This window comes from Chamaea fasciata, unplaced genomic scaffold, assembly GCF_029207755.1.
Source record: "Chamaea fasciata isolate MVZ Bird 193981 ecotype frontalis unplaced genomic scaffold, bChaFas1.0.hap1 SCAF_14, whole genome shotgun sequence".
Lineage (NCBI taxonomy): Eukaryota > Metazoa > Chordata > Aves > Passeriformes > Sylviidae > Chamaea > Chamaea fasciata.
Genome location: NW_027094099.1, coordinates 10,037,417 through 10,181,595, shown reverse-complemented (window position 1 = coordinate 10,181,595; position 144,179 = coordinate 10,037,417). Strand labels below are relative to the sequence as shown.

Genomic DNA, 144,179 nt, shown 5'->3' with positions numbered 1-144,179 from the left:
TTTCCCAATATTCAGCCTTTAGGGTGAACTTCGCCTAATCTGCAAGCTTCACGGAGCTTCCAGCTTGTAAACAAAGTACTGAATACATTAGAAAAATGGCAGATCTGTCACTTTTTCTTCAGTGTGCATTTTAGAAGTATATGAATAGTAATAATAGTATAATGTTGTGGAGGTAGTGAGAAGGAAATGGAAGTTCTGTCTTTGTGATTAAATGCCTTTAAGAATCTTTCACATATTTAGTATGTGTCTTAACATCTAAGGATGTGTGGTAGTATTTTATATATTGGGAGAACCTACAGTGAACATGCTCACTTTTAGTTGTCTAAAGTTTAAATATGTGCTAATATATGTTACCTTCGAGGTATTTTTTCAAGACATTTCGATGAGAGCAATTCTTAATGTCTGTCAGCAGAAAATACAAAAGCCTCCTTTTATTTTTGAAGAATTACTAGGGTCTCAAGACTTGGTGAGTCCAATTGGGTATTGTTTTAACTACCTATGTGCGTGAAGAAGTGAGTCAGGTCCTGAGCAAAACCCTGTGAATGTAAATACTGAGAATTGAGTTCGAGTGTAGATTGTATTTCCAAGACCCTTGGGCACTGCAAAAGAGCTTTGTAGAAATGGCAAACCTTTAAGAGAGCAGGCTCTCTGCTGTTAACTTTCTTTTTTTTTTTCAAGCTATACCATGGAGGAAAATGCCTGTCTGCTGTACAGCAATTTTCTGTGCTTGGAACCTTGCTTCAGTGATGATACTGAAAAAAGCTTTGTTTAAAAGATCTGATCAGGCCATGCCATTACTAATGTAAGAGAAAGTCCTGAACCCGGAGGCAGAAGGTTCTGATGAGGATGAAAGGGGGAATAGTTGGTTCTGATTGTACCTTTCTCTCTTTTCTTACACTAGTAAGACTGCTAGGGAAATCTTTTACTCTATATGCCTTTCTGGTTTGTTGAAGAATTCCGTATAATGTGGTTACCAGTGATTTGTCAGAATGACATTCTTTTTGCAAGAAGCAGGACATTCCTTTTGACCTGCCTACATTATTTGCAAGTATTGATTCACTCAAATCTGTTAAACCAGAAAATTTGCTCTTTTGAGCTTTGAACCAGAACTTTTCCCCCTCACTGGAACAAAGAAACAAAAAATGCTTGCAAAGATGTGGAACATTTCATTATAAAATTTAATTTTTTTAAAATTATATACCTAGGAGGAGGAACCTGACAAAAAAATGGAAACACTTTAATTTAGGATAATATCAAAACAAAGTATTGAATTGTTCACATTTTAAAATTGGTTTTACTTAATCATTTTATTCTGAAGTCACAGCATCACAGAATGAGCATGTTTATTAATAGTTTCAGTGTAGTCAATAACATTTCACTGATTTACTTTTTTTAAGAAATAATTTGTCTTGCTGCCCTGCTATTAAAATAGAGCATGTGAATGTTCTTCAGCAATACCAGAGTGCTTAAAAACACACTGATTACTCTGTTTTAATGCTTACTAAGTTATTTCAGGAAAGTGATCAGTTTGATGATCAAGTTCAAACAACTACCTTTGCTTCCAGCAATTTGCTCAAATATTTAAGCTGCTAGTTTAAATTCTTTGCTGGATCAAGGAGCAGTTTCCTCCTGTGCTTCTAAGGCTGTTCTCAACAGATGGAAGACATTACTGGCCTTTCCGAGAACTTAAATTGCACATGATTTTATTTGTCTCTTTAGAAACATAATGACCCTTTTTTCCTGAGTTATCTCCTCCTCTAACTAAAAAGTTATAGTCTTTTTAATTACCCTGTGTCTGCTGTAATGGGCCTCCCTGGTCTATTTCTGTTTTTCTGGCTCTTTGAGATGATGTAATCCTCTCTGAATGCAGTACATGAGGGAGGAGGAAAGCACAGTCTGCATTGCAATGTTGCCAGAATTAGAGATTCTTCAATGTAAGATGCATTTATACTTGTATTGCAAATCTTTATGCAAAACAAAGTTCCCAGATTACTTAATTAATCTTTGCATTTGTATTATTTTTAGAAAAAGCTGTTTTTACAATGTACTGATTGCAGAAGGAATGGCTGAGTTGTATCTCTCTTGATGAGCTTTGCTTTTTGATGGGCAAGTTACAAAAAGATTATTCCTTTAGTGTTATGTGTAAATATCTGTATGGACATCAAGCACTCTCAGACTTGGAGAAGAGAATAACAGAAACGTGCTCGAAAACTGTTCTCATTCCAGTGTGGCCCGGTGTTTCTACAAGAACATCTTACTGCCCTTGAACAGAGCACCCGACAGGCATTGGCCCAGTTAAGTGTTTACAGCTTTCCCTCAGTCTGTGAGTGTGAAGTGTCAAGTTTTTAATTTGAAAAAGCCTAATAAACTGAAGTCTCAGTTCTGCCTGGATTTTAGGAACATTTTGTTTAGGCCTAAACAAAGTGCAGGCAAAAGTCTATGCAAGCATGTTCTCCACAGACTGTGGTGTTAATAAAGGAAAGATGGGCTGAAAATGGAAACTTTCAAGCCTTCTAATCCTTCCAGTGATGGAGGGGACCTGTACAGTGTGTTAAGTTTTGTGTGTAGACACATTTAGGTGTAGATCCAGATATATGTAAGGTCTTTGCCTGCTTGGAGCTTTTAATAAAATCATCAATCCAGCCCCTATTTCTTGCTAAGCCTGGTTAATTTTTTAAGACATTGTTACTGAGCAAATTACTGCAGAGGAAGCTCTGACTCAGGTAAGTGAGATGTGGAGAGCAAAGGAGTATTAAATATTTATAATTCTTTTTATGGATAAGACAAAAAAGATCAAAATTTCTTTTCCCTCCCCTTGGATAAAGAAATGGAATTACACCTATCTCTGTATGTTTCTTAGGGGGTAAAAAAACCCAGCTTGAAAAACTGCTTTGGTTTTTTTATATCTCTAAGTAGATCTTGTGATCACCTTAAGTGTTGGCTTTAGGCCTTTGTTCTTTATCTGAAATATATTCACAGTTCATAGCGTGAATTGTCTTAGCTGAAAATACTGTTTATTTCATTGTGGGAAATAGAATTAATTATAAATAAGTATTTATAAATTTTTCAGGTTCCCAAATACTTCACTGAGGGGTCAAATGGTTGAAATGGACAGATGAGTTTCTTTAGCTTGTATGTAAAAAAGTACACAGCATTCTGTCTTATGGATATGGTTTGACTTTGAAATCAAAAAAATACCTCTAACAGCACACTAAGTCAGTCAGTTTTTCTAAGATTACATAAATTCAGATATATGGGGTAGTGAAATTTCTAAATATTGTGTAAATATGATGACTGACTTCACCATAAAAAAGTAAATTTTGGGGTATTTTTACTCAAATTCAGGGGGAATTAGTTATGGCTATAAATACTTTAGAAAAGGCAAATAAGTCACAGTCTTTTCCTGTGAATTCAAGATTTTAAATAACAGTTGAAAAAAACAGGGCTGGTCTTGAGCTGTGTCTCTGCTGTCTTTGTGATCTGCTTCAGGGAGTGATCCCTGTTCCTGAGCAGGTTGGTGTCTGCTGGGTCAGGGTAACTCTCTCCTTGGGAAAGTCAGTTTGGGGTAGAGTCAGAATTCAAAGTGCTGTGAAAGGCCAAGGTTCTACATTGTTTTATAATTTCAACTTGAATTGGAAATGTGTAAGCTTCCATTAATATTTATCGTTAACATGTAAATGCTTGATGTAATAAAAACCGACTAGATAAGTATACCTACTTAGAGTATAAATTAAACCATAAGTAATTCATTTTACAAACAAATTTGAATTCTTACTATAAAAATATTTTTTACATTTCTAATTAGCTATCAAAATTTCGTTTCTTTATGCTGTAGGATCAGTATTATATCAATATTATATTGCTTCAGAAATATATCTAAAGAAAAACAGATTCCCAATATTCACCAGATCATTATCACCAACATAAAACAATCTCTCCGAAATTCTCACTTTTGACCTTTTTTGCATAATTAGTTGCTATTATTAATAAAATTATTTTATTATTTTTTGCAAATTAACCTATCATCAAATAGTATTGCACTGATTGAATTTCACAATCTGTGTTGAAATAGTTTCTAACTGATAAGACTTTAGAATATTGTAAATATTCTGTGTGAATTTTGACTGCTTCACATTTATAAATGTAGGCAACCTAATTCCTTTCATTTGTCTAAGTCCAAATACTGTCAAGCTGATAAAAGCATGTTGTGCAGAGTGAAGGGTAGATTTAAAATTCAGGTGGCTGAGCAGCCTTGATAAACTCTGTTTCTGAACACCAAACTGTTGATAGCACTTGCCACAAAACCTGTGTGGGCAAACGCAACATTTTTGAGGAAAAGTGTTAAAAACACACCCAGAGAAGAATGCTGCTTGAGGTTGACAATGTACAGAAGTAATCACTAGTCCTGCAAAATATTAATTGTCTTTGACTTTTCCCCCATAAAACCTAATGTCTTGGCACCCAAAGAATGGCTGTGAAAAAATCTTATATGAGTTTATAATCCACAGCTATTCCTGTTGGAGACATTTGTAATACACTGACAGAAGCTGATGATGCTTTCTGAAATGCCTCCTTTGGTGGACTGATAAAATTTTTTGTTTATTTGTGCTTAAAGGTGTGCAGATATACTCAGATAAGCAAGATGCAAGGGATATGGAAATCCTATTGGCACGTCTCCACACAGTTTTGGCACAGCTTAGGATCCGTGTCTTCATCTACTTTTTAATTGTGGTTATTTACAATATTTCTGTTCTCACATATTTTTAAATTGTGTTATAAATTTAATGCAACAGGTGTGATGGGATGCCTTACTAATTTTGTGTCAAACTAAAACATTCTGCTGGTTTAAACTTTAGATGTTTAGACTTTTAGTCCTAGGTTTACTGAAAATTGAAAAAATGTCAGTAACAGGCTGAGGGAGTTGCAGGTATCTGGCAAGTGCAGATCAGTCCCTGTATTTTGACAGCCTAATGTTGAGATACCCAAAGAAGCTGCTTTTGTTCCTCTCAGTAAAAGTTAAACATTCCCCCGCAAGGATTTCCCTTCTGTATTTCTGCAAGCTGAAAGAGGCTCCTATATGCTTGTGGATCATGTTTCAAATTAAAATCCTTGTACTTTTTACCTTTGTCTAATTGTGAACCGCTTTGTGGTTTTAGGAGTTTTTAAATCCCTGCATTCAGTGTACTGAATATTTTTTGTTGTTTTGATAGAAAATTGTTCTCAAAGTCTGGAGAAGTCTGTTTCTCTCAAAATAATCTATTGCCATGCCTCAGGATTCTTTGTGGTCTCTCCAGAAGTTTAACATATTAATTAATTGTGAGTGTTCTTAGAGGTGTTACTATCAAACAAATAATCTGCATATTCCACTAGTACAAAAATGAGAGTGTTTTACTCATGCAGCTCAACTGCATCAGCTGTGGGTCCAAGATCAACTTTTCACATAACTTTAAGGAGCTGTAGTTGAATGTATGAAGAATTTAGTTAGCAGGTTTATATCATGAAGCTTAAAATAAACTTTTAGATGAAATTGACTGTTTATTTTACTTTGCTTACTTTGTGTAATGGTGCTAAAATTTGTAAAAGGTATGAGTTCAGAATATTTAGGTTAAGAGCATCAATCAAAGGTGTATATGTTCTGTTACCTCAGGTGATCACTATGTTCTTTTTTAAGAAGAGGAGGAAAATATTCGTGTGCCAGGAGGCTGTGATTGTGTACACTGGCTTTGGTTCAGTACATCACTTAGATTCTGTCTTAATTGTTGGCTGATAAACTTAACATATGCTTCAGATAATGCATGTCTGTCAGTGCCATTCTGAATCAGGAACTACTTCAATATACTCAAAACCAATTACAGGCTTAGAAGTTGTTAAAATGTTTAGAAGAACAGTGTGTTGGAGTAAAAGAGGGCACTAATCTAGGGATATGTGTTTCAGTGCTGTTCCTTTGTGTTGGCAGTGCCTCTCCTCAGATAGCTGTGAGCTTTAACAATGTTGTGCATCACTATTCTGCACACAGCCATGTCTGAATTTACATAGGTATCTTTGCCCTGATTTTTCCCCCCTTTGAAACCTAACCAAGAGCACTTGTTTGAAAGAATGGCAGATTTTGTGGCGTTTTCTTCTCGTTCCCAGGGATGCTAAAGATGCTTTTTCTCAGTTAAGAGTACCAGTAGCATTTTCAGTGATACATGGGTAGGTCTGCATTTTGGCACATGAAAGTATTAATGTGGCACATAAGCCAATGTGCCTGCATCCAGATTGGCAGCTTTTGGCTCCAGAAGACAGCTGGCAGCACAAGCGTGTACCTACCTGAGAGAGAGAACAACCAGAACTGGTGAGGAAAAGCTGGAAATTATCATGGGCGGTCATTAAAGGGAATTTTTTTGGCTCATATAATGTGTGAATAGAAAAATTAAATTATGATATTAAATTATGTGATTTTTAAAAGCTTTTTTTTCTCCAGCAGAAGTTCGTTGCAATTGTTACAGTTCACTTGAATATTTTTACATTAATTAAAAAATTACAAAATGAAATCTTTTTACATTAATTAAAAAATTTACAATATGAAATCTCTAGACTTTTTAGATGTGATGTTATTTTGTCGGGTGTATCCTGATTGGTTGTCACAAGTCATTATGTTGCTTTCTGGGAAGTATTTCCTGAATCTATTAAATATTTTGATGATGACTTTAAGGTGGGATTTGTAGACTTAGTTTTACAGTGGGTCTCAGGTTCTGGTAGTTTTTTTTACTTTCCCTGAGGCATATTTTGTCCAGACTACCAGCTGTGCATTTCAGTGAGAATCTATTGCCTTTGTTATCTGTTGCCTTATGTATGTCATGCCATACATCCATATACATACATAGAAAATGCAGTACTAGAAATACTGGTGTCAAAGCTGGCTTTTTCTGCTCAGTAATAACAATTATGATGATTTCTTAATACTGGTTGTAGGTATATAAATATGAATATTTTAAAACAGTACCCTGGAAAGGAATCTGAACTAACTATCCATGGCATTATTTCCCCTTAAGAAAAACAAAACTGGATCAAACATCTCAAAATGTTTTTTGCAAAAGCAACTGTTTGTGGGTGGCCTTGAAGGTATGTCTCTATAAAAAAGAGACACTTTTTTACAAATATTTTTACAGAATTCAGACTATACCTGTCCTAGAAATTTTTATTGGAAGTAGTATTATATTACCATTAAATATCTGCATGTTTTGACAGTAAAAGTTTATGATTTTTAGATTGCATATGTCATTTGATATCCATTCCAAAACTTAGATTTAGAGCAGATTTCTATCTTTAGTGCTCACTTATTTAGATTTCATGACAATGTGGGTTTCATTATCTTGTATATTGAAACTGATTGACAAATGCAATAGAAATATGTTTTTGAAGTAGATGTAAAATACAGAAATATTTTCTCAAAACTTTTATCTGTGTCAGTCACTGTTTGTTGGGAAGAATTTTCTTTTTAGTTACAGACAGAGAAAATTGTATATAGAAAAAGATCACCCTGAAAAATTTAATTTAGAGAAGGTTTATATACATCAAAGTTATACATGCTCCAAACTCCTAAAGGGCCTTTAACTTGGAAGAGCTGGATAAGCCCACAGCATTCTCTGTAATGTGTAACCATTATAAACAGATAATGGATGGATTTAAGTGAAATTTAGTCAGACCAGAAAAAATCCCAGTACTCGAGGAGACCACTGCTATGGCACAGATTCTGTGTCTGCATGAAACTTACGGTGTGGGAGCTGTGTGAAATTGTAGTGGAATGAAGACTGAAAACCACGGAATAAAGTAAATTAAGTATTGCTGCAAGAGTAATTCGCAACCTCAACAAAACATATGCAAATGTATTAAATTACCAGGACTGGAACAAACACAAAGTAAGGGTATTCACCCATGTGCAAACCAAGTAGAAGCAGAAGGGAGATAGCAAAAACTGTTCTGGTTGACTTTAAGTATATGAATATAATTATTTCAGTTAACAGGCTTGGATCTCATGCCTGAAGTTCACAGTGGCATAAAAGAAAATTTGCACACTGGAGGCAGGAAATAAAGAAATTTTAATTCCATTTGGGGATATTCATAGGGTGACTTTCAAAATTCACATAAACATTTTTCTAAATGAAATTTTTTAAAATTTTAGGTCTAAAAACCTTAAGGCTGCCACAGTAAATCATGCTAGTAAAGATGCTACTGCTAAAATACAAGCTGGTTCATCTGCCAGTTCTGCAGCAGCCCGTCAGTCTGTAAATATTTTAAACACATAATGCATGTGACCGTAGATTTTGGAATAAAACTTATGGTACATTGCAATATCTTAACTGTCAACATAAATTATCACTAATATTTTCAGTTTATTTTGCACAAAACCAAAATATTAAAGCAATTCAGAATTAATTGTGAATTTTGATCACCTCTAAATATATATCCTGCCAATATATTGATAAGTCCATTTGATGAAACTGTAAACAATATTACAAAGTATTTAAAGAAGCTGCTGATATTTCATCTTGGTTTGATTAGTCAGTTTTCTTATACTAATGACAGCCACTCTTTGTTCTACTCCTTTCTCTGGTATCTGGATCCCATTTTCAGTATGTTTTGCATTGTAGCATCTTTTACTTCCTTGTCTTCACTGTCTCAATGGATCAGACCTTGATTTTTATGTTTTCAGTCTAGCCTTCTCTTCCTTCTCATGGCCACTATTTTAACTTTTTTTTTCCAACCTTCTCGTGCTGATGTTGCTTCTAACTTGCTCCCTTTCTGAATGTTTTCCAGCATTTTTTTCTTTCAGGGTAGCCAGTTTCTTCTCTCTTCCCGCTTCCTGAAATTACTGTTTTCCTCCAAGCATCTACAGCCACAGTTTTATGTAACCAATGTTCTCTTAATCCTTTTTGTCAATCTGCACCAACCATAACCATAACTTTTCCTATCCTTGCCTTTTTCCCCCCTCATTTGGTTTGTTTTATTTTCATGGGCTCATGTGCTTTTTCTAAATTTAGATCATTACCCATACATCAAGGTAGGAAAACCTTATTTTTGTTGCAAAACAATTCAGAGGAAAACATCTGAGCAAAAACTTGTGAGTTTGCATTACCAGTCTCCAGCCCCTACTGTTTTCAATGATAGCACTCTGATATGTTTTCTCTACAATTAAGTTAACTGCTTAGGAAATGATGGAGGGCTGTCTCTTGTGCCTGGTAACGTTAAGGAGAGGAGGTTTGGAACATGCTGTACTCAGAAATCCTGAATTAATGAGGTACTGCAGACATGCCAGAGGATGGGGAAGTGTTCTGTCATGTGCCATGATTTCCACAAGCTTTCTCTTGTAATGTGGATGTAAAAGAGCTGTGTGAGGCTATCTAAAGAGGAGAGTTCCTCTTGAGACCTAGCTGAAGGATTTAGTCTCTACAAATCAATATAGCTTTATAGAATCTTCATATAGATTGGCTATGCACAGCTGTGACTTAAAAACCTGAACTGTCTTACTGTCATGATGTATTGACTGTTGGCTTTCCTGAATAATTTTCCTTTTTTACTTTGGTGTTTCTTTATAAGTACAATTAATGTGGTTTCTTTAAGACTGAAAGTCTGTGTTACTCTCATCAAATTACAGTCTTGAAAGGAAATTCTTGTTTACAGAATCCATTTTTTGTGTGTTGCTCAGTTTGCAGTACAGTGTTTAGAAAATGAAATGTGGCTGTGTTTTTGAGCACAGGAACATTTGGGTATTTTCTTAAACCCAAAAATCTAAACCCAGTGGAGACATTTGCCTGATCTTTATAAAATCCAGTGGTTTCATTCCAGTATAATCTTATTTCCTTTTAGAACTTGGTACTTTACTAGTATGTAGAAACAAGAATATAAAAACAAGTAGAAAGTGGTTATTTGTGAAGCTGGTTCAATAAATCACCTCAGCTGTTGATTAACACTTCTCACCTCAGGGAGCCTGTTTTAATGGCAATAATTTTGAAATCACTGCAGCTGTTATCTTGATGTTTTTTGCCAAAATATAATGACTTGTTTTTTCCTATGGCAATAAAACAAAAGGGAGAAGCCTTACTGTTTTAGCCGTTCCAGTAGTGATGTACCTTATTGCTTTAGGCTTTCAGGGTGCTCATGGTTTTGTTTTAATAATCACTTGTTCTCTTTCATGACCACTGAGAAGTTAGTTACTTGTTCAGACCCACTTTTGTGCCTGGGTTTTGGTGAAATCAATAGGAATAGGGTGCATAGGCAAGGTAGCTGAACTATTAATGTATCTTATGCAACAATTGAGTGTCCATGGCTTTCAAATGTTCCCTTGCCTCTAACAATCTCATCCTGTTTTACTGTACTGTGCAGTAACATCAGAGTAACTCAGGAAGATACAAACAGGCTCACCCTGTTTGCTGGGGTGAGCAGAGATACTGATCTATCTATCTGCCTGTGCCACAGGGATGTCCTGGTAGCAACAGAAGTCACTAGGAATGTGGGTACAGACAGCTGCAGTTCCTCTGCTGCCCTGCTGTGATTAGTCAGGTAATTTCATTAGTCAGGTAATTTGTGTGTTTGTTGTTTCAGCAGTGTGTACCAGGCTCAGACTTGTTTCTCTTACCAAATACGACATTGAAAGTGGCTTGCTGAAAGTTATATAAGAAATCTGTGGCAGAGTGAGGTTTTGAAGCCACTAGGTGAACCCTGAAAACACAGCAGTCACTAGCTGAGGACTGGATTCTTGTCCATCAAAACTGGTGCTGTCCAAGGTAATAGTGAATTGTGTTTATGTTTGGACAGCCAGTAGTAATTGTAAAGGGAATTCGGTTTGATTTCTGATTAAAATTATACGTTATATAACATTATAAAAACATTATTAAAAAAACTTTTCTAGGGATAATAAAGATATTACAGGAGTAGCTGGAAGAAAAGGGAAGTGATTTTTCTGCTCTACTCAGTGCTGGTGACTCACCTGGAATACTCACTCTGTTCAGTTCTGGGCTCTTAGTACAGGAGAGACATGGACATCCTGGACAGAGTCCAGTGAAAGGGCACAGGGGTGGTAAGGGACTGGTGCATCTCTGCCATGAGGAAAGATGGGGAGCTGGCACTGTTTAGACTGGGCATGAGAAGGCTTAGGGGGAAACTTAGAAATGTATGTGAATTCCTGAAGGGAGGGGTGCAAAGGGTACTGAGCCAGACTAACTTCTGCGGCACTAGCCCTTATGTGAGAAATCTATGCATCTTCATTCTAATTCCTCTGCTTTTCTGGTTAGCACTGAAGTAAAATAATTATATTCATGGGAAAGTAATTTCATCTAAAGTGAGTAATTTTGTTTTGCCTTCTGTAGTGGGTCAATCTTTTCAAGTGCCAGGCCTCTAAATAAAAGAGTAACAACCAGTCTTGGTAAGCTAGGATTGGCATTCCAGGCAGAATTGAAGAAAATCTCCCTTTTCAGGCCTGGAATGTAAACAGTTATGGAATTTCAGTGTCTGGAATGCTTGAGATTTACAAGCTAGCTTTCCTTAGACAGGTATTGTGAAGTTTTTTACAGAGCTCGAGACTTAACACAGTAGCTTTAATACTATATTAAGCCCTCCCCCCCCCCCAAATATTTAAAATAAAATTTTGTTGTTTTATGAATTTCAGGGCATGGTGTTAAAAAGCTTTTTTAGAAATTTTTCTGGGGCAATATTTATAAAGTTAATATAAATGTCACATTAAAAACCTTGTGCAACTCTTTTAATATTTTTCTTGTCTAGTTTCTGCTTCAAGTACAGTCCTAATCTTCAAAATTATCAGCATAGAGAATTTAGCTTATTTTCCTGCTAGTAAATTCCCCTTCTCCGCTGTATTAAGTAAACATGTGATTTAAATAACTGTTACCTTTTAAAACTCATCCAGCGATGTAAACAATTGTACTCCTTTTTGTTTTTGTTATTAAATGTTAGTTTAAAAAAATTATTTCTAAGTATGGATCTCACTTCTGATGATGACTTCTCCTAATTTGTGGAAAGTCATTTAACCTGTCACTTCCTTTTTCTACATGTTAAATGTTATGAAATCATTATGGTATTTGAAAAATTAGTAGTGAGGAGATGGATTTCATAGGCTTATGAAATATTTAGACTACTCAGATACTGGTCACTGAGTGCAATGAAATACTGATGTTCTCATTACTTTATTGATTTAACGTCAACTTACATCTTGCTTCAGCTTATTAAAAGAGAATATACATATTTTCTTCAAAAAGTCATTTAAAACACAGACAAGTGTATTTTTAATACTTAATTGATCAACCATTTAGTAATGTGATTATTACAGATGCTATGCAGAGCCATGTTTTGAAGTACCTGCAACAGAACTAAAAGTGAGACTGTATGGTATCATATATATTCTAAAGGTCAGGGATATTGTCCAATTGTCATTTTTATTGTGTTATGGAATGTATTTACACCATTTTACAAGCTATGAGACAAATGTGTAAGTATCCTCCTAACAAAGAAAATGTGTTTTGTGTAGCTGTTTGAGGGGATTGTTTCAAGAAAAAGAACTTTCATATGGAATCCTAGACTCAAGTAGGAAGAGTACTGCAGGTCTCTTGTCCAATCTCCTGCTCAAGGTAGGGCCTACACTGCTTGTACTGGGCTTGGTCCAGTCAGATCTTAAAACCCTCCACAAATGGAGATTCCTCAGATGAGATTTGCTCATTTGTGTCCCAGAGTGTTTATCAGCAGTAATACAAAAGTTAATAAGTAAAACCTTTTTAATTGCAGGCCCTGTGTAGTGGAATGGTTTCTGTGAGATGTGAGTGGCTCTTGTAGGTGGCTGCTTTGACCACAGGAGTTATTTCCCTTCTGAACCCAGTCTGGACACACTGTGTAGTGGTGGTGGGAAACAAAGAAAAAAGCTCCAATGCCTCTGAAGGGAAAGCAAAGAAATTACACTTGAGGTTGGCTTTTATAACCCTCTTTGCTTGAGTTTTCTTGAACTTTTAGTATTATACAGGTTAGTAATGAGCCATTTCCAGACAGGCCTATCAGTTTCTTTATGTATAAACATATTTTTGTCCTACACAGTATATTGTATGTTGGTGTTAAGATTGCATTGGATTGTGATGTAATTGATGTAAGAGGCTTTTGTGAAGATTTCTGACATGTTTTTGAATTCCTGTTAAAATCTAATAGATTCTTCTCATTATCCTTGTTTTTTAATAATTTTCAGCTGGAGGTCATAGCTGTAAATTTTCTGACTTCTGTTCTCTGGTTTTAGCACATAACTGTGGCTTTTTTGAGTCAGTATTTGAGAATAGATTTTCTAAGGTAAAGATAGGTTGAAAATTGCTCAGTTGTAAGGACATATGAATGTGGTACTGACGAATGGCAGCATTTTCAGTCAGGTATCTTTCTGACACGGAACACATTTCAGTTGTGACAGCTGTAAAACATAAAGCAGCCTTGGCTTACCTGAAAATGGAGGTAACGTAGTGATTCATTATATAAAGCGTTTAGCAGTAAGGGCTAAGTACAATTTGGATTCAGGATTTGTTCAACTGTGTTTCTATATTCTTGAATTACATAACCAAAAGATGGTTTAAAAGAGCCTGTTTGCATCTGGTTTAAAGATTTTTTTACATATATATTTATATATTAACGTGCATACATACATTTTTATTAAAACTTCAGTAAAGCTTTTAAGCACAAACAATCCTAATGGGGTTTTGTTATTTTCATTTTTATTTCAAAGCTTCCACTAACCTAGTTTAGATATAGAAACTTCTGCTAGTATGGTAATATTGATCATAAGTGTGAACTTTGTTTCAGTGTTTAAATATTCACAGAAAGTAGTGCAGAGACATATGAGCAAAAAAGCTTCTTTTATAGTACAGTCAGTTGTGTTCAGTGAACAAATAATAAATAAACTAGCAAAGGCACAGTGAAGGTTTACTGATACAGCTGTACTGACACCTTTTTGCATGGATCTGTTTATATCTTCTTTGATTTTTGACTTGCTAATATCAGAATTGATTTTCAAATGGGACTATTTGTTAAACAAGATTTTTTTAAAAAAATAAGTATTTGTCAAATGAAATTGTTTCCATTTTCTGTGAGTGCTCTTAAAATGATAGTGTTTCATGTAGGAAAAAATGGTGGACTCTAGAGACTTGTTATTCAGTGTAGAGCATTTAAGACCATTTTTAATTACCTTGACTCTACCTCAGTCATGTCAGCTGCTTTAGCTAGTTTTTGGTGATCTTTATCTAAGTGCAATTATCACCAACAAAGAAAAAGTGTAGGGAAACTGAATTAAATGATACAATGCATAAGTCAGGTAAGTCAGGTAGGGCTTAGTCGAGCACTTTCATAGGTAGAAAATGAAAGTGTCTTTTCTTCATTAGGTCACAGTGATTTTAGCTGTAGTTTCAGACTAGTCCCACAGGCTTGCACATATTTCTGTATCTGTGAGTGGAGCTTCACCCATCTGAGGATTATTTCCAGTGCCTGCTGGAACTGTAACCTTCTTTTACCTGGCATAACTCTGAGCATGTCAGTAATTTAATTATCAAGACTATGTGGCATAGATTTTTTAAATTTTTGCATTGTTTCTTTTAAGATGTCCATTGTGTGGTTTGCTGCAGGCTGTGATTTTTGTCTGCCATCCAATGTATGTTGGCAGGAGGGTTGTGTACTCGGCTTTGTGTCTGGTCACAGAAAAAAATTCATGCATCTCAGCCAGACCATTTTGTTATTCCTTTAGAATTAAAAGCATATGAAACAGATGCAGCTTAATAAGTATCTTTTTTATAAATAACATTTAAATAACTTAAAACAATAAAGTTCAAATACAACTTAAAATAAAGTTTAATGCTGTAACAACAGAAAAAGCATGTATAAGAATGGAAAAACAGTATTGAAAGCTGTATGCCCTAACAGGAATTATACAAAAGATAGGATATGTTGCATAAAAAACCTTAATATGTCTGAATTTTTGCTTCATTGTAACATAAAATGTTAATTTGTGAAAAGTGAGATGAAGTACATTATTTATTCCTATTCTTATCTTACGTACACTATTTGAAACATCTTTTAGAGCAGCATTAGGTATTTGTTTCATTTATAGATAGGAACATTTTGTGTTAGAGTAAACTTAATTTTTCCAAACTAACTCTCTTATCTGAATACAACAATAAACATTTACAAGATTATATTTTTTTGATCATATAGTTTATGTATAGGATATCAGTTTCTTGGGGGAAGTATTTAAAATACTGCTCAGCCTCCACATTTTCTATTGACTTGATAATCTGACAACTCATTCCAGCAGCCTTAAAGTCTGACATATTTTACACAACATTATCATCTGCTTATTATTATTATAGCAGCCATATTTAAGAAGCAGATAGTTTTTTAAATAAAATATTATCAGATAATCAAGTAATGACTTATTCTTCAGGGTAAATTAATTTAAGAAACTACCCAGTTACAATGACTAACATAATGATTGTACAACTCTTTAGAATTTTTTACAACTTTTAGTTAGTAAATCTGGTTTTGTGTATATTTTCAAATCTTTTTCATGTAGTCTCTTAAAAATAAACATAAATGCGCAAGTCCAGCTTGTTCAGTTTCTCAGTAGTATTCCAGCCTCTCTTGGTATCTTGTCAAACAGTCTTCTTAAAATTAATCTTCCTGCTGGAACTAGTTCTTTATAGATCATTTGTGATTAGGATATTGCCAGAGGAAGAAAGTGGGATGCTCTGTGTTCTTTCTTTGTTTTTTTACCTTTCATTGGAACCCCTTTGTGGTTTAGTGTAACAAACATCTCCTTTCCTTTGTGTGTCCATTTTGCAGAAGCATATGTATTGTAATGGTTTTCTTCAATCAGTTCAATGAAGTTGCAGTCCTCATTGCATACCTTCTGTTGAGAGAAGATAATAAAATAATGTAAGGTAGTACAAGTGTCTTTTTAAATACTTAGAATAGGGAGGATGGAAGAAGAATATGCATTAGAGACCCTGTGTATTATGAATATTTTAATAAATGAATTTGACTTCTGAAATTTGAGTATTGAAAATTTTAGCTTTATCCATTTCATTTTGAAGAAGTATATAAGACCTAATCATTGAATTTATTAAATGGACATTAAAGTCTAATATGGGGTGCCTGGGGTAAGTCCAGAATACATTTTACTTACTTAGGAATCTTTTTTATAAAAAAAAATACAAATGCTACGTCTCAAAATACCTCTAAGATTGTAGGGACGTACACATAAGAGAAGTTTGCGTCCATACCTTTCCATAGAGTCGTCCTGACTTGTTCATTGCCAGGAAATATTCACTTTCCACTCCTTTGATGGCCACTATTCCAACTGCCACCGTTCGGATTTCTAGAATACCTGCAAAGGTACACAGTAAGGGCTGTAAAATGTTTGGTTGTTCTCCAGTTAACTTAGGAGGTTTAGTTCAACTAATATTTTGGAATATTTCCATGTTTATTGAAAATCTGCAGCAATCATTCTTTGAGAACAGAAAAAATTATGTGTATTCATGTGAAGAAAGGGCTTGACTTTAAAAATTCCCCCTGTGTGATCATGTCTGTGTAGAGCCAGTTTAATATTGTATGGTGGTAATTTTTAAGTATATACTGAAATTGTGTTGTCAGTATAAGTAATTTCTCTGTTTTCAGAGAATCAGTGTAGCTTAGAATTTATCAGAATCAGGGTTTCATTTGGAATATGTAGTTAGCCAGCAAGGTTCACAGAATTTGTGCAAAGCCTTTATTTTGAAGTCTTGTGTAGCAGTATCATCCCCTGGAGTGTAAACCTTAGAACTTGCAAGTGATAGAAAACAGACCACAGTGTCTTAAATAAGATAAAGTATTTGCTTGACCTTTGTGTGCTTTTATGACTGATTGGAGCTGTAAAGATACGTGTATTTGAAAATTATTAAAGGCTGCCCTGAAAGCCTATTTATTCAAAACCAGAAAACATTTAGTGTTGTTTTCTATAAACAGCTTTATTTTCATCTCACTGATACAAATCAGCAATACTTTCTGTAGTCACTGTGATACATTTAAGTTACCTGCGCCATAAAAATATTGTTTAGTTAGTATTAAAAAAAAAAGAAAAAGTGAAGGCAGGGGGATTATTAAGGAAACTCAAGTTGTTTTCAAGCTTAAATATTATTAATGTCTTAAGCAGTAGTTCAGAGTTATACATCTGAATTTGAGCTGTTTCTTTCCATATTGAATCACTTGCAGAGTTCTCTGCCATAGCAACTGCACTGTGACTCCTTCTCCAAAATGGGGTCTTTCAAAGGCAGCCAACTCGAGGCAAATTGCAAGAGCTAAGCATGGGGGAGACAAGTGAGGAAGGTGGGAGAGAGCCATGTGTTAGATTATCACCTGAATCTCCTCTTTAACAAAACATTTCCTTTTTGCCCTTTTCATTGGCATTGACTTTTCACAGTCACGCGACAATAGTTGTTCGTTAGTTAGGTTTTTAAGAAAGACATTAAATGTCTATGATATTTTTCCTTCCCTATACTTTTTAATATCCTCTTGTCTTTTGCTTGCTTTCATTTTGTTTTGCTTTTCTCCTTGATATTACTGCTGTATCAATCGTAGAACACACAGATATTTTTTCTTACTATTTTCTTTTGCAGATCAGTTTCCTCTTCTCATGGTGTGTGCGCTGCTGGGCATTCAGCTTGGAGCGCTTATACTTCTGTTCTCCCTTACAATGCTAAGCCAGCTTTTTTTTTAAAGTAAAACTCTTAGAATTCTTTGACAAGTTCCACTCTGCTGCAGGCCTAGCAATAGTTCTAACAACAGGCAATTTGTAACCGAAACTTACAAAAATTATATTAACTTTCATTTAAATTTCACTTTAGAAAAACCACAGTGAGGCTAAAAACCAGATGAACATTGACATTTAGCCTAACGAAGAACATAACAGTGGAAGAGATCTCTGGGTCATCAAGTCCACTGCTCTGCTAGCCTGGGAATTGCATCAGATAATTCTCTTTTCATAAACTTTGCCAGTACTAAATTGGAGTTGTTATTTCTTTGCCCCCAGTGTTTCTGCCGAAGGCTGTTCCAGAGTTTGATTTATTTTAATGGCTAGAGACTTTGTAGTAATTTGCAATCTGCATTTCTTCAGTGACAGCTTATATCCATTTGTTCTTTTGCCTCTGCTGACCATTAACTTAAGGAGAGTTTAAAAAAAAATTCTATGTTTGAGTTTTCTATTTATACAGAATTTTAAAAAATGAGAGATTCAAAATTACTTTTTAAAACAAGTCATACTAATAGGAATTGAGATTTCCTTGAGTAAGCTGATGTTGGCTGAAGTTACAGTAGTAAGAAATCCTACTACTTTAAAAAAGGAAATGCCAAAAGGTTTTGTCCAAAGCAATATTACTGTTGTTGTATTTTTTACATTTTCTTTTAGTGTTTTTTTTTTTTCCTGAAGTAGATTGTGACATTCATACAACTTTTTGGAGTTACTTTGTTTTGGTTTCGGGTACTTCTTTTTCTGCTTTATTCACAGTTGAGACATCAATGTCTTTCCTTGTCCTAAATGAGCAGATCTATTCTTACGTGCTTCCTTTTGAGGTAAAGGGGTTTAATCCTTTCAATACCTATTCATGAAAAGAAAAAAGTCACCAAGCTAGGGTGAGAAAGAAAATTCTTATGCATAGATTGTTTCATTGAAGTACTCTTTTCATACTCTAATAACCAAGACTGCTTTAAAGGCATGCTTAAATTAATAAGATATTGATGAGGAAAAATTCCAAAGGTCAAGCTTCAACAAGGTCTTAAATATCCCTAATTTAAAAATTAAAATGTAAAGTATGTTCTTCAGCTGCTTTATCTAAAGCATCCCCCAGAGAAGTTTGGAAGAGGTTTAAGAGAAGACTTGAATATACCACTAAGTAACTGTGAAAGAAATCAGATTGAAGCCAGCAAAAAAAACCAAAACAAAACAAAAAAACACCAAAAAAACCCAAACCACAACCAACCTAGAGATGGGCATCCAAAATTGAAAACAACTGTACTTTCTATAAAATCAGCATGAAATTCCAAACAATTTTATATGGTTGTATGGTCAGTGTATCAAATGTAGCTTAAATTCCTGTAATGAATGAAGTTTCCTGCAGAGCTGAAATTCCTCTGGTGTATGTAAAAGACACTCAGCAGAGATGGGCTATACTTTGTCTTCAGAAAAGATGCCTATGGATGGTGGCAGCAGTCTTTGTAACCACTTGCTGCAAATTAAATAACACACAGTTGATATCCAGTAGGAAAAAAAAAAGAAGTAAAAAGAAAAGAAACAAAGCAAGCTTTTAGGCTGAGACAACAGTTTTAGTGGGTAAAATATGTATCAGGTTTTGGAGAAAATTTATGTCATAAATGAGGTGAGTTTCCTGGCATTCTGGTCTAAAATGACAGTTGCTCAGCACTTCAGAAACAGACACTTTTATGTCTAGACTTATTCCGTAACCGTAGCCTGAACGACAGGACAGTACCTCAGGCTGGAAATTTGGGTAGAAAAACAGGCATTTATTTATATCATTGATATAAAATTGAGCATTGTCACATGAGATGATTCTTTCCTGGCAAGTGGCATTTGATAATTTTTTATCACCTGATACTAAGTGTTTTTTCTGATTCGATTAATATTTTCAAATCAACATTTTCATCTTCCTTTTATTTGTTAGACTTCTTTTTGCTTTTACAACACACTGATGTTGTATTTGTTAAAACAAATCTTTACTTTTATTGCTACATAATCCATTTGTAGACGATGTTAGAGTAATTTCCATCTGTATGCAGGCATAGTTGTATAGGCAGTTTCTTTGTGTTCGCCCATAATATCCTTAGATAACAGTATCTTGTCTATAAAAAAGTAGCAAGAGCCTTGAGATTTAGCAAAATCAGGGCATTTCTCTTTAATCACTTATCAGCTAAGAGACTGAAAGAGCAATTGTAACTCTGGCTCCTGAGAGCTGAAAGGAAACCAGTAAGTGCCTGAAGATGCCATGGGCAGGTATAACCTGTCAGGGCTTTTGGAAGAGGAGGGACAGCAGAACCACAGAGGGAGGGAGATCTCTTTTCACATGCCAGGGAACTACCCCAGTATGCCAGGATTGTTCAGGAAGATTCTGTGAAGCACACATTGTGTTCAGTCCCTCACCAGCTGGCTCTGTTTCCAGACAGTTCATATGTTGCAGGTATCCCCTCAATGTCTATTGCATATGGTTTCTGGTCACTGCTCCTCAATTTGCAGAGTCACAGTTTCTGTAGACATTCATTCAAAGAGACGTTTTGACATCCGTTACATTTTTCAGAAAGCTGACAGCAATTACATCCCCGTACTTTTCTGTTCTGCCAGGTACGTGTGTTGTGAGAGCACATATGATGTGTACAGCACTTTCCTTCTTGTGGCTCTCTGTGCAGTGAAGTTGAAAAAAAGCAGACTGTTGCTGATTTTTAGGGGTAGGGAGGCTGGCACTGACAGTTCAGCACTTGGGAGGAATGTGTTTGTGAAACACTCTTTCCTCAGCAGAATTGTCTTTAAAAATAAAGTATGTGGAATCTTAAATAGGGACAGAGGAGCAGAGAAGACTTGGATGGAAAATGAGTCAAAACAAAATGTAACTTCTAGATTTCACTAACTTGTGTTTCTCATTAATTGAATTTGGAACACATATTTATGAATTCAAATGACCTTTGCAAATGATTCAAGGTCAAGGAAAATGATCTTGTCTTTGCTTAGAAGACATTGTTTAATGATATGTAATGTAATTTTTTCTTTTGTTCTAGCACTTAATAAATTAATGTTTGTGCCTTTTAAAGCCAGAAAATAGTATTCATGATGGTCAGTCTTGGAAAACTTTCATGATGTTATTGGTACGTGTGCGCATTTGGTAAGCCGGCACAGTAAATACATTCATTAGCTGGTGTATTGCACTTAAATGTTTTTCCAGAAGAGTCTTATCAGTGAAATGAATACTTTTATTGGGTAGTTTTGAAAGTAATTTGTTCCAGGAAATATTTTTCCTTCTTTTCTTTTTTTAAATATAGTATCTAGATTGTAAAGTATTTGTGCAGTTTAAGTTATTTTGATTCTTAATATTTTTAAATGAAGCATCTTGAAGTTCATTTTTTGGTAAAACAATTTGTGTTCTCATTCTCTCTCAAATATAAAAACTAACAGTAAAAAAAAATACTGCAAATAAAGGTATTGACTTAATTTTTACCTTTCACTATTATTAAATTAAAATTGATAGAAAGTAGAATTTGCATTTGTATTGAGTACTTTCCTTAGCAAGAGGATGAAGGAGTTTCCTAGATGATACCTCACAGAACTCCTGTTCATAAGCTTTTTAAGTAGAAATCAATATACAAGTATATGTTAGAACGCCTTTCAAAGCAGGAGATTTCTCCACCCCAGGAATTTTCTTTCTGTGGATATGATTTTAGTGAACAACTAATTAGTAGAAAACAAGCTGATACATACATTCACTATCACTTTCTTTTATCTTCTCCTTGTGATCCTCAGAATTTTGATTTATGTCATAAACACATATATGTTGTTATTTACAGCATAGAAGGCTAAAAAAGTACTTTGGGGGCTTTTTGCCATATCCTCATGTGCGTTTGCTGTGCATGTGTAGAATCTCTGAAGCACTTTAAGAATGAATATGGCTGTAAAAATGATCTGCACAGAAATAATGGATCTGTCAAGGATTTTCAGGAGAGCAGTTGAAGCTACTGCTTCAGTGAGGTGCCAGACATCTGGATATCATGGAGAAATACTCAAAGCACTCAAAACTCCTGGGTTTGTCCTGTGTGCAATTTCCAAGCAGGAAAAATTGTAGTTGTCTGAGGAAACATGATTGATGATAGAGAGGTATTCCTTGAGGACTTGATGCAGCACATTGTTCAGCATCCTCAAGCAGCAGAATTTGCTTACAAGATTTACTCTGTGTACAGAACATTTGATTAAGCGTAAGTAGCTGATGTTTAATTACCCTTTTGCGATTCATTGGGCACAAAAACAGGAGGCATACTGTATTAAAATCAACTAAGTGCTAAACAGAAGTCAAAGTATTTTTTCTATGCCATTAGGTTTTTTTAAAAAAAATTTCTTTATTTGACATTACCTTATCCATAAATTTCTCCCCTGTTTTCCAGTCATACAAAATAAATGATACATGCATTTCTAGATACAACAACTTTTATTATAAACCACTGTCCTGGTGATACTCAACAGCTGACAGGTAAGTTAGTTATGGAATATGAACCATGTCAAGGTTTAAGAAAGAAACTGCTAACTTGATAACTCAGTGAAAACAGTATAAAAAAGGCAAGATAAAAAACAAACATAAGAGGGAAGATACAACAGGGAACTAAAATGATTGTTTAGAAATGCTGTTATTTTATTTACAAGATCTGTTCTTTGCATGTGTACTTGGACTTGTGGGTATTTACCTTTATGACAGAAAAGGAAGGGGTAAGCCAAGTTCCACTATTAAGTCTGCATTGGTCTAAGTATTTACACAGTTCCTTATGCATCAAATGTATAATCTGTCCTTCTAACCATGTGTGGCTCATACTATTGTGTGAAGTGAAGAGCGTGGTTTGAACTTCCAGACTGATATTTGGAAATACATCTTCATTTTTACTTTAAACTTAACGCATTTATTCTGCACTGGGAAATATTTAAAGACATAAGACCTATTTTTAGTCATTTTTCCAAGTGAATAAATGTACTGCAGTGCTCATCAGTTTACAACACTCCGTAAAGTTTACCTCCTCTAATTACTCGAGTGAGAACTTCAGTATTATTGCAATTAATAAAAAAGAGAAAGAGGTAAAGAGAAATACGTAAAATGTTTTTCCTTGAGGCAACATGTTTTGCTTCAGTTTTGTATTAACTCTCTGTTAATTTTGGTGAGTTAGGGGATAGTTTTACAAATCAAATGCTTCATTCTTCATTGAAAATGGTGGCATATTAAGAATTGGTGTAGATAGAATGTTCTGACTCGAAATTGCCACCTTCTGTGCATGTCTCTTTTGAACATTAATTATTCAGACAACTCTATTTCCAGTATTTCTCTTGATTTGATCTTCAGAACCAAAGGCTGTGACATTTTTCACTAAAGTAGGTTGCAAAGTTACAGAGCTGTTTAGTTTGGAGGTGTGACTTGTGAATAGGAGTACATAGTAACAACTGAATAACATGCTACCCCAGGCGGTCCTTCTCTTGGGAATGTCTCATTAAACTTATTAGAAGCCTTTACTTCGCTGATCTCTGCTGCTTTATATAAATATTTTCTTGATCAGCCCCTTAGACAGCATGTAGTCATTTCTCATTTTTGCAGGAAACGACATTTCCCTCCAATAAGAATTGCCCTGAAGCTAAACATATGGTTATAATGAAGAATAATATTATTTTTTTAGAATTAATACTGTCATGTAAAATCCTAGTCTTAATCCTCAGTCTGAAAAAGTGCTCTCCTATTACAACATTAATAATTTACTGATATGAAAAATGGAAAAAAGTGCGGAATGACTGTTTACAAAATGTAATTGTTTCCAAGCAGTAATAAAATTAATGATTTAATAGTTTAGAGCTGAACTTGTACAACAAATGCTTTCCCTACAGCTCAGATGAAGGCTATTTCTAGTATTTAAATATTTTGTGCCAGTTTTACTAGAATAAATGAAATTTGGATCCATTCATTTATTCAGCTAAACGGGGCAAAAATAAATTCAACATAGAATCTGCTTTTTTTATATGAAATATTCCCTGAGCTCAAGGCCTTGCTGTTTTGTTTTGCATATTGTCTGTCTCCAGCTGTTCCTGTAGCAGCTTTTCTGGTTCCTGAAACAGGCTTGACAAGAGGAAGAGCAGAGACGTGTTCTGGGGACAAACTGAATCTAAGAACTGCTTTCCTGTATTCTTTGAGGATAACTTAAAATTATACATCGTTGAGAAAAATCACTAAAAGCAAATATTAAATGCCCGTAGGTTGATCAAAATGACAATCTGCAATGTGTTAACATTTATGTATTTTAACTGATACATAGTTAAACACATTTTAAGAGTGTGACAACACATTTTAACAGTGAAAATGGTCCCAGAACTAGTTAATAACCAAAATTATTTATAAGAAGTAAAATTCAGAAAGTGGTTGCATAAGAAAGAAGGTGGCTGCAGTATTTCAGAGCTTGAAAATATGCTGGGGGGCCTATGGCATGGCAGCAAAGAGTTTTAAATGGTTTGAAATTTTAGACAGTAAAATTTTGTTTCACATAGTTAAGAGCTCATTTCAGTCATAAACACTGCAATCCCTATTGAAGAGAGAGATTTTTTTTCCCACTCTCAGCAGTTACGTAAAATGTAGGGCAAGCACTACCCAGCTGAATAGATTTTAGTTCCATTTCCAGATCAGATCTGCTATTTTGTGCAGGAACAGCTGAAGTTGGATCTCTGAATATACCAATTACAGTGTCTAGAAGAACACAAGCAGGCACTACGCAATTCCTTCCAAGGTACAAAATGCAAGAAGCTGCTAAGAAAATCTTACAACCCCTTTCTGCCTTGCAGAGTGGGCATTGATAGAGACCAGCTGGCTCACTCCTGCCTTCAAAACACTACTGGACATATATTTATATGTATGGCCTCTCAAATTGTTCTAGTTTGCTGCTGACAAATAATTTAGATTTAGTTGATTTTTCAAAATCTGTATAAGACCAGAGACTAAATTATAAACTAATAGAAGGAGAAAATTAAAACCCCATCAAAATCAAAACCAATCTAATAATCTAATTCAATTCTGATAAATAAATCAGGATTTTGTAGCAGATGTTTCTCCTGTCTTGCTCAGTATATGGATCAAAATGTTTCAATTACCCTACCATTGTTGTTTTTTCAAATAGCTTAAGTCATTCATTGTCTTAATTTTGCCTAAAGTAATTATTTCCTTTTAATTACACACTGTTTTTACCAGTCTAAAATTTAAGCCTGGCTGGGAGCCTGACTTTAGGGAAAGCAGCAGAGTATTTGCCATTACACATAGGCAGCACTTTGAAACCTCTGTGTCTACATGACCAGATATTTGTAAATGTGTCACTGTCATCCAGTTGTTATATTTAGTTGTTATCTTGCTTTACAGTTCTGTACCAAAACTGAAAAAAGCAGCAGCATCAGCACCAGCAGAGAAAGTTGTTCCTCTGCTGTGGGACCAGAGCAAATAAGACTGTAGGAGCTGCAGCCAGACTTCTCTTTTGTTCTGTATTTATTTGTGAGATTTTTAATCTGCCTTTCTAAACTCAGCTTTATTGACCAGCTGGAAAATCTGAACTTCTCTTCAGTTTTGACTGCAAATGCCAGGATGTAGAGGAAATCAGGTGTTAACCATTTGAATCTGGTTATAAAAGTATCGTGCACACTCTTACTTTTGTCCATGTGCATATCATGAAGTCAGTGAGAAAACTATTTCAGCTAGAATAACGTAAACATTTCTATTTTCTAGAGTCCACAACCTTTCTGTGCTTTCATTTTTTTGCATTAAATAGGAGTAGTGGTCTCACTTTTCAGTGACAATTACTTGTACCCTGAAAGTAGAAATCAGAGGTCTAGAACTCACATTCCAGTGTGTTGCAATAAGATAGTATGATGTTATATTATGAAAAGAAGTTATCAGTCATAGCTAATGTAAAAAAGTAGTGGAATGAGTAATAAGTACTGGACTAGAACATGGGATTAGCCAAAATGAATTATATTTCTTTAAATTAACTTTAACACATTTAAATTAACACATTGTAATTAACTTTAACATGTTTTTAGTATATTGTTGGTTGTACACAATCCGGGTTCCCATTGCTTTTGTTCTAATTTTTATGTCCCCATGTGTCAACTAGCGCAGTTGTATTTATTTTAATTCAATTATCAGTTTATATTAGCTAAAGATATATAGAGGGAACATAAAAAAGGGCATCTATGAAGTTAGAAAGCTGCCGTGTTTTCTTACCCACTGTTCCTTTGCATTATCACCAAGAATCCCACGTAAAACATTCTCTCAATTAACCAGAGGAGAGTATGTAAAATATGGTAGAAACCACTTCACTACGTTACCTTTGCCTTTGCCTTTGCCTTTGCCTTTGCCTTTGCCTTTGCCTTTGCCTTTGCCTTTGCCTTTGCCTTTGCCTTTGCCTTTCCTTTTAATTAAAGAAAGTTTCTTGTGGCCCTGATGTGCCTAAGGAAGGATGTGAGCTCTCCTGTGCCTGTAAACTGCAGTGCTTCATTGTCTCGGCTCTCAAAGAGCACGGGTACTGCGATATCACCATACAGTGACTGTTTGTAACAAAGATATCCGTGTCCAGTCTGTTAAAAGATTTAATAACTTAAATTCAGATCCATTCTGGATCCATGGATCTGGTATCCATATTGTTATATTGGTAGAATTCCAAATTTCCATCTCTGACAATAATCAACCAACCTGTTTGATAGACAACAGTGCAGTGCATTGGCATAAGTGTAAAGACTTACTTTTCTCTTGACCTTGAAACAAATGGCAGATTTCATACCGCTCAAGCATTAGAAAACAGCTTAAGTCAGGGGCCTTTGAGAATATTCTACTTTTCAATTTTTTCTCCTACAGTTTGTTCTTATATGTAGTGGTGTCATGAAATCTTGATGAGCTCCATAGAAGTTCTACATAAGCAACCTGTAGCAGAATATATGGTCCCCTTTAAAATCTGGGAAACAGCTGGTCTGTGAGCTGTAGATACTTGAAAACATGCATTTCAGTAATGGGCTTGAACAAGGACCTTGTTCAAGCAGGGAAGAATAAAATGTTCGTTTCAAGGAAGCAGAGTAAAATGAGATTTCTTCCATAGGTTTATAAAGTTAGACGACTCAGGTAATGGTTAATGGGGTTTGAATATAAGAATCTGGACTAGGTAGCAGACGCTGCATGTGCAAATAAAGGGTTTACAGCTCTTATATTTTTATTTTGTGGTGGATTTGCATTAAGCTTGCATAATTCTGTGATTGGCAGACTCAATTTGACAGCCTTTTTTGAGTCTGCATTGTATTTATGATCATTTCTGCTCCTTATGGTACTATTCTCTCCTAGTGTTTGCAACGTAAAAGAATAGTGACTCCATAACATTGAACTTAGCAGGAAATTTTTGAACTGCCTTGAAGAGTGTACAGTTAAAAGAGCACAGGGCTTGACTGTATATAAAATATATAAAGAAAACCTGTTGTTAGTAAAGGATTTGCTATGCTTTTTGCTCTGACTGAAACAGTTATGGCTATTCCAAGCACTCAAAGTGGTGAAGAAACCTTTTCTTTCTTTGCAAAAAAATCTGTGACTTCAACTGTATTGTAGCACAGAGCTGGGGAAACACTACCCAGATTTACTGAGATGATGATTGTTTCTTACCACACAAAATGAAACAAAGTAATTCTGCCGTTCTTTGTTTTTTTGTGCCACCTTAATTCCCCCATGAGTATCCATATATTCTTGATTCATATGTAAACTAATGGCAGGAAAAAAATCTTACAAAATGAGATTGTACTTCTACTACTGAATATATATTCACTTTATATAATGCTATTCAGTTTTAGTCAGTATAGAAATCTGAATCTGTGGTTTTATTATAGGTCAAAAAAACCTAAAATAAACTTTCAGTTATTTCTTTCATGTATAAATATAAATTTACGCATATATTTGAAAAGTGAGATCTATCTATTTTTCAAGTTGAGTATCCTAAATTGGGTGTATTCTGATGTCCTGCACTTTTCAGACCATATCTTAAATAGAATAAATAATGATAGCAGCATTACTGCTACATAGATATTGGTAAGATAGAGAAGTCATTCTGACTTGAATGTCAGGAAGAGATTAATAGTGGAACAGGAATTTCATTTTTCTTTATGCCCAGTATTTATTACCAATGTTATGAAATGGTATCTTAAAGTAAAAGCACATGGATTTGCAGAACCAATAGTTACTATTTGCCATATTTTTAAATAAACTCTGCAGCCATGGATAGGCATCAGTAACAAAACTTTTACTGATTTCAGTAGAGCCAGACTTTTACAAATGGCATGTATTTGTCTCTTTCCTAATATGGGTCTTTCAGCTCTTGAGCAAACTTTTCCTAATGAATCACAGGGTTAGATAGCTTTTCCACTAGTCAGTAACTTAACTCCTCCACAGCTGTGCAATATTCTTTACTTTCAACAGCAACTATTCAGACCATCAGTGATAGTTCTCCATAGTTCATTTCTAAGTCAGTATGAATAGAAAATCCATATTTTGACTTTTTGTTGGAAAGAGCTAATGCTGTACTTCTTGGCAATTACTTTCTCATGTTGATTACATCTCTTTGTTGTTGAGAATTTATTTCAATCAAATACCATGCACACAGAGAGGGAATTGTTTTTTTCACATAGAAATCGATGTTAATGAAACAAATATGGCACAGTCTGACCGGGCTCAAATCCGACTTTTTTGTGCAATACCACCTGTGATGTAGATTGCAGCACATGTGATTACAAGAGATGGTGTATATAGAATTCTTTAGGAATCCACTGACACAGGCTAGTTTGGGGTGCAGCTGCCAGATAGCTCTTAAGAGGAAAACAAAGAAAGGAACCATCCCGCTGTGACGGATCTGGTGTTGGAGGGTAAACTCGGGAAACGAGCACTATAACAAACAATTCTTCTTGCTAAGCTCAGTTCAGCTGAAAACACCCAGAACTGCATTGCTAAAGTGTGAACAAGACAATGCAATAAATTCTGATCCAAAATCTTCAGTATTTACAGTGCTGTATACAGACAGAAATATTCTTCACTTTCCTACATCACCTTTTCAGAGGTGATCACCTAAATTCTAATTTTGGAATTGGGTAGTCTATTAGGAAATTAATTGTACAAAACTAATATTTATTCAGTTTTCTTATAGATGAATAAGGATACCCTAAACAAAATTATATCACAGACAGAAAACAGTGAACAGTGACGTGAAAAGGAAGAAAGGGAAAAAAGATTTTCATAATGGCAGTCACAATTTTTAATTGAGCCCTAGCAGAAGAAAAATGTCTGTATCTTATGTATACGAGATTATCACTTACAAGTGATTAGGACAAAGTCAGAAAACATGGGTTCTGTTATTTTTGTCTCACACAGTTGCAGGACAGTGGCAACTTGCACATTTTTGTAGATACCACCTGGAGAAATGTAAGCACCGTATATGCTGTGGGGTGTAGGCTTAAGTTTTGTCCTTTTTCAGGGTAACTTGAATTGTCCCTTGAGTACTTGTCAGCCGTTTTAGACAACTCTCTCTGGGTTGTCTACAGATGCTATGTAAAAAGGACAGTGTACAGATACCTACTTGTGTTTATGGACTATTTTGTTATCTAAGAGAAAAATACCCAGAAGTGTATTCCATTTCAAATGTTGAACAGTTCTGAATAATTCTCCAATAATTTCTCATTATAATTATGATAAATATAAGTTTTATCACTAGATCGTTTTCTGCTTAAATGATATAGCTATTGTTACTCATCAGTTTCTCTTAAATAATTTGCCTCGATCAGAGTTAGGCTGTTCATCACCGAATTAAATTAGGAGGGTTTGCCTTATATGTTATGAATAATTTGAAAATTCTGCTTTTGGTCTAATGATAGTTTTATAGTTTTGGTATAGGCTGGTTTTGCTTCCAGTGTTCCCTCTGGGTGAAAGTGCCATTTCAGAAGTTTTCATCAGAATGTGTCCTAGAAAAATATGACTAAATTAGAGGAATTCAAATTCAAAACACTGGATTACTTAGCTAAAAAATTAACAGAGCATGATTTCCGTGAAATATGTGGTAATAGTTTCCTAGAAAGATGTGGTAAAATTTTTTTCTTTAGTTTAGTTGCATGATAGTTCTCTTCAGTAGTATGCACTGAATTTCCCAAGTCACATAAGGGTGCAATCAGAAATGAAGGCATGCTAAGTAATTTTAGTTTGATATTTGGTAAAGGAGGCTGAATGCCAGTTTGCTAATATAAACATGCTGATTGAAATTGGTGTATAATAATCTAAAAGCTTGGTTTTATTAATAGCTGTGTTATTTTCATTGCTCAACTTAAAAGGCATTTAAACGGACAAGTATAAGTGGCCTAGGACTCTTGCCATTTATAACTTGAGCAGACTCTCCTAAAGCTATTCTCAAAATTGATGTAACATTTGATTTCCTTTGAACTAATAAATATCTGCTACAAAGTCCAACACAAATTCACCAAAATATGTAGCTGTTGCACTATTAGTAGGGTAGGAGAACATGCCAGAATGTCTTTCACAGCCTCAATAAAAAACTTTCCTGGCTGCTGAAGCAGATACTCAGAGAGAATGCTCAGCTCTGTGAAATAGATGGGGGTGACAGGATGCAAAACAGAGCAAGAGACTCAAAGCACCTGTCTACCTGATTGCATACTAGTGAGAGGAAGGAGGGCAGAGCCTGGCCCTTGTAACTGGCCAGCAGTTAGGAGAGGAGTATTCCTTACAGAGAAGAGGCTCTCCATCTGTTTCCTGCTGGGTTTTTCTCCACAGTTCTTATGTTGTCCCTTACCTGATGTGGTAGGTGGTATTTTGTTTCCTCAGTGAAAGAATTGTCTTTTTGGAACCAAAATTTGGACGTAAAGAAGTTTCTTTCTATTTTTCTCATTGGTATGCAGTGTTTTGGAGTGCTCTAAAGAACTTGCTTGCCCTGGGAATTATGTACCTTTTTATTTGGTTTTGGTTTTCAGTCTTTGTTGGAAATACTGAGCAGAATCTCCATGCTCAGTAAAAAACGTAAGAAGTTTGGTTAGAAGAGTGGAGCTTACTTAAATGGCAAGAATGGCTTTTTTGTCACCAGTTAGTTTGAAAGTACTTTTTGTATACAATTTTGCTTTGGATTGGTAGCAGTGTTAGTAGGCAGGGTGCTGTGTGAGTTCTGTCACACTTGTGGTTCAGATGTGGTCAGAGATGTGTTTAGTACATGGCAGAGATTTCTTTTTGTGCAATGTTCTAGTATGGTATCACTAAGATGGTGCTGAGCTAATGCAGGCACTACTGCTGTGTGTGGAATTCAGTTTGGGTGAATCTTACTTTGAGTGCAGGTATTTGTCCCTGTCCTTATGTAAAGGTAGTATTACAATTTTTTGCTGTAGCACTGGGAATGACTTGGCTGTGATGACTTCAGGACTTCTCAGGTGCAATTTTCCCACAAGCAAACATAAAGGGCCGCTGCAGAGGGAGATCTTGTGCTGGCCTTTCCCACAGCGTAAATCTCTTTTGTTGTGAGGCAGCACTATCAAGCAAGTTTCATTATTTGAGTCACTCTGTGCTGGATTTACATAGCGAGTTCCCTAAATCCTTGTAAAATGTCACCAATAAGCACTCAAAAATTGCTTGGATTTCTGTGTATCATCTTGCACATTATGTGTAGTCCCCAAGCTGCTTGGGCTATTCCAAAGGAAATAAATTAGCATGGTGGAGTTAGAGTCGCTTTTGAAAGCTGGTGAAAGTTGCAGTTTCCTATTGTGTTAGTACTGACTGCACTCTCCAGGATTCAGTTATCCTTTCTGGTTTACTTCAGGGTTTCTGTCAGGGAGTACAACTCCTGTTTTCACAAAGAGCTACACAAACACTGGATGGAATCACTCCACTGTTTGCTCCCTTCTTCCTTTGACTAGATCAACATTTTCTCCGAAATACATCTGCTTAGTGACTAGCTAGAGAGCCTGAATATTGCCACCCTTAGAGTTCATGCAGACCACTCACAGGACAAGTCTATCATCACCATATAATGTTGTGAATGCATTTTACAGGAAGCCAGCAAGCCCTTGCAGTGAGCATTTCCACACACCTAGCATGTAAAACTCCATGTTTGCCACTGCATTCCAACTGTGCACACAAACAGCCAATGAACCATGGCCCCAGCTCACCTGTACAGCTCAGGGACTGCAGCACAGATTCACATACAACCTTTTCCAAATTTGATATTGACTATGGTTATTTTTCCCCTCTAATATTTTTCAGCCCTAGATAATATGTATGTTCATCGAGAAGAATTTCTGTGTTTAACAGTCATAAAGTTACCCTTTTTTTTTTTTGCTGTAAACATTTAGTTTTGATTGAAATATCAAATCCCATGTAACATTTGAAGGTCATAATAAAACATATAAAATTAGCAGACATTATTAAGGAAAATATGCTTCTTTTTAACAGTTAGGGCTGTTTTTTCTGCTTTGAAATACATTACCTACTAGTTAGACAAATATTAAAATTCCAAGGTATCAAAATAGCCAAGGACAAGTCTAATCACCTTCTTTTTATAGTCTATAGCACCTCCCAGTGTCTGTTGACACATTTAAAAGGAAGCAGGCCAGTTTACCAAAAATGGAAGTACTAATACTAGGAAACACCTTCCAAAAAAAAAAAAAAATCCCCCAGGTTATAGGGGTATTCAAAAAGTGTCATTATTGAAGAGATGGAGATGAGTGGTGTGTGTTGATCCCTGTTGAAGTCACTGTGGTTATTAATGCCATGGAATGGTCATGTTTGCTGTTTTCATTTATAGCTTTGAGTTGATCTATCCGTGTTCTGACTGGGCTTAATTCTGAAAAACTGGACAGAGAAGGAAGATTTCAGTGTTTTGAACAGAGGATCTAGAGCCTGTAATAACTTCATCCTGGTTTTGTTCTTTGTTTTAAAAGCTAAATAATAGTCAAAAGAGCCTATTGATTGCATTGGTATTTTTATTGCTTCTTTGGTGTGTTTTCATGAAGTTGTGGGCCACATCTTGAATATCCACTTCTAACTTTTCAACGCCAATTGTTACAAAGAATTTTTCCATTTGCATAAATGATGTCATGTGTTATGAAAGTTTTAAAGTGTGACAATTCAGTCCTATGATTGTTAACCTCTATTATGTTACTGCCATAAAAATTTTCACTATTAACTTTTTATTAATAATGTTTCTAAATTGCATACACCAGAAGGCTAACTTGATCTTTCTTTCATATCCAGAATTAAAAATAATGTCAAAGGTCAAAGAAGACAATTGAAATACTGTTGCCAAATATAGTCATAGACAGTCAATTATGCAATGAAAGCAGTGTGCCACCCATGAAGAGTAAAGGCCTACATTTGCCTAAACTTACTCTGTTTTGATGAGAAATGTGTTCCAAAATATACAGCTGGTTGATAGATCTTGTAGTGTAGAACAGTGTAATTGTGTGGTTTAGGATGTCTTGGTCTTCCTAAGCTTTAAGGAAGTTGGAGAGGAAAGCCAACTCTGTTCTCTATTCCAGGATCCTAGAAATCTGAACCAATCACTTTCAGATACTCAAACAATACAGAAAGTTGGAAGCCGTGAAAGGGAATATCTGGATTTAGGCATTGTTTTGCAAGGCTGACTGTATAAGGAATTAAATTTGATACTAAATTCTACTTGCCTATATGGAAATTGCTTCTTTAAGATTCATCTGATATCTTTGTTTTTCTGTCTAGCTACTGACTTCAGGACTTCTAGTTCATTTTCTATTAGTCAATTAATGTTCTATTATCAAATTATTTAATATTTATAATATTAACACACAATTCTTTTGTGGTTTAAAAGTTTTTTCACTAATACTTTTTAAAGCTCTTTACAGAGAGGTGAATAATTCCTTTTTCATAGAGGCACAGAGAGTTGGAAGAATTTTCCCAAAGTCTTTGGGCAGATTGCTTAGAAGTGTGGATTAGCCTCAAGTCTCTTGAGTCTCAGGTCAGGGCCACTTCAGCACATTTTCTTCAGGATGGAGCAATAACATACTTAATGATACAACACTGAATTTTTTGAAGATTCAGAAATTGTAAACAATGTGGAGGGGAAAGCTGTGGGGGAGAAGGAGCTGCAATTTATCTTTATATGTACCCTGTAACTGGTTCTGCAGTTGGCTGCTAAATTTGATTGATTGTTCTATAAAAATGCACTATTTCTCATTTCTGTTGAATTTCAGTATTGAGAGATTCAGGAAAAACTCCCAAGTCACAGCTGAACTACAAGGGTGTATCAAGGTCGAAGGAATCAGTAAGGACAATGTGTACAGACTCAGATTTTTTCACTGCTCAGGCTAATGTTAGCTCAGTTTTGAAGCTCCCCCAGGCAGGCATAGCCCTGTTGGTGTATGTTAACTTGTGGAGCTGCTGCCTGGGCCTGAGCCCAGAGGTTTGAGTTTTCCCCCACAGAGCTTATGCAATCATTTTTATTCATGAGAGTGAGAAGAAAGTGAGTGTAAACTGCTACTGTCTGGCTTTACACATATTTTTCAGCTGGCATATGCCCAAGAATAGACAAGGTGATGAAGATTCAGGAGGTAAATTCAGAAGTTCTAAACAGTTTTAATTGTGTTCTGTAGCACCCCTTATAGTATGCCAGTTGAGCAGTGATCTGGATGTTGATATGTGAGACTGAAGAATCTTGCTGCAATCATTCAAGGCTCCACACCCTGCTTTCTTCTCACCTCCCCAAAGGCTACACTCTCCAAAAAAGTCAATAAAAGCTGTAAGACAGGTGTAACTCAGCTGCTTCTGTTATCTGCATCTTTGCTAAAACCCATCTTCATCAGCAGTTGAGGGTGAAGACCTGGGATTTGTGATAAGGTATAGGCTGAGGGATAGGCATAGATCTTTCTGCTGGCTGACACTTGAGGGTACCCCCAATGCCAGACAAAGAACTGGAGAGGTAGCAGGGGAATCTGATATATTAGGTTTGATTAATTACTGTGGGGGAGAAAGTCATCCTTGGTGCTGTGGGCTAGGTTTTGAGAGGATATACATGTATTTCTGAATTAAATCTTCCTGTTATAATTGAAAAGATTAGCAGAGTGTTATTGTGAAGCAAAACCACTTTCATGTTAGTGAAGATTTGTCTTCTACTGGCACCAAAGTGTTGGTTGAACCAACAACCTCTTGAAAAACCAAGAATGCAGTTGCATAGACAGACTTTCTGTTGGTCTGGAACACACATAACCCTTAACGGAATCTAATCCATCAATACCTGATTTTCAGAAGCTGAATCTTCTTGACTCTCTCTGAAATATGTATTTAAGCAACAGAAATAAAATTTATAGAGTAGCAGAGCATACATACATTTGTTTTATGCTAAGAAGCTTATATAAAATGCTAGTGGAAGTAATTCTGATTTCTAAGCAAGTCAGAATCTTTAACCACTAAGATATGTATAAAGTGTATTTTGTCATCAGTTAGGGTTTACATTTGAGCAAAACTGAGTTGAAGTTCATTTAATATTGCTGAAAACTTTGCCTTGTTGGATTTTGGTCAAAATAGAAGTAGTTTTCCAGGATAAAATTGTAGTCAAGATTTCAGCCATTTTATGTCAAGATCTCACTAGACTACTTTCTCTACTTTTTATTTTTGGTTGGCTTTACCCACTGAAAAAAAAGAGGAAATAGGCACTTTCTGGGTTTAAAGCACACATGGAATATGATAGGATCAGACATCTTATGATTCAGGTTCCGGGAAGGCTTTTCTAGTAACTAAGAGACTCTTTGAAGTCTTTAAAATGAGATTCCAAAGGCAACAGAGCATGGAAAGTCCTAAAGCATCATCCAGTCATAGTTAAAAATCCTCTTGGATAGAGTCAAAACAATCTCTGATTTCTGCTGTCTTTTTTATGAGCAAAATTAAGTAAATCTGGCAAAATTCTGAAACACAAACTGAAATGAAGGAAGGAGTAGACGATGACAAGGAATGATTTATTTTTCTATCAAAGATAGAAAGATGTAGCAATCTGCCTTGTTATCTCCAAGATTTGTTCAGTCAATCTCATGTTTTACACTCATGAATTCAAAAAGTGTGTTTTGTGTGCCCACTTAGATTCTTTTCCTTGAACAAGATGCAGAATTTATTTTTTGTTAAAAAGGTTCAGGCTTTGGGAAGTTATAGTAAGTTTTTGTCAAAGAGAATTTTTTTTATGAATAATGACAGGTTTTTCTGGGTGACCTAACCTCTTGGCTGCTGCCTAATTCTTGCTTTAGTTTTTCAGTGAGTGACTCTCAGTTCTCACTCTGCCATTTAGTTTTCAGATTGAAAGCAAAGCTGTCAGGTGCAAAGTGATTTCCCCTGCTTAGTGGAGATCACTGATCTCTGATTTGATTAGTTCACTCTTGAGTTATCACCTTTATGTCCACCAGAAGGCTCTACTGCTTTCTGAAATGTGCACAGAACCATATTCTTTGGGTACCTAACAAGGTCAGCACTGTTGTGAACAGGATTTGGCAATTGGCTTGCACTGAGATAGCACACATGTATTTCTTTAAGCAATTAAATTCTGATGTTTTCTGAAGCAATTGAATAATCAATACAGATTATTTACAATTGGTGAGTGAGGATTTGGTTCAGCATTTAGTTATGTCATTAAATTTGAATCCACACACATTTAATACAGTGGCTATTAACTAAAAACCTTAGAAATTTTAACACTTTCACTATTTGTGCTCTTACTTTCATAGTATGTGTGTGTATATATATTTTTATTCTGTAACTAGAGAAATTTGAAATACAATGACCCTAATTCCTCATTATCTTGGCGTTCTTATAGTCCCAACTGATAAGAGAACCTCTGTGAATTTTGGCACTTGCCAAAGTTGTGATGAAGTTGTCCTTCTACAGACATTTCCCAGTGTGAAGATTGTTCTTCACAATATTCATGCTTCACACCTCCTGGGCTGAAAAGAAGTACTTCATTTGATCTACAAATCTGTCATGGTAGCTTCCTTTATGAAGCTAAATTATGATAGGTAAAAAATTTTTTTTTTCTTATTTTAGTAGGACAAATTAGTGAATTCGAAAGGGAAAAGAATTCCTTTTATTTATTATGTAAGCAGAAAATAAGGATAAAATAAGAAGAAACCTCTTGGAGCAACACTTTTCATGTCCATAGATTAGTTTGACTGCAGAAGTTTTGGCGTTCCATCCTAAGAAACAGGTTTGATTTACCTTTTACTAACTTTCAGAACTGGAAATCATGGAACAAGAATGTTTGAACGCACATATAAATACATCCTTTTTATCTGCATGGTTTTAAAATTATGCTTTTCAGAGAACCTGGATAAAAATAGCCTGTTTAAACTTCTAATGCTGATTTTTTTTTTTTTATTGGGAAAGGTATACTAGTCCAGGTGGGCATTATTTTTCTGTTTTTTTTTGTTTGTTATGCTTTTTTCCCCCCCTCATTTAATATTGTTTTCTTTACGGGTATTGATTTTAGTATAGAGTCATAAACATATCTTCAGAAAGGCTGTTTACATCTTTTGTTGAACAAAGGGTATGACAAAAAGTGTTCCTAAAATAATGGTACAGTATTAATTTCTTTAGTTTCTCGAAAATCCAGATTATCAGTGTTCACATTTTTCTAGTGCTCTTTGTCTATATTTGCCTATTCTACTTCTCCAACAAAAGCTTTTGAGTCTTATTCCTTAAGGTACAATAGATAAATCCGAGTATTAGACATAAGATGGTGGGAACTTCTTACATACTTTAGCCAATTTAAAGATGGTTCATCACAGTGCACATCAGTTACCAGATAACCATCACAATTTCATTTGGTTTTCCTCCTCGTACTCATTGCACTTACCAGCAAAAGGATTAATTTTTGTTCCTCCTGCAATATGAATGTAAGGGTTTAGTTACTCGAGTTTGCCTTTCTGTAATTTGTGATGGTTAGTTACCATCACTAACTTATCATGAAGCGTTCAGAAAACTGCAAGAGACTACATCATTGGCACGAGGGGATGTGGTGTTCTCTAATGGGCTCACTAGAGAATGTTTAAAGGTGTCATTAATGTGCTTAAGCAGAATGGGATCCTTCAGAGAACTGAAAACATCTGCTTGAATTTTAAATAATGCTCAATTGCTAACGAAGTTTTTCTTAAGCATCATGGAACTAAGAAAGCAACTCTGTATAATTAGTTACTCAGCTCTACATGCTGTCATAATGTGTTTGTAAATAATAACAGAAAAAAAGTTGGGTACTGTGAATATTCACTTATCTGCATTAATTCAGAAGATTCAGTTTCAACAGTCACTAACATTTTTTTCAGTGATTTTTATGGGAACAACATTTCACTTCAAAACTAGTCCTATGGATCTTTATTGTAGCAATGCCCTCCTGAAACTCAAAGGGAGTCTTCTTGAATATGGACCAAATAATTTAGTTGGCTGCTGGCCATGTGTTGTCTTTCAGAGGAATATTCACTATGTAACAGTGTAGGAAGAAAGGAGACATATGGAAACAAATTTTGAAAGAAACAGTAACATTAGTCAATGCAGTTTTAGCCACACAAGTTGCCCAGCACTTAATGTGGTCATGAAGTAAAGAAATAAATTATGGAGCCCACTAGCCAGGCGCGTAGCATGCGAAAGTGCTGCTCTGATAGAAAGCAAGCACTCAGCTTCAGCTGAAACACACTAACAGTTCTTGAAATTTGATTTATGGATTTCTTTTGCTGCTGCTGTTATAAAAAGCACACTATTATATACAACAAATTAAAACTTTTCTTAACAGCATTCTTGGAAGTATATTTGTCCTTTTATTTGTCTCTAAATACTAGACCAGCATGCCCCTGGCCCCTTATTGTTAAAATTTTGTTTTGAAATATGCGGTATAATCCCATGTATTTTCCTGTTGCATCTTAATAAAGTAATGTCTCTTCAAGCAGATGTGATGCTTCTCTAAATAAACAATACATTTTTAACAACACAAAAGACAATTTGGCAAAACTAGTGACTATAAAAAAAGTCTTCAAAGTAAATCAAAGATTATATAGGTAGTTGTATGGAAAATACATATTAGTACAGCAATTCTTTTTCCAGTTCAGAATTTGTATTTGGTACAGCTTCATAAAATATTGTATGTCCATTCTCTCTAGATGAGTCATGCTTTTGGAAGAAGGGGGGAGAAAATTTTTTCAGCATCATGATCATTGTAATAATGAACTGCAGAAACTATAATAGATTTTGTTCCTGGCTTGGCAAACTATCTAAAAGATTTTGCAAGAGAGTTTACATAATTCTTTCCATTGAACTTTCTAGTATTGCTATGTTTTAATTGTTAACTCAAACACACCAAACTTTTAGGTAGTTTGTGCACTATATAAATGTGGTTTAATGTTTCAGGAGTATTTTATGAGGAGAATTGGAGGTTATACATTTTTGTACATACAACCTTAGTTCACTTGTTAAAATAGGCTGTCTCTCTGCTAATAGTTCCCAGCTGTAACTGATACATTAACAGATCTACAATGTAGTATTTAAAATGACGCATTTCAAAATCAATAGCAAATGTCCTGCTGTACGATTAATTGGAAAACTTGTTTTACACAATACAAAACTCTTTTGGAATTATGGTAAATTAAGGAATAGGAAACAATGTGTAAATTTCTAAAAACTTAGGAAAAGCAAAAGTATTACTTACTGTAGTTGTTGTTTGCTTCTCTTGTCCCTTTCACTTTGCCTCGCTTATCAATCCTCATATACCACTGAGTTCGACAGAAAAGTCTTCTCACTCTTACATCCCCCCCTTCCATATAATCATAGCTTCTGGTATGTCGCTCAGGGCTGGAACAGTTCACATTTGTAGCCATTTGCTCTGGAGTCATGTCATTGCAAGCTAAAGATATAGTGCCCATTAGAAAGATAATGTAAAAGTATGATCTGTAGAGCAAAATTGGCAGGATCCATGTCAGTATCCATTTGTGCATTATAGTGCAGTGTTCTGGGTGTTCATGAACAACATAATGAAAATTAAATCTCAAGTAGACTGTCGCTCTTAGGTCACCGACCTGCCTTCTGTCTTTACGAGTTACAGATTCATTTAAATGAGATTGCTCCCTCTTCTAGAATTCTGATCGTTATTCCTTAATAGTTAATGGCGAAATAGAAGAGCTTCTTAAATATCTCTTCAGTCAGAATATCCTTTAAAGACACAAGTTATAAAAACCTTTGTTGTTGTGACCTTCTTTACTACTTGAATTTGCTGCTTGCACTGAAAGTAAAAGATCTGTGAGAAAAGGTGCATGTGTAAGTCGTTATGCTCAATTGTTACAAACATGCAAGGATACATTATGCTAATGAAAAGTCCTACACAGAAATACATGACATGCTAAGCTTATTTTTAAAAATATGCTCATGCATATACAATAGATATATCTCATACAACTTTTTACATAACCAGACATTTACACTGTAAGCACAGTTTTCCCTTCAGTTTTAAGTCCTTCCAAAAATCTCCTATTGATTCATTTCAACTCTCATGCATGATAAAATTCTCCTGATTACTTCATACCTATATATTTAATATTGGTACGATCTACCGTATAACTTTTCTCTAGTTCAGGTTTCAAAACAGACCTCATGGCTTTAGCCCTGTGTTTTTATTCGTACCCTTTTCAGATTATTAGTGGAAATAGTTTTCTTAATTCCTTTTTTAGCATCTAGCACACAGAAATAAAGATAAGTTATTAGCTATTAGAAACTGTTGAATGATTTTGTAAAGGACAGATAACTTACTTGTTCCTGTTGATAAGAGCTGGATGCCCAAGTACTCCATTTCTGTTGTCTCCTTTTTGCAACATGAGACACTCTGCTGTAGCTACAAACTTTCTCAGCTCAGAAAGACTCCACCAGAATTATAATTGTTTCCATAAATCAACACGCTGGAGAGATGGTGTGTATGTGCTTATGCGTGCGCGTGCATGTGTGTGTTGAGCCTGTTGTTCAGTCCTTTTCGATAAATACCTTTGCTGACCTCACTTGGAAGCAATTAGAATTTAACCAGTCAGCTGTCAGTTGAGTGCACGAACAAAAGTAAAAGGAGACTTGCATTGTATCGTGTCCAATGGTCATCAGAGGGAGCTATGTACATAGTTTATGCTTTAAATCTCCAAGAATCTTCTTTCTAAAAACATATATTTTGTGCTGCATGGATAGAATTGCTTCACATGCTAGTTAGGATTTCTGTGCTCTGGTTTAGGTCAGTATTCTTCTGTCCTTAAAAAATTCCTCCTCCTCTCTTTTGTACTCACACGCTTATCTCAGTGTGCTTTTAAATCTCTTCTGCAGTTTGGTGGATTCATAGTCTGCTTAGTGCCTTTCTGAAGGATATGTGAAATGTGGGTCTGTTAGATACCGTGGAGAAGGGTGTGCTGTAGCCATTAGAGATCATGAGGTATATTTTTATATCGTGAATTTGAAAAGAGGGACCACTGCACTGAGGTTTTATTTGATCAGCCACTAGGTGAAAATAAGAATATATATTTGGATGTTTCAAAGTCTGACATTCAAACACAACCTTTATCAGCTTGAAGGAAAAATTGCTACTAGGGAACAGCCTTTCTTAGCATATGTAGTTAGTTCTGCAAACTCACAAAGGGAGGTTGAAAACTGGTGGCAATATAAGAAACCCCCTAATACTGCTCGCTAAGCAATGGGCTTAAAATCTAGGGAATCAAAATAATGAGTGGATACACCTGGTTTTCTGTTTTTGTGTACCTGTTACCCTCTCTGGCACCAGCCTGCCTATGTTCCATTTCACCCCTAAATTCTGGTGTGTGTATTTGTAAAACACACTGAAGCAGTTTTCAGTAGCTGTTTATCCTGTTTAACTGCCTCTCTGTTCATGTTAGTGCACCTCAGTCCATTTAGTAAGTAATATCAACAAGGAAAGTTTGGAATTAATCCAGTTATTAAGAATAATTTACTTATGTTTAGTAGTTTCTGCTTGATCATATAATGCAGTTTATCGTTCCATGTTTTATCCCATCCCCACTCCCTTCCTCGCTCTACAATGGGATAGCAGTTACATATTAAAAATTAGGTGAACTGTAGAGGCAGTTAAAAATCCCAGGGAGTACATATGTGCCACCTTGTGGTGAGGGGGGTATAAGATAACAGGGTGTTTCACTGGACTGATCCAAAATTAACACAAAGGTGCACCAGGCAAACTTGTAGTACTCAGCCTTTCCTATACACAAAGAGAATGAGTAATTTCCTTAACATCCACAACTTCCTTGTCAGCACTCAAGTGGATCAATCCCATTTGTCACTCACTTTGCATTGTTTTTTAACCATTTTCACGCATAGTCCAAAACTGATAGATTTTCTTGTTATCTCTATTTCAGCATATTGGGCTGTGTTCTGTAGCTCAGCCTATTTTCCTACTTTAGCAAAAGACTCAGTATATGCACCTTTCTGATATGAAAGGTGTGGTGCTTAAGGCTTTCAAAGGCTGCATAACTGCAGCTGCTACACAAAGAATTGGCTTTCATTAGTTAACTCTTGTAAACTGTGATCACAGCTATCTCCAGTTTGTCTTCTGCCTTGCCAACCCATTGCCACCATTCTGACAAGAAGTGGGAACTGAAATTACTTAAGCCAGTTGTGGCTTTTGCAGTACATTTGATGGACAATATCAGCATGATCTCCGACTCATTCCACAGTCTGAATTCAGAATGATAGCAATGAAAAAAATTTGTGGTATTCAAAAGGCTTATCTCTTGTGTATTATAAAGAAAGCAATCAAGGATAAAAGGTAATTGTGTTTTACTCAGCAAAATAGGATGCAAGTAGAAATGTTTTTGTAAATATTCTGGGTCTCCTATATCCAATAACAACCTGCACTTTCAGATCTGTACTGCTTTTAATTTTTCTTTTTCCTTGCTAACTTATTGTTTTTGACAGTTAGTACCAGGAGAAAAAATACATATCTGAGGTTTCAGTTCCAGAAAGCTGGAGCTATTCATGGTCCAGGCATAGGCATGTATTTCTCTTGGCTCTGAAAAAATAAATCACTTGGTGTGAGTTTTCTTAAGTGGTACCTCACTTCAGATCTCTGTAAACTTTTGTCATTAGGAATAAATGAAAAGTGGCTTAGATAAGGCACTAGCTCTAAGTTTTGTTGGTGAACAATGCAGTTACTCTTTAATTATTGCTGCTAACGTTCATATTCTTGTATTTTTTAGTTATAAAATATTATCTTTCCACCATGCTTTAGCTGCAGTTCTCTTTAATTACACATTTTTAGGTCTTGCTATGCAACAAGTCCAACTCCGTATTTATTAATGAAGGGATGCCATCTCACTGTGCATGTGTACATCAGGCTTCTCTGCATGTATCTCCAAGCCTCTGAATGGCCCAACATGCATCTGATAAATCAAGCATAACTAATATCTCTCTCAAATTGAACTGATGCAGGTTTAGAGAAGATTTAGCTTGACTGACACTTGGTACTCTATCTGTTTAACAAAGTGCATGCTCAGGTCTTTGCATTACAATCCCAAGCAAATCTTCAATATGTATAGAAATTTTCTACCTAAAATGCTTGTGATTTTCTGTCTTGGGTGATGTGTTCAGGTTTCAGGACCAGAGGAAACATGGAAATGTGCAAAATGCACAGGCTGTAAGCAATCCTTTAATGCTTAATGCATGCACGGTGCCTCCTTCCTGTTGATAAGGGTTTTCCACAGGATTGTTACAGTACACATGCTGAAAAGGAAAGTGGAAATGAATTGCAAGCACTTTGCTTCTGATTGTAAAGATTGTGCATAGGCCTCCAGTTAAAATAGACCTTAATTAAGTTTATTCCCTTTTTCCTGACATAGGAGATTACTTTTTGTCCTTTCAGATGAAAACATGACCATAAGGACCCATGTTCCCCTCATCTCCAGGCTGGCCTGCTGCAAATTTACTGCCAAGCTGTGGCATTGGGTCATGAATGTGACTTTTAAAAAACCTCTATTTTGTCCAGTTTGCCCTTAGGGCAACACTTCCCTGCTAAGAAACTTATCATTTCCTTCCTCCTTGTTCCTTGATCCATTTAAAATCTGCTTTAGAACGTCTTCCAGAATTTACAGAGTTTAAGACAGTATGAAGATAAAAATCTCTGTATCAGACTTTAAAACCCAAAATCTTGGGTTTTAATGCCCTGCAGCAATAGCTAAAATGGGATTGGAAGGTCCCAGGGAAAAAATAACATAGTTGTGAAGGTGCTAAATATTCTTGTGGTTAAATCCTTATCCCCAGTTTCCAGATCTCAGAAATCAAGATCAGATCAAGGCAGACTGTTATTACATGCAAAAGATACAAGAAAAATGCTACAGTTTGCGCAAATCTTTGGTCAATGTTGCAGTATCTGAGAAACTCTGCAACATGTGTGGAAAATAAACTCAGCAAGGCAGTAGAAACAAGAGAGACAAGGAATATTGCACTTCAGTTTGGATGTATCTTTTCAGGTTTGTAAGGCTCAGATTAAAAACTATAACCATGAATCCTTTGTCTCCCTGACTATAAGAATTTCTTTTTGGTTTTGGTAACTGGTATGGGTTATTAAAATCATATTGAAAAGACAACAGCAATTTTTTCCTAGAAATTTTCAAAACAGATCTCTTCAACATAACTTATTTTTTTGTTTCCTCCTATTCATCCAGATCATATTGAGCTGATTTAAATCTACAGGAAAAATTGAATGGGATGCAGTAGATACTTGGAAATAAAAAAACCCTTCAAACTATCAAATAGTTTTACTAATTCCTTTTCTTTTAATTAGTTACAGCAAGTGTGTTTTATACCGGTTTTTTTAGGGAAAATGCAGGCTGGGAATACCTTAGCTTAGTCAATAGTTAACTTAAAGGTAAATCTATCCAGACTTTTTTCACTTAGACAATAGAGTATCGTGATTCTGACTTTTGAAGGAGATGCAATAAAAACAGAATGCAATGACAGCTGGAGGAATCCTTCCTTTCTGAATGGAATGGTTGTGCTAGATCTTCTTGTTATTCATAGCTTAATAACCCTCAACTTCAGGGGATTCTAGTTGTGATGACATCAGGACACTCAGGTTAAGTTTATCATAACCTCAGATGTTGATGCTGAATTGTAACAGTACATTTTTGGTGGAGGTATTAAAAATAGAGAGCTGGTATGAGAAAATACTGGGGAGACCCATTTGGTTAATTTCATTTATTACCATGTATGATGTTCAGAGGTCTCTCTTCTCTTTCTGAAGTGATCCATACATTTGTAGTCAAATTTTTATTTTACCAAAATACTTAACCATGCAGTGATTTCTTCTGCCTGACTTGAAATATATTCTTTTTACAGAGTAAAAAACTTGTAGCCTCTTTTTATATACACAGATGGTTGGATAAGAACCAGCTTTAAGACCTGGATTTATGGAATCTGTGTGCTTAGAGTCACCTTCTATGGCTGTCTCCAATTAAATAGGTGTGGTACATCTAATATCTACTGCCCCTGTTGCATACTGTAGGTATAAAAATGCTCCTGGTATTGATTTCTAAAAACCTGAGCTCATATTTATACACACCATTTACTGAAAAATTCTTAATGCTGTAAAATAAAATACTTAAAAGGCACAAATTCTAGCTATCCATCTCTTGCATTCAGTCGGGGGGAAAACAGTGAAGAGAACAATAAAAAACTTAGTCTGGATCATAGAACATACTCTCATGCTCAGCCAAACCAGTGTTTATCAAAGTAAACTCTTGGCATCTCTACATAATTCAGTGAGTCCAGGATTTCACCCAAGGTTTAATGTAAATTCCTTCTTTATGGCTCTCTATTATTTATGAATGTCGTAAGGGTTGAGATTTAACTAGACATTTTTTCAGTGGCTTTTCCTGTACAAAGGCATTAAAGCAGGTTGGTACAATTAATGCAACAAATACAAAATAAAAGGTGGGACTGTGTGTGGCAGAAATGCCACTGGATTACTACTATGTATTTATTATTTTATTTTGGAAAACAGCTGGACTAAGACCTTTCCTAACTTTCAGCTACTTATATGGACTATTGTTACATGTGTTCTAAAAGCAAAATAAGTCCGGGAAAACTGCCTTACTCCCCAGTAAAGCCATGGTCCTTTTAGAATTCAAAACTCACCAGTTGACTCAGAGTAAGAGCAATTCTCTGTAGTGATTGCTTTATTTATTACCCATCTGTCAGAGACAGGGACACCACTTAGTCCCAAACATGTGAGGTTTTCCAGCTGTTTGCCGTTTGAATGGTAGATAAGCATTTGCTAAACCGAGGGAATCTAATAAAAGGGTGTCATTCCTAGGGAATCTCTGTTAGTAATTGACTTACAGAGTGAACTCCACCACATTTCCTCACTTTTTCCATTCCCTCACTTACTGATACTGAAGCCATGCTATCCTACTAAATCCTATGTAAATTCAGGCCAGAATAGTCATTTCATAATCTGGTACGGGTGTGAAAGAAGGATGTGAAGTGCTAGGATCTGGGTGCAGTTCAGCATATCAAGTGCAGGGTTAGAACAAGCATGTTAGCATCATTCCTGAGGCATCTGGTGTGGGCATGGACTGGTGAGCCAGTTCTTCTAATTATAAAAAGGGGAAAAGAAAGTGTCAAAATACCTTTGCATTCAAAGGGCAAATTTAGGCTATGTCAAAACTGCATTTTATTTCAGAGCTCCCTCAGGAGAGTTAGGCAAGAAGGGACACTATTGATTTCAAACTGGCTGTAATTTAAAGATGCCTAGACTGAGGGTTACCAGATAGTGCTGTTTCGTTGCAATATGAACCATCCTGCTTCTCTGTATGTATAGTTTGTAGATTTCAGGAGTGATCCCTTCCTTCTGGGAATAGCTGTGCTTCCAGGAGTTGAAATGCCTACCAGTGCAGCTGTTGCTCTGTTAGATGATTATTTGCCTGTCTTGTGGCATCAGCAAGGATTGAATTTTGTCAGCGTCTGATGAGGGTCAGGCATTGAAACAGATTGTTATCAGACTTGATGTTGTTGTGATCTGCCTCCCTACTCCTAGCTTACTTTGCTTGTCATAACTATCACATTACTAAAATAATTTCTACCCCTTTTACAGTAATGCCAGTTGATAATTTTTCACACCTTTGACAAAGACTGTCCATTGCAACTGAAGTATTCTCCACAAACCTAAATATTACGGTTCTGTGAAGCTGGAATGAGGAACATTTGAGAGGTGATAGGCAGAAAGAGTAGGGTAAAGAGCTGGGACTACGGAATTCTGTGTATTTCTTCCTCCACTATAAAAGAGGAGGGAAAACTTGATTGTCTGATAGGAATTTGTCTAGTGTAGTGTAGTGGTAGTGTAATTTACCACTAGTGTAGTGGTAAATTCCCTTTATCAGCCTTTTATGATGGGTTGAGTGCAGCATCTGTCTAGTTTGTGTACCTCTTGCATCTCTGTTATCTCTGCCATGCTTGACAGTGAGTTACTGCAACAGAGGCCTTTTCTGGAGTAGAAAACTTTTATTGACATAACTTTGTGAAAACCTTTTTCACACTGAGTATGTGTATTGGCTCCAGTGCTGAAGTCACTGTGCTAAACTCCACCATGCTGAGGTACAAAGTGTGGTAGTCCCTTGACACTGCAAGAAACAGAGCAAGTTTTTGTGGGTTTTTTTAATCCAGTACACTGAAAGCCCCAGAATAAGAAGATATAAATATTAAAGGGAAGTTACTGAAAAGCTATTTTTAAAAGAATTTTGACAGGCAGTTTTTTGCTAGTTAACCACATTTCAATAAAATTCCTCTCTGAAGATCATGCCATTGTTTGTTTGTTTCGTAGCATTGTTAGACATGAACAATAAGTTGGCAGTGCCTGGTATGAATTCTTGGTCCCTAAAAAGTCTCTGGTGAAGGGTTTATCAAATTGAACATGTGTTCTATAATCTTAAATTAGAGATTAGGTTCTTTTCCTCAAGTAAGTCTGCTGTGTCCTTCCGCATTATTCCTAATGGTGACTAACACTTTTTATATCTTTTCTTCATGAGAAACCTGTGGAGGAAAAGACAGCTCTCTCAAAGTGTCCTGAAATTTAGGGGCTTGTTACAATTCTGACTCTTCTGTGAGGTTTGTGAGGTTTTATCAATAATCCCTAATACCAACACGATTTTGATAGCCATTATTTCAAAAGCAAAAAGAAGGTATCTTTTATAGGAGTCTCATGTTATACAAATGTGGGAAGAAAACGTGGTAATGCAAAGAAAAATCAGCTACGTATACAAATGAGTTGAAGTAAGGCTTCAGGAAAAATGTTAATTCTTTTGTTTCCAAAATTCAGTGTTTGACTTTATGATCTTAATTTTCTTCTGATATTGGTGTAATTGATAGTTGTAATTGCTGGTTTACACCATTGGCACCAGCATGTCAAAAGTAGCAGGAGATGTCTCAAAAAAGGGAACTTTGTTCCAAACCCAGTCTTTCAACCTCCACTAGTGCTGCTTCTCAGGAAAGTTATTGTCCGAGTACACAAACTCTGTAAACTTCTGCATGAAGGCAGTGATGGGTTTCCTGAAGTACCCCAAGGGGCTGTTAATATATGAGCAGGTGCTGGCATGTGGAAGAGAGTGGAGAACCAGCTATGGCAAGAGGAAAATTAGGAGCATTAGAAATTGTGGAAGAGAAGAAATAATGGACAAAAACTGGTGAACTGTCACGAAGAGAGATACAACACAGAACAGAGGAAAGTAACGAGGTCCTAATGTATGAGGTATGTCAGAAGAAATGGGAGCTAGGAAATAGGTGAACACTGGAAGTCACTTTAAGAAGATACAGAAAGAGATCATGGAATTTCTCATACAAATCATCTCTTCTTCTGCCTGATGCTTTTTCAAAATATATCTAAGAGAAATAACATCATTTGGCAAATCAAATCTGTATTAGCCTGTAGTGCATGATATCTTTTATTTCAAAAGTTTGTATTTTGGCTTTAGTAACCTGCAATGAAGGACTTCTAGGGATGGAATGATTACTGTACCACATGATGACGAAGCTTTGTTCACCCAAAAAATAAGGTGCTGATAGCTAAAAGAGATAAGTTACTTCTAAGTTATCCCTTCTGCCTTTATATGGTGTGCTATTTCGAGTTTTGCTGTGTGGCTTGTGCTTTTCCCATTGTAAGTGACATTCAGCTGCAGCAAAAGGACCTGGCACAACTGGGACAGTGCTCATTAGAACTGGTGCTGAGCAGGGCTAACCCAGTCCCGCTTCTAGTTCTTTTGAAAATAGGGTAGATATGGGAGAGAGAATTTTTAAAATCTATTTTAAAAATTATTATTTTACCTACCCAGTGAAGAAATCCCTTCTTCATTCTTGCCAGAGGAGACTTCCTCCCTCTTCACTGGTCTCTGGCTCCTGGCCTAGATCTAAAGGCGCAAGGGTAAAAAATAGCTTCATTAGGGCCACACTATCTGCAGTAGAAGCTGTGATGTTGAGGAGTGGTCCTGTATTTTCTTTTGTGGTTTGTGTTCCCTGTTCCTTTGTGACTTGAAATTTTGTTCTTTTCTATTCTGTATAAAGAAACAGATGGTCTACTCTGCAAAACAGTGCCATTAAGTCATACTTAATCTTCAAGATTGCAGATACTGGTCTGCATTTAGCAGAAAAAGAGCTCCCATCAGGATTGGCACAAAGATTTCCATTTTATGCCTCTCTGGAGTTGAAGATTGATATGTAGGTTCCAAAAAAATTATCTTACTTACAGTCCAGTAAACCAAAGTGGTATTCCTGTAAAACGCTGAGGTCTAAATGTAAATTAGTCTTTTTCCTGTGAGCTTGTGAATTTATGAGCAAAACTGGAAATAAAGATTTTTCTTTGTTTTAGTGTTGGCCAGTACAATCAGTTTTAAGATAATGGTGCCTTGAAGTATAATCAAAATAGGTGTGTAAAGAACTAGGTTGCGTCATGGTTCTTAGGGATTTTTTTTTGTGAAAGAGGAGATTTCTGAGTTTGGGTGTTTTTCAGTTCCTACCCCACCCTTCTACAAGATACATACACTCTCCCTCTTCAGTTTCGAGAAACACCCCCAGGGAATCCTTTTTATTTGAATTGATTTTCTGGTTGTTTATCTTTTTCAATCTGGTCATGAAAAGCACATCTGGTTCCTATTTTAATCAGTATTCCAGTGGGAGCAACATCAGATTATAGAAGGCTAACAATGCTAAAATAATAATCTGTAATGATGCAACTTCTGGTAATTTAAAACTGTTTTATCCACTGTTTGCAGAAGTGTGTTAATGATGTCGGCCAACTGATCTCTTTGTAGATTAAACTCACTCTGGGTCTTCATAACAGAGAATATCTGACATCCACGTAGCCAGACCCTTCGAACTGTCAGCTATTCCTGAAGTGCCTGAGCATTTCAGTACTTACAGAAAGTGCAAAACTGACAGTTGTGCAAACTGAAGCAATCACTTGACAAAGGAGTTGGGTAAAACAATCCCAGTGCTGGTTTAGATGTAAACCACTTCTGCCTTTTATTTGACATAGTTCTGCCTCTAGAGGTGACAGAGTTGGATGGAGGTCTTGCTCTTGTTTTTCTTCACTTTGTTAGTCAATTCAATACTCAGCATATATGGTAAGAATGCCAGAAAGCGACAGTAGTTATTTTATTACAAAGCTGTGTGCAGGCAGATAAACTGAGATTCGTAGCCAAACAGCCTTCAAGTGGTAGGACTTGTTTTCTGTATTTCCTGTCTTGGTTTGAACCAGCAACAAAGAGGAGAGACTTCTACTGCTTCTCTAACTAATGCATATTTAACAATTATGTAAAACTGAAAACTTGTATCTCTGCAATTCCGACATGAATGGTCCAGCAAAGCAGCCACCCCCAATGCTTCTCCTGGCAAGCTGTTTGTTGAAGTGTGGACCTCTCAGTCATGTTCATAATTGCGTTGTCACTTTAAAGGGTATCCTTCTGGTGTCATCTGCAGACTAGAATGCCACACGATAGCAGAATAAACTGAAGAGGCTGTCCTTTAAGAACAGCTTTGAGACGTGAGGGAAACATACTCCTATTTGTTGAGAAAGAATCCTCTGTTTTCAGAGCTATCTAAAAATTTCATTCAGCCTTCCAAATATTTATTGGAGCTGTCTCTTTGCTTCTACCTTGGCTCTTCAGCAAAGTTTCTCAATGAAGAAGGTTGTAGTGTATCTTGAATTGGGTGATCAAATTTAATACTGATATGATCAATAAGAAGTGGCATTCTTGACAGGATGATGGAGTTATACATTAATTATTTTAGAGACTAAATTTACAAGTGATAGTTGATGTTTGTGACCTTCTTTCTCCTCTAACGTGGTGTAAGGCAGAGCTAAAGCCCAAAATGAAAAGAAACATTAAAATTTTGCAAAATCACTTTTTAGATAGGAATGGTTATGTTTTAGAGAACAATAACTGCAGTCACTGTTACTGGAATCCTCCTGAAGGTCCATGTTCTTGGTAAGAGAGTATGGAGAAGGTGTACAAGTGAACACCAGCAGGGGGTTACTCTAGTTCTCTAAGAAACTCTGCTCTTCATTTATCAACTTACTTTCCTATCTGAAGACGACTGAGTAGTATCTTAACATTTCCATGGTTTTATTTTCTGGAATAAAGCACACCATTTTCCTCACAGTTCTGAGAGAATAAATTGTATAAAACATCAGAGCAAAGCAATGCAAGTTTCAGAGGACCTAAGCTTTTGAAACTCTCTGTCTGAACTTCTGTAAGTAATCTGTGCTCAAGGTCAGAATATCAGGTCAGGGATATCCAATGACTGCACACTAAAGCAGGGGAGCTGCAATCTCTCTCATCACTGAAGTTTTTGGTTTGCATTTTTAAATAAACCAGGAAGAAGTGCAGGGTATATATAGTATCAGAGCCTTATGCTGGCAAAGGGAATCTCTTGAATTATTTTATTCCAGCATCTTGAAACACAGAGTTTGTTAAACTGGTGAGATGTATTTTCAGCTACCCGTTTACAAGAGTGAATGTCCACAAGATTATCAAGTGGTATTCCTTGCTCTTATTTGAACTGATGCTACATTCCTGGTTGCTTTTGTGAACTGGATTTTATAATTTGTTTTACTTTTTCCCTGTTTTGACACTATATTATTTCAGAATTTAATCTGTATTTTAAAAACTGTTCTCATCTTTAGAATGTTTCATTTTGAAAGGACTTTAATGAGTCAAAAAATACTTTTGTTTCTACTGAAGGAGGGGGTGGAGAACTGCTGTGCTGTCCCTTTGGCACATTTAGATTTCCCTAGTAGCCGATTTCAAGCTGTGGATACTGAAACAAGTTTCCGATCTGGGTTGTTCTTCAAGCTGTATATAGTGTGCATTGTTTCTGATGTTAAAATTATATCCTGAACACAAACCAAATTTGTCTTTTCAGATCGTTGGTTTAATATCTTGTGGTCAAACTTTAAGTGCCTCCTCTAGCATATTTCTCATATGTTTCACAATTTAAGTTCTATATAAATGCTTTCAGGACAGTTAGGGAATAACTGTGTAAATAGGGAAAGGGAAATATTGCTTCCTATACATAGATATATGATTTCCGATATTTGGTGTTTTTCTTCAGAAAGAGTTTCCTGACTGCATACCAAAAGGCATACGCAAGCAGCAGGCATTCTGAAGAAATGACAGAGAAAGTCCTTGGAACATGATATCATAGCTGGGGAAAGAGAGGTACAGAGAGGAGATGTACCTTTTCCATGGCTGTGAGGTGATGTAGCCATAGATCTTGGAGTTAAGCGCAGGTGACCTCACTGTAGGAACCTTCAGAATGAGATCAACTGCTTGGGCTGTATCTCGAGTGTGTATTTGGCCTTCTGGTTTTCCCTTCTTGTCATCTTATTTTTCCTTTTTTTGGTACTATTTACAGAAGAACGTATCTGTACAATTTTCTATGTACATGTACTTAGGGACAGCATGTAAATTGTTAAATAAAACACATTCCTATAATGGGATAAAGGCTCAGAAAGTTATTAAGCCATGGAACTTCTGTGACTTTTAAGAACTAAATTGTATCCCACCTCACCCCCAATATTTGCTCAGCTGGTTGCAGCTCGAACATGTAGTTTTTCACAATTCTCTTCTTGACTTCATTGTCAGTGCAGATGTTCCTTTTGCCAAATTTTTTCGGAATACTTCCCCTCCTTTTCTCCCCCATGAAAATCATTAGCTACACCTTTTATTTTGAAAGATGCTACTGTCTTGTTTATGGAAGCCAGTTCAATTTTTCCTTTGGCTCAAGAAGTGTTTGGTTTCCTAAAATTGTTCTCTCTGTGTGTATGGTGCCAATTTGAAATTTTGCTGAAAAAATGAGTAAGTAAGTTGTATGGTAAGTAGAAGAAATACTTAAAGAAGTATTTGGTGTGAACTCACTTTCTCCAAGTAGATACTGTGGAATATTAATATAGGGTTAGTTTATAAAGCAAAATTTTTCCTTTTCTTAATGGCCAATCTATTCATAAATTAGTGGCATAATACAGCCTTTTCTGTTTTGTTGGTTTTCTTTCACTTTCTCATTACAAGCAAGAGGATAGTGGATCACATAATTCCTCTATTCTGAAATAGAAAACCCACCTGACTTCAATGATTTTTCCTTAAAAACTGATGGTGTGATAAAGTCACTCTATTTAACATCCAATATTATAAGATAAGAATATTAAGAGCAGCTTTATTGTAAAAAATGAAAGCAGATAAATTATCTCTGCTTTATCAAAGTTTTACACATTTTAGAAACAGATGCCTTTTTAAACCAATACAAAATTCCTAGATATTAACTTTTCAAACAATAACAGCTGTTAGAAATCAATCCCTTTTGATTAACTGCTCTTGGAATAGGCCAGATTTGTTTAAAATAAACGCTATCACAGAATGACCTTCTAAAATCAAAGTATTGTGTTCATACTCAGTCCAAGGAAATTCATGTTAATTCAGAATTCATTGTATATTTAGCCCATATTTCATAATAAGGGAAATCTTTTGTAACCTAAGTTAAAATATTACTTTTGCATTTCCTCACTATTTAAAGGCTGTGTAATGTAGCTTTCCTATTTAATTTTTTATGGTTGTTTTTCTCTATTCATGAGAGTGACAAGGGAATTAGCGCTGGTATGGATTCAGTCAGTTGCATTCCTTGATAGATTAAATTTTTCTGGCATCTTCTTGAAGAAATGAGTCAGTTTTGGAGTTTAACTTGGTCTCCTTTTTTTAATTATTTTTGATTGCAAACAGATAAACGTGTAAATTAAATATTTGGAGATAAAATTTCAAGTTGTAGGAGCGTGCCTGGTGTCACAGAGCTGGACTCTGGCCCGACTCTGGCACATGCCAGCATACACATGCAATTCCCTGGCCCACTGCACCTGTTCCAGCTTTTTGCTATTCTGAGAATACATTTGTGTGTGTGGCAACGAGGCTGTTTTTTAAATGGAGATGGATTTCTGGTGCCTCTGGGCAACAGTAAACAGTATATTCAGAGACTGGGATAGCATCATGCTTTCCCAGTCACGATTCATTTTAAAGGGAAAAGTTAATGATTCCTTCTTTCTTCCTTTCTTCCTTGCTCTGATCTTACTGCAATTTTAGACTAAAAGGTTTTGGGAATTTGGATGTTCTAATCTATAAATTGATGGTACAGTTTAGTGAGCAGCCCTAGAGATAAAGAGCAAAGCTGAAATCATATTCTGTTTATAACTCTTGTTCAGGACAGTGACTTCTATTAACCAAAACCAGCTTCCTGCATTTCAGGTGATCAAAAGCAAGATGCAGATTTACGTAAAGAAGAGGAGGATCTGTGCTTTATTGTCCGTCTCGAGGTGTACTGCAGTTCTAACTTTCCCCTCCACTTAGAAGCAGCAATAGCTGCATGACTGCACTAAGTTGCTATTTGTCACTGCCAGAGATGGTGTCACTTGCAGGGATGTAAATCTGTCCTGATTAACTTCATTACAATGCTTTTCCTTTAGTCTGACACTGAAGACAAGTACAGTCCATATTTTATTTGACACCTCATACTAGATTCAAGCATGGAAGCCAGTAATATACCTACAGAAGTACATTCTATCTTTGCTCAGATGTTGAGTCCATATCCAGAAAATAATTGTGTGTGAGCTGAAGTGTCAGACCCTCAGAATAATATAATCAAGTATGATTAAATTTGTGTTCAACTTGGATGCTTCCCAAGAGAGCATATCTGTAATGAACTCTTCTTCTGGTGGTGATCTTCTAAAAGCACTCAGATTGCTCTAGTAGTGGCAATAATAATTAATGAAGGATTAAGAACTATAAACTATCTTCTGGCATTCAAGGAGACGGGGAGAAAAAAAAGCAGACTTTCTGTTACTATGCAAGAAATACAGAAGTGTGGAAAATCTGGTATTATATGTTGGCACTTTGAGGAAAGAAACATTAAGTAGTTTTAGGTATTTGTACTAAGAAAAATAGATCTCAGAAAGATTTGTGTTCCAGCTACTGCAGTACTTCACCAGTTCTTTTCTGCTTCCATCTTCGAAAATTGGGGAATGTATTAAAGTGTTACCAGGTTCTCATCACCTGATAGTTGTTCATTCAAAATTACTGTAATAATTAGAAACAGAATCTTAGCTCTTTCCTTTTTCTAAGTCTCAAATAACCCCAGAGAACAGAAAAGCCTTGGAGTATTTCATAATTTAAGTAAAAAATGGAAGCAAGCTGAATTCCTAAAGCTTCTTGGATGTTGCTCTTTCACTCAAAAGTCTCTTGAAATCTGAGTTACAGTAATGGGGAACAGAATTTCTGTACCTGTTTATTGAGGTGTGGGTTTTTTTATGTATGCATATTTGAATGACCAAGATATCACTACCCATTTTCCAAGACTCCCTTATAAAAACTTGTGCCACCATGTTAAGAATTCATCAGCTTTCTCTTGCCAGTACTGTTTCTGCTGTTAGTCAGAGGGCTACATGCAGTGTTTAATCAAAAAGAAAGAAACAATACACATATCTTCTACTCCTTTTATTCTTCTATCATGCAAAAATATGCAAAGCACTTTATATCAATTACTTCATGGCCAATAAAAAAGAGAGAGCAAATTTATTTTCTAATTTTTTTTTTATTTGGACCTAGCCCACTTCTTTACCCTAAAATTGCTGCTCTAGATTTTTGAAATATTTTGTTAGTACCTCCCAAGCTGAAAACAAAGAGAGACTTTTTTTCCCTGCCAGCATGCAAGTGCTGCTTGGAGAGGTTCTGGAAGCATTCATCCACCGTGTAATCTCTCTGACAGTGCACACACTGCTGGTGGAATTTCCTAGATAGGCATGCAACACTCATTTGCCTCATCTCATCAAAGGAGCAGGGGAACTTGACCCATCAGAATTGTCATACTTTTTTGACTAGGTGATTATAAATAAAGCCTCACTTTCAGTTGTTAATAATTCCTCATTTCTTACTTTCATTTGTGGTTATTTCATAGCATGCTGCAATAACTAATGACAGCCTAGGTACTCTGGTTTTTAAATCAAAAACATTTTTAAGAGTTAAATGCTTTCATTTAAGTTGGAAAAATCCCAGCAGAGTAAAAGCTTATAGAGTACAATTTGTGCATGATACTAGAGCAGGCTCAGAGTTCATTCTAAGTTTCTGCATGCTAAGCATCTGCTGAAATCAATGACAGCTGCACATGAAGAGATATTGCAGAACCCATCCACAGCTTAATGATAAATAAATAGCAAGTATGAGATAATCTGACTGTGCTTCATTTAATTAGAAAATTTTGATTCAAAATTTGGGAAGAAATTATACCTAGACTTCCATATGAGTTTCTAAGGTATGAATTTACTTCTGAACATGTCCTGTACAACAGGATCAGGTACTCATCTCGAGCAGTTTGTGGCTTTTCCTCTACACCTTCAGCTTATAAATCTGTTTTTGAAATCAGCTCTATGTACATATGAGATATTTTCAACAAATTCCTCTGAAAATTTATTGTAGCAAAAGGGATATTGTTTCCAGCTGTTTCTATCCAGAACTGATATTAAATACTGGAAGATAACACAACCAGATCACTTTCTCTATCAGACTTTGACACTAGGTCATGGAAATTAATAATGTTCCAAATGTATCTCAGATTGAAGCTGAAAAGGCCAGTCAGAGATATCAGCCACAGCAGATGTTAAAGCCACACTCTGATCCAATTATTACCTTGCACAGCAAAGGAGGAAAATCTTCTGGAGGTCAGTCACATCGTCTGGTCTGTCTGGGTGGCCTGCATGTCTTCTCTGCAGCTGATCTAGTCCAAATATCCCTCAAGATGCTTTCGGGTCACTAAGATGGGAACACATTTCGTTCCTTCCTACTACACATTACAATATTGGTGAGATAAGATGTGGGTAAAATATCAAGAAAGACACTGGCTGAGTTAATATCATCAGATTTGTTTCAAGTTTTTACTCTTACTGCCATATTTTGTTAGGTTATAATATAGCCGTAGGTCAGGTTTCCATACCATGTCCTAATTGTGTGTGGGAGATAACTCTAAGGATGATACATTAGCAAGCAAAGTACTGAATGCCATCTACAAACCTGAGATGCACCTCTAGTTGTTGCTGATATTTCTGGTGTGATGAAAATACCAACAGCCACTAACGTGTGTCTGCTTAGACATTTGATGATGAAGTAAGGAGTATGTTTTTCTCATATGCAGCAGGTAATTTGCAGTGCTCTCTGAAAGCTTCAGACTTAAAGAACTGTGTTCCTGAAATCACTCTGGAATTGAGAGCAGTGCAGTAGCTGTGCCACTGAGATGAAGCATCCCTAAAACAGCCTGGTCTGAAAGATTTCCCGTACTTGCTGAGCGGCAGATTTTTTTTTTCAAGGATCAAGGTGAACACTGAACTCCAGGTGTTTTTTTAGTTATTATGTGTTGTACAGTAAAATTTGGCTTCTAAGAGACAAAGTAATTGAGGGGAGAATAAATCCTTGTGTTGATAGCAACAGTATTAGGTCTGTAGAGGCAGAAATCTGGGCAGCAGTGGTAGCAGCAGGAAGATATTACACTGCAGTAGCTGGCTTGCACAGAACATTCTAATGGCATTGGGTTATTTGTGGATTGAATGTACCTGAATGCCAGGTAACACATTTACCTGTCTGTAGAACGGGTGAGTTTTGTCTGGCTAAAAGATGTAAAATCATGTCTCAGAAAAGTATAGTCAAACATCAAAATATTTGATAAAATGCCATTAAAAGTTTTGTTTATAGTATAAGAACTGAGAAATATTGACTCCAGAAAATGGAAATTCTTCTCTTTAAGTTTGGGACTATTAAATGAACAGAATCAGGAAAAGGAACCTGTAATGAGGAACAGCTTTATGTTTGCATGATATCTCAATATACAAAAGTCTTCAGCTGTCTATAGCAAGATTTTAGATGTTACAAGAAGTCCTCTGATTATTCCCTAATGTCTAAACAAGCAAGACTACCAGAATATCAGATTAAACTGAAAGTAAAAATGGCTCTTCATGCAATATTATTATGCGCCAAAGGACACTGTAAATATTAAATTTTAAAAGGTTCCAAAGATTACTGAAGTAGTTTGAAGAAACTTGTGCAGAGCTGTCAAATAGAGTCACTACCTCTGCTTCCTGAGCCGCAAAATGCTTGTGGCCAAGAGAGATTTCTGTGGAAATATCACTATGTGCTTGCCATGTTTTTAGTCTTCCTTAGGCATCCGATGTTGGTCAGAGCTGGAAATTGCATCTTGCGCTCTGTGTACCTTTGGTTTGACCGAGTACAGCTATTCTTGTGTTCTTCTGTTGTAACAGGAAACAATCCAGATATGTTTGATTTTTTGTTCTGCTGAGAGAAGTCTGATTTTTGAGTAAAGCAGATGCAGCCTTAGGCTGTCTGGTGACACTCAGTCATACAAACTCTCAGTTTGTTAATTTTGATTTTTAATGTCTTCTAATCTACTGATGAGCAGAATTACTAATCTATAGATTCTACATTTTAATAAGAAGGAACTGATAGCAAATTTTATTGATTTTTAAATTATCTGGATCCACTCTTACTTGGAGCCTGCATGATTTGGTTCCATAGGCTTGTTTAGAAAGCCATCTTTTTCTCTCTCTCTTTTTTTAATCAAGGATTTGAGAAGATTCGGAGGAACTGAGTAGGATCTGATGGTTGACCAGTTCTTTTGCATTAGAACTGTGTTAGAATGATGTGTTGATTATGTTGCAAAATATCCTTCTATCATTGGTCTCTTCTTGAGCATCGAATTTTGAATGTCCAGCCCCTGTTTGATGCTTTGTGGTTTACTTGTCCTGAACTTATTACCTTCAGTACTGAACGTCTTTCCCTTTAATATTTCTTGGGCAACTAGTTCTTACCTCTTTTAACAAATCAATGTTTCTCCAAGACTCACAGGAGCTGCAATGTAAACAATTTCAAATAGGAGAAACAGGTGATGGGATGTTTGCATCATGTTGCATTTTGTGTCCCTTACACAGTAAGAAAAGATAACTTACCCTTATATAGTGAGGAGAAGCTCTTCAGCTTTTTTTGATGACAGAATAAAAGATTGTGGATCTTAATGTAGTAAAATAGGCTCTCATCTATAGAACCTTTAAGGCTTGTTTAATTCTATTTATGTAATTTACTTAATTAGCCCATGAATACTGCTGTTTTCAAATTTTCTTTTTCTATTGGGAAAGTAAGGAGTCCAAAAAGGTGCATCTCCAAGCCTAGTCTGACAGTAGACAGTTGTGATGCAGAAAACCAGATCACAATTTCATTTATGAAGCTGTTATACAAAAGAAGCCGTTTGGTTTGGGATGCCAAAAGGGTGCAGATACATCCTGTGAGAGAGTGGTTTAAAATTTCCAAAGCTGCTTTTACAGACTTTTTTTTTTCTTTGTAAGAAAAGATCTAGTGACTGCCTTTGCTTCTCGTTGAGTCTGTTCCATAATGGGCTGTGTGAATGAGGTGTCTGTATGAGGCAGTTGTTGCAGCACACTCTAAAGCTGATCTGCTTTAATTTTTTACTTTCTTTTCAGAATGGCTTTTGTCATCCTAAAGTGAACTTTGTAACTTTTTCACTAGGCAAACCAAATTTTTTCTTCTCCTTTCATTCCACTTCTTTTTCCTTGTTAGGAACTGAGTCCTGTTGAAACAAAGGCACTAATTCCTTACCAGTAAGGGAGAAATCGGATAAAATGAAAGGTTGTGAGGCTTTTCTCTGTCGGATGACAAGTTGTAAAAATACAACTGTATGCTGAAAAGTGACTGTAGAGATGGCATCTTGGGAGTGAGTGGGGGAAGGTTATGTTTATTATCTGTTAATGACTTCCAGATCAAGTTTGCTCAGTTTGTGAGTATTAAAAAAAACCCACCCTTTTTTAACTGCCTTCTCTGCAGACTCAATTTGGAATTTAAAAATCACGCTGTGCTAATTTTAATCCAAGTGTTACTGTCAGAAATAAAAAGGTTCTTCAGGGTATATTGTGCCTTTAGTTAAACTGTCCATCACTGTAATGTAAGTGAATGTTAATGCTGTTGATGAGAAGCTTATCAAAATCAGGATTTGTCTTGTCCTGATTAGTCTTAATTAAGTCGTCCTTAATTAAGTCTTATTAACCCTTTTCAACATGTCTGTTCTTTTGGTTTCTGGACTTGTCTACTATGGAGGAATGTAAAAAGAAGAGGAATAAACCTCAGAGCTATTATTTTTGCGTTGCACATAAGGATTGTTGGGTGAGGTCATAGGAGTTATGAGTCCCATTGACATGCTGCCATCTTGTTAAGTTTAAATTTCTCAAGGATTTGAGTATCTAGTGCTCATACATAATACAAAATAGATATTTGTTGGAAGAGTCAGTATTTTAATTAAATCAAATGATGTAATTTGAAAAATGTCAGCTTTCAGACATGTAGGTCCTTCTTTAAATCCAATTGGAATCATGTTATCAGAGAAAGAGCCAGCAATCTAGAAAGTGTTGGGGTGCATTTAAGTGTGGCCTCTGAGGGTGCTTTGATGGCAGCACCACTGACCTTGGTGATTACAGTAAAAAAAAAAAGGGATACCAGTGGTAATCCGGCACTCCTTCCTCTCTCTGATGGGTATTCAGTGATCCAAATTGTACCCAAATCTTGTCAACAAAGACATTCTAACTGACTTGTCAGGCTGCAGGGCTCAGCCATGCTCTGAGATGTGACTTTTCCACTGCTCTTCTCACTAGAGTGGCAAACTGGGCTGGATACTGACTCTGTCTGTCTTAACCTGGTGCACTGGGATTCTTTCAGGATCAAGGGAGGAGAAAGTGTTCATCTTCTTTGTCATACTTCTCTTGTTTTGTTCCTGTCAGATCATCTGGCACTTGTGGATGACAGTAGCTTTTCTTTAGCCTCATGTAGTTGGTTACTGGTCCTGTTCCATTCTGTCCACTTTCTTCTTTCCAGAGAGAACACTGCTGCAGCCCAGGAGAGCACTGCAAGCATTTGAGATCACTCCTGGTTGTAATAGGCAGTAAAACTTCTGTTCTCAGTACTCTGTCAGAGGAGTTCCTCATCTTCTTTGTTTCTGGTAGGAGGGTGTTTCCTCCTGAGCTGAACCCTGCACCTATGACAAATAACATTTGTTACTCTCCTGTTGATCAGCCTTTCAGGCCCTTGTCTGCCTGCTTGCTGCTGCACCTTTCCATGGAACTGGCTTTTTTTGTGCATGTCACTTCTGCATGCAGTGGGAGATTTTCATGGAGCACACAGATTCCAGATAGTGTGTCTCCAAACCCCACACTGTGAGTAAGGTTAGATTATAATTCACTTCGAGTCGGGACACTCTGCCTTTCCTTTCCTAAACTCACATTTTGGAGCTAAAGAGTTTCTATGCTTATGGGTTTCAAAAAGTCCTGGGCTAGATCCGGAAACTCAGGCCTTTTCTAAGATCTTTCTAAGAATTCAAAAGAACTGATTTGGAAGTGCTTGGTAGCTTCTTCCCCCTCTTGCTAATTTTCAGCAATCTGGAACATTGTTCTTACACGTATTCTTCTTGTGAGTATATAAATTGTTTTGAAGCCCTATGGGATAATTGTCATTGCTGGAAAACTTTTATTGAATGGGGTTTTTCTGCCAGCATCAGAACTTGAGGAGGTTATTTCATCTTGGCTTTCATTTCAGTTCTATTTTAGCAGTTCTTTGTCTTCAATTCCATCATCTTCTCTGTGCACTGAGCTGCTGTGTTCAAAGACATTTTTTGAAATAAAATTCTTCATTTTGTGGTTCTTTTTCAATGATGTTATTTTTCATTTTAGGAGCTTTTATATTTCTTTAAGGCAAATGAGACATGTTAGTGGTTATTTGTAATTCTTTTTTGTTCAGTGGATTTCCTGTTATGCAAAAATGTAAAGCTTTTCTCACTGTTCTTCCAAACTTTTGTTTTCCTGTCTTGATAGTTTTGTACATCTGTATCTACTTTATAACCTGTTGCTAAGATGTACTTGCCCAGTTAAGATCTAGCTTTGTCTTTGTGGATGTCTGACAACTTACTGTAAAACTGCAAGTTAGAACTCCTGCTTGATTGTTCCAAGACCGTCAAGAAGTGAACAACTTTGCTTTTCTTTAACAGCTTTTCTGATTGAACATGAGGGTACTGAAGATCTACATAAAATTATCAGCGTGTTGTGCTCGCATACCATGTGTCCGGTAATAGTTTTATTCCTTTGTTACTGTAAAAAAGAATCCCGGGGGAAGCTTTAAAGCATAAGGCTTGCACAGTGACCTGTGCACTGCACAAAGTGCCACGTTTGTTTATGGAGCACAGGAAAAATCACAGAATTCCAGAATGGTTTGGGTTGGAAGCAACATGAAAGGTCATCCAGTTCCAATCCCCTGCCATGGGCAGGGACACCTCCCACCTGCTCAAAGCCCCATCCAGCTTGGCCTTGAACACTTCTGAGATGGGGCACCCACAGCATCTCTGGGCAGCCTGTTCCAGTGCCTCACCAGCCTCACAGGGAAGAATTTCTTCCTATTATCTAATCTAAACCTGCCCTCTTTCAGTTTTAAGCCATTACCCCTTGTCCCATGACTTTGTGTCTTCCTGAAAGCTTCATCTCCAGCTCTCCTGTAGCCCCTTTGGATACTGGAAGGCTTTGCACACACCTCTGCTTTACAGTTATTTTTCCCTTCATGGGCAGGTGTGGTGGGGACAGACAGACAGAAAGGCACCCACCTTGTAAGACTGGATAAATACTACTCTTTACCACCATAAAAATTCAGGATTATTAATACCAGTCTGTCCGGACACAGTCTTTAAAAAACATCTGAGACAGATCTCAGTATCTGTGTTTTATTGCTAGTGTTTTAGTGGATCAAAAAACGTTCTTAGCACCATTTTGCATTAACAAATTCATTATCTGTGGTGAAATCTCTTTGCATAGCATTTTGTCAGGGAAGAAAACAGGTGTACCAAGGGGAAAATGACTAAGGGGAGATTTAGTTTATTAACATTTCACTGGAAGGGTGATGTGTATCCTAAAGTACCAAGAAAATTCAAGGCATGGTTTTTATATTTTTGCTAGAAGAGGGTTCAATTTGCAAAAATCTACCTAAAGATAGGAAATATATGGCAGATGAAGAAATAAGTGAATATTGTGAACACAGAAATACTATGCCAAAGGAATCCAAAGCCATAACAGTTTTGCTTTACATACTTCTGATATTAAAAGGATCATACCATGGGTAACGTGCTAAGAAAAGCTGTGATTCTGTCAATATTTATAAACTATGTTATAAAATGCTTGACAGAATACAGAGGATTGGGGGGGGGGGGGACAGCAATGCATGTAACTGAGGAAAAACTCAGCAACAAAGTGTTTCTTTCCTCTACTGATCTGGCATTTGAAGTAATACTAGGTGTGGTATATTTAAAAAACCAGGCAGAAAAGTCAGAGGTGAACATCATCTTTAAATTTGTTGTGTAGGTTTTGAGGTTTTGAACAGTGCTGCATTTGTGTTGGACTTTTCCTTTTATAACTAGTATTTGTGCTGGTGTGGTTTTTTTACGTGTTTTACATGGGGTTTTTTCAGTTCTCCTTTCCAACATATTTTAATGCTTTCAATGTTCACAAAAGGAAAACGCTTTTGCTGGAGATAAGAACCAATTAGATTAAGGTAAGGGCATGATTGTAGTAAACTCCAGTTTAAAATATGATACACTAGTTTAATTCTTGATAAACTTTATCCCACACCTTGGTTCTTCTTAAATAGCTGCACACTAAAGTCAGCATTAATTTTAAAAATAACTCAGGCTTGCAGGTGTTTATGTTCCATGCTTACTGTTGTCTGCAGTTTTTCTGTTTGAAATGGAGAATGATCTCCTGTAACATATTAGATCATTGCCATCAATCTTTGCCAGAAATTCTGATCCCTTCTTATACTGGTGTCACCATTAAGTAGTACGTACTTCATTTTGGTGAAAAAAAAAATCTTAGTTAAAAAAAATCTCCATATAAATATTTTGTAATATGGATGTAGGATTTCTTAGTCCCTTCTGCTAGTCTTCTCAGTTAGATAATACCCTTTATTGACATTTCTCCCATTTGTACAGCCCTCTTGTGCTGGCTCAGAGTTGAATGCCCCTCTGTGCTCCTCAGAATTTGGTGTCCTTTATCTCCTACTTTCTTCATGCCCACAATACTGATAATGCTGTGTCATATCCCTTGACCTGAAGAGTAATTGTTCTCAAATTTACAAACAACTATATCCTTTTGGTCTCCCTGACCAACCTGTGTTGTGCTTAAAACCTTTCTTCAGAGTCTTTTGCCAAGATGGTTTAAACCAGCTGGGGCAGGGAGGAGAAGAATGCATTACTCAAGTCTCACCCATTTATTTTGTTTCCTTTTTCTGCTATGATCCACAATAGCTGGGACAGTTTTCTCTTTTCTAGACTGAGACAGACCACAGTAATGCAGACAATCTCAGCAAGTGGTTTGCCTAAAAGACAGAAACTTAAAAATACAGAAAAAAGGTTTGATTGGTTCCTCATCTTGTTATCCTTTAACCTAACATATGATTTAAAATGTCTGAAGTGAGACTGCACTTCAGCTTGGTTACTTCATTTCTGTTTGATTTTTGAGGAATAAGGCTGAATGAGAAACATAAATCAAACCTCCCAGAATGTAACGAAACTCCTCTCATATCTGGATTCTAGCTTTATATATGGACTTGGTCGTATTATAGCCTGGAATTATATATATATACTCCTTGGATCCAAACATCTATAAATTTTGAGGAAGCTTAGAGTTTTTTCTGAATTTGGCCATATTTCTATCTGGCACGTATCCTTCTGAATGTAGAAAGGACTTATCTGTTGTATGGTACAGATATTCAGAGCCCTTTGTTCTTTTTTATCTTAAAACAAAGAGGTTTCACAAGCAAAGATTTGCTAATTAATTCAATTCCTTCCCTGACACACATAGAACTTCTTTAATTAATGTTTCTGGAGGATTTAATGAAGACTTACGTGAGTTTCTCTGAAACCTTTCCTCAAGGGATTCTTAGCATTTCGGTTTTCTGTATATTGAAGAGTTTGCACACAACACATTAAAGGAAAACCAGTTTGCCACTGCTTTTCAGCATATTCAGCATAGGGACGCCTCAGCTTGCTTGTAAAATCTCAGCCGCTTCTGTTACAACGGGACAGCCCTTATTCAGTGAATTCAGAGGTCAGTTTGTGTTATGGTAGCTTAACTTCACTGACTTCAACAAATTTCGCAACATCATATAGAAGAGTGGAAAACTGGGGTTTTTTCCAACTTTCAGTGTGGCATTTTTATATTTGTCATTGTTTTTATGAACTTCACAAGGACAAATTGTAAAACTTGTTATTAGGCTGACTAATGGGATAAAAAGAAAATTCTAGACTTCTTGTGAAACTGATTATGTTTTTCTCAGCAGATTTTAGGTGACTATTCGCATTATGAGCACAATTCTGTCTAAAAATAAGTTCTGTCCACTTCTTTATGGGTTTATTGAGAACAGAAATTTCCACACCATCCTCCCTTTAATGTGACCACAATGGGTAGTCATAATTTGTCCATTTATAAAAAAGAATAAAGTAGCAAATTGGTCACCATAAACTGTTAGTATATCCACTTTTGCTGACATGTTTATTGTAGGCTGCAATATGCATGATGTTGATTTTCAAAAATGTTCCATTTTCTTTTTTGAGAGTATGAATTATAAATTCATGAATCACAAAAATCAAGACTGTAATACAACTCAGGAGTTGGAAACACAACATAGCACTCATCTATGCCATCCTCAAAAAATGGGGATGTTGAAATTTTCATAGTTTGAATAAAAGCCTAAACCTTCTATTCATCATACAGCTGAAGTCGAGCAGGTCAGATAATTTTTTATAAATTTATGGAATGAGCAAAAGGCAGCTAATGAGCATGTCAGAAAACGTTTAGAGAAAACCTAGAAAGGGACAGATATGTAAATTTCAGTCCCCCACCTGAAACCTTATATAGCATAGAATCTCATAAAATAAACATGTAACTTTGCCTAAAGTCTGAAAGTATTTTTAATGTTTTGTTTTCATGGTATGTTTCAAAGGAAACGAACTTGACTCCAAAAAACACATCTAGGAATTAAAGATGGCCCCTAATGAAGAGACAAAGGAATGAAAAAAGCAGAAGCCTTTGCAGCCTTAAAAGTAGAGTTCAAAATATCATCCCTCTTACAAAATATTTCCTGAAAATAGGCTTGTGGAGCACAAAAGTCAATTCTGGAAACGCGAGAACTATGAAAGCAAGTCCGGTAGTCGGCACTTTCAAAAATAAATAAAACCATCAGGCAACAACTGTATGCTAATTGCATTTAAGAAATAAAAGACCACCTACATAGAAATAAAATAAATCTCATTAGTGGAGCAAAAGCAGATAGTTGAGATTCAAACTCTGCTAACCAAAACCTTTAGGCTCGCCAGAAAGAGCTTATGAAGTCGCTGCCATTTTCTTTGGGATGGGGGAGAGCTGTGCCAAGCCCCTCTGTGCCCCTCACTGCAGCTCCAGGGGCTGGTGTGCATTTCCTGTCATAGCTGTGTCCTCACTTCAGAGCAGCCAAGGATTCTTCTTGCTGAATGAGCACAGCTAAGGCAGGGAGAAAGGAGAGCACGCAGAGCAGTTGTGTGCAAGGGGCTGATAGCTGAGGGTGGTACTAAGAAATCCCACAAATCGTGACAGTGTTGTTCTGTCAGAAAAATTTTATTTGTTTAACCATTTAATTTGTTTTATGAAAAATCAGCTTTAGGAAGGCATACCACTGCAATCTTGTAATCAAGAAAGTTAAACATTTTATGACTTTTAGGCAGGACAATAAATTTTGAAGGTTTTCAGTAACAATAGCAAGAGGCCTGTAGGTCCATCTCCTGAAGCAGCTCCCAGAAACCATCCTATTCCCTCTAGAGGAAGTATTGAAAATCATTTGCAGCCAGTGACCCCTCTCTCCCCGCTGGCCATCATCGGGTTATAGATCTTCGGAAACAAAAGCTGGCCAGGCCTTCACTCACTCTCTTAAATGGTCTTCTGAAAATAAATGAAAAAAAATAAAGTATTTTTTAAAATCAAGGCTATTCAAAGCTCCTCATCTATTTTGCTGCTGACATAGTTAGATTGGCTGTGGAAAGATTGCAGAGGAATTTGACTGGATATATTTGTAGGGCCAAGGCCTGACCATAACCAACTTGTAAAAAAGCCCAATAGGTATTTTTTCATTGACCTTTAACCCTTTGTCCTCAAATTTTTTCATTCACAGTTAGTATTTGGCTCTGACTAAGTTTATGATTCAGCTGTGGAGCTTTAACTTAATCTGACAGAAGTTCTGTAAATCCTTGCTAGATGTTTTCGGTTCTGATTTTAGCTTCTGTTTTTGGTTAGACTTTTTAATTCAGCTACAGAAGTTAAAGCTTTATGTTCCTAAATAAAATTAGGTTAGCCCTCCATAAAAAACTTCTTATTCTTGCAACTGCTATAGATGTTTTGAAGTGGTGCTCTGATTTATTTTTTTTTTCCCTCAAGTAAAGGATCTTGTCTGAATTCTTTTCTAGATAGAAGCCTGAAAAGGAAGGAGACAGAAAAGAATGTTCCCAGGGAGAAAGTCAGTAGAAAATGCTTCAGCATTTAATCAGAACAACTCAATTTTGTTGATAATCGATCAGTAGAACACAATTTAAAAATCCTGCTCAATGTCAGAACAGCTCAGACAACAAAAATAAATACATGTATTTGTCACATGAGGGGCAGATAAGAAACGAGGAAATGTAGAACAATGTGAATAAAACCTTCCACCATATGGAATTTGGCAAAAAAATAAGGTATTTAATAATATTCTGGAGGAATTGCTGTAAGAGCTTCACACAAACCTGCTTCAGTGTCCCTTGAAAAATTAATTTGGATTTAAAAAAAGAAACCACACGTCTGGCTTGATCACTGGCTGATAGAATATATTTTTTATTCCCACCCCAAATCACAAACAGGTTGGCTGGAAAGAAGACAGCTGCTTGGGCACTAGTTGGGCTTCAGTCTGAAGTACATCTAATCTATATTGAGTTATTTGATCCTCGTGTGCCAAGTGCAGAATGAAAGTCGTGCTTTAGTGGGAAGAGATTTTTTTTTCTTTCTTAATATTAATGTGTCATTTTGGCCAACAAAAAAAGGTTTAGGAGATGATAGCAGTTCTCAAAATGCATTAGACTTAAAATCCAATAAATATATCCAGTGCTTCTGTATGAATCCTCATCAGTTTGTTGCTTCTACAGGAAGCACTGTTATTGGAAATCAATCTCAAGCATTTTAATAATCAGTTAATCCTGAAAGCTCCTTAATGTCTCCTCATCTGAAGCTTAAACATTTTTTACTTGAATACAGTTTTTCCATTACTAGGTCTGACACCTATGATGAATTTGGTCTAAGCGCCTTAAATTACTGGTGAGATTTGGGCACATTATGTGCAAAGTTTCACTGTTTGTTCTTGCATTGCTTGAACTGTTTGCAGGGAGTATGGGCTGGGTCAATCCACGTTATGCTGAAATCGGTGACCAAACCTGCAGAGGCTTCAGGAGCTCCAGCAAACGTTCACCCACAGGTTTAAGTGGTGAAACAGTCGGAGCTGACGTGAGGGCAAACTCGTGCTCCAGAAGCTGCCGTTGCCGGTGTAGCGGCTCCAGCCTTGCCCTGCTGGCCGGGGCAGGGCAGCGCCGCGGTCCGGGCCCGGGGAGGCTGCACGGGGGCTGGCCGGGCGCTGCCCGCCCTCGGCACGGTGACAGCTGGCTCTGCAAACCCGGGACTGTCAGGGGAGCCTGTGGTCTGTCACGTCTCAGAGAATCTACATTACTTGTGACACAAGTCCAAAAGCACAGGGCAGAATACAAGAGATAAGATCGGTACCAAAATTAATCTCTTGTCTCTATTTTATGAGATATTGAATCTCAGAAGAGCATTCGATGAAAGAGCTGGCTGAACTGCAGAGCTGAGGGAGGACAGATGTGTCGGCAGCATTGCTTGGAAGAGCTTCCTCTGCCAGTTCACTGTGCACTGGGAAAATCTGTCAAACAGGGCTGTATCACAGCGAGCAATTTGCAGTTGGTTTTACATTCCCCACTGCAGTCCTTTCTGCATTGTGAACTAGTCTCTCTTATCAACACCTAGCCTTCAATCTCAATTTAATGTGCTGCATGATGCACACATTTCGGGACATCGTCTTACCAGTCCATTTTCATGCTACTGGTACTTTTTAGTGTAAGATCTTTTATAGAGTTCGTTTTTTCTTGATGAACCTTATAATGGCAAGAATCAGGGAGCACTACTTCAGTCCTGCCCAGAACAGCTATGATTTGCCAGGTATCAGGATACTCTTGTGAATGTTGTGTATCTTTAGATCTGGTTGGGATTTAGCACACAAATAAGCTTCGTAGTTAGCTGAAAATACAAATCTTTCACTTGACTGAAGCTGTAGTGCAGCAGTTGCTCCAGCATATCAAGATGTTATTAAAGAGACACATGGACTCGGAGAGGAATTTCAGGAGGATTATACTGATTAAGTACTCAGCAGTTGCTAAAATAAAAGTTGGCATTCAGATCATATTAAGTGAAACCAGTATTCCCAAAAATGTTATGTAAGTAATTATTATATATTAGGTTGCCATGTGTCCGTGTGTGTGTGTGCTGTGTCCAAGACAGCAAACGTCAAATGCACGGTCGTGATCCCCTCCCGTTGAGTGAATGGTAGAATTGCTCTCATGCTATTTCAGAGGCTGAGCATGTTCCTGTGTACAGAGGCACAGTCAGCAAATGCAGTGATGAAGATGTACATGTCAGTGGGATTACCATAATGCAGAGTATTAATATGGCACCAGGCAATGATGCTGCACCCGGATGTCTAACAGTGTCTCCATTCCAGATCCTTTTTGGAAAGGTTTAGAGCCCATTTACTGCACACTAAGATTAAACTTGTGATTGAATGAATTACAGTCAGGCCTTAAAATAAAATTATATTCCATGGATAATCATAGCTTGTGCTAACCTTTATTGGGTGCAGGGGGTAACATAGTGACAAAAGATGAGGAAACGCCTGAGGTACTGCAAGACTGAGGCTCAGAAGGCATTAACAGTAAGAGCAGTTGTTCTCTGGGTAGAAAACCCCCTGAGGAGGAGAGGACAGGGATCAGAACGAAGCACCTGTAATCCAAGGGGAGATCATCAGTGACTTCACTGCTACTTGACTTCAACACTCACAAGTCTCTGGGGCTGGATGGATCCACCCAAGGGAGCCGAGAGACCTGGTGGAAGTGCTCACTGAGCCACTTTCCATCACTGATCAGCAGTTTCACCAGAGGAGGTTTAGATTGGATATTTGAAGAAACTTCTTCATGTCAAGGATTGTCAAGCACTGGAACAGGCTGCCCAGGGCAGTGCCGGAGTCACCATCCCTGGAGGGATTTAAAAGCTGTGTAGATGAGGCACTTGGGGACACGGTTTGTGGTGCACTTGTCTGTGCTGGCTCAATGGTTGAACTTGATGGCCTTAGAGATCTTTCCAACCTAAACAATTCTATGATCTGATTTACCAATTAGCATTACTCTAGCTATAGAAGAGTTTTTAAAAGGTAGTCAGGAAAAGCTTCAAAAGGTACAGACCTGGAAAGTCTTGCTTAGGCAATATGCTCTAGACTTCGAAATTTTCATCAAGAGCTTCTTACTTTATTGTTAGCGATCCTACTAATATCTTTGCCCCTTATCATTCTCATGCTCTGATCATTGGGGAGTTCTACCATTATGTAGAAACATGGCTTTAAAGGTTTAAAAAGCAAACAAAAAGAACTCCAAAACACTTTTTTTGTTTGTTTAAAAAGAAACATTTACTTCCTAAGTATAGTCAGTAAATAAAAATGCCTGAGTGCCCCTTTTATGTAAATAGTTTGAATTCTGTAGGTTTTTTCATGAAAGTTATGTCTAAATTTTCCTGGGAAAGAGATTCATCAGAAATTTAGAACTTTTGGTTTTATTCTTTTATACTGTTTTCCTTTTATATCTGGTTTCCTTTTCTTTGTTTATGAGAATATAATTTATAAGATTGTCAGAAAAATTTTGAAATGTACTGCAGCCTGCGTGTTCTGCGGAAGATTCTATGACACTGTGTGGTGTGTCATGCTTAACTTAAAAAGAAGAAGAAAAAACCACCATAATATATATTTTTATTCTGCTCATACACTGATTACTGCTTCCATTAACCCAGCTGAACTAAAGTTCTGTGCAAGTATCTTAATGAAAGCACTGGTATTTACTGTATTCTACTCCATTTTTATGACAGGATAATAAATAGGAACTCACTGGAGTAAGCTCAGCATTGTATTTCATTAGGCAGGTGGTAACAAAGCAATGGCAACATTTTCTTCAAAATATCTGTCATTATCTTGAACATTGTTGAAGATATTTACCTGATTTTTACTTTTTGGGGTCCTATATTTACAAGTTTATTTGAATGTACAGTATATCTACAGTACATTTCAAATGGGTTACAAGATATTAAATTTCAAAGATGGCAATAGGGAATGTTTAACCCATTCTATAATGCTGCTCATTGTTCAGAACTGTTTCCCCTTTCCTTTGCTTCCCCTTCTCACATGAATCCTTTTGACTGTCCTCCCTCCAAATCGTCTTTTCATCTCCCCTCCTTGTGCCCAGTGTTTGATTTACTTGACCCAAGCACTCTGTTCCACTTTTCCTGGTTGTCAGAAATGAGAGATCTTCTCTACTGATATTACTGCCATGACATTCCCCTCTGAGGTTCCTGAAAAGATCTTGTAGTTTGCATTGGCTGTCATTCATCTTCTGTGCTCAAATTTGGCAGAGTCTTCTCACAGAATTAGGAGCCTCTGAGAATTTGGGTTTGGCCTGAATTAGCATGGGTAATGTACAGAAAATATGAGAGATCTCTAATTTGATGCAGACTTCTGGACATTAATTTGTGCTTAGCATCACAAAAACGTGCCCAGGGCCAGCTCTTGCTGTGTCTTTTATGGCTGCAAGGGCTGTGACACGACCAAATCTTCTCTTTGGTTTTCTTTGGAGAGAGCAGAGAAGTGGAATTTTGTGCAAGAGAGAGGCCACAGGAGCCTGACTTTCCCCTTGGGAACAGGGTTAGGACATCTTTGGGGGATCCCTGATGTACAGTCCCCTTTCTGCAATCACAACCATTTCTCCTGCTGAGAAGGCAGGTTATGAGCAGTTACAGGGGATGGCAGGAACAGAAAGTGGGAGCAAGGTCAGAATTTGTCAGTAATGTCAATGATATCTTCCCCGAGTCCTACCTAGAACTTACTTTTGCTTAGTACAACTGAGTACATTCTCTCATTAATTATTCCTTATAAATTTTAATTGGTTTTCTTTACATGGTCAGTGGATCAAATTTTGTCCTTTATAATGGTTTTGCATAAAATGCAAATGTTCTATGATGTAGATGTACAGCTGGGACTCAAGCAGGAGAGTACGGTGTTCGGATGACTCAAAATCCAACCTTGTTTCATTATTTGCTCATTCACTTAGTTTGTCATATCATACAGCTCATGAATAGCATTCATTTTTGTTGAAACTTTCACACCTGCACAAAGATACCTATGAAATATCACTAGGAGAAAAGTTGTCCTATATAATATAATGTATTCCTAATGCTTTACTTGGCCTGCAGGTGTTCCTCCAAGATTATCATTAATTACAGCAGTAATTATCCTACTTGTGGAGAGTAGAAAACTGAATGTTTAGCAAGGTCCTTCCAATTTTTGGAATGCTTCAGTTTAATCTTCCTTTTTTACAGAACACTCCAAACAAAACAATGTCCAGGACCTGAAGAGAAAAAGCACTGAACAGCCCTGCAAACACTGCAAGGTCCCCTTCGTCCACCTGGGCAGCTCATTGCACACCTGGTCTCTCTTCTATTACAGTAAAGGGAAAAGAAGAGACAGACACTAACAAATCATCATCTTTATTTCAATTTCAATTTTCCCTGTCAATATGTTTTAGTAAATCAATATTTATACTGAAAGATATATTTAATATGGGGGGGAAAGGACTTTTATAATCAATGGGTTTTCTTTTAGTTGCTTCTTCAGAAATATATTTTGATAATAGCAACTGCTCATTACAATACAAACCAGAAAAAGCATTCATGTACTGTGGCATGGGAAGTACTGCCAGTTCTACATGCTCTACATAGTTTCTTTAAAATTTTTGCGTTCTTTAAGCCTCAACAAAAACCAAAGCTCCTTTTCCAGGTTTGGTAGCAAACAGACTATTATTCTCCACTGCTAACCTTTGGCCATCCGTTTGGTAATAAGCTTTTTTTACATTTTTGAGGAAAGTGTTCAGCTTGTCAGTAGGCACCATTGACACAGTGCAGCCACCCCATCCAGCTCCAGTCAGACGTGACCCAATGGCCCCAAACTGCCTAAAAGAAAATAACAGGGGAAAAAAATAATGTAAAATAAACCAAAAAGAGGTACTTTGTCATATATAAAATTTTTATAGAAAACTCAGATTGTTTTGAGTATTCCCATGTCATCAGACTTTTCTGATGTTCACTTGCTTGTATGTAACACTGCAGCAATTTGCAGTTACCCTTTTGGACCAAAGAAAATGCTGACTCTTTAAACTGCAATATAGTCATTTCTATCAGTTCCAAAAGCCCCCCTGTTTCGTAATGCTTCAGCATCAGCTGTTTTTAGGATCACAGCACAGCTGAGATGAAGAAAGCAGGAGAAGAAAGGAACTGTGTTAGCAACATTCATAAGACATCAGAAGTGAAAACAGAAATACATGACAAAAATAACAAAAGAGGGTTCATAAACTAATTGCACAGGATGTAGGCATGCAAGCCATTTTCTAATGTGGCAAAGACAAATAGCTCTATTCTTCCAGGACAGATCTAAACCATGCTGAAGATTCACAGGCTTCTGCAGGACTGCTGAGCGTGCCAGTCAAGCAAAGGAGACTTCAGAGACTCTCAAAAAGTCATAGAGTCACTGCACTCTGTGTAAATAAACTCACATAAACTTCTGTTCATGCTGAATGAACAGAGTTGGGTAGTTGCTCATGAACTTAAGACTGACAGCAGCAGAGGTAAAATATGAATGTAATCCCAAAAGAAAAAAAATGCTCATAATGAGGAGTGTGAACTGAAGGAACAATGACAAATAAATGACATGCGAAATATAAACGATTCCCAGCCTCAAGATACTGGCCTGCTAGAAATGTCCTAGTGCAAATCCCATGCTGTAATGCTGCAAGACTCAGATGCCATCTCATTAGAATTAAGAATTGTTTTCAATAGTTTGCTTACCTGTGTTCCTGATCTTTATTTAGACTCAGAAAAAGTAGGAAAATACCATGTAATAAGTTACTTTGGGGCTTTTCTAACCTAGTGAGAACAGGACCAGTCAGATTTAGAAAACTCATCTGAAATCTTATTCTTTTGGGAGATCTAATCTGACTTACAAACACTTTTGATGTGTTTCCAATAGCCATGCACAGAGAGATTCACCAGCCCTAGAATATGTTAGAGGGAGAGACAACATCATGTGAATAGCATTGGAAAATGACAGCTCATTTGGAGTGGGCTGTTGTAGTTTTTCATGTGTGCATTTTATGTTAAATTAATCTGGTGTAGTGCTGAGTTAGTAGAGGTTAGGTTATATTTCAAGCAAGTACTTGCATATGTGTTTGATTCTAAACACATCTCTTCTTGAACAGAAACACTTTCTTCAGTGTGTCTGTGTGGTGCCACCCTTCATATTGACTCGATTTTATGTTCATTCTGCATTTCCTGTTGGTGTTTTATTTTACTTGTTGTTATTCCTGTAAGCCACTCATTCTCTGATGCAATTTTGGTAGGTTCTAGTCCATGGAGCAACCTCCTAAAATGAGCAGGATCCAATCCAGTCTCAGTTGCAATCAATAAGGAAATTCCCATTGACTTTATAAGACCCAATCCTCTTTTCAGAGTCTGTTAAATCAACTGTCTGTACTCATTTAGTCTGTTACCTCAGACAGAACTTTGTATTTCAGATGGTGTCTGGCTTTTATTTTGGTAGGCAACTGAAATCCCTTCAGAATTGTTCTGAACCTTTTATTGATTTCATAATTCTCTGTGGTCATGCTCATGCCTCATTTTTACTGAGTCATTTTCGAATACTTAGTTGAAATAAAGCATAAAGTAGAGAGAAAACATGCTTGTTGCTGAGCTGAAGTCACTGTGTTTCAAAATACTGTGGCTTAACAGTGTTAAATGTGGTGATAGCAGCCACTTGGGGCTGCTGAGGAACCTGATGGGCAGCGCTGCACCATCTGAAACCCGGGTACCTGATACTACACGGATCCAAGAGGGAGCACCTAATTCAGCATCTGCAGGAGATGTGGTGCCTGGGAGGTATCTAGATCAAACACAAGGAAGTTGTCTTTGGAACAGGTCTGAAACTGCTTCATTAAAGTTTTAATCAGTTCAATACTAAGCTGGACCCCTCTGGTAAAGTGGGATTCCTGGCCAGACACTCCTCTTGTGCACTGGCATCTGGATGGGTTTTGGAAGAGGAGTGTGACCAGACAATCCTGAGGATGGGGAGCTCAGCTGTGCAGTGGGAGGTGGGGAAAGGCCCCGTGTGCTGCTGGGCTGCAGCACCACAACACCGAATGCAGGGAGAAGGGGAATGGGGCTGGAGTCCAGTGCTGGGGACACTCAGCTCCCAGTCCCACATTCTGGCCTTCGGTTCTGCAAGTGTTTATGTATCTTGTTCCAGGCTTCACTGGACACAAAGAGAATTAGCTTATGGGGATGTAAATGAGAGCAAAAATATGAGTACTGCAGCAAAGGAAAGAAGAGTAAAAGAATAAAAAAGAGTAAAACTGAAAATCACATAGTTTAGTATATGGAAAGTAGGCAAGACATGGCAGTAGTCCATTTTAAAAATAACTGTGCTTTTAAGAGGTGAAACCCCCCCAAGCAGTATTGTTAATTTGAAATACTTAAAATTATGAAGTAGCTTTTCTGAAAGCATGGAGTTAACATGGTAAGATTTAAATATATAAATGGGGGGGATTGTGCTTATTCTGCTTTGCAGTTTAGCTTGCATTTGAATAGCAACTTTAAGCATTTCTGGCTTTGTTGAAATTTCAAATTATGCCATGATCACAGGCTCTGCAGCTTTAAGAAATCATCAGTGGAAATGGTAAGAGTCTTGATAAAATGCAGAATTGTGTTGGCTACCATAATGCATCTGGATGTAATGTACAATCTGTATCTTTTAAAAGTGGTCAGAGGGAATTCAGCTGTCTGTCGTGTAAGAGGCATGGCTGGGAATACAAAAATTATCAGGATTTATACCACCAAAAGATGGAGAATTAGAAAATGAAAGTAAGTTATGTGCAACACTAAGGACTGAGAGATTTTCAAGAGTACCTAATTTACTTAGGAGCTCACATCCAATTTTTTGTCCGTTAATTGTTTAGTAAATCTGCTGTGTTACCTGCTTTAGAAGACTAACAGGTAAACCAGCCACTAACAGCATGAGGTGGGTTAGAGAAAGCACAAGTCTTCAATCTTTGCAAAATAAAAAAAAAACAACTGACCAACTCGTGGTTACAGTTTTCAGCACTACAAACCACAGCAAGTATGGATCCCTTTCTTTCTTGGCAGAGGTTATACAGTAAAACATAAAGATCTAGGCAAAACAGAAAACATCTGGATATGCAGATTATTCTTCACAGTTTAAGCCTTGTAAGGAGAGAGCAGCAGTAGACTCAGGCAATTCTGTGGAATGTATTTTTGGAAAAGCTTTTGAAAGTTACAGGGTGGCTGTATATCATCGTAAGGAAAGAATGTAATTTATGGAGTTCCTGGCCATTTCTATAATCATATCAGCCAACTCTTCCTAGAGTGACTAGTGATTTTATGTCCTTTAGGTTTTTCAATGTAAAACTTAAGAAAAGTGTTTTTTTTTTTTCCAAAAATTAAATGCTGGCTTAAGCTGCATTCATCCAGAATAGCTATACACTTTTAGAAATCTTATTACTGAATCAGAAAAAGATTTAATACTAAACCTCTAGAGAAGAAAGATGCATTTCTTAGGAAATATTCTTGGTGGGACAAGACTACAAAGAATAATGAACAAACAATTTCCTTTTTTCTGTGCAAAGAATACAATAAAAAAAAACCCAGATGAAATAATTTTAATACATAAACTTGAATGAAGTCTTTCCATGTGAAAAACATTCCACTGTGGTACTTAGCTCTGCCCATCATATGTTGTGGGCTTTTCTGCTGGTAAATCAGAAATCTGATGTAAAGTGGGCACATACATCACATTTTTTCCTTTACTATTTATATTTTGCTCCCTGGAACAGAAATGCTCTGATGAATTTTAATTTAGTTTAGAAAAATCCTAACTGCTGCTTTGCTTTTGGTGCTGTGGCTGTACTCCTGCTGGCCAGCCAGTGTCCCCCTGCCTGAGCTGGCTGGAGCTCTCTCACCATGGAAGCACAGAGCTCAGCCCAAATGGGGAACACAGTTTCCATTCCTGTGCTGAGCTTCCTGCTGCAAGAGGCTGTCGCTGCCATCCTCGCTGCTTCGCTGCCATGTGGCACAGGTAACTCCACACTGCAGAGCCCACCTGGCCAGGCTGTACCTGCCTGTTCTCCTCTGCACAGTTTCCTCCCAGCTTTTCTGAGAAGAGGCCCTGTCAGAATGCATTCCTCAGGTCTGCCAAGTGCAGTCACTGGATGCCACTGGCTGAGGCACCAGCTCTGGGCAGTCACTCTACCTAAAGCAATGCAGATGTTAATTGAAGTGCTGCCTCAAGAAGTGGCTGTGCCAATGCCTCACACGGGATCAAGACTTTGTTGCCCAAGATCTTTGATAATTCAGTAGAGCTCAGTTTCTGTCTTCAGCTGACCCCTGAGATAGTTATCCCCTCTCACACATGGATCAGCAGTTCCCTTTGAGCAGCTGGGATAACTCTGGTGGAACTGCCCTGCTGAGCGACTGTCACAGCTTATTGTATGATGTGATCACTATGTGATACAATAAACCGAATCAAAAAACTGAACACAGCCTGGGAGTTACACCCTGGACTGGGTCCCAGGAGAAGAATCAAAACTTGTTCCGCTCAGTGGCTATCGGGCTGCTTTGTGTTTTAGCACAAAACAGCACGTGTATCCCACATGCAAAATAATCTGTCAATGTCCAGAAGTCTTCTGTTCAGTTTTTGTAGCTTTCTGCCTCAGAGGCCATTCCGTCTTGTCTGCAAAAGAAATCAGATTCACCTAAATAATCATATTTTGTACTCTGTTGATTTACAAACCTGATAAATGGGTACTGTAACTTAAAAAATCCATGAGTGCAGAAGGAAAAAGCATATGGTAAATTGCATGCTTGTAAAATTCATATTTTCCTTCTAATTTCTCAGTTATTAAAAAAAAAAGCTGGTAAAGGTGGCAAGATATTTATTTTTTAAACTTCAAATTGAAACTGTTTATTTTCTTCAAGACTGAAAAGATGTAGGGAGAGGATGGGATATCTGCTTCTAAAAGACAGTGAAACAACACTTCTTGACCTCAGGCCTGCAAACACTTGTGTCACCCCACATTTCCCTTCTGGCAGGGTAGCAATGCTCTGGCTTAGGGCAGTTTCCCAAACTAAGCACACCCTTCTCCAAAGAGGAGGAACAATTAGGGGCACAAGTTAGGAGGGTGGTATCACCAGGGAGCCATTGTGGGACTGTGGGAAGCAGCTGGGATAGGATGGCTGGGGCAGAGGCAGGGATGGAGTAAAGGTGGGACAGCCCAGGTGGGCAACTGCTTATTTCCCCCAGCAACGGTTAAAATAATCACCAACCACTAAATCCCTTCTATAGGCACTGAATTTAGATCAAAGTTAGCATCAGGTGTCTGTCCTGGGATTAAATATACCATGAAAAGAGAAAAGAAGAAGGACTGAAATGTGTACATTGTTTGATGCTGACCCTGTGGGAGGGATGAAATGCTACGTGGGATGTGAGTACTAAATGCTTGTTTTACTTTATGGATTAACACATGACTGTACCAGATCTCATCATCCCCTGTAGCTGAGTCATGGAAACAACAGCCTGATACCACAACAACCTGTGTGTGGGAGAACAGAAGGGACAAAATGGCACTCGGGGAATGTGCTTTGGAATTGAGATTGTTCCCTCACGACCAAACTGAGTTAGAAAGGGATCACAGCTGAAAGAAGAATGCTGGGGCAGAGATGGGGCCTTAATTATACGTGGAAAGCTCAGACAGCACAGAGAGAAGTAGAGTGTCAGCCCTCATAACAGTTAGCACACTTGATTTTTAGACAGTGAAATGCTGTCCAACCCATCTGATATACTGGACAACTTATTTTTTAATTGGAAAAATGCAAGTAGCATTTTACTACATTTCATCATAATTCCAAGACAACCTAAGATTGTAGGACAGCTTGCTTATGCTCTGGAACTCCTGTGGCAGCAGGACTGAACTGGTTAAGAAACATGAAAAAGGTATATTTAGATTAGATATTGGAAAGAAATTCTTTCCTATGAGAGTGGTGAGGTACTGGAATAGGTTGCCCAGAGAAACTGTGGATGCCCCATCCCTGGAAGTATTCATGGCCCATTTGGATGGGGCTCTGAGCAACCTGGTCTGGTGCAAGGTGTCCCTGCCCATGGCAGGGGAGTTGGAACACGATAATCTTTAAGGTCCCTTCCAACTCAAACCATTTTATGATGCTACAAAGAAATCGAGAAAAAGTAACAGTCCAGATAGAACAAGTAAGATGATGTTTTAAGAAAACCACTTATGACTTCTTCTGCAACTTAAAAAAGAGTAGCCGACAGTCTAACGTAACACTTGTGACGATGAGTCAGTCCAAAAGCAGAATCTGTAATAAAGCCATAAACCGTAGCTTTCATCTGAAAGTACTACACAGATGTCAGCAGGGAAACAATTGACCATGTAATGTCCCTGCAGGAGATTAATTTTGTAAGAAGAGACAAGAATACTTTCATTTTAAGATTGCAATAGCCAAGGATGTCATATTTTCTTCTCAATTCGAGCTGTATTCTCCACAGATGATTACTCTTCCTTGTGGTCAGAACTTACAGGCAGATGTCGACCAGGCGATCCAGTTCAGGACAGCTGCACTCATACATCTCCCTGCAGCTGATATGGCTCTGCTTCATTAATTCTCCCAGCAGCTGGAGTGCATTGGCAGGTGCTTCGCTGCAAATCTTCTGAAATTCCAGCACTCTGGCAGCCTCACTGTACACGTGCTTTGCACGCTGGTATAGCTTAAAGGTGGAAACTACACAAAAGGAAAACTGCATTATTATTCACTACAAAAGCAACATATGAAAACATAACAAAATTGTGGGGTTTTAGCAATTTATCCTTTATATGAGAACTCTCTAGGCTGAAAGTCTTCTGCAAAAGATCGCCTACATCTTCTTTAAAAGCCCTAATAAAAAATAATGTTTAGAGGTTATCAAAATGGAATGTACACATCTTTTTTAGTTTTGCATGTGCTCTGGTTATTTGCTGTGCCACTGAACAGGCTCAGTGTTTTGTCCTCTTACTTTGCAGAGGCAAGGCAGAAGCGCAAGGGTTGGCAGTGACAGCATTAGCGCATTAATGTGAAGATTTCAGGTTTTCAAATAGCAGCAGAACAGAGGCAGGAGAACACCTGGAGGGTCCCCAGTGCCCTGCAGGCAGCTGTCAGCCAGCACCTGCTGGCCCAGGGCCTTGTCTGTGGCTGCTCCAGGCCAAATCTGCATCAATTATGGAACTGTGCAGATGGACCTTTGCTTGAGAAAAAAAAAAACAGCCACCAAACCACAAAAATCATCACCCACTTTTTTTCTTTTTTTTTCTTTTCTCAACAATGCAGGCTTACTGTGACTGCAGATAATACTGGATTAAAAGTACAGTGAAGAGAACAGGTGCTTTCACTTTGGTTTTCAGGGTATATTTTTGGTACAGGCTACTTGCCAAAGCACTGGTGCTGCCTGTGTGGATATGAAGAGATGTCAAGCCCAGACAGATTCTGGCTAGTACTGACCTACTGAGATCAAAGACTAAGTGCAAGGATTTCGGCTAAACTTTTCCTATTGTGCCGTAAGAAAGCAATTCTGCTGGGAAGGGTGAGGGGGGTGTCCAAACCTGTGTGGCTGTCAGGGTAGAGACCTCCATCAAGCCTGAATAATGGGGCGTAAAAAGGAAGGAGATGGTTGTGATTAAAGACACCACAAGCCACCCATATTTACAGGAAGGTTTGGTTTGCAACTAATATCTGAGAATTGATCTGCTGTTCCCAAGCTTGTGCTGTAGTTCATTGTTTTCCTCTCCCAATATAGTTCTGTTTGCTTTAATACCATGGCTACTATTTAGCAAGTATTGTTCACCAGAAGCATGCATGACATAATTTAATTTATGACTAAATTGGTTTGCGTGAGCTGTTTGGGTGGCAAGTATTAATGGACTTTAACCTCCACATGGAGCACCTACTGCACTGTTTCCTTATTTTAGCACAGCAAAGATCTTGCTAGAGCACTTCAGAACATCCTTCATCTTCTCCTTTAGAGTGAAGTTTCTCTCTCAATTCAGCTCCTGGTCTCTCTTGCTTTCTAAAATGGCTGATAAAACACTCAAATAGAGGTGAAAGGAGAAGCAAGACCAGCCCTTTATTTAAAATAGAACTTGCTGTCTGACTGAGACCCAGAGAGTTCCTACTTGGCTGTTCTTTGGAGACTGCCAAGTTCTGGAACCACTTCTGTCACTTTCAGTAATCTACCTTTGCAAATACATGTAGAAATCTTCCTTGAAAGATTGGAAAGAAAATTAGGTCCAATATGAAGTCTCTTGTGTTGTACACTCCAGGCAGCAACCCTTACAGACTAAAACTTCATCAGCACCTCTATAAAGCCTTTTTATTTCTCCAGAGTATTTCACAACTGTAAATGCTGAAAATAGTGCTGAGACACAAGTAGTCTAAAATGAGACAGAAACATTTAACATAGCAATGTTCTGCTACTGCTGATATTGCTTCTGCTCCTATTTATTTTGTAATTCAATACAGCCTGCTACTGAGAAACCCTGTGCTGTTTGTCATGTGAACAGGCCTTCTGAAAGCATTTCAAACTAGGACAGAAATGAGAAAATTGAGTGCCCCCCCAAACATGGACTTGAGAGTATCACACAGGAAGAGCATATTTTGGTTTCTGATTCTGTTGCTGCTGGAGTTAGTTGCACTGTGTTTTGCAAAGTGGTGCCTCGGTATTTTTGAATGCTGAAGAAAGGCAGCTTGGCCTATTTTTAAGGGTGGTTTCTCTTTAAATATTCTTTTCTTATGAGGCATTGTTTTAGAGCAAGGAGATTTCTAAATGTGCATTCGTTTAGGGAATATCTAAAGTTGCGTGAGAGATTGCCATAGCTCACACTCTCTTGTAAATCACCATTGAACAGTAGTAACCCAAAGAATGAACTGAAAACATGTCTGGTTTCAATTGTCGGGCCACAGACTTGCCAAAGGCTGTGATTGATTCGGAGACCACCCTTTGGTAGAGCAATGCTCCACTGGCCAGATTACCTTAAAATCTCTGGGGTTGTGTTGTGCTCGTCATGTCGGGAATTGGCGACCACAACGGGCGCTGGGCTCTGGCTGCCAGCCAGGGACCTGAGCTGTGTCCTGGGCAGCGCTGGCTCCTGGGAGAGCCTCTCGGTGGAGGGGGAATTTGCTACCTTGACACAGCTTCCTCTGGCTGGGAACACGCTCCTTCCAGGCAGCAGAGTGGCTGTGGGTAATTTGCAGACTCCTTTGCAGACGTTTACCAAATTAGTACCGGTTAAAGGCTGGGATCCTGGCATTAGCTATTGGTCTGTTATAGGCAGCATTTTATTTCAAAAAAATTATGTTTGTGTTTAAGAATTTTCGTTATAGCTTGCTTTTCTTCTCAGGCAGTTTTCTTTGCAGGCAAAAATGTCTACAGGACAGCAAACAGCTCGGTACTCTCTAAGCCTTATTCTAAAATAATGAAATGATTCACGTATTTTCAGCTTTCAACACCTAATTCCTCTGATAATACAGAAACCTTCTTCTATCTCTTCTGTTTGGATGAGTAGTCCAAACAAACCCTCTGTGCCTAACTGAAGAGAGAGTACAGGAGATATTTCTAAAATCATGTCTATATTGGAATCTGTTTGCTACATCACAGCTTGTGTATTGGCTCCATTGATTTCCTAAGCCATACTCTGTCACGGTTAAAAGAAACAAAACCAGAGAGCCCACACCCGATTAGTTTTTACCTGAGCCAAGGCTGGAGTGGTCTGAAAGAGGAAAAGCTGAAGCCCTCAAAGAAACCCTTGCAGGATTGCATAGAACTGGGTTATATGGTCTCACCCTCTGTGGTGCTCAAAGGAGAGCATAAAAAACAGGGTTTGGGGAACTAATGCCAGATTCTGAAAAGCATATGGATCCTTAAATCTACTATAATGCATGGAATTAGGTAATTAATTAGACCAAAAATGTAAATGTACCTTCCTAATCCACTCAACTATAATAAAGGCCTGGTTTCTCCCACTTCAACTTTCTTCTGAGTTCTCTGAGCTGTGCTCCTGCAGAGGATTTCTGTCAGGTCACCCATGAACACGTAAATTCAGTTCACTTACAAACCACCAAATGACCTTGAAAGACTGGTGCCATTCTCCAGGGCACTAATAGATAGTATTGCAGCAAGAACCTTCCAAGTTGCTGTGATCCAGCAGACTAATGTTAATGAAAGCTTGTTCAAAAGCCATATAAAATCCCTTAACAGACAAAAATCTGGGCTATTAGTCCCAAATAATTGAGGGTTAACTAAATATAACAGAAATGTTTACTGTAGATTTTCAACTGTATGGTCATATTTTTAATTTTAGCTTTACAAAAATTGTGCAAACCTGTCCAGTCCATTTAAAGGAATTTTTTTTCCTGTATAAGTAAATGTTGTGGCTTCTCAGCAACTCATATTATTTGTTACAACTTCAACTTCAGCAGATTCCTTTCTTTAGAGGCTTCCTGTACAATTCTATCTGACCTTTAGCTAAAGACCAACCTCTCCAGGCAATATATTTTTGTTCTAGTTGCTTTGGCAGCTTCTAAAGATATATTTCACTGTAGATTAATGAGCTACACATGGGTGATGGGACTGTTAGAAATTTACAACCGGAAAAACTCACGGACACGCAGTTGTGTAGGGGACAGTTTCTAGCACCATTATTCACGTGGAATTGTACCCTCCTCTGTTAGACATCCTGCTGATTGAACATGATGAGGGTGAAGGTTTCTGGCTCATAATGTATATAAGAAAATGCTGCCAGATGGCTTTAATTTGAGCCAGATTGTGAACCCCCTACTTGAAGTGGGGAACAGTTACTCTGCTGGGACTGCTCAAGTAACTGTTTGCAATCTGGCTTTCTGAAAATAAACCAGGGGACGAGTCATCGCTGGATTTGATGACACATTTAGCAGACACCTGTTTTGAGATTATGATAACTACTGGTTTAAAGTGATTTTTCCTCCAGAGGCATGATGGCTTTACAAGGCTTTTGCAACTAACCTAGACTATTCATTGCCTGTGCCTAACCTGTGGCACACCCCAAAAGCCTCAACCCTCCAGTGGGATCTGCCTGGAGCAGCCACATCTCTGTTTCTGTGGTATGTCCCAAAATTTCTCCATGACATGGATCACGGTGAGGCTGAACTAGGGACCCTTAAACTGGAAAGTGTTCTGAGGTCTATCAGTTTGGAGGTGGAACTTCTGGTCATGCAGGGCATCTACTGATGCATGGAGAGAGCTTTTGTACCCCAGAGCTGCCTGACAGAACACTCGAGACGCCCTCACCTACACCTGTCAGTGCAGGGAGTGTGGAGAGTGTTCCTGCACTCGGGTCACCATCAGCGCCCAGGAACGGCTGTTCAAGCACCACTTGTGCAATTGGCAGCACTGATTTAGAATTCTCTTTCCAGGGGACAAATAGGAGTTAGACAGCTAAATCCACAGACAAAATGGATGCCTGCTGCTCCCATGGCAATTTCATTCTCAGGTTTAAATGTCAGAATTAGATTAATTTTTTTTATGTGAAAAGGAAAAATGAGTTTAAAAAATACCTCATTTAAGAAGAAAAACATTTCATGGTTAAAGGAATATTCTGTTTTACACGAGAATATCCATTTGTGGTGAAGCTTATAAATACTTAATGTCCCACAATCACCACACACTATGTGTTCTGTGAAGCACTTGAGTCCAAGCCAAATTATGGCACAGTGCACCTTAGAAAGTGATAAATATTATTTTTCTAGAGATGTTCAAAAGCCACAAGTGCAATCCATGTGTAAACATTTGCAAGGGAGCTTTAAACTCAGGATTTTGAGTTGACCAAAGAATAACTGCAAGAAGTTTAGAGAGGCTTTATTACACAACCTGTACTTCTCCAAACGTGGGGAATGAATGGGCTGTACAGTGGGGAGCTGCAGAAATCCTTGAATACTTGCTGTAAAAGGGATGCAAAGTTGCTGTGGGCTTCCAGACCTGGCCTGGGATTTGACCAAAGCCAGTCCATAGAATGTTCCTTTGACACATAGAGTTTTTATCTGGTCATCCTTACATACTGATAAAACTTTATGTAAGTATACAGTTAAAACTTTATGTAAGTATACAGTACTGCCACTGGAGGTAGAGGAGGGGAAGTTGGACTTAAGGCTAAACCAGTATGTACAGAGCACTTTTAGATCCTTAAACATGAGACACGGTGTCAGTACAAAACAGTATTTGTAACGATCCCTGGGCATGAAAAGATCCCCTAAATGTTATGGTTTGTTCTTCATGTTGAACAAAGAAATTCAACGACACTCTGAAATTCTCTGCAGAGGTTACTTATTTGACAGTGTGTTTTCTCTCTCACATGAAGAAGACAGGCATTGACATTCAAATAGAGTGGGAAAGTAGAGGGGAAGTAAGAAAAATGTTTTCTTCAAACAGCCTCTGGTGTTCCAAAGCCAACATAACGTGTAATTTGTATAGTGTGTAACAAACCCAGCAGATTTAGAGTCTTTCTATGTCTGTCTTGTTTCTTCTGCTTAAGTTTTACAGAAATGTTACTTAATTTCATATTGTACATGCAAAAAGTCTTTCAGCGTAATCCTTTTTAATTGGTCTTATCAAATGAAATCACAGTCATGCAAGTTTAAGAGATTCTGTTCAGCAAACATCTGCAAATGGTATTCAGAGCTACAGTATAAAATTTCCTTTGAGTTTCTTCTATGGCTTTTATGTCTAAATTTTTCATCTAGACTTTGTTTTTTGAAAAAAATCAAGATAACCAATATAAACAACTCAATTTTGCAGAACGGTAGAATTTTGTTTTATAAACCAGGTATAAGGAGTATAAACATCTGTAAGTTAATAGTCTTGCATTGCTTCATGAAGGGGGGAGTGCAGGGACAGTGTAAGATTTACAACCTTGCAGTTTCCCAGGAAAATGCTGCAGAGTGCATGTACATGGTTCATATATTCCTCATGTACAGACAGTACAAAGTTATCAAAACTCTTTCTATGGAGATAAAGAGCTGGCTTAAGATATCTTATTCCATCCTGGTATCCTCTGGCAGTGTAATTAGACAATAAGATAGTCTCATACTGTCTGATACCAGTGGGGTGCAGAACAGGTTACAGATTCAGGACCTGGTCCTTGGTCAAAATATAAAATTTACAATGACTCCAGATTATTTGTCAGTATAGATAGATACGTTAAAGATCTGTATAAATCCAATGTACACATTCCTGAAAGCAGTCTTGAGAAGGACTAACAAGGATGCAATTTGGTTCCAAAAGAATACAGGTATTAATGCTACAAAATGGAAACAAGGAAGAAGGATTCTGTGTAGTTCTTACAGAAAGATTCTGATCTCAGTTGGAAACCTGTTATGAAAACAAAGGAATTATTTCACAAATTCTCTATTATTCGATATTATTAGCAACACTACTATATGCATCCAGGATACATTTCATGTGTGACAATGCTCATGACTGTGTGGTATAATCCTAAACATGGGAAATACTTTAGATAGTAAATTGTTCAACTCCACTAACATCTTCCCAAAAGAAATAGTGAAAGTGACAGGAACTTTCTCAGGAAAGACCAAGATGACTTGCTGCCCAGTGCCTGTTTTAGGAAGTGATCATGTAAGTGATCAGTTAAGAACAGAAGCACAAGCCCATCTGTGCTGGTCCTAAACACCAGTTAAATGATCTGCTATTTTCATCATTTAGAAACAGTTCAATCAAAATCAAAGTCTGCTGTATTTTAAGTTAAAAGTTAGAATGAAAATATCAATTGATGATGGTATCAATTCTTTCACTTCCCAACCAAGATTCCAGCCAAGTATTCTGGCAAGACTTCCACTTGCACTACTTATTAATGCATAAAATTTTTATATAATACAAACATTGTACAGTAAACCCCACCATTTCTTATACGCTCACCATCTTGCATGTTTTGACGAAGGATCTGAGAGTGGAGCTCCTCCAGGCTAATTCCCAGGCATTTACAAATTTCCTCTGCGCTGTAAGGCTCAGGATGTAATACCTCCTCGACAATGGTCAGCATTTCCTCTAGGCTAACTCCTAGCTTGGTTTGCACATCATGGAGTCTCAACATTTTTCTCCACTCCAAGCCTTTTGACTTTGAGAGCAGCTAAAATTATAAGAAAACAGAAAATATTGTGCTTTCCTCTTTAAAACTATTAGCTGTCCGTAAGTATCTTTAAGGCCCATTTTCTCTTTTCACTTCTTAATTGAGAACCATGAGAACTTACTCGCTATCAGTGCAGAGCAGTCAATACTTACATTTATTATTAAAGGTCTGTGAATGACAGATATTCTTCCCTCAAATCAGACGCTGTCTGTAAAAGCCCTACTGGCATTGTTTGTGTGATATCATATCAGTGATTTATCCTCTTCCATGGACTTTGTTATTTCAGGCACTTACTAACTTTTTACAATCCCACCTGGACAACTGTTTATACAAGTGCTATGATGTTGTAACACTAAAAGTCCTTAAAAAGTCTATTTCCATACTATTAATATTTGCTCTAACATTTCAGTTTGACATTTCCAATACACTCCTGGAATTTTCTGATGAACATTTGAGGTTGTTATTACAACCTTTTCTCATAATAGCCTTAAAAATATGAAAGTGGTCCTAAGATTTGTGGGGAGAATAACAGTAACCTTTCTCAATTCCTGGAGTTTTATGTAAAATTTAAGTACGTTCTTTAACATTCAATTTAAAGGAACTTTTGAGCCTCTACAGGAACAGTACAGTGTTGGTCTGAATCTGTTCCATTCCTATATGGTTGCTGTGATATTCAGTAGTTATAGATGGATCTGCTTTCCCCACACCTGGCAATGATACCATGCTTTGTGTATCTTTGTGATGTTTTGGCACTTGACAGTTGTTACTTCAACACACCAGAATCCTGAAGGGCAGAATGTCCAACAGGCTTTTCTCTGGAAGGCTGAAATCTGTGTTGACGCTCCTGTGTGTCTAGTGAAAGTGGTAAAGCAGCTTTCCTCATAAGGTGAAATATTTTGATGTCATGAATTATAGAAGAATAGTTAGTGCTCAGTGACATACCACCTGTAATTTCAACAGATTACAAAGTAAAACAAAGATTTGCAGGTACACACCAAAGTCATTTCACTGTGTTCAAAGGCACATGGCCTATCTCCAGTGCTGCACTATTTAAATTGAGTTTAAAACTTCTAGATCAAGCTGTATGTCTGTAAAGAGTTTAAACCTGTACAGAAAGACCAGGGAATGAAATCCTTTTTCTACACAAATCAGCATTCAAACATTTTATCCATAAGGCCAAGATTTCACCCAGCGTGTTTTATTCTTTTCAATAAGCTCAGGTTTGGACTGAGATTGATTTGAAATAATTCATCTTGATTCAGCTAAGCCATTTAATTTTCTGGGTTAAAAAGTCATGGGATTTACATCCATGTCTGGAAAGTAGTTGCTTTATTTTGTGCAAAGTTACGGCATGAAATTTAAGCAGATCTTCTGCCCAACTATCTGGTGTAGATTCTCACTCTCCCCCAACAGTGCTTTTTTTGCAGGGGCTCTTCCAGTTTTGCTTTATTGCAATATCTAAAAATTAACTACTTTTGGTGCCATCTAGTGACTTGCTGAGATTTATGTGAGGCTCAGGAGAGCAAAACAAACAAAATCCTAATCATGTAACACTGTTGCCATTTAAAACACAATTTTGTATGTTCAGTGATAGAGAAAGAAGCAGAACTGTTTAGAGCCTAATGCAGAAATCAGCATGAGAGAATTTTTTCTGTAAAAGACTGGTGAAGTCACTTCTGGCCTCCTTTTCAAAGGCTCTGAGTACCTAGAACTCCACAGGCTTTATGTGATTTGTATTTTAGCTTGCTTATTGATAAGCTAGAATAAAAATTACTGCTTCATTTTACTTAAATATGTTGTATGTTGGTGCATATAGCTCTTCTTCAAGGTGCTAAATGAATGGAAACTATTTTCCTCATGCTTTAATCCCAATATTCAGCATTCCCTGGACTTGATTATGAGAAGTTAAACAGAATTTACAAACAACAATATTCTATAAGGCAACAAAATATTTTCTACTTCCTTTTTAAATAAATAATCCCCTGCAGAAATATGCCACATGCATTGTCACATCTGTTCCCATTTCTGTACTTCAAGGAACATGCTGTATTTCAGGCAAGCCAACTACACTGGGGTCTTACAGGTCAAATGTTCCAAATGGAAACTGACCCTGTTGGGCCAGTGGGCATGGCTTTGCTGGAAAGGTCTATCCTGCTTATAGAAACGTTTTGATTCTAAGAGCACTGGGAAAAATGTTATGGGCAAACAGAAATGGTTTTTCAAAACAGTCTAGCTGCAGCAGCTCGAATTGTAATGGACATGGAACAGAAATGGGTAAAAGAATTCCATCTCTAATGTACAAAAACTAATCCAAATACTCTCACAGCTGGATATTTTCTTGATGATCTCTGACTAGATGGATTAAAGATCTGGACATCAGGCAGCTGGCTCTTAACTGCCAGGATATAGAATCTCTGGGCTTTATTGTTCTTTATTGTTCAACACAGGCACACTGGAGAACTGTAAGTAACTGAGAGGAGAACACACTTGGTAAATGCTGGGACGAATATAAATACAAGAAAGTCTGACTAGGAATAAGTCCAGGAATACTTTTATAGCAACATCACTCCCTTACACATAACATCTCTGTAATGCCATCTGAGCATCCGTGCCCAGGAGCTGATGGTGGCTGTGCAGACGCTGCTGAGGGAGAAGCAGGGAGAGCGCGATGTCCCCAGCCCGGCTCAGAGCAGTGAGGGACAGGTCAGTTCCCTGGGACTGCCAGTGCTCTGCAGAACGGAAACATCCTTAAACTCACTCTACAGAGTGCAGGAGAGCACTCAGGGCTGCTACAAGAACAGAGAAATGGAAAGATAAAGGTAAAAGAATGATTCTCTAGAGGGAAGGGAAAGAAATAGAATCTAAGATAATTTGCCAGGATGATCAAGAACTCGCTGTAGGACAGATATCAAAATGTTCTACACTAATGTTAGCAGGGATATGTTGTGTTGGTATCTTTACCTGCATAGTAAACCAGTATGAAATTCTAGAATTGCCTAAAGTAAAAAAGGGGGAAAAAGCCTATCCTAAGGCACTTACAATGACAATTTCTTTTAAAGCATTATTGCAAGGCTCAGCACGTTAGTTCATAGTTCCATTAGCTTAATGGTGCTTAAAAGACTTCCCTGTTTCCACTTACATACCTGCCCTCCTTCACCCCACTGTGACCTCTTCCTAAAGACAGTCTTTTCCTGGCTCAATGTATTTTTATAGTGTGTGCAGCTTTCCATCTGGGTAGCATATGTTTAAAAACAGACAGGTGTATGTTGTTAGCCTCCTTAAAATCAGGCATCTGCTAAAAGTACATTTTTAGAGATTGCATCATAGCTAACAGGAATGTAAAAGAAAAGATGTTTCCTTACTACCTTCAGTTTACTGTACAGGATCAATAATTTAAAGCAATTTAGAAAACTGTGATTCAATTCACGAAGTCTGGTATATTGAACAATAACTTCAAAACCTCTCAAATCAAACTCTACATCTACATACTCTTGCACATACAAAATCCAGAATTAAAGCAGAATTTACATTTCCCCTCTTCAGCTTCCATACATTTTAGAGATAATCTCAGACTGTAAGCTGGCAGTACACCTTAAATGTTGAGGTTTAGTTTAAGCCTGTTTTTAAACTTTACACTGACATACATGCTGCTATTTAGCATTTCTAATATTACTTCCAGGCCTTCAACTACTAGCTTGGATGTTCTCTAAATCCTAGAAAATACACATCTATTGCCATATACACATATAAACATGTGACCATACTGGCTGCTTTCCATTATTTGTCATTATTCAGCTTTAATTAGAAACAGCCTATCTTATTAACTGGGAATATTTTTTTTCTGCAAAACAGACTTATTTCCTCCACTGAAATATAATAAAAAATAAATTTAATAGAACTGAATCACATAATCTTCTATATAAGGACACAGTCCTTGCACTTCCATTAAGCTCAGCAGGAGTTCTGTTCCTGCAGATGGAAGTGTCTGGTTCTGGAAAGAAAAATTATACTAAGAGTAGCACCTAGCCAGGTGTTAAAGATACAACTGGTCAGAAGTGGAAAAAAGCACATATTTAGATGAAGGTTTCATTAGAGTTTGACATAAGCCATGCATTACCTTTGTAGCCAGCCGACACTCCATTACCCTAATATTGTAATGAGAAGTTGCTGCTTTATTCATTTCAACACAACTGTTAGCAATAACAAACGTTGCTCCACTTGGAAGTCTAACATCAGTTGCCCTCAGTGGACTGAACTCTATCAACTTGGCCTATTGAAAGAAAAATGAATGGTTAGTTTTAATTTACTACTAGCTAACAGTGCACTTAGTTCTATAAATCAAATGCAAATTTGCATGCTTTTTCTCTTGAAAATCCAGGGACAGTTAAGGAAAGAAAACTGACATGAAACAGCAAGAAAAGAGGTTTAACCTCATTGGTCAAGTTACACATACATTTCAAACCTTTCCCTGTAGCTGGGTTTTAAAATGTTTCCATTAAGTCTTTGGGTTTTTTCAGCATTTTACAGAACCCCACCTAACCTATTTTTCTTGCCTGTTTAAGACAACAGTTTCACTTTGATCTGCAGAGAAGTACCAGGCCTGGCTGAAGCTAATGTGCGTGCCACTAGAAACACGGGGCTTTGCATTCCCTGCCCCTTCATCAATGTCCATCTCCCCCTCTGCCTTCTGATTTTGCACTACAGCGAGATTAGTTCACTGAGGCACAGTATGGTACCCACATTTAGGACTGATTTCAGGCAGTGATCACGGTACGTACAGACAATCCAACCAAGAAACTAAATAAAACTATGTGTAAGAATGTAGTTACTGTTTCCTCCTTTCTGACATAAGAGACTCCTTGCCTTGCATATGCTCACACAAGCTGCGGAAGATGTTCCCAACATTTGTGACCTTTTCATGGAATAAGTTAGGCATCCATTAATTAAATAATTCAGGATGTAATGTAATCAAGAGATTAAATTCACATCTGGTTTTTCACTGGGATAAGTTGGAAATCATGTGCCCTGCTTTGGCTTTGTAGAATAGACTGTAACTGTGCAAGCAGGGACATCTTATGGGTTTTGGCATTGTTCACCCCCAGAGAGTCCCTTGAGCAGCCAGAGTGCTAAATAAACAACGACAAATCCTCTTGTACATTATGTACAGCATGTGGGTTACTCCCTGCCACTGAGATTCTGGACCTCATCACAGAATTACTATCAAGACAGACAGACTTGCTTATATTTAAATATACCCTTTAAGATCTGCTACATCAGACCAGAATGTACCACTAAGCTGGTCTAGTGTCCTGATTCTGACAGTAGCCATAAATGGCTATTTAGGGGAAATATAAAAATAGAACATATACAAAGCAATCTTTTCTTGGGGTATATTTTTCCAGATTCCCATAAGCAAAGATTACAATGGTTATACTTACACTGGAAGAAACATCTATTATATTAAATAGCTACATATAGTTTAACACTCTATTAGTGTATCCACAAAGGTCTTTTCTGAATCCTTTTAAAACTTCTTCCTTCCACAATGTATGGTATTTCTCAATTTAACAATGAATGTTTTGGGAAAAAACCCAAGCTTCCTTGTTTGTTTTTTACAAGCTGCTTGCTAATGTCATTGTGTTTCTATTAGTTCTTCAGTTATGAAAAACATTGAATCCTCCATTTACCTTCTCTTTACTTTTTTAGGGAATTTACAAACTTCAAAGTATCACACTCAAAGTTTTTTTTTTCCAGGCTGAAAAGTTTGAAATTATTCAGTCACTGCTCATATTAAAAAAACTTGCTTTGATAAACCTCACTTTCCTTTACTGTACTTGTTTTTTTTTTTTTTTTTAAGATGGAATGCTAGAGCTGCATTCAGCTGCAAGTACACTGAAGCAAAGATGTTTTCTGGTTTGTACACCAGTTCTTTTCTCATCCGTTCTAACATTTTCTTTGTCTTCTTGGTCGCCACTGCTATATATCAGAAAAGCTTCCACTTACATAATCATCTCTGTGTATGGCAGGAAAATATGCTGCTTCCTTCTTTCATTATTCACGTAGCTGTGTTTTTACAACTAATAGCATAAACATGAAGGAAAGGTGGAGAGTAGGTACAGGTGATGTGAAATTGAAAATACATGTCTCATGATGGCATTAAATGGTGTAATTCTAGGAAATAGGTTTTTTCTGTGTAAGCTCATCCAAGACATGTCATTAAGGAACAAAAGCTGTACAGATATAATGCCTCAACCATAAGGAAAGCAAAAGTTGTTATGAAACACTACATTAATTCCAGTAAAAGTATTTTATGAGTCTGAGGTTTGAACAGTTGCAGTCCTGTGCAGCTTCTGGGACAGCAGATGAACCTCACTGTAAATTCCACTGCAAGCACTCATGCATAACTTGTCAGGTCCTGTTTATCACAGCTAGTTCACCTTCTGTCACCACGTTTAAGACTGCTAAATGCCTTCTACATCAAAATCCAGCCACGGAATTGTCTGGAATTAGCAAAACTGGTGGAAAAAAAAAAGTCTCCATTGTCTTTGTAACTGAACCTGGCAAAACTTCCTAGAACTGTTTGGTTATAAGAAGTTTCAAGAAAGCATTTTTGTAATAATTATCCCATTTGCACTGAATACAAAGCATGCCGACCATTCAGATTTCATTATATGGGAAACATTCTAAGTTCAGCATGGATTAACCAAACAGTGGAACCTGGTGCTCTTCTAGAGTACATCTTTTCCCACATCTTTTCCTTCCTCCTTGCCATTTCTGATTTTCCTCATCACATTTACTCAAACTTGTCATACTCGATTGTACTCAAGTTTATGAGCTTAATTCCTGATTCATTTGTATACCAATGGTGCTTATACTGCTTACCAAGGTATTCCAGTTTCTTATCTTGTTTCCCTTCTAGATAGCAATGAAGGTATTTTTTCCTTATATAAATTAATATTACATTGTTAGTTTAGATTACAAAAGTACACATACAGTTCCTTCTTCTGCCAGAAAAGAGATCGACTGGTCCATTCCTCCACCTTCTGTGCCAATATAACGTTCACTCTTTGTGCAAATTTCTGCAAGTTCCACCTGAAAAAATATTAACATGTGAACCTTCAGCCACAGTTAAGGATGATACTTTTATTCTGTTTACGTATTAATTAGTAATAAAACAAAGGAAACAATGTCAGAGTTCTGAAACTATTATCTCTTACATGTCATAACATAAGCAAATAGCATAAGCTGCTATCAACCAGGATGCCACACAGCCCCTTTCCTCTTTTGTTCTGAAACAAAAAAGAACCAACTACTCAGCCTCACAGAGGACCCACCATAGCCAAATGATTTTCAGAGTATCCCTGTTTGGACACTTAACTCTGGCAGCTGTCCTCCTCCCACCTTCCTTGTGCACTTCAAATCCTTCCATCCCAATAGCCAATGTTTTGTTGATGTCTTTAGACAAATCCATCTATACACGAATCTCAGCTTAGCAAAAAATTGCAAGTTATTACTCCATATTGTTTTAATGTACTGACTCCATAATCAGAAATTACTCCAAAACTGTTTGTCACTGCAGATATTCAAGTCAGTGATGCTTATCATGTCTCCTTGAGATACCGTACTCTGTTTATCTGAACTAATTCGTAACTATATGTGATGTGCATTCCTTTGTGACATTTTAGGCGTATCTTTGTGCATTCTAATACCTGCAGGTCAGAGGATACTATGGGAGGGTGGAATATTAATGTCATAACTGTCAAAAATAATAATTAACAGTAAAGCTTTCAGCTATCAGGCCAAGTGAAAACAAAACACAAGAGAAACTTTGGAAAATGGTCAAAGAACACAGACTAGTCAAAAAGAAGTGGGTCAAAAGGAAAGTATTTGCGTCCACCTATTTATTACAACCCCTACCAGTTTGTTTTTCTGCGCACAAGGTAACCACAGGGAAGATGGGAAAAGAACTTTAGACAAGCCACAGGCCGTTTTCCAGTCCAGTGGCAAAGTCAGATTCAGATTCCACGGTAAGGATGTAGCATTACAGGACTGAAACAAGCTAAGCAGCAAGACAGGGACACTAGCCAGCACACAGCTGTAAAAGGCAGCAGATAGAGGCAGTAAATCACGATGCTGAGAGAGGTATGTGCAGGGTGCCTGCCTGCTTGCTTGCTCAAGTCCTGTAATGGCCCCACTGACACAGCTGTAAAATTGGTGCTTAGATGAATGTAATCAGGCTGAACTGGTTGCTAATGCACAAACAACCAATTTAGTCAGCTCACAATGCAGTTGTGGCCAATAAGCCTTAGGCTGATAAGCAGAAGATATCAGAAAACATTAACAAAGTTACTGTAAAACTATGCAGAGTGGATCTCTTTGAATCAAACGAGGTATAAAACCTCTTATGAGAACAAGACCATTAATGAGAGAACATTGAAAGTACAATCAGTAAAAATATTCTCCTTTTCGGCACTGCCTTTCCTTTGTGTATTTTGAAGATAAGTTGAAATAATATTTCTTTTCTTTTTCTTGAGAAACTATAGAAACTTCATGCATTTTGGTCCTCTTTCTTTCTAACAAAAACCTTTCCCCAGGTTCATGAAAATTCATTTTTCCTCCCTGTCCCATGTCCACTCAAGTCCATTTCCAGTTTGAACCTCACATCTCTTCATCCCATTGATGGAAGTTTAACATTTGATTACTGTATCTCCTTGCTCCACTATGAGCTGAAAATAACTCTGAATGAAATGCTAAAGAATGTAATGAGGTTTTTTCCCATTTAATGCTAAAATACTCAGCAACAGCTCCACAGAAACTAACAAACCTCCACACACAGCAGTCTCTACATGCTCATTCTTTTCCACATATGAAGTTGTGCCTATTTACAAAGAACTATTGCTGTGATGTGGGAATGGCTGCATGTTTCAGCCAGTTCTGCTGAACCTGCCTTTTGTCCCTTTGAGAACACAGCAATACCACATCCCTACCTTATGTTGTCACTGGCAGGAGCTTTTGGACTGGAGCTTCTGAGTATAACTCACTGCATGAGAAGACCATGCTGGCAGATGGGCCACGTGCACTAAAATAGGAGCTGTGGCTGTGCAAACCTGGCCTGAAGCTCCTGAGGTGCTCAAAACGTAAATTCCTTTCTTGGGCACAGCTGCCTGAGGTATTATTTCATCTGCAACTGCCAGATAAAGCTTGGCAAAGTCAGAAGTTAGGCATTTCACTCTTCACTTGGTCTGGCTTGGTCTCTATCTTCACATACACATCAGCTACCACTTGATTGCCTAAATTGTTTAGACTTTATGAGCCTAGGCTTATTAAATAAGTATCAGGAGAAGTCTTGCAGAGGAGAAATGGTAACAATTAGGACAATACCACTCCCCTGTCCCTTTACAAGGTCTGGTGAACTGTGCCTGGTTGAGCGCTGGGCCTCGCTTGATCCCGGCTCTCCAGCTGTCCAGCTGCGTATGCCAGGCAAGCAGCGCTGCTCCAGCTTGAGCAACTTCTGTTTTGAAACTTAGCAAGGATTGGCAGGACCACCAAGTAGTAACTGGCAAGGGTTGCAAGAACTCTCTCCACAAGACAGCCCAAGGCATCCCTGAAATATTATTTGGTTTCTAATTTAAACGGGCCCTTGCTGACACAGGCCGGCCTTTAATACTAGGATGAGAAGCATGTGAATGGAGAGGAAATTGTCATCTGTATAGAGAGCAGTTTCTACTTACTATTGAGACAAATGGGCAAATGTTTGCCTTTTTGCTAAAACGAGTGAAAGCGCAAAGTTTCATTGGAAACTAATGTGAAGACTAAACTGGAGAGCCTTGTGTACATATTTGATACTTGGAAAAGGATGGTCATACAACTGAAACTGTGAACTGAATTTCAGGAGGTCTGGGTTCAATTTCTAGCTTCACATCAAGTTTCTTGCAAGTCAGGGAAAGTCTCTTTAATTCATCATGGCTCCATTTCCTCAATAAAATGAGGAGCATCTTTCCCCTCTTTCTAATTAGTAATTGCTACTTGAGATTCTTGCATGATAATGCTATAAATATGTGTGACTTCATTACTAGAAAGTGAAAAAACCCACATTTTACTACACAAGTTCTTAGAGTTTAGGCTTCCACAGAAAATATCTCTAAGGAAAAATGTCTGTGAGAACCATGTAATTAAAGGAAATAGCTTTTGCCTATCTCAGAGCAATGTCTTGTTTCCATTCAACTTGCAACACACAGAAGCTCTTCAGGGCAGGGACTGTTCATCTGCTATTTATATCTCTTCAGTGTATGTCTGACCTGTAAAAATACAGAACTTCTTGGATCCCAGATTTCACTGCAGAATTTGGCAACATCTCAAATGTCTGTCTGAACAATACCTGGGCACAGAATGCCTTCCTTCTGGATGCACTGCAGTTCCTGCAGAGAAGTAACTCAGAGCGTTCTCACAGCCACATTCAGGGGGACTGCACCCCAGGCTGCACCACAGCATCACCTGCCAGGCTGGTAGGTTAGAGGGGGCCTGACACTCCTTGGTAGACTTCCACATACAATTACGTGTGTAAAATAAACAATGTTAACACTGCTGACTTCTGCAGAAGTCCTAGAACAGGCTTTCTCACTGAACTCGGTGAAGGCAGATATTTGTTCCTCATGAAGCACCATGACAAATACAGAGAATGAATAAACGCCATCTGCACACAGACTCCACTTGCATCCCACACATTCTGATTCATATGAGAGATCACTTTGAGCCGGCCACAAAACAGAGCTAGTTCTAAGCACCCAAGGCTCATTAGCATGCTTTTCCATCCCTAAAGCAGTATTTCAAAAATACTAGTAAATCACAACTTAAATCTTCACAGAATTTTACATAGTTTACTTTAAAAGCATTCCTATAAGGCTGCTGTTATCTTCAACTCAGAGACAGCACAGATACTTACATGATTTGTTCAAAGTCATGTGAATCAGTCACAAAGCTGAAATGAGAATTCAAAAACCTCCCTATTTCCAGCATTGTGGCTTATTCTGTAAAGAATATAGTCTCAGGGAAACGGTTGCAGGGTAGATTTAAAATCTTATTCATTTGATGGTAATGAAAAGTGGAACAGAAAGATACTAAAATCATAGTTAAAATGGGTCTGGATAATAGCATTATGATTCTACAAAAACCTATTTAGATACATTAAAAATTTTCTTAGCTCACCTATTGAGAGGTCTACATATGTTACTGCCCTCTGAATTTCCGTATTATTGTTTCAGGAAGTTGCTCCAACAGGACTAACTAGACCAGGTGAACTATAACTATCATGCAGATGGTAAATCCTAAGCTGTCATCTACCCTTCTAAACAAGCAAAGGGATGTATTTAACATAGTAATTCAAAAATCTCAAACATCAGGATATATTTCCTTTGATCTCACCCCCCTGCAAAAAAACCCCAAAGAACCAAACAACCCAGCCAAGAAGGAAAGTGCATATAATCACAGAATCCCAGAATATCCTGATGTGGAAGGAACCCCCAAGGATCTTCAAGTCCCTCTCCTGGCCCTGCCCAAGACAAGCCCCAGAACCCCACCATATGCCTGAGCATGTGCCTGCAAGTAAGGGATTGTCAGCTAGATAAAATTCATTAAAAGATTTGAGTCAGGATAAAAATATAGAATATAGGAAGATAAAAGCAGCCTCTCTGGATCAAACCTACTACACTTCTAGTCCTGCATCTTGTAACTGAAAGTGGACTTTTAGTATGGACCAGAGGCCAAGTAAAGATCTTATTTCCCCAAGACTTTATATTTTGATAGGGAGTTCCCTAGGCTGAATGTCAGTTCTGCACCCTTAGTTACCAACAACAGATTTTTTATATGTGAATTTGTCCAGACTCCCTTTTAACTCATGCATAATTTTAACATCCAGGAACAAGGACTTCTACACCTTGTCCAGTGAAGAACTGTCTCCTTTTGTTGATTATTAATGTGCACCTGACTAGCTTTATTTCTTACCTGCTGGCTCGAAACACTTGAGGGGGCAACAAACAAATGATTCCAATCCACTCCATCAATTACATTCATCATTTGGTGGATCTCTGACCCTTCCCCCTTTAAGGGATTTTTTCCAGAGTCCTAATACACTGGTGGTCATTCTGTACTTTTAATTTTCCATGGGGCTTTTTCCTAAATCTTTTTCAGTTTAACTATCTTGATTGGTAAGAAAGGAGAAAGGCAGACTTACAGCTTTTCTTAGACACCTTAGAGAAAATGTCACTGTACCAATTACAATTTTAATGTGTCAAATGAGCCACATAAAATGTGTGTTAATTAGTGTTAACTTAAGCACATTGTAATGCAACCTCAAGCAGTACAGCACTATTATTCCACATGTGTACTGGAGTCATCAGGAGCGATTCTGTGACCTCATCTGCCCCTCCTGTGCAAAGTCCCTTTGTTTAAACCTGGCAGTGACATAGCTGAAGCAAACTGTTCCCTTCTGCTGACTGTAGTGAGGTCAGTGAGTGGGGTAGCTGGGATGGAAACTGAAAATACCTGAAGTTATTCTAGCAATACCCCGAGCTGCTTCACACACTGGCTCTGTTCATCCTCTGAACACGGAGGAGGGATGAGTGTAATGTGACAGCAGCAGTAGCTGGCAGGTGAGTAAAGCCTTGAAGTCTCCCTGGTGATCTGTCAAGAAACACTAAATATTGCAGGTTTTGAATGCCAGACCAAATATCATCCACACAAACACATCTTTTATAGCTGCTGGCAAGTACACATGCCAGGTTGGCTGTGCTTCCATGGGAGATGTTTAGAATCAGTGAGTTTCATGATATATTAACATTAGGGGTTTTGCTGTTTATCCAACAAAAAAAAGATAAAAACACAATAAATTAGAATATCCATAATTAAAACAATATAAAGCCACATCACCAGGAAAAGAATCTCAGTACATACAATTCACTAACAAACAATTACGCATTATAAATTTATGTAAATTAATCACCTAAGGAAGCTGCTCTTAGGTTTTAGACAATGTTAGCTGGAGCACTAGGAAATACCTAAAACTAGCAGTTTTCAAAATGTGTTTCTTAGCCTGTTCGTTTGCAAAGCCTAATTCTAAAGTCTGTCCAGAATGTATCCTACTGCAGACGGTAACACCCATTTGTCTAGCAGGCAACTGCTCCCCTGTGCAGACCTAGGCTAGCTTTTGATCTAAGACTCTACGAACTACCCCTGCTTTTTGTTTGAAACAATTTAGGGTTCTCCCTGATAAGAGGCAAGTCAATCTTGGGTTACAAAGAAAGAAATTACTGCCACTTAAATCTGTTTTATCTTTGAGTCACAAGATTTCCTATCCAGCATGCAGAAAGTCTAATCTGGGAAATCATACCAGTGGAGATATAATTTACTCTGACAAAGAAAGGTTGTGATTTTTAATTATTAGTGCCTTATGTGTAGTTACTCTAGATGGAGAGATTTCTTGTAATAAGAACTCATCAGTAGCTCTGCATCACGTTACCTTGTTTGGGATTTTTAATGGAAAAAGTGAGTTTTCAGTAAAACTATATTTTCACTAATATGTGCTTTTCTCTACTTATGTTTCAATATGAAACACCTCAAATTCAGGTTTAGATTTACAGCTGAGTCTTTTTGGTCTTTCAAGTCCAAGAACTGATAAATTATAACCCAGCCCATACAACTCACTTGATTCTCTGTTGCCCCATCATTTATTTTACTTTCTATCCATTTGATGTTAGTGATAATGAGATATGTAGAAAGGTATCTGGATATCCTAGAAATAATGAAAGTGAACAGATGATCACCTAATTATATATTTTAAAAAATCCTTAAAATAGAAACCTAAAGAATTATCTGAGTGAGGACAGATAAGGGTGTTTCACCTTTAGTCATTCTCTTGCTCACAAAGAGGCCAAGGGCCAACTGCTCTGATTTTCACTCATGCAATAATGGGTCTGGACAGCGTGTAAACTGCAACAGAATTTGTCCCTATATAACTGTCACTGTTAATATGTTCAAAACCAGTGATCAATCCCTTTCAATCTCACACAGCCCTTCAAAGAAGTAAACTTGTGTAAGAGTAAACCCCTTGAAAGAGTAAGACAATTAGTGAGTAGGAGACAGGCAAATATTTGTTAGTAAAACAGAATTAGTGTTGCTTAGTATTTTTTTGGAACAGCTCACCCTACATTACACAGAAACTTGATATACACAAATCCAGAATGACAGCAGCCAAAATAAAGCAATCTTCTCCATAAAATGATAGTATTAAATTACATCTGCCTCAGTGGTTTAATGTAGTTCATTTTGGCCCAAGTTAAATGTGCTAAATTTTCTATATACTACGGTACAGTAGTAATGGTAACTAATTTCTAAAATAAATTAAAAAAAAATCAAACCAGTTTTCTTCCTGTTTTAAATTTTATTGTTCATGAATGGAAGCTTCATGAAGAAAATGAATTTGTTAATATAAGTTATTTTAAGCATGGTCATTTTCAGTGCTTCAGAATTCTCTCCAGCAAGCAAATTTAGGTAACTGAAGCATTTAAATATCAATTCAGTCAAAAGTGCTGAGCATATATTTATTCCCTCTATGGAAATAGAGTAATGGTCCCTCAATGAACAATCCTTAACATTTTGGCAAGTCAGTCTGAAAAGTCAGACTCAGTCTGCTGCTTTCATTTACAACAAATAATGTTGGTAATTTAATGGCAAACATAGTGTAAATTTTCCATTAAATTCTAGATTTTCCATTCTAAGTTTGGTTCACAATACACAAGACTGAAAATGCAGAAGAAACATTTATGGATAGAGATGTGTGTTTTACAGTGAGAAGAAAACATTCTCCATCATATAACATATTTCAAATCTAGCTAGAATGTAATTTTTTTCCAATCTGTGCACATTTTATATATATTTATGTAGGTATAAAAATAACTTCTGAAATAAAAGGTGCTATGTCTCATTTAGTAAGGTTTAAAATGATGCCCAAATTTGTGAGGTTATTTTTACCACCAGGGATGCCTTTGTTTTTAATATCTCATCTTGACTAGGAATAGGTTGCTGAAAGTTACCATCTGTTTCCAGTTTGCACATAAAATCCCAATTAGCTGAACTTCATATATGTTTTGCAAGGTAATTATGCTTACTTTTTTTCCAGAATGGGAATGTATTTGTCAGATAGTATCTGGATGTCCTCATAAGCACAGCAATCTTGGCTTGACTTTGTCTGCCTCCTAACATGCTCAAATAGAAGGTTATCAATTTGGTTGATGAGAGATTATGGCCTTTGATTACCACTGCTCTGAAGCACTGTTTCCCCTTGATTACAAACACACAGTCAGGCTTAATAAGAACCCTGGTTTTCCAATTCCACGGGGAGAAAGGAACTTTGGCATTTCTCTGTATTAATAGTGCTTTAAAATACAGTATCTACGTGCCATTTCTTGTGTAAACAATTTGGTTTCTCATACGATTAGCCTGAGCATGCATCTATCAAAGATTTTTGATAGATCAATAAATTATAAAAAAAAATATTTTTAAAGAAAATAAAGTAAATTATAATCCAATCCTAAGGAGTATTATCAGCACAGGTTACTCATTTCAAAGTCACACTATCACTATGGATACTCACAGGTTTTCTTGCCAGACAGCTATGGATTGGGAGTAGTAAAGGGTTCAACTCAAGCACTTTCCTTACTTTATAGAGGCTTCAGAAACAAAGTAGAAAGGATTCTAGATAGCCTATCTATTCTCCCACTGAAACCAGTGACACTAGCAGGTATGTTAACTGTTGAAATACTGTTTAAAAATGTTTAACACCCACACTCAAATTCATCTGAGCCATAGTTTGGAAAAAGTGAAACCAAAGGACACTGTGCCATTAGAGATTAGATTTAGGTCCTTTATTTACTCTGTCTGACTTAGCTTTTTCTCAGTCTAGATAAAGCCAAATATGATTGCCCTTCCTATGCTCAACATTTCACATTAAATTAGATAAACCCTATTCACTTTTGATCTCTTCTTCCCAATAAGTATGCGCACAGCTACCCAGCCTTGAGTAACAAAAAAAAAATGTTATGGTGGCTGAACGGACCTTACTTTCACAAGATCTAACATTTGGACAACAACATTATCATCACATCTTTAAGTAAATCTCATTACTCAGTCCTAAGTGATTTTCTGTACTCATTAATTCCTACCACAAAACACAAAGCTGGGACAGTTTAGAGCATTATGATGTTTCCTTTACAAAAAATATCATATCCTGATGAAAAGTTATACAAATTATACTGAAATAAAAATCACTTTAAAATCAAGAACTGTTACTACTGAGCACTGCTGCTGTTTGAGTGATGCCACCACAGCCTTAGACTGGTATCCCGTTTGGAGGAGAAAAATGGATTCTTTTTAAAGATCACATTCTACATTTTTCATCTTGTTATTTGAATGCTATTGCACTGCTGCAACTGGTTAGCACTGCACATCTGGCTGAATTGTCTTCAACTGGTATTTTCCCTAACTATTGTGTATGTGTATGATGGGTTTTTTAAAAAAATATTGTATGCACACTGAAACAATGCCCTATTGCAGACTGCTACACACAATTAGTGAGAGCATGTTTTTTTCTGATTTTGTTTTCAATGTCAAAAAAGTGCTATTTTTAAAGTTAGCCACCATGAAATTCTAGCCATGCTTTTACAATGTTTTTTAATTTTGTGGGGTTTTGGCTCTTAATCTCATAGGCCTGAACCTCACACTGGAAGTGTTATCTCATAAAAGCTCTAAATTTCAACAACTTTGACTCTACAGCAACTATTTTAAACTTACATTTATCAGGAAAAAAGAGCATATAACTAAAATATTCTCATAAAAATAGCTTCACAGAAACAAAAGAGATAAATGTTCCATTCAGTAAAAGGTCATTTTTCCATAACTTTGGCTACAAAAGCCCTATGATTCAGACAAATTTGATTCCAAAGCCAAAAATTTCCTGTCTTCCAGCTACAATCCATCATATTAAGATTTTGCAAAGTCCGTCAGACTAGTGAGGGCCAATAAGCCAATCTTTTCTCATAAAATTACCATCATAACCAAATATTGTTACTTATAAATACTACAGTTTACAACTTTCACAACTATAAAGCATTTGAAAAAAAAAACATGGATGAGAGGGGTAAAGTTTTCTTATTTAAAATAAACAAACACATAAATATCCAGAGCCTTAAAAATGCAGTCCTGGTTTGCTTTCTAGTAGAAAGGATCTGGAAAGCCCCTACTTGTGCTCAGCTAAGAATTTCCCTGCCATGAGGGAGCTCCCTGCTGACACGGAGCCAGCAGGACTGGATCCTGCACAGATCCCATCTGACACCAGCACAGGATGCATTAGGAGCTGGCAAGAAGTGGCCAGAGCACGTTTTATACTTCTGAGGACTCACATGCCTAGATTGTTCTAATTTATACCCAGACTAGCCCTGCCTTATACAAGGCAGTTCTGCAAGGCTAAGCATAAATCCAGTGCAACAGAGACTCTGGATTTAGCTACATATAACAAGTTTCTAATGCTAAAGCATAAATGAGCCAAAAACACTGAATGAGTTTCTACCGTCCTGTAAGGTTTGGGGAAACTTAAAGCCTGGACAAAAGCAATCAGTCTTCAGAGGAGTCACCCTCTCTCCTAACCATGACAACCAGGTGCCTTGGTCTATGCAAGCATACAAGATCTTGGATATGCTCTTAACTGCTCCTATGGTGGCTATTGAGAAGTCTCATCTGTATGTTAATTGCTCATTTTTCATCACAAGTGCAAAATATCTGGCTGCACACAGCAGGGTTTCCTGACAAAAATGTGCAATTGTGTCTCTTGTGTTTGTCCAACTGTATTTCAGACACAAGCTTGACTTTCAGCACATTTTTCAACTAGCAAGAAGGGGATTGAACAGGACACATGAGGAGAAGAAGAGACATTCAGTGGAGTCTCTGTCTTCCTTCTGTTCTTCCATCATTTTCTATGAAAATGACAGAAGGAGTTTTGGTCTGGCATAATGCCGGCTGGTACTCCCAAGTCAGGTGTAAATTCAGCTCAAGATGCACACTATATCATTTATTCTCTGAAGAACACTGTGCAGAATTGGAATAATGAAAACCTGGCTTCTGGTTTTCCAGATACAGATTTTTGCTACCTAGTAAAATTTAGGCTTTCTGACCTCTGTCAGTTTTATGATTGCACAGATACCCAATTTCTGAACATGTGCACTCCAGTGATTTTGATCAGTTGTTCCCAAGCTTCGCTCTTGAGGTGACCACCATCAGAGACTGTGCTGGCCTGTGGTAGGACCATCTGTGAAAAACCAGGAGCTTCTTTTCAGGCCAGGTACACATTCTGTCACCTCCAACCCTTCAATTGCAGTCTCATTCATCCAAGAAGGATCCTCAATTCCATGTTTTTATCTACCACTGCTCTACATGTCTCACCTCCCAAAGTAGAGCCTCTCTTACGGTGTCCAGTCCCTTACTGACGTTTGATCACACACCAACACAAGTCAGGGTGACAGCAACTGTGGCAATATCCTCCTACATAAAAAGTTTCCCTGCCACACCAACCCTGCCCCTTTCTGCCTGAGCCCTGCCTTACACTCCTGAAGCCAGCCCTGGGAGCCGGGCAATGTGAGATCGTGCATTCACTGCTGAGAGCATTCCTGCAACTGCAGCCTCAGAGAGAAGTAAATCTCAACAGACCAGCAAAAACCTTCTGTGTGGATCTGTTCACCTCATGGCGCAGAGCAGTGCTTGTTAAAAGCAGAGTTAACAGCTGCCATCATCATGTGCCACTTTCAGTTGGCTTTGTACCACAATTTGGGAATGTCTGTCTAAGACAATAGGCACAAATACGTGTAACAGTCACATTTAAATCTGCTCTTCTCCCTTCCTGACAATGTTCTAATTTAAGATCCTAGTTTCACTTAACCAGACATTTTTAATGGAGAGAACTTCATTCCCATATGGCACCTTCAAGGACTATGACTCCTCCAGAAATCTGTATTACACAAGCCAAACAGTGCTAACAATTGTACTGCTAACAGGTCACATACTTGGGGTTTGTTTTTAGACTAATGTTTGTTTAAAAGTGAGGAATACATTTTGGATTGTAAATATGTTCATTCCAAAAAAACTGTGAAGAGAATAAGGAGAGTCAGATGGAAGAATTTTACCTCTACTTTGTGCTGATTACATAATTTATCAAGAAATTGTTCCACAGGCCTCCAACAGATGCTCTGCTGTTAAAGCCATGAAAAGTCATTCAGGGAGAGAGTAAAGGCCTCGGGGGTGTGGACCACATGCTTCAGCACATATATCCTCAGCCCTGGCCTGCAGATAGCACATCTGGTCCAGGCATGGACCTGATGGTTGGCCAAAATACAGGCTTACAATAAATGCTCCTTTTTTCAGCTTTAATGTAAGCCTGCTTTCTTGCCAAATTCAAGTCCAGCCAAAATTTGGCCAAAGATGTTTGCTCAATTGTGCAATATCTTAAGTTTATATCCAACAACTCTTTGCAAAAACAATTGTATCGTGTTTTTAATGTTTACAGGCGTTAACAATATTTAATTTTAAGTAGAATTTTACTGCTGACACTCTCGTGTTTTACAGTAAATTACCTTAGAGAGGGTTTTTCCATTAGCTCTGAGTGTCACGAGTCCTGCACAGCACACCAAAGCACTGGAGCTAGAGAGACCAGAACTTGGAGGGATGGTTCCATCTAGCAGACAATTCATTCCAGTTGGGTTATTAAGACCAAAATGTTCCTAACAATGAAAAAATAAACAATCTCAGTTTCAAGTACAGACAGGCTCAGGCTTGCAATTATCTGATACTTAGAAAGAGAATCCTTCTGCTGAGTTGCTGGAAGCAAGGACCTGCTTCTGGTATCTCCAAAATAATGCAAAAGCAAAATTTTCATTCTGTTCCTTAAGAACAAAGCCAATGGTGGGGCGTCAGCCAAAGGTATGTCTGCAATTGCTGCACACAAACATATAACCACCCCAAGCAGAACTCAGGATGGGCTGCACGCCCAAGAATTTACCAAGCTTCGTGGGTGGGTTTTGCAGCAACTGGCTCTGCTTTGAGCTGCTGTGGTGACAGTGTGAAGTCACCAATCCTTTTATACCCTACTTTTGTCCTTTTCTCGACAGCTCTTCATTTTAGGCACCACAAAGAGCTCAAGGTCCACTTTATGCTTCACTTCCAATGTTGGCAATGTGGTATTAGGGAGCCACATGATGCTGAGGGGGAACCAGTAGCCATGCAGCTGTTTCCAGAGCCACATACTCGTGTCCTGAAGCACCCACAGAACTGACACTGGGAAAACCACAATGGTACTTAAGGAACTCTCTGCTTTGGGGTCACAAAGACACAGCTACCAGCAGGGATGGCCTCTGGCATGCTATTTTTTGAACGAAGTTTAAAATATTCTAACATACATGACAGATATCACAGATAATACCTTTAATCCAGAAGTCAAAAATCCTCCTGTACATAGTCTTTTAATTATTCTTTAGTTGCTTTTTCTTTTTATTTATAATCACTTCTATATAAATTTCTCTCTGCTATTAGTTTGAAACAAACATGTAGCACTTACTAAAAAATCATTGACTGTATATGAGGGGTATATGAATAGCTAATTTCTGATGCAATTTATACATCAATAAACTACATTACAGTGTCAATAATCAGAAAAAATAACAGTATTTTCATAAAGAAATGTCCACCTTCAAAAGATTTCTACTACTTCTCCTGAAGCAACATCAACAATAATATCAATGGTAGAGATCAGCAAATACAAAGAGCCTCCTTTAGATTCTTCTACCATCACTTCAAATTGTATTTTGAATTTCCTGTTTTACAAATAAAGGAAATTCATATCTAGAATACTATGGCTGCCCATACCCCTTCATGAAGAACACTAGACAGGCTTGTTCATAAACAGAAAATGCTTGAGTAACCAGAAACTGATCCAGAGTTTCTGGATTGTCTTGAATGTGAATCAGGCTTGCAGACTTATCACGCGATGTTTAAATAGAAAACGTACTTCAGTTTCAAAAATGAAAATGGACGTTGCCAAGTTCTGCAACAGTTCTGTCCCAAAAGGATAGCATGTTCAACTTAATATAAACAGATTATCCCACTGGACCCTCTGAGTACTTGTATTTCAGAGTTTCTTAAGTCTGTAACATTTATGCTTATTTTCTGCCAGTACCAGAGTCTCCAAACCTGCTTTGCAAATTAACCTTCAAGTATGAAAGCTTGTCCTTAGGAAACAAATCTCAGTAGCAGACTGCAAAATAAATAAAGCCAATTGGTCATGCAAGCCTTAATATAAGAAAGGATATATTGTAAAGAAACCTAATCTATATCTCTACAGTCAGTGCAATTTAAATGCCTGTGTTACTGAGCAATATACAATTGAAAATACTCATGTTACTGCACACATAAGTAACTTATTTGGGTCTATGCATAGGAGCAGGGGGCTGTTTAGGACCTGGGAATTGTAATAAGGTGATTTGTGGCACTGATAGTTCTGAATATTGTATTTTGAAAACTCCAGTGGCAGATCTAAGGTAGACGTTTCAGCAGTCTGCAATCCTTATCTATTGGATCATCCTGTGGGGTGACCTAGATGGCCTATTCTGAGGCAAACTTCATCTGCTTTAAAAAGCACGTTTACCCATAAATTGGGCTGGCTGTGGCGACCTGTTCCTGACCTGCCATCGCTGTTTATCCCATCTGCACTTCCAGAAATATCATTAGATTGACATCGAGCAGAGAAGTCAGGTTTTTTGGGGGTTTTTTTCCCTCAAAGGGCCATGAATTCTGTGGATTCTGAGCCTCATCTGCAAACAGCAGGTGAGATTTCCAGGAGCCTCGATGGTGAGTTAAGGCTGCCTCCCAGCAGCACTGATGAGCAGCACTTGGGTTGTCAGGTCAGTCTGGAGAGGTCCCCAGGGAGATAAACCTCGACTGGGCAGACAGGAAAACATCCGTGTGTTTGTGCTCCTACCTTTACTGTAAGTGTGCCCCTTCCTGCATAGCTGCACTTTTAACTCAGGATATTCCGAAAATCCCATTCAAATTCCAAACCCTGAAAACCCGGATGAGTAATGGTTCTTCATGGATTATTTCTTCTGTATGCTGTTTACTTGGCTTTTGCATTTTCTTTTGCCTACTGCATGAGTCAGCTTCACTCAGCTGTTGCACACAAATTATAGGTTTTCAGCTTTAATGGAAGTCCATGTTTTTTAAATGCTTCCAGAGAAAGAAAAGGGCTAAGATATGATCTTCACGTCCTGAAAGACAAGCCTCCATACCTTTTTCAAAGCAGATTTTAATTAAATAATTCCATTGGAAAGCATTCCTTTTGACTTCAAAATACAGAAATGTCATCCTGATAATGTTTGATCACTTATTTCCTGAGCAATTATTTGCTATTGTAATTTGTTTTATAGAGATAAAAATAGTGCTCTGCAAATATTTGAAAGCTAGCCCCCTCATATCTTCTCTTCAAGTTTTAACATAAAAATATAACTCTATGTTTAAAAAAGCTATAGAATGCAGGGAAACATTTTGAGGGTAAACAGGTATTCTTGTTGTATTTTACCTCTATATTAATTTCATAAGTTAAAAGGCTTACCTGAATACCCTTCAGTCCACACAGGAAGTAGTTATGCCATTGAGGTTTGGTTTTGTTAATCTGAATGTTATTAACACTAGTACTGAAATCCCTGCAAAAACAGAAAAATCTTGAGGCTTTAATTTGTATGAAATTTAGTTTGAAAAAACATGGCTTGTTACTGCCACCTGCTGATGGACGAAACTGGTTTGATGGTTTTCAGTGCAATGTTTTCTTGTTTGATCCTTTTACATATCTTTTTTATTAATCATTTCTATATGGTTATTTTAGATGAAAGCATAAGAATTCTTGATTAAGTATAAAGAATATATTAAATAAATCCAGAAATTAAGCTGCCTTTGACATCCTTAATTAAGGCAGGTCACCTTCCACCATGTATCTATCTGTATGCTATCATGACTTCTTAGAACTGAAAATTTAAATAATCATATCTATCAAAGCTAGATCTAGATCAAATCTAGAACCAGATAAACTTCAGGCTCTCTGGTAATTCCTGCTCAGGATTTCATCTTCATTACCTTTGCTCTGAATGGCACTTCACTAAAACAGGCCTAATGCTGCAGAATTACATTACGTATGTTACAAGACAAAAAATATTTAGTTCAAATATTATCTGTTTCCTCCAGGATAATTCCTACTCCACCTTTCTTTCAAAATAATAAAACCTGTGAGCTTGAATGTCCCTAAAGAACAGCTAGGTGCTATCAAAATGGGCAGGAGTGACACGCAGAGGCCTCAGAGAGGTGTGCAAGCTGTTTGGCAGTCTGTACCCTTGAACACCCAGGAACTTTACTTGCTTGGTGTCATGACAGCAGGTGCCCAACACAGAAACAGCAAAGGCACTGAGAACATCAAGAAATCAAATTTAAAATGGTAAAGTTCCAGACTAAGATGTGCTCTACAGGGCAAGGTCTGCTAAAGAATATGAACAGAGGCAGCTGAATTCCTGGAAATATTTAACAGGAATAAAACCAGTTTCAAGAGGTAATACTTCAGGCGACAGTCTGCAGCTCCTAGGAGGATGGAATTTTTCCTTCTTACACTGGTCCCAGTAGACTACATAGATTATTGATTTCCCGGGTTTATTTTTTTGTCCAAAAGGACATCACTAATTAATAATTGTAATGGATACCAGTGAAAAGATGTTTTTATCAATTAATTATGCTGTTACCTATGGAGAAAAAGTTCTACAAATATAAAGCATCTTTACTATGATAGAATTGTCTTCAAGCAATGTCTGAAAAGCTCACTTTATTCTGGTGCACTTAAAGGCTGCAGTTTTTGTGTCATGCAAGCCCCAAGGCAGCAAGCAATGTTGCAGTGGCCCCACAATTCACCTGGTCTATTGCTTACCCCACTGCAGTGAGGAACTCCACTTGTACTCCCAGCCTACAACCTATTATGGCACAGGACAGATCTTGCACTTTGAGCATCAACTTAGAATTCCCACTTTGCCAGCTGTACATTCAAGTTCAGCCTTAATTACAGTGCAAACCCATCAGATTGGTGTACACTCTAACGTGTAAGCTGCTATCTCAGTGCCACAAACAGGATTTTATCAACAGTGCAGCAGCAAAGAACTGCAGAAAGCTAGTGTCAGAAATTAGTGGGTTTTGTAGAGGAACACAAAAGATATGAAAGGGAGTATTGAGATTAGAGTACTAGAAAAGTTTGAGAATGGCTGTAAATTCTTCCAATTCGAGATTCATGTGTACTCAGAATGATCTTCATCAAAACATTGGCTTGCTTATGGCTTTTGAATAAAATAAACCCCCCATAAGGTACTTTTAAAATAGAAAATACTTGTCATAAGTAATAAAGATTTCAAAATTACATGTTTAGGCTTGCCTCCTACAATAATCCTAAATTATTGTTTACAAAACAAGGTTGGTGGAAGGCAATGTGTAAAAGTGATTATGAGAAAAGGCATTTTAAGTCCTCTTTACCTCAAATAAGAGTTCTAGAATATTTTCACTTCATAATTCTTTTTACCCTCTCAGAGTAAAATTTCAATGAACAAGAAGACACATATTATGACTATATGTGCTGCTTCTCAAGATAAAATAGTGACTCCTTAAAATGCATTTTGCTCTTTTTTGCAATCTTTTCACATGGAAAATGAAAGAAAAAAAAAGGCTTTTGATTTTGGCAGGTTTTATATGGACATAATTCACACAAACACAGAATACGGGACTGTCAAAATCCCCAGAATCTTTAAGTCTATTTTTTGTTATCACATTCAGCTTTTTATAAAAAACAGTTCCTAAATATCCAAACTTTATCTTAAATCAGTAAATCTTCAGGCTTGCCTTTAAACCTCCTACTGAAAATTAGGCAGTTTAATATAAGAACTTTATAACAAAATAAAATATTGGGAAAAAACATACCCATTAAATAAAAATACTGTGATATAGTCTGTTCCAGCCTTTCTGTTTTAAAGAATGCTTGGGAAACAATGCCACTTCTCCATAACCAGACATAAAAACTTCAATTTTTCTGTATAATTAGAAGAGATGGGACTTTTATTGTAGTCTGACTGAGATGGTTTTACTGCTTGAATAGTAAATAATCCTTATTTTTGGGAGATCAATTTGGCTTTTTCTCACAGAACCTTATTGTCTTGTCAATCTGTTAGTTTATCTGTTAGAGTCTTCTGTACAAATACCCTATTATAACAAACAAACAAGTAAACAAACTTTCAGGTTTTGTTGTGAGATGGAAACTGATTGGTAATTACCATCCTCTGGTACTTCTGAAGACATTTTGAGAATTATAATGTCAGATGTTCTCTCTACACATACTCCTCAATTACAAAGATGTTTTGTGAAGCAGAGGTATCAGGAACTTCAAAAGAATGTAACTTTTGAATACCTTTTTAGTCCAAATAACATAAAAGGCATCAGATCATTTGAGATTATGATAAAAAACAAGTAAGTGGTTTTTCTAGCAACCTGTTCTCTGTCCTATTTCTACTAAAAGTTAACATGAACTGTCAGTGTGGAAGAGTACTATAGAACTGTTCCACAGTTTACCAGTTTACAAAATAAGAAAGAAATAGGAAATAGTGATTCTACAGAGGATTCTGGTTAGTCCTTGTTCACCAAAGGCCTATAGATATGCATTCACCACAGGCATAAATCCACCAGTGTAACAGGCTGGGACAAAAAGACATACTGTCATCAGTTTTGTTATGTGGTGTAACATTCAAAGTGTTGAAAAATATTTCTTTGTTATGAAATTATGGGCATGTTTTAGCTTTGTTTTTAAGCAACAGTGTCTCAACAAAACCAAGATGCTTAATGCTGTGTTCTGAGACTTTTTCTTGGTTTATGGCTTAAAGCATATGATTTCAAACTGAAACCAGGGCAGATGTAAAAATATAGTGACAGTGTGCGCAATTTAAATTCAAAGGCTACACATATCAAATTCTACATTTGGTGGAACTGTCCTGAGAAGGCCATTTCAATTGCAATATAATGCAGCAAAGCTTGAAGACCAAGTGAAAATGTTTACCTTTTTATTGCTGCTTTATTTAGTGTTCACTGTAACAACTTTTCCTAATCAAAACTATTGTAATTCTGAAGCTATTGTCTCTTGCAGAATGGTTTTGTAACACAGCTTAAGCCCTGGTGGGAGGTTGCTGTTGAAGAAAGGGAAGGGTCCCATGCACACCTTCCACTGCCCTTGCCTGTTCACCACTGCTTGCTCCCACTGTTTACCCCAAGTCAGCCTTAGTGCTGAGTGCATGGCAAGTCACTAAAATGACAGAAAATTAGCCAAGCAAAAAATGGGGGAATAATGCATTTTACCTTAAGATGAAACAAGTACTCTACACTTGCTAAAAGGCAGAGTCTGAGTTGATCTCAGAAGCAGGTACAGGGAGACTAGGAGTAAAAGTTGTCAAGCTATTGCCTTTTGGCAGTGGCAAACTCTTAATTCAGCCCAGCTATAATGTGAGTACATACTCCACAAAGTGAAAAATCCCTGAGGATTTATACTTAGCATGGAAGTACAAATTCCTTTCAACTCTCTTAGCCACAGGCAGCAGTTCAGAACATGTGTGTAACAAACTGAGCTTTAAGCAGGAGTAAGTGCTCAAGTATTTCCCACTTTTGACAGTATGTTCCTGTCCCTGTGCTGCCACACACTGTGCTTTCAGGAACTAATTTACCAATTAAACCAATGGCTCAATAAAAATGGCTTAAACTAAGCTTTTGCTGAATCTGATTTTTGCGAACTGTCCACAAAAGCTCATGTGGATGAGTGACCTGATCTGAACTGCCAAGCAGCTACACAAGTATCAGTCTGGTACAAAGAGGCAGAAAAACATGCCTGAAGTTGAAAAGAGTGGCAGGATTCTTTCCCTCTGTTCAGCATTTGTGAGACCGTAGCTGGAATATTGCATCCCGTTTTGGGGTTTCCCAATACATGAAAGGCATTGGCAGGGAGTTCAGCAGAAGGCCAAAAAGATTATTTACAAGGGATCTTCAAAGGTCCCTTCCAACCTAGATTGGCCTATAATTCTGTGAACAACGGCTGTGGAGGAAGTGGAAGTGAGGGAATACAGATTTTTTGAGAAAGGATTGTTGCTAAAGCTGCTGTGTTGTGAAAACACAGCCCCAGGTTCTCCAGAGCAGGGGAGTGTTACCTTACTTCTGCAGTAATTGATTACAAAACATTTCACTCCCTTCTCCAGGAGAAATTGAGCTGCTGCCAATTATGGGGATTATGTGGAGAAAGATGAGATAAAAGAAGGGAAGGCAGAATTGTACTTTTAAAAGGACTGAAAAATCAGAGGCCTTACAGAGTAACATGAACAAACAGGTGGGAGACAGCAGCTGCAAAGCTATTGCTCTGAACTAATACACACAGCATGGAGACAGTCTGTGGGATTCCATCTGCTGATATAAATTGTTTTACACAATCAGATTCTGTGTTGCAATGGAAGTCTGTCCTATCTCTGAAAAGGTAAAGTGTATTGCAATGCATGAAGAGGTTCATAAAAATTAATGAATAAACAAAGCAATTACGTACAAGTACGAAGAATTGATATTTGCCAGTTGCACAACTTGAGTTTGTACGGGTTCTACTGCAATCAGCATATCTTGTTCTATAGCCATTGGGAGCACAGCATAACCACAGTAGTCTATGTGTTCTCCTAGCAAAGAAACAAAGAAAACACTTTGCAATAATTCTTTCTAGAACAGCAGTAACAGGGCTTCTACAGGGCTTCAGTGTTGTTTACTGGACAAGACAATTTTTATGATGTTTTTATCTATTGCACCTGTTTATAAATGTTCATATTTTAACACTGGCTTACAAAACTTTTAAAAAAAACCTCCACCATGTAGATTATTGTCCAAGAATGAGAACTGTCATGTACATAGAATTTCTGGACCTTTTTCCAAGAAGATAACTACTACATTTAAATAATCATTAATACAGTTGCATACAACACATAAAGTAACAATCAAATAATAAATGTATGTAGGGGAATAATTCCCAGTTACCATATGCTGTCTATTTAGTCTGTATAAGATGTTCACACAACACTGAGATAAAAATTAACATTAACTGCTCAATAAACTAGTTGACTTTTACAGTTCTGTTTTTCAGGATCCTTTTACTACACCTTCAAATGCATAGGACTATTTTATGAATATATGCAAGATATGACAATCCTAACATGGACAGAGAAATCTCAAAAATAAGACTGCTACAGAAATAAAAGTAAGTCCTAAACACAAAATAATTGTGACTCTCCAGTCTGCCAGTGAATCACACCCACTGTTTTAAGTTCTGTGGACACATCACTATGAAACAGTAAAGAAGAGATGATGGTAGTATCATTTCATACTTTATCATATGCATTGCTGTGGGGCTGGTTATATTTGGTAACTTTAATTAATTTTAAAAAGACCCATAAGCTGGCAAGTTACTCCAATTTTCAAAACCATCACTACTGTCTATAAATGGTTTTCTCCAAAACTTATATCCATGTAGAGTTGTTTTCAAAAAGATAGAGTAAAATCTACTAAATTATATATGATTTTCCATTTATCACAAGAAACTTCTCTGAAAAAAACCTCCTAAGACCAAAATTTTTATTCTATTTTAAACTACTAGACTTCCATGATGATGGATGAAGTAAAAGAACACAAGATTAATTTTTCTCATTTACCTATTAAATTGACTCGTCCTGGTGCACGAGCATAAAATTTGGGAGCTGATCCAAACTTTGATATAAACATCTCCTTCAGTTTCTGCAATCTGAAAGGCAGGTTAGAAACATTTAGAAGGACTGTATTTCCATAAAAGACAGAAAGTTTCAATGCTTCTTGAAGCAAATTCAGTTTAGCTTCCTGAAGTACGTAGTTTTCTCTGCTATGTCAGGAGTGACATCAAGCTGCTTATTTCTGCTCTTCACGTAACATTGAAGACTCTACTTAGATCTTGATTTTTATCAATTTTCCTATTTGACACTACCCCATCTTCATGTAAACACACACACAGAGAACTAAAATTCCAAACCTTAAATTATCCCCATGACTTATGACAGTATTTACTCCACAGGATTTCAGCAAAAGTACTTCAGGTTTTCCATTTAGAGGTGCCTGATGTGCTACTGAAAGTTTGTCTTTGTCACACTGCTTTATTTCCTGCAGCAGTAAAGGTACCGACCTTCTGCCTGATGTTTGCAAAGTTGGAATACTTTAGTGTGTCATGCAGAACAGTAGGAAAACAAGTACTGAGAAGAGATGAAGCCATTATCTTAGTGAAGCATGGGAAACTCAATAATAATTCATTTTGAAACTACCTTAAAGCAAAATGTTATTCTACTGACAAATATCCAGTAACAGGAACCCTGATAAGGTTTCTACATTTAATCTAAATCTAGAACTGGAAGCCTAGTTAATGCAAAGTGGAAGAAAGAAGACTGCAATGAGAAACAGATGTTAGAAAATTCCACAATTATTTAGTTGGTACATCTTTGTAAAGGCTGTGTTACTGTTCAGCTACATATATTCAAATGTTAAGATTTTTATAAATGGAAAGCTACCAAAATATGATTTATTGCGATATTTTTAAACAGGTTTTTCAGTCCCTTTCTATCTTTGTGCCCAGTTACAAAACTGTCCTAGGTCTATGATTTTCCCTTCTTATAATCTCCCCTAGTATTGACTGGTACATCACTCTTCCAATTAACAAAAGCAACTCCTGCCATTTCATTGTTCCATCCTTTCTCTAGATCACATTAATAATATAATAGTCCACAGGGGAATCTGTTGGCAGAATTCTAGGTGTTAACTTTATTCCTTTTTGTGTCAGTATTTAGAATGCTGCTTTGTTTCACAGATATTTTTATAGTAGTGTTGGTACCAAGAGACAACAAACAAAACAGTCATGAGGGCATGTTTATCTAAGTGCTGATAGATCTCTTTTTTTTTTTAATGTGGGTTTTTCAAGCAGGCCTAATGAAAGACTATTTACAGGCTTTGGCCTTGATGTTACAACACGCACATTGCATCTCAAGCACCTACATCAAGAAGGAAATTGTCAGAAGCCTTAAAGCAAAGGCACCCCTCATAACTTCACACTTCCTGTCGTTTACATGGGATTTACGCTGCAATCGTATGCAAGTAACCGGCGTTTTAAGAGTCCCTTGTGCGGTGCTAACGCAAGCAAAAAGGTTCGTTTGCGTGCGTTGAAATTCCACACATAGAGCGCAACTTCACGGGCAAGGAGCAGGCACTGCCACACGCCGCAACCATTCCAAGGACAGGCCAGGCCAGCGCTGCTCTAGGGCCTTTTACAGCAAAAAAGGACGAGAAAATAATCAGTATTCCCCAAAAACCCTGGGGGGAAAATGATGTAGGCGAAATGATGAATGAATAAACGAATGAATGAATGAACGATTCTTCCTGCTGCCCCAGCGCCACCCTGCGAGGGGCGTCAGGGCGGGCCGGGCTGCCGTGGGTGGGAGCAGAGGCCGGAGCCCGGCGCGCCCCGGCCAGCGGGGGCTTCCCGAGAAGTCTGTGGTCGTATCCGGGACGCTCCGAGTCCTCACCTCCTCGCACCTCAGCCCGGGGCATGAGGACGGGCTTACCCACCCGTCTTCCCACCTCCCCCGGCCGCCCGCAGCCCGCCCACCCGCCCCGGGAACGGCGGCGGGGCCGGGGAGCGACCCACCCACCTGGGCTGCTCCACCAGCTGCACCGGCAGGGCGCTGGGGCTGTCCGCGGCCATGGCGGTTCCACCGCGGGCCCGGCTGCGGCGGCTCCGGCGGGACCGCAGTCACGGGGCAGGCGAACGCCGCGTCCTTCCGGGCGGTAGCGCCGGCGGCCCGGCCCCGTCCCGTCCCGCCCCGCCGGCGGTGCTGGGCCCTGGGCACCCCGCGGCCCGGCCCCGTCCCGTCCCGTCCCGCCCCGCCGGCGGTGCTGGGCCCTGGGCACCCCGCGGCCCGGCCCCGTCCCGTCCCGCCCCGCCGGCGGTGCTGGGCCCTGGGCACCCCGCGGCCCGGCCCCGTCCCGTCCCGTCCCGTCCCGCCCCGCCGGCGGTGCTGGGCCCTGGGCACCCCGCGGCCCGGCCCCGTCCCGTCCCGCCCCGCCGGCGGTGCTGGGCCCTGGGCACCCCGCGGCCCGGCCCCGTCCCGCCCCGCCGGCGGTGCTGGGCCCTGGGCACCCCGCGGCCCGCTCGGCCCTGGCCCGCCGCAGCCCAGGTGGGACAGGGAAGCTGCTGCGACGTGCGGAAGCAATGTTTGGGGTTTTCCGGTATTTCTGCCGATGCTCCTGCAAAATGCTTTTGCAATGAAAATAATAAATGCACAGTCGCGTCCCGCATGGCGTGGAGGGAGGGGTATCTCTGTCCCCGTGTTTTTTCTGGTGTGTGGTTCCTCCAGCTCCCCTCTCAAGAGGCAGCCTCGTGGCTTCTGTTACCTTCCGATTAAGGGCTGCAGATACTTGCAAGGAACTGAGCATTTCAAAAGTTTTCGCAGGCTCACTGACTCAGTGTTTTGGTGTATATCTTTGTCCATTTTGGTATCTATCTTATTGTCTCTCATCCCATTCAGGGAGCTTTAAGTGCTCAGACTGAAGGAAGCACAATAACAAATTTCATTGTGGGTTTTCTGAGGTCAAACATTCATTTCCCCATTAGTATAGTTACAGAATACAAACACAGCTTTTAAAAGACTTGGCAGTAGCTGTAGGTAAAAAAAAAAAAAAAAAAAAGAAAGAAAGAAACAAAAGACCCACTGTCAGAAACCATAACAATATAAAATTACCAACAACAGGAAAACCTGGAGACCCAGTAAATATTGCAGATGCATCTGGGTGTCTACGAGAAGCCCAGACCTTGTGGAGATGGGGTGGCAGAGCTGGTCTGTTGGGGGAAGTATCTCAACTCAGTTGAAGATAGTAGCAGAAATTAGCTTGTAAAAATTTTTATAAAGCCATTGCTTTGCAAGGTCTGTGGATTTAAAGAGTTCAGGCCTTTAAAACTTCTGCTCTGGTATTATTTGCTTATGGTGAATGCAGCCCAGGTAAACTGCTCGGCAGCACTGAGTAAAGCAAAAGGGAGCTGAGCAATGATGCCGGTCACAGCAACAGGCTGTGCTTTCACAGAATGGGTCAGGTTGGAACAGACCACCGTGGGTCATCTGCCCCCTGCTCAGGCAGGGTTATCCCAGAGCACGTGGAGCAGGACTGTGTTCAGACAGTTCTGGTGTATCTCCAGTGAAGGAGCCTCCACAACTAATCTGGGCAATCTGTTCCAGTACGTGGTCACTTGCACAGTAAAGTTCTTCATGTTCAGGTTGGCCTTTCTGTGCATCAGTTTCTGCCCACTGCTCCTTGTTCTATTGGAGGGCACCACAAAGCAGAGCCCGATTCCATCCTCTTCACACCCACGCTTTACACGGGAGCTCCTCTCAGTGGCCTCTTCTTGAGGCTGAACAGGCCCGGCTCCCTCAGCCCTTCCTCATGAGAGATATCTCCAGACTCTTGGCCAATTTATTAGCTCTCCGCTGGACCCGCTCTAGGAGTTCTCTATCTTTTGTACTGTAAAACTCATAACTGCACACAGTACTCCAAATGCGGCCTCATCAGGGCTGAATAGAGGGGCAGGATCCTTCCAGAGACGCGCCAATGGCCAGACTCGCAGCCTCGGCGGGGGACCCGGGCCGGCAGCGCCCACGCCGGACACACAGCAGGCGGCCCCGGCGCCAGCACGGCGCACTCCGGGCCACGGCAGCGCCGGCCCGAGGAGGTTCCGGCGTGCAGTGCCCAGGCCCCGCCCGGCCGCCGTTGCCAAGGGCCGGTCGCTACCAGGGGGAGGGAGCCGACGACGGGGCGGCGCGGATTGGGCTCCCAGCGCCCCGGGCCGGGGGTGGGAGAGGCGCGGGCGGCAGCGGGTTCCGGGCGGAGCGGAGCCACATTGGGCAGCGCCGCGCGGGGTTGTGGGAGAAGGGGCCGTCCCCGCCGCCGCCCCCCGCCCGTCCTCCGGCCAAGATGTCTGACATGGAGGATGATTTCATGTGCGATGATGAGGAGGACTACGATCTGGTAGGGCGCGGGGCGGTGCGGGAGTTCAGCGATACAGCCGGGGGTGCCGCCGGCGCGGCGCCGCTTCGGGCCGCTGCTGGTGCGGCTCGTCCGCCGCAGCAGCCGCCCCGCCGGGTGCTGCCCCGGCAGGGAGCGCGGACATCCAGGATGAGTTTCCCTCCCGGGGAGGAGGATGCGGGCAGGGGCTGCGAGGGGCGGGAGCTGCTGTCGGAGCCGCCACTCGGCCGCCTCTCGGCGGAGGAGCAGGCCAGCCCCGGGCCGGGCAGGTGGATAGGCCCGGCCGGTGCCCCGGCCCGGCCCCGTGTCCCCCGCAGGGCTCAGCTGAGGGGAGGCTCCGGCGCCTCTGCCCCCTCTCCTCCTGCCTCGGCCCGAGTGTCGGCACCGAGCGAGGTGATAAAGTTGCCCGCCCTTCTCCCCACCCGCGGCTGCGAGAGGCCCTTGGGGGCAGATAGTGTTCGTGTGCTTGTGTGAGCAACAAACGGAGGGAAAAGTAGGGGGAAGAGAAAGGGGAGTGAGGAGAAACGGCCTCACGGCCGGTTTCTGATCCAACGCGCCGAAGGGCGCACTTATTTCTAACTTCTTGCCTTTACAGTCTTTGTAACCTTTCTACCACTCCCTTTTTGTTTTTAATTGCAAGATTAGGGATTTTTCGTGTTACGTTTAGTTAAATATTAGTGTTAGATTTTGTCCTAAGCTTCTAAAGTTAAAAAATTGCTGCTTATCTGATTAATTGTATTGCCCTTATGTTATATTGAAGCTTGAGGTCTGCTCATTTGAGGTTCTTGTGTTTTTTTCTTTTCTGAACTTTTAATTGAGTTTTTAGAACTAGAGACTTTTTTATGTGTGGTAGAAGCTTGGGAGTCTTATTTCATTCATTTCAGCTAAACCTGTATCCATTTCAGCTTAACAGTATTGCAGTTTGACTGAAAAACTCCAGACACTTTTTTCTCAAAGACTTGCTTTCTGACACATTATTTGGTAGTCATTGCCACTTATACATTCACTTAAAATGTTTTCCTGGTTTTATTTTGAGTATTTCTGGGCAGTTTATGTTAGGAACTGCTTAGAATGGTTGGATGACATTAGATACAGAATAACAGCATCTACTTTCAGTTTTGAGGGTTTTTTTCCATTCATGTAAGAGTACTTGTCTGACAGGCATTGTCATCAAAACTCTATGAGCTGCTCGTGTCACTATTCTAAAAACTGTTTGCGTTCCCCTTTCAGTCTATGAATGAATTCACACATTGTAGAGACAGGGTTACTGAAGGAAATACACAAAGAACATTAAAAACATTTTGTCCCAAAATTAATTTCCATTAATTTTTATTAACACTGAAATTTGGGTCCTGAATTGAAGTACTGTGGTGTTTTTTTCCATGCAATACAATCAAAGGAATAGTTAACACAGCAGAATTCATGTTCCATATCCTTTCATAACATGAGAACTGGGCATGTAGAGAAACCACTGGAATTACATGTTTCAACCTCTACAGATATGAATAAAAGGGCAGCTCAAACTTACACTGCTTTATGTCAGTGTTCTCCAAGAATAATTGGTCTAGTGCTTTATCCTGTGTTTCTTTTCTTCTGCAGTACTTTATTTCTTATTGGAAAAAACTTCCTGAAACACCTTGCTTGTGGCAGATATCTGCTGTTGACTGTAGTTATTTTTACTGAACATTTTTATTCTCATTAATTACCCTTAGGTCAGACCTTTCAAAAATTTTAAAGTACTGCTTGTAATAATTAGGAGCTTTTTTTTTTTCTTTTCAGTGTGTAATTCCCATGTCAAGCATCAACTAATACCCAAGCTTCAGATTTTTAAAATTTAATTTCAGTTCATAATTGGGAAAAAACCCAAGAATTGAAGAATAAAAACATTCCAGCTAGATTAGTTTCAGCATTCTGGGACTAACAAACCGTGATTGACTGTTGTTTTCAAAAATGCCTGAGACTGTAATTGTAGTGTGCCACAGAACTGTTTCAGAAAAAAAGTTAAGAGCCCTGAAGATAGGGCCTGATTTCTTCCTTTCATGTTGGTATCTAGTTAAATTAAGAGAAGACTGTAAGGGGATGCATGATTCTCACGTTGAGCCTAACAACTGCTGCAAGAGGCTTTGCAAAGAATGAACACAAGACATAATACATCAGTGCAGAATTGAAAGTAAAAGAGCACATGTGAGTGCTGTGAATACTTTGTTAAAGAACTGGAGGAGAGGCAGTGATTACAGAAACAGTCAATGAAAGAAGTAGTTCTCTTGTCAAAATATGGTGAAACTGGGTTCAGGTCTCCTAGGGTAGCTGCCATCATAACAATAGCAGTGAAGACTCCCCCCAAAATTAATTTTGTCAGCTTTTATTAGAAGTGATTATGGCTGTTCCTCTTTAATGTGCACTTGACCCACTGATTATGTAGATCCAGTCAGTTAAATTTCCTTAAGTATGCAAATGTTTCACACTTGAACTGAAATGTGAACAGATATTCCAAAGGCCCAGATCTTTCCCAGCTCCATCATGGAATTTTATATAATTACAGTAATTACTGCACGCTTAAACAATTGAAGACTATCCAGGTTGTACTGAATTGTTTCTGTTTAGTTTTTCAGTGGGTCAGAAGTCAGTTTTACATGTAAATGACATCAGCCACTCTACTGAAGTTGAGTTTATTCACTGGAGTCTTGATATCAGGAAGAAATTCCATTTATATTTGCATGTGGATGAACCTAGATTCACAATTTGCTAGTAATGTGCTGTGACAGCTTTGATTATAACATGAATTATTCCACTTTATGCTTCAATGAACAGAATAATGTTTACTGGTCATTATGAAAGCCACTCAATTTTAATTTCTAGTTTGGTGCTGCTAGGTGCCTTACATGATTTTAGTACAAGTTCTTTTTACTAGATCCAGCTTGAGGGTGGAGAAGGACAAAGAGGGAAGGGCCATTGTAAATTCCATTTTTGTTTTCGGTCTGGGACAAAAGACTATATTTAGAATTGACTTGGAGGCTAAACTCAGCCTTCCTCCAGAAATTGATTCTTCCAGGCACAATGACAACACATTGACAGTTGTTGTAGTACATCTACTGGATTTTCTTGTTTTGTTTTAAATAAATAAGGAATCTGTGGTGTTCTTAATGAGCCATCTTACTGTTTTCTGAAATTCAACTTTAAAATTAATCTGAGGAAAGGTTGGACAAATATATTTGCCCAGCAACTGGTCTTTTTACCTTAGGGAGTTGTATTGTTTCAGTAACTTGTAGAAGATCTGTAACAATTCCAATGAACAGCCATCAGTGGTGAGATGGCTGCAGGTTCATGAAGATTGGCACGACTCAAATATGGGAAGCATCCCTTCAGATTATTGAGGATTTCCCAGTTCAGGATGTGGTGGTATTAGGAAACAGGCAGTCCTACTACTTATTTCAGACTACATGACTTGGCTCTTTCTTTACAACCGAGTGAAATACAGTCCATTGCCAAAGGAATTTTTGTATGTTACCAATTTGATAAGCAATCTCATCACTAGACAGAGGCATTATTCTGTCTTTTATTGCTGGATTATTATAGATACAGTTGAAATTTCATATGGATGTTGTCCCCTCTTCCCAATTGCTCATATTTTACTATTATCATCATTTTATGAAATACATATATATGTTGCAAGAAGAATGTGGTAATGTTGCAAAAACAAGTATTCAGATCTAGGGAAGTACCAAATCAAGCAGATCCACTTGGCCCTCTTCTGTTTATTAGTTAATTACAGTAGTATGTGATTAAAAAAAAGTGTGCTTCACAAAGGACATAGGATGTACTGTTATCTGAATTCATTATTGTTTCATATTTTATATGGATTCAGCATGTGTTGTGATATTTCTTTATGCATTCTCTTCAGACTCATCTTCAAACACAGAATTAATATATTTGAGGCTTCTTTTGCTCATTACCATAATGTCTCAGAAGGAAGTGTTGAGGCAAAAAGCCTGAGAATAATTAGTCAATAAATTCTTTCTATCTAAACATTGACAAGTGTCGGTAGGTTCTGGTTTTTGTTGGCTTCTTCTGACAGTTATTTAGGTCTGTGTTCAGAACGGTGCTCTCCAGGATCTGATATGCAGTTGGGTGTTAAACAGATGTAAATTAGATCTAAGTTATGCTGAAAACTGGACTTTCAGAAAAGGAAGCACATAACTACAGGAGAGCTGCACAACAGAGGCAGAAAGAAAAGGACTTTTTTTGCTGTTCCCTCTACATGTCGTAATACCAGGTTTTTCTTTCTGCAGTCTCCTGTCTCTTTTCTGTGCATCTTCTAACTGAAAAAAAAATAAAACAAAGGCCGAACACTGTCTTTCAGGCAACTCTTCTGACGCCATTGCAAATGCTGGTTTTGCAGACTTCTATTCCTGGTGTCAGCCCTGGTGTGAGCCAGCAGGCACTGGATGACTTGCAGAGTTAGTGGAATGTGGAAAAGAAACCAGGACTCCCAGTGCACGGCTGAGCAGTTGCAGGCTTCTTACACTCTTGTTTTCACTCTCAGGATTTGCCTCTGTACTTTTCCTCTTTGCTCTTTTGCATTCCAGTCTGATTGCTTTCTTTATATTCATGTGCCTGGATACCAACTGGCAAATGCACATAGAACCTGGTAGTGCCTGCAGGTCAGGAAGAGCAAATGCAAAGAAAGTTGTGCTTAGTAGACCTCCTAAATGCCATGGTTATGAAACACAGTCAGCTGAAGTAATATCAATTTTGTACCAGACTTATTCTCAGAAACAATTGCAGTTTATAAAAAAATAAATTGTTGGAGTCAGCCACATCGTTGAAATTTGGTAAAATCACCAGCAATTGACAGTTGACAGTAATAAGTATTTCAACAATGTCCTTGAAAGATAATTTTTTACAGAAGTAGAACTCTTGTCTTTTTTCTGGAAAGTTGCCCCTATATAGCTACTTTCCCCCTACTCCTTCTTTTTTAAAGATTTGCAAAGCAGGAATTCAGTTCCTGTAGTGGTGGTGAATGCTGAACAGAGGGGCACAAGTTTAGGTAATCACTCCAGTTTTGATGTAGAAGTTAGGAAGTGCTTCAGGCAAGAGAGGAGACCAGAAAATTGGTAACGAGTAGTTTTCACAAATTACTTGTATCTTTGTTTTGTTCGTGTAGAACTTTACCAGGTCAGTGTACCACTGTAATAGATGGAATGCCACACATCCACCTTTAAATGTCACTGATACACTGTTACGGTCTCCGTGTCCCTGTCCCTCAGTCTGTCCCTGGGCACAGGGCTGTGCTGCAGGACCTGTAGTCTCTGGAGGCCACATTGACACTCCTGCCACAGTTTTTGGAAAGCAGGAAGGAGCCAAACAGCGCAAGGCACTGGAGTGCAGCAGGGGTGGGAAAGGAGCAGCCATGGATAGGAGTGCTGGGTGCTGTGAACAAACCGTTGCTCCTGGACAAACTGCAAATGGACCCGTGTGCTAAAAGGGATGACTAAAGCTGACTCGGGTGATTCAACTTCTCTGTGTGTGCTCATTTTAGAAGCTGAGGCTCAATGTTTTAAAGCTGTTTACTAGATAAAATTTTATGAAAACTTAACATGTAACATAATAAAGACTTCTTAATTAATTTGGTTTCTTGATACTAATTTAAGTTTTATTAAAACTATTTGAAAGAAGGATGTTCCAGACAGAGTAAACTCCATCAGAGGTTTTATCTCTGTTACAATTGAGCAGGTGTAGTATTTCTTTTCCTCCAAAAAGCAGTGGGATGGCTTAGGATTGAATATAACTGACTACATTCAGAACATGCAGATTTTCAACATAGCAATGCTTAAATAATATCCTGACTTATTTAACTGCATTTTTTCATACTCTATCAGGGCTTTCTAATTTCTTGAGTAATGATAAAAACCCCGTTTGTTTGTTTTGATAATCCCCCGAGAAAGTAAGAATTCAGTGGGTTTCAAAGGGCAGTTCTGGGTACTCAGACTGCTCTTTTTTTCATTTGTACTTATAATGTTGATGTCCCTTTGAAAAATATCACCAGGACCTTAGTTTTAAAAATTCCTAGGCCTTTTACTTTTTTTACATCAGGTAGAGATAAATTATATCATCTAGCTGCTTTTATATCTCAAAGTTCTAAATAAGGATGTTCATCACTATGCAAATTGTTAGGTCTGAATGCTGTAGTGGAGATTTTTAGGGTTATGTAGAAATCCTGTTTGTAAACCATATATTTCTACCTAATTTGCAGCAAACTTCCTACCTAGAAGGTTTGAGCTGGTGAAGTTGTTCAGGCAGGAAGCAGGGGTGTTAAAAATGAGGGTGAAGAAAGGCTAGGCTTTTGCTATCTGAATTTATTGTTAACAGAACTTTTCTGTTTTCAGAACTGAGAAGGAAGTTCATATTTTTCTTAATTGGAACTTTGAGGACACAGCTTTATATTTTCCTCCTTTCATGCTCTTGGCAGAAGCTTAATGTTCTCACATTTGTATCCTACTGCACTAAGCCATCTCTGCATCAAAAGAAGACAGAGTGCTCATCCTTCTGAATTTATCAGCACTGGCGTAATTAGCAGCAGTGCTTGAAATAAGATTCAGTATCTACATGGCTGATTTTTTTTTTTAATATTGTCTAAAGATTAATGGCATCAGCTCATACTTAGTTTCAGGTTTTAATGTTATCTTCATAGCCTTTAAATCTAAATAAGTCTTTTTTTTAAGTAAACCACCTTATATTTTCTGGAAGTAGGAAAGCCTTATCTCCATTACAGCTTTGAGTCCATATCATCATCCTAAGTCTGATGTGAGGCAAATAGGCATCAAGTGAAGAAGAAGCAGAGCTGTGAAAACATAAACCAGTACATTTGATACATTTCAACGCATTTCCACTGGGGGTAAAAAAATATCAGTAGACTTAACACATCTTTATTATGTATTAATATTATGAAAGGAACTTATGGGATATTTAAGTAGCATTGAGAAAAATTATCTGAGAAAAGGCTTCTTGCATGAATCCACATCCAGAATCATTGCCAGAGCTAAGATGAAAGTTCAGATGTTTCTGGCTTGAGGCTAACAGAGCACATTGTCTCCTAAAAGGAATTAATTTAGTTTGCTTTCCTTTTATCTTTGCAAATAGACACTTCTGCCAAAAATATTCCCCATTGTCCAAGTTACGCATAAACAAGACGTCAGCTGATTACACATATTTTTGATGCTGTGTTGTTTAATTTTTGGCAGCCTGTAGATATAAGGTGCCTGATATGGCTGTTGACATCGTGTGTACATACCCGTAGCTGCTCCAGTGGAGTTGGATCAATAGGATAAGGAGTTTACAAAAACAGACTAACCAAAATGAGAGCCTGCCCAGCGAAATTGGACATTTGCTTCCTGTTTTCTTTGCTGTTTTCAGTATCACCTTTTTATAGTTCTGTGGGAATTCAGAAAACAGGTTTGTGGAATTCACAAGACTTTTCATTCCATTCATTCTCACTAATGATAGTACTTTGTTGGGTGAAAATAAATACATACCTGGGCAACTTGCCTGCCTATTACAAATAGAAACATTAAAAGGTAGAAAGACAAATGTCTCAAGTACCACGTTTAATAAAACTTGGTTTGACTGTAGGCTCCCATAATTAATTTTTGCTTTAGAACTTCAGAAAGCTTAAACTTTGAGAGATTGCCTGCAGTGCAGGGAGGAGAGAGCTAATTTAAAACTTTTCTTTTGCCTCATGTTTTTTTCATTTCTTCCCATGGTTTTGGAGAAGTCCATTAATAGTAGGAATATACAAATGAACAAAAGAATAAATGTGCCTGACAAAGTACAGCAAGAGTAAAATCCACACTAAAGGAGGGGACCTGACTGTGCATTGCTTATGTTGGTGCAAGGGAAAGTGACTCTGACAGTAACTTTGAGATTTAAACAGATTCTGTTAAAACAGCTCATCTCCTAGTAGCCAAAATCCTGCTCAGAGAAGTTAGCTTGAAAATGCAGAGGTGTGAAGTGGTTTTGAATTGTGTAAACATCAAATGAAACTATTATTTGAGCTTTGTTCCTGTTTTGTAATTAGGGCATGCAGCATTGTCCTTTAGCAAAAGAAGATAAAATATGCAAGGGTTTTTCATCAGAAGTAGTCTCAGACTACTTCTTTAAAAAATTAAGTAGTAATTGTTAGAAGTAAATACTTCAGTTTGTTTGGCACTAGTGAACATGATGGATAATTATTTGATTAAATTGTTGTGCTGTGCTGCACCCCAACATCTTTGGCAGCATTTTTAGCATTTTCTCAATCATCTCCTGCTTCTCAGTGCAGAAGCAGCTGGTGTTACTGTCATTACTCTTTTTTTTTTTTTTTTTTTTTATTTCCTTAGACAAGGATGAATCGTTGTGGCATAGAAAGGCAGATTATAGAGAGATTCATGGAAGCATTTGATACCCTCCATAGCTGAATCATTACTTGTGTGGCAGCTCAGGCAGAATCTTCTCTGTGGCTGGCAAAGGCTGGATAATTGAGTGTCTTTAGGAGGATCAGTGGGCAGCATGTTCTCTCCCCTCCTAGAAATGACATGTGCTCCTGGGTCTGTGGGGTAAAACTCCAGCATTGGCAGAATTTCCATAACAGAATCTGTTCTTGTCATAAAGGTGGAGTTGGTGGAGCTATGAGTTCATTAATCTAGAAAGAAATCTGTTGACAGAAAATGTTGGTGGATGGTGTGTCTGGCCTAGTATTGGAGAGAGAGAATATCATTGTAGGGGTCCATACCTGTTACGTGCTCTAAAACCAAACGCTGCCTGCTAATACACAAGCATTTCATGCCAGTTGGAGTAATATGTCTTACTATTTACAATTTTCAGCAGATTATTAGATGTTCTGAACCTTTTTTTCCCTTCTGATTTTTTTTTCTTAAAATGTAGGAATATTCTGAGGACAGCAATTCTGAACCAAATGTGGATCTGGAAAATCAATACTACAATTCGAAAGCTTTGAAGGAAGATGACCCCAAAGCAGCATTAAGCAGTTTTCAGAAGGTTTTCTGTCTTCATATTCTATCTCTTCTTTTTATATTAATTCACATTTTAAAATATTTGATACCATTTGAGTTATTTTCTGAAATTTTAAGAGTGGGATTTATCTTTTAAATTACTAATGTGCTAAGTTTATTATTGAGTATCTTAGACTTCTGGCTGACTGCCTTTCAGGATCATTCTTAGGGATAATAAAAAGGAGATAACATAGTCTTATCACAGATCTGACTTCTTAATCTTCAGGATTTACTAAGTTAATTAAACAATTCTAAATGTGTTTTCGTGCATCAGCAATAGAAACTTGATCCATTTGGGTTTTTTTAAATGAAATGGTGTTTTCTCCAATGTCTTATGTAACGTAGTTACTTTGCTATCTGCTTCCAAAGCTTAAATGTTTAAGTACTAAGTGAGGGTTAGGGTTAGGGTTAGGGTTTGGGTTAGGGTTAAGTGACACAGAGTTTCTTCTGTTCATCTCAGTTTTAAATTTTTAATGTTTGCACACTGCTATGAGAAAGCAGTATGTTAGATTAAGCTTTTAAAAGAAAAAATAGATTTTTGTATCTCTTGGCTCATTTATAGTGTATAACAAAATTATATACGTGACTTTAAAAAAAATCACTGTCTAAAGTTTTTACTTACAAAACATTTCCTTGTCCATGTTACATTAAAACCTAGAAGCGTTTCTCCTTTGTGAAGGAACTGTAGTAAATCAGAAGAACTTTTTAACTTAATTTAGTCAAAATTTAGTTGACTCAGTTTTGCAGGAGGTGTCACAGCTATTTTTGCATATGTGTTTATGGAGTGGTGTTAAAATTTAGTGTTTGGAATTAAAGTGTTTGCTGTTAGACAACAACAACAAAAAGCACATTCACCCTCCCTACATCAGCTAAGCTGTGAAAACTGATGAGATACACTCTCACTTTTTCAATAATACCAGGAAAGAATAAAATTAAAGAACAGGGCAGAGTCAAACATTACTTTGTAAGGAACAAAGTGGGGGGGAAGGGCATGCATGGGATATGTGTATTTTAAACAATTTAAGTTTGAATAAAGCTTTTATAAATATTGTTTTAAAAATCTTCTTTTTCAGGTTTTGGAGCTTGAAGGCGAAAAGGGAGAATGGGGATTCAAAGCTCTGAAACAGATGATTAAAATAAACTTTAAATTGGTAGGAATTACAGCTATCACTTGGGAGTAAATGGCATAAATATGTATTGGATTCAGAGATCTTAAGTTTTTATTCTTATTTATGGCAATGACAACTAGATCTACCTGAACTTGTCTTTTGCAGCCTTTAATGGCTACTGCAGATATGGCAGGGAAATGATGTGGTGTTTGCAAGCCAAAGGCAAAATGAATGCAAAATAACTGCTGTAGTCAGCTGGGACTCCATGGAAGTGTGAGGCTCAGTCCTTGCTGTGCTGAGGTGTCACACCACTGACAGTGGTCATGTTTCTCAGTCTGTATTGCACCAGGACAAAACAGTGAAAAATTTATATGCTTGAGTTGTATGGCCAGCTCTGCTTTCTTCACTGAGATAAATATTTTAAATCTGTGTTCTGTGTAGTCCTGAAGTTATTTCTGATTCTGCAGGTTAGGAATAAAGTGGTGATAAGAAAGTTTTAATAGCAGCCACTACTGCATTGTCTTTCTTTATGCTTTTTTTTCCTGTATGTACACTTTCAAGATATATCAGTTTTAATAGTTAAAACAAAAATTATAATGTGATTTTGTTTTTTCCTTTTAGACTAACTTTCCTGAAATGATGAATAGGTATAAACAGCTATTGACCTACATACGGAGTGCAGTTACAAGGAATTACTCTGAAAAATCCATCAATTCTATTCTTGATTATATCTCTACTTCCAAGCAGGTTGGATCATCAGTTCTTTCATCTTCATAGTTTTCAGTTTTGCATTTTTAATTATGGAAATTTTTTGTGTTTAGTTTGGGCCTTTTTGATCATAATAGAGGAATTCTGAGTATTCATTTGCTGTCATATGTAAAAATACATTTCCCACATATAGTGGATTCTATTAACACAGATAAAGTCTTCATAAACTTGTCCTTTTTTGGCAATATTTACCTGGAATTCCTATATTAATAAATAAGAACTTTTTTAGCATAGCTACACAATGCAAGTGCCCTGTGAAATATAATTTTTAATTACACAATGCTTTTTTTTTATTAATTTTGGGGGCAGAGGGGAATCTTTGCAGTGAAGTGTTGCTGTGAAATACTGCCTGTCCAGTGCACTGTGCAAGTGAGGTACATGTCCATAGATACACAGCCCATTTCCTTTTGTTTTGTTCTGTGGAAGCTTTAGAGAGAGTAGGAAGCTCCCCTCACTGACTACCTGAAAGTAGCACCTTCATATGGAGGATCATTGGTCCTGAGTGCTGAGTCCTTGGGCATTATCGCAATCCTTCCTGTCCTGCCACTCTTAGAAGTGGGAGTTGGATGCTGGGTTACTCTTAAGGTGTAAAGGATTGTCTTAGGCTGTCCCTTCTTGGCAGAGGTCAGTGTCTCTGGTTTGTAGTGGAGCCAGACCTGGAGGGACAGTCTGGAAATCTTAACTTGATGTATAGTCAGATTTGTTACCCCCAAAGGAACAGTGGCCATGAACAATACTAATGCATTCTTGGTAAAACCCTTGTAAAAGGTAACACTCAGCACTTTGATTTCCACTTCAGCTGTTGTATTTTTGGGTTTTATGCAAAGAAACAGTTTGATGTGCTCAAGAGCTTTCTTCCACTCAACACTGCTAGTCCAGAAAGAAGAAGGCATCTTTTCCTTTGACCATTTTCCTCTCTTTGTAAAGCATTTTCTTTTTGATATGTAAATTTTTTTTTATTCTTTTAAGTGGGAACAATATTGCCTGTGTTTGTTACACAATATCAGAGTTCTGTTTCTTGGTTATATAAGATGGGTTTTATAAGGTGGCTTTCGTTTTTCACAGATGGGTACAAACCTTAAAATGTGAATACTTTTTAATTATATCTGTTTCATATAAGAAAAGATAGTGTATTTAGTTTGGTTACTTTAGAAGCTGTTTGCAGTTTAAATGCAAACATTAAGTAAGATGAAGATACCTTTCTTATTTTGAAGTTCAAGCATGCACTTTTAGTTTGTTCAGATTGACTTTATTAACAGGTACAAATTTGCTGTTTACAATTATAGAATTCTGATTTTTTATGTCAGATGGATTTGCTTCAGGAATTCTATGAAACAACACTTGAAGCTCTGAAAGATGCTAAGAATGATAGATTGTGGTTTAAGACAAACACAAAGGTAAAATACACAACTTCCTATTTTTTGCTTTTCTTTTTCTTCAGCTAATTCTTATAAATTATAATTGTGAAATTTTAATAGACCTCAGTATTTTAACTTTCTTTTCATTACAGCTTGGCAAATTATATTTAGAACGAGAAGAATATGGAAAGTTACAAAAGATTTTGCGTCAGCTGCATCAGTCGTGCCAGGTACCTTTATATTCTAAATCACCGTGGCTTAGTAAACAACATTGATGCATTAATTTATTTTTTTTAATACATCTGTTGTTGGCCTTTGAGGCATTTTGCTGAGCTTTAGTACAGAGGGAAGAAATACTGTGCCTGATTTTATTTGTTATCAGCTTGATAACATGAACAAAAAATGCCGAGTGCTTTATTCCTTCCTTAAAGATGAATTTTAAAAAATTATTCATGACTGCTGTTTGGGTTTCGCTTCAGGTGCAAGGATGAGAATCACATATCAATAACCTATAGTGCATAGACATTTATTTTAAAATATAGCGAGGATTCCAAGTGAGCTCTGTTCAAAACTGAAAGTACTGTTGCTACTTTCCCATCTGGAAGGGGAAAAAATAAATTAGCCATGCAGTCTGCTGTGCTTGTTTGTGACACTTTTCCTCCTTCAGTATGAAAATAGGTTACAAATATCTGGGAAATGGTAATGTTAGAGGCAGCAGAAGTGTCATATGTACTACCTGTGTATATATGCATTTGTGTCAGTCATTGTATTTATATACTAAGAGTGTGGTTTAAGGAAAGTGGAAAAGTTTTGAGGAAAACATTTAAGTAAAAATAATGATGTTTTAAATAAAGAGCTTCAAAATGTAGCTCATGGTAAGTTCTTTGAGTACTGTGTTTTCTGTTAGTAGTTACATCAGAATTTCAGAGTTTCAAGAATATTCTTGTTTCTGACAGGAAATTATTGAGAGTATTTGGCTATCAGTGTTTTACTAGTATAAAACTGAAATTGCTGTTCTCTTAAAATTTCACAGTATTTATTACTTAATCTGTCCTAGACTGATGATGGGGAAGATGATCTAAAAAAAGGTACTCAACTATTGGAAATCTATGCTTTGGAAATTCAAATGTATACAGCACAGAAAAATAACAAAAAACTTAAAGCACTATATGAACAGTCATTGCACATCAAGTCAGCCATTCCTCATCCACTGATCATGGGAGTTATCAGAGGCAAGTTCATCTTGAATTTTTTGTCTTCTGTTGCAGAGATTTGTTCCATGAAAATCTGATAACCAATGTTTTTTTCCAGCTCCAGCTATAAAGACAGAGGTTTCTGTGGATTCAGGCTCATCATTTTCTTCTTGCAGGACTTCAGCTCTACAGTTTTGGTGCCCGAGTTCCAGAGGCACTGGTCAGAAGGGCAGGACAATTGGCTAAATAACTGTTAGGAGAGAAGCAATGGAAAGAGAAGAGGAAGAAGAAACTTGCTGTTTTGACACCATGGCAAGCAGCAAAATATGAATGCAAAGGCATCTGCAGGGGATAAAAACAAAGCCTTGGCAGGACTGCTAGCAGAAGGGACTGCTGTTCCTGCAGTCCCTTTTTATAAATTTGTGTCTCACCTTGCTAAAACTCAGCAGGAACCAAAGGGCTTTAAGATGCGCTTGAAAATATTATTTATTATCTGCAGTAATGAATTGTAGTGAAACAAGCCGTGTGTCTTGGAAAAAAACTCAACTTTCTTCAGAACACTGTTATGCCAGGCAATGAGGCAGCAGTGGGTACTTCAGAAATAAACGGATATAGATAGTATTTCTCTTTTTTTTTGTGTGTGGTTTTGCTCAACAGATAGGGAAAATTCCATAAATACACAAGGCTGTTGCCACTGAAATGGAGATAAATTCTGCCTCAGTATTTTTGCAGTATTTTAACATAATGGCAACATAATTATTGGCTCTGAGGATTAGTGTTCTTTAAGTTTTATGATGCGGGTTGGGTTCTGTTTTTCCTTCTTGGGAATGGGTTTATTCAAATGACAGTGCTGTAGGCTAGGGCACTAATGCTTTTTTTTCCTAGTGATTTCAGAACCAAATGACTTCTGAAAATGTTTCAGTAATCTGTTTAGAAATAGCATGGAACTTGAGTACAATTATTGTAGTCAGCAACAAGCACACAGTGTTCCTTTTCATCTGTGTTTTCTTTTCAGAATGTGGAGGCAAAATGCACTTAAGAGAAGGAGAGTTTGAAAAGGCACATACTGATTTTTTTGAAGCATTCAAGAATTATGATGAATCAGGGAGCCCCAGAAGAACCACTTGCTTAAAATATTTGGTCTTAGCAAACATGCTCATGAAGTCTGGAATAAATCCATTTGATTCTCAGGAGGTATTTTTTTCTTTTCCCTTCACATTCCCCTCCCACCTCCCCCTCTCCTCATCCCCTCACCCTTTTATGAATATATAGAGAAATTACCTAAAGGATGGAAATGGAACAAAAAAAATCTAAACTTGCATATTTTGTTTTCTGTTCTGTGTAGGCTAAACCATACAAAAACGATCCAGAGATTCTAGCAATGACAAATTTAGTAAGGTAAGATTTTTATTTTTCTGGAGAACAAAAATATAAAAAGAAAAAAGATTGTCCAACCTGAAAGGGAATATTTTTAGAAACGGCTTTTCTCTGCACAGTTAATGCAATTATTCATAAATATTGGGCAAATATTTGAGGACTGTTTTTCATTAGAAACTATGAGAGACCACAGTATAGATGCTCTTACTATGTAGAGGTACAGAAACTGTGTACTTTTGTCACTTTATGGTGTGACAAAAAACTCATTTCTCCCCTTAAATAAAGTTGTTCCATCTTGTACTGCAACTGGTCTTTTTAGGCTCTGCCTGATGACATAAGAGAAATTGAGTTGAGTAACATCTCATACCAAAGCCAATAGAATAATTTGCTGCATGGATATGTAACGATTTCCTAAGTTAGGAATATGAAACTTAACTCTCAACGATCTCCTGTATCCTTCAAACATGTGAAAATCAAAAGAAAACCTCATTACCTCTTAGAGGCAATTGAGAACTTCTATGTATGAAGGTCATTAGGTCAATGAACTGAAGCAGGGTTTGTACACTGGGTTTTGAAACTTACCTACTGTATCCTCCCTGGCCTGCCTCTGCTCCTTTTCCCATCTTTTTCCTACATAAGAAGTAATGTCTGCTCACATTTTGAAGCAGTTGATCCTGGGTTGGAACAAACTGCTGTGACATTGCTGTTGTTCTTTACCATTGTATACATACAAATTGTTTCTGAAAGTGAGGATATTCATCCATTATTGACATGGTGATTGAATAAATTATTTGGCAGTTTATTAAGGGACTATTTCCAGTAATTCATTCCACTTTAGATGTTTTTTTTTTTCTAATTCACTGTCATAGTTTCATGTTTCATTTGAGGCAGAAGGAATTCCAGATGGTCTTACCCAATCTGATTTTATTCGTATTTCTAATTTATATCTTTTATCTTGACATTTGAGTATAACTCCTTCTTTGAAGTTAATAATGCAATTAAAGTGGTGTTGGTAAGAAATACGCAGAAGATAAAATTAATTTCAAAGATACAGTTATGTTTTTAATCCTTCCTATACAGTGGGAACTTGCATGCTTTACATATGATAAAAAGAGACTTCTGAAATAAACAATAAAATACACTGAACTGAAATTCCTTTTATTATGTAGTAAAATTTACTGGTTTCATGTGATACAGTCCATGCCACTCATACAACTATAAACTGCTCAAGTTCTTCCTTAAACTTAACAGGTCTTTTTCTTGGCCATTTTAATAATGGACAAATCTTTTTTTACCAGTTTCAAAACAAATTTAAAATGTACAGAATATGATGGACAAATAGATGTTGTTACTAAAATGTTTGATGTTAGTCTTAGACCTTTTTCTTGAAAAACATTCTTTCAAAACAAAACTTTCAACTTCAGTTTTTCTTCAGAAGCTCCAGCTCTTGACCTTTAATTGATGCTGTGGTGGCACCTTCTTTTTGCAATGCTTTCTCAGATGATAGGATTGACTTGTGAAAGGTTATATACACAAATAAGCTATAAATAAAAATCTAAAAAGTAATATTATGCCAGAATTACTGATGAATAATCCTAGAAGTCTGTATTTCTTTCACCTTCCAGTATTTTTAGCATTGAGCTTAAGCTGGGCATTGTAGAGACATTGTAGACTCTTTTTTAGCTCTTTAGTCCATAAAGTATGACTTCATGAAGCCAAAATTCATATAATGATACTTTTCAAAACAGAGTATTTAAGAATAGCTTCTTAAAGTACAAAAGTTTCAAAACTAGAGTGCACTTGTGGAACAACTAAATGTTCATACTAAACTTCAGTAAATGCTGCTAAAATTGAAAGAGGAGAAAGGTCATTTCTGTTGCATTTCATCTTGAAAGAGTTCTTGCTTATAAAGGTTCTGAATATAAATATTTTCCACCAATGCTTAATACAGGTTTTTTTAGAAGTTGTAGAGCATAATCATATGAGTCTGTTTAACTTTTAAAATTAATAACTCAGTCTCTTGGTTTTTTTTCTGAAGTGCCTATCAGAATAATGACATCACTGAATTTGAGAAGATTCTGAAAACAAATCACAGCAACATCATGGACGATCCCTTCATAAGGGAGCACATTGAAGGTATTTTAAAGGCTATTATAATCATTTTTGTTTTCACTTCTTTGTAAGGTCCTTTTTTTTTCTTCCCCCCACCTTGGTTTATTTTTCTTTTTGGCACAAAGAGTTCCTTGTAATTATTTGTGGATGATTCCTTTACAAGTTACTTAGAAGTTGGTCAGGGCTAACTTGTGTCCAGGCATGTGGCATGACTGCAAAGATGTGCAGGACTGATGGAGAAAGTTCTAGAATAGTGGATATTGTAAGATATCTATGGTGTTGTTAAGACACTTGAAGATTTTGAGTGTTGTTTTTGTTCTTACTCTTTTTCCATTGGAATAGTGAAATGAGAGCAGCCCTCTCCTGTAAAGATGGTTTGTATCAGTCTCATCCAGTTTGATGTTTGAGAGTTTATGAAGTTAATTTACTGCTTCAGATTACAGACAAAATACATAGACAGTTGCACTAATAAATATAGTAATATAATATGTAGAGAGATGCATACTTTCCATTTTTATCTTGTAGACAATGGTTGGAGTTACAGTACCTCTACTTAATAGAATGGGAACACATTAACACATGCCTTTCTGCTCCATTAATGTGACAAAATAAAGTCACCTCATCCATTTTTCATGTTTCTGAGAACTGAAGAGTCTCTTCACTTGAATATAGTGCTCAGTTCTTCACTAACTGTTTCCAAGAGTGGGTCTGACTGTGGCAGTGCAAGATCATTTAGCTGGATAGTTACATGAAAGAAAAGAGTTAAATCCAGAGACCTGGTTTTCTTACACTTGTTTGTAAAAGAGAACAGGGCAAACAGCAGGGGAAACTAAATATAACCCACTACTGCTGTTCCATGTGGACTGGTGAGCTGCAAAGACTCGGTAAGATTAGAGCTGGGTGCTCATGGAGGAAGGTGTGACAGAACTGCAGAGCAAGAGGAGGAAGCTGTATTAAGGCACTGAAGAGAATTTGAATGTCACTCCTTATATGCTACTGATGTCTCTCCATTTTCACTCTGTAGTGATACACAACATGTTCATGGTTATGTTTACATACCTTGCCTCATTGTTTTTATCTCCATAGTTTATTGAGACACATAATCTGGTGTTAAGTGTGGTGTTCATATATTTTATTATATAAATAGTCCTTGTTTAAACAGGTAAAAATGGATCTAGGTTTTTCTCTGTTAATTTATAATTCTAATTTATGCTTTCAGTTTATTCCAACCGTCTCTAATAATGTAAAAATTTATAAAACAATGACTGCTTTATTTTATCTAAGCAAAATCAGTCTCTCCATGCAGACCATTTTATATGACTTCAGTTCCTCGTAATTACACCATTAGGCCCTGACTTTAAATGTGAATATTCCCCATGAAGTTAAATGCACAGACAATTTTAAGTTGCATAGCTTTAAGAATACCCCTTTTCACTTTTTGTACAAGGCAAGCATTCTAGCCATAAATTAGGGGGGCAGACTTACCAGGCAATGATCTCTATGATATCCGGTTAACTTGAATAAATAAAATTTTTACCAGAGAACATGTTGGTCCATGTTTGAACAGTTTTCAGCTCTGTCCACCTTCAGAAAAGGAGGGAGTTATTTTGCTGAGCTTCCCCACCCACTGAATTACTACCTTCAAAGATCCTGGTGTTTAGTGTATCTTTCTATATGGAGAGGTATAGCAGCTTCATTTCAATACTGTTGTTTTTACAGTGTTTATGTTTTCTTCTCTTACAGAGCTTTTGCGAAACATCAGAACACAAGTGCTTATAAAATTAATTAAGCCTTACACAAGAATACATATTCCTTTTATTTCTAAGGTATGTGTCAGTGGAGCCTTGCATTTGCTTAAGTAAATGATTAACTGTGAATAAAAGCTTTTAAATAAATACAGTGCTTCCAGAAATAGAACATCTAAAATACACTCTAAACCATAAAGTACTAATGATGTAATGCTGGCAGCTTTGCAGTGCAAAAATGTAAATTTCAAGTGTCATCCAACTGCTTTTTATAATGTGTACTAGGATGGACTTCTAAAATACTCAACTACCATATTCTACTTGGTGTGGAAAATCACGTTTCTTAAGAAAAGAATAGAAAAGTGAAATTTGTATAATAAAAATGTAATTATGACCATAAATTTTGTGAATGTAAAAATTAAAATATTAATCCCTTTTGTTCATAAGCTATCTTCACATGTTTGTGTTGTACAATTTACAGAACTGTGGTAGTAGAACAAACTACGTATTACCATAGAATCACTGATTTCACTACCTAATCTGCAAGTAATTCAATACAAACCCAGTGGTAATACATGGCTATTTCCATCTCCTGTGGGTTCTGTGATTTTGCCTGGAAAAATTCACAGCATTACAAAATACATATGAGGGATGGCTATTTTTTATGCTTAAATTCTCCTTGCATCTCTGTATGCTTTTTTTTTAAGCTAGACTTAACAATTGTAGAACTTGCTTGAGCCAGAAGATGCAATTATGTCACTAAATGGTTTTGAGTGCAGATCCATTCTTTTCTGATAATTGTTGTTCTATTTTATTTCCTGGGTCTTTGTGGTTGTGGTTTATTTTGTTGTTGTTTGGTTTGGGATATTTTTTATCTGTTTGTTTTTTCAGTAAGTCAGTAAAGGAACTCATTTCTGGAGCTTCTAAAATTTTGCTTTCACCTCTTCAGCTTTTTCTGAGAGGTTACTGGTCTCTTGATTCTTGACCACGTGTCCTTTGGGTGGAGGTCTTTGCTTAATAGATCATTCTTGAATTGATACTTAGGAACAGTAAGAAACAGAGGTTGCACCAATTTCTGTATATGAAAATAAAGATTGGAGGGTTTTAATGTTGCAAAACATAGTAGCAGCATAATGAGTTTTCTTTTTGTTTCAGGAGTTAAACATAGATGTAGCTGATGTGGAAAGCTTGCTTGTGCAGTGCATATTGGATAAGTATGTACCTGATTCTTGATTATTGATCTCTGATTACTTTAAAATAATCAAATTATAGAAGAAGCAACAAAACAATATTTTGGGGCGTTGTGATAATACTGGTTGATTCTAGAAGTGAAAGGTAATGGTGCCGACTTTGGATTTGCTTGGTTTCTGAGCAGTAAAGTATGTTTGAAAGATGGAAGCCAAGAAAATTATACAGGGAGATTGAGTGGTATCTTTTTACTTTAATTCTTAATTACATAATAAATTCCCTGAATTATTCTGAAATTATGAAAGTTGTTATTCTTAGTAATTGCTGCTTAGACCCGTGTATATTTTTGAGTGCATTTTTAAGTTGACTGATTGGTAGTCTGCACTCGTAACTAGAAAAATTTAACTACAATTTGTAAAACCTATTTTTCTGGAGGGTAACTTGTTAGAACTACTACAAAAATATCATCCATACATGGGCTTGTATTGTTTGACTTCTCTTCATGTAAATCGCCATTTTTCATGATTCTTTGACTTCCAAGAACTGTTTATGTCATACTGCGTCAGACTTTGTGTGGGGTCATAGCCAAGCAGATAAAATATGCATTGCCCAATGAATTAGTTCATTTGATTTTCAGTCATGATGACAGCTTAATAGGCAGTACTGCCCAGGACAATAATTATAAAAGTGCTGCATTCTGAAACGGACTTTGTGCCTCTCTTGTTTAAGACCTCTTATTTAATCTTTTATTTTTTGTTTGTTCCTATTTCCATGTCCATTAGCAATTTATAGTTCTTATTTATTTACTTCTAGCACTATACATGGCCGAATTGATCAAGTCAACCAGCTCCTAGAACTGGATCATCAGAAGAGAGGTGGTGCACGTTATACTGCGTTAGATAAATGGACCAACCAACTAAATTCTCTCAACCAGGCTGTAGTCAGCAAGCTGGCCTAACAGAAACCAAGCTTCTACAAACGTACTTAAGGCAACAGTGCAGTGATGTAAACCTTAAAAGAACTGGGAATGGCAAAACTACTGTCGGTTGGTGTGCCCTGAAATTATTGGAGTTATGGCAGAAGTGCTTTTTTGATCAGCTGGTTTGTGTTTTGCTGCTGCATTTATCCCAAGAAAAAAACAGCTTTAATCTCCAGAAGAAAACCAAAATGCCACGGGATTTATGCTGTATTGACATCTTGCCCTAAACATACAACATCCTAGTAATTTGTCAAGGGGCAATTAATGACCAGAGAGAAGATTTTTGTCATGATTTTAAATACACTGACACGTTACTGTTGGTTAAATTTAAACATGTTTTACCTGCAGAAATTCTCTCACAGAAATAACCTGCAATAACTTGAAATGCATACCCTTTTGAACACTTCCTTTTCTCATGTATAAATTGAAATGTTTGCTGCATTTTGCAAAATGTCAGTTCTCCAAAAATGTGTCCATATATTTCTGTACCTGCAGTGTAGTAAAGGTTTAGAAGAAACCCCATAATTATAGTGGCATACTGTCACTTAGGTTTCAAGCAGCAAAATAAACAGTGCAGTTCAGAAATTGTACAGTTTGTTTCTTGATGTGCTTTCATTATACTTGAATTTCACTTGTGTTATTTTTAAAAGAAAATAGGTATTACTTGATCTCATCACATTTGTGAAGGACAGTGTGGAGATTCTAAGTCTGAACCCCTTGGTATGTGTGCTGCTGATTTTTCTTTTTTTTTCCCTTGAAATAGTGGAGTATAAATACTAAAGAGCTGACATTTAGCAGTCTTGCTAACTAACTTCTAGCTTCAAGGTGCCAAACTATTATCAGTCCTGTCTCGTTATGTTGGTGGGTATTTGGCATCTCTCAGGGATATGCTCAGTTTTTATTTTGCTACTTCAAGAATTGAGATTTTCCACGCAGCTCCGTGGGAATAGAGATGCAGAGCCTGTGGTCTTTTTGAGCAGATTCAGTGTATGACACTGTGTGTATGGAGTGGGCACCAAACACACTTTGATGGAATCTGTTTTGTCCCATATGTTTGATTGTATTGCAGTCCCTTCAGAGCTGCTGTTCCCTACCACAGTATGGCCACATGCCTTTTGTGTCCAAAGATTTTGGGATCATCAGATTATTTTAAAATAAATACAGTGTTGACCACAGCAAATTTTATTCCTGTAGCACATTAGAGCTGACAGAATAATTCTCTTGCAGGTCTCAGAAATGTGAAAAGGGTCAAATTTTCCATAAATGCAAGTATTCCAGTTTAAAGCTGAGAGTAGTGTGTGATGGTACACAAACAGTGCCACACACAGACATTGTAATAATAGAAGGAAAAATTTGTATGTAATTAACAACACCTCAAAAATAATGAAAAAGCGTAATAAATCACAAATGTCCATCATATACATGCAAGGCAGTGTGGTAAACTCAATGTTCTAGGGCAGGATTTAAATTTGCAACAGGGTATAATTAAATAGGATAAAATTAACTTCAATCTGAGGAATAGTTATGTCCCTTAGAAAATTATTTTGCTCTGCAGTTGTCAAAGCAAGTGATTTTTTTTCCTAGTGTTTACACCATAAAACTTAATGTGTACTGTGAGTAGCGTGATGTTGAATCTTGGGTGAGAATTTCTTCTTCACTCATGTATTTTTTATCAGTAGGTGTTTTTAATTTATCCACTTACTTAAAACAATAGTAAAATTTAAAGTTTTAAGCAAAGTTTTTTTCCTTTGTAAAATCTGTATATAACATTTGACTAAAGCACCTTGTATTTTGTTTCCTTATAATGCTGTGATGTGTAATTCCAGTA

At 37.6% G+C, this 144,179-nt stretch overlaps 3 protein-coding genes across 6 annotated transcripts; 1 reads left to right on the top strand and 2 right to left on the bottom strand.

Annotated features, from left to right (window-relative positions):
• Positions 1-12,207: 12,207 nt before the first annotated feature.
• On the bottom strand, positions 12,208-40,786 carry FGF7 (fibroblast growth factor 7). Of its 3 annotated transcripts, none has more exons than XM_066196483.1 (4): positions 40,629-40,786; positions 39,535-39,773; positions 16,290-16,393; positions 12,208-15,916 (listed from the first exon to the last, which is right to left on the bottom strand). In XM_066196483.1, exons 1-4 carry the CDS (start codon positions 40,691-40,693, stop codon positions 15,722-15,724), a joined length of 603 nt encoding a protein of 200 aa, XP_066052580.1. In that variant the 5' UTR covers positions 40,694-40,786; the 3' UTR covers positions 12,208-15,721. The 3 variants fall into 3 exon arrangements, with proteins under 3 accessions (XP_066052580.1, XP_066052582.1, XP_066052581.1); XM_066196485.1 differs by having other exon boundaries at positions 39,535-39,729; XM_066196484.1 differs by having other exon boundaries at positions 39,535-40,119; positions 40,629-40,778.
• Positions 40,787-73,247: 32,461 nt separating this feature from the next.
• On the bottom strand, positions 73,248-119,379 carry GALK2 (galactokinase 2). The gene is made up of 10 exons (XM_066196423.1): positions 119,111-119,379; positions 117,098-117,186; positions 115,951-116,074; positions 110,917-111,007; positions 107,888-108,034; positions 95,211-95,309; positions 92,335-92,487; positions 88,007-88,217; positions 80,592-80,793; positions 73,248-73,887 (listed from the first exon to the last, which is right to left on the bottom strand). The coding sequence occupies exons 1-10, from the start codon at positions 119,161-119,163 to the stop codon at positions 73,680-73,682; spliced, it is 1,377 nt and encodes a 458-aa protein (XP_066052520.1). The 5' UTR covers positions 119,164-119,379; the 3' UTR covers positions 73,248-73,679.
• Positions 119,380-121,311: 1,932 nt separating this feature from the next.
• On the top strand, positions 121,312-142,941 carry COPS2 (COP9 signalosome subunit 2). 2 transcript variants are annotated; one of them, XM_066196256.1, is made up of 13 exons: positions 121,312-121,478; positions 130,395-130,508; positions 131,596-131,673; positions 132,253-132,378; positions 133,686-133,796; positions 133,910-133,987; positions 134,815-134,989; positions 135,966-136,144; positions 136,296-136,348; positions 138,366-138,463; positions 140,183-140,265; positions 141,340-141,398; positions 142,186-142,941. In XM_066196256.1, the coding sequence occupies exons 1-13, from the start codon at positions 121,425-121,427 to the stop codon at positions 142,328-142,330; spliced, it is 1,353 nt and encodes a 450-aa protein (XP_066052353.1). In that variant the 5' UTR covers positions 121,312-121,424; the 3' UTR covers positions 142,331-142,941. The 2 variants fall into 2 exon arrangements, with proteins under 2 accessions (XP_066052353.1, XP_066052354.1); XM_066196257.1 differs by having other exon boundaries at positions 121,314-121,478; positions 133,707-133,796.
• Positions 142,942-144,179: the final 1,238 nt, after the last annotated feature.

Excerpts from the sequence above, each read along its gene's own strand:
- FGF7 (XM_066196483.1), bottom strand. The coding sequence starts at position 40,693 with ATGTTGCAAAAAGGAGACAACAGAAATGGAGTACTTGGGCATCCAGCT. Across the intron at positions 39,774-40,628 it reads GCTCTTATCAACAGGAACAA|ATCATACTTTTACATTATCT; the intron begins GTAAGTTATCTG and ends TTTGCTCTACAG. Across the intron at positions 15,917-16,289 it reads CAGGACGACTCTATGGAAAG|AAGGTATGCAATGAGGACTG; the intron begins GTATGGACGCAA and ends TTCTCTCAACAG.
- COPS2 (XM_066196256.1), top strand. The coding sequence starts at position 121,425 with ATGTCTGACATGGAGGATGATTTCATGTGCGATGATGAGGAGGACTAC. Across the intron at positions 131,674-132,252 it reads TTAAAATAAACTTTAAATTG|ACTAACTTTCCTGAAATGAT; the intron begins GTAGGAATTACA and ends TTTTCCTTTTAG. Across the intron at positions 134,990-135,965 it reads GATCATGGGAGTTATCAGAG|AATGTGGAGGCAAAATGCAC; the intron begins GCAAGTTCATCT and ends TTTTCTTTTCAG.
- GALK2 (XM_066196423.1), bottom strand. The coding sequence starts at position 119,163 with ATGGCCGCGGACAGCCCCAGCGCCCTGCCGGTGCAGCTGGTGGAGCAG. Across the intron at positions 117,187-119,110 it reads CAGCTGGTGGAGCAGCCCAG|ATTGCAGAAACTGAAGGAGA; the intron begins GTGGGTGGGTCG and ends CCTGCCTTTCAG. Across the intron at positions 108,035-110,916 it reads GTGGACTGAAGGGTATTCAG|GAACATTTTGGTCTTAATAA; the intron begins GTAAGCCTTTTA and ends TTTCATTGTTAG.